Raw genomic sequence first — 144,179 nt, 5'->3', positions numbered from 1 at the left:
TATTAAATTGTAGTTAATGAGGAGATAGTTGACATGACCGCTAAAAGCGTTGTACTGCCAACCATATCATTCAACTGCAGTTGGGGGGGATTACCGAAATATCGTAATCATTACAGGACACGCCCATCACCGCCATCCCTATTCCTCATGGTTCTATCTAATCCACCTTGTTTATGCCTTACCATGTCATAATTTCATTTTGCAACGTTCTGCTCTGTTTCGACCTCGGCAACTCGGCTCTGCACTTTGTATTCTGCCTAAAACAATAACCATGGGAGGAGATGTTGTTAGACATGAACTGGGCTCGACGGCATTACTGGAACTTTACCCAGACGCATACCAAATATTCCTACAAGCAGGATGGGTGGACTATTTCAGAAGACTTCCGGAATTTGATTTGCAGCAGGTTCTCAAATTTGCATGCAATTTGAGAGAGGGGTATTCTACTGTCCAAGGGGTGAGAATCCCAGTAACAGAAGAAGACATAGCACAAGTTTCGGGGCTTCCAACCAACGACATTCGTTGTTTCAGCAAGAAGCATCTTATCCTCAATGCACAGCAAGATTTCATGTTACCTGGGGAGCAGGTGGAAGCCAAAGGCAGGGGTGTTGCGCTTCGGTCATTACCACCACCTTGGCCAAAAGTTGTAGAATTCATCAAGAACTACTTCACTTGGGAGGGCAGCTATCAGCTAGTCTACCAACATGACTTTGTCTTATTAAATCATTTGCGGCATGGTCGTCTAGTAAATATGCCTTATTATCTCCTTGGATGTCTGAAAAATATGGCACACTACACTGTGAACGCTAGGCACCAACTCCTCTTCCTCACGCACCATCGTTTGGTCCAACTCCTGATAAGTAGAGGCCTTGCCCTGCATAACCCGCCTCCCCCCATTAACCCTCCCCAGCAAGCTGAGGAAAATCCTCAGCAAAATGAAGAAAATTCCCAGCAAGATGTTGAAACTCAGAAACCAGTAGCAGGAACACCCCAATTAAGCACTGAAAATCTGTTGCAGTCCTCACCCCATGATGAAGCCGAACCGTCCACTCCCATAGTTCATATCCCTACCAATGATTCAGACGAGGATACCCTCATCACTTTCCTTAAAAGGAAAAAGCAACAGAAAACTGCAAACCGGTTAAAAAGAAGAACCAGGGCCTCAGTAAAGGCAACTACTACTTCTGATGATTCCCTGAGTAAAAATCCTCGCAAGAGGAAAACTATTGTCTCTCCTGGTTCCCTACCTTGGCAACGAACAAGGTTGTTTGCAGCAACCAAGGCCGTTCCTCCTATCATTTTAAATCCCCGTATTCAACATAGCCCTGAACCTTCACCTCCTTCACCCTCAGATGCTGAAATTCAAAGTGTTCACGATTTTGTGACATCATTTTTCTCAACAGAGGCAGCTGCTCCACAAGAACCAGTTGCCGACAAATTCAAACTAGACATCCAAGCTGATAAAGTACATGTGACTGTTACACAAGAACCAGCCACTGACCCAATAGGTGCCACACAAGAACCACCTGTTGGGGAGCAAAAAGAAGACGACCTGCACGTGGCTATTACACAAGAACCAGCGACTGATCCAATAGGTGCCACAAAAGAACCACCTGTTGGGGAGCAAGAAGAAGACGAAGTACATGTGGTTGTTACAAAAAAACCAGCCACTGACCCAATAGGCGCCACACAAGAACCACCTGTTGGGAAGCAAGAAGAAGATGCCCTAGGTGAAACTGATACACAAACTGACCCAATAGGTGAAACACAAGAACGACCTGTTGGGGACGCACATGATGAAGTTAATGTTGAACAACAATTCTCTTCTCCTTTGGAATCTGTAACTGTAGAAGCCCCGGTTACTCTAGCCTCCCTACAAGAAGAAAATGAGTTCTTAAAATCAGAAATTAAGGCCTATCAGAAAGAGTTAGCAACGGCTAGGGAAGCCTATAAAGAAGAACTCAACCTGTACATGTTAGCTCAAGTAGCATCTCAAGCTGAAAAGAGTGTAGAGAAAGAGCAATACAGTGAATACATGTGCAGTGAATGTGGGGATATCTATACTCAAGGAGGATATAAGATAATTGCAGTCCCATTGACTGGAGCCAGCCCTGTTATATTCAAAAAGGAACACCCTGCTGTTACACAAGAACCAGCAGGGTCTTCAAGGATTTCTGAAGAATAAATAGAACCATCCCGACCTACCCAAGTTATTGATGAGGAGAAATCAAAATCAAAATCTTTTACAACTGTGCATATACAAACTGAACCTCCCTGTGTTAGCAATGCTCATGCACAGACTTCTAGTTTTCAAGAATTAAGCAACACATGGAAAGAAGAATACGACCTCTCCCAAGGAAAGGCATTTCAATAGCAGAAGTCATTATGGTTTAACTATGACTATAGGAACTGGGAAGCAATGGAACAATCTCGTGCACAACACAAAGAAAATAAGCAATTAAAAGCCAGATTGTCCCTTATCTTCGATTTGGTCCAGCGCTTACTAGCTACAAGAAAGCGTTCTTTTAATTACTCTGTATTCTTGAGAGAACGCTTAGCGTTCCTCCAATTAAAAGTAATAAAGGATGGAAGACCACATCAGGTCTCTACACCACAACAATTCATTGAAACTTTTGCAGAAGCACCAAATAATGACAAGAATTTGATGTGTGAACTCTATCTTCACAATGGGGCTATGCCTGAAGATAGAAAGATTAATTTACTTCCTATTTGTGGTGATATTCAAATAAGAGCTTTTATTTCCTTTTTGGCCAACCAACTCACTTGGCAGAATGCTTTCATGTCTGAAAAACAAAATGAGGAAAATTGTCTTCTTTGGATTCGCCTGGAACCACAGAATGCAACTATCTTCCTTATGGAACATCAACGGAATCTAAGAGAACTAGGGATGACCAATCACATTAGGAATATGCAATCAGCAGTCTTGGAAGACTGCCAACATTATGTCAAAGCTAAAGGACCTCTAGCCATAAAAGCAAATGAATTATTCTGCGAACACTGTCCCAAAGAAAGAAGGGAATGTCATCCATACAATCCCCTCAATCTTCAGGCAGCAATATCACAGATACCTGATTATATAAAATGCATGAGACAATGCGCTGAACGGTGGATTGGTTACCGTTTTCGTTTCCCTCTCTTATGGCTTCTTGGAGAACAATACAAGGCTCAATTTACATTGACTAAAAAGGAAGAATTGGCAGCATGGAAAAGACTTCAGAATGCCCAAGGGTTCAGAGACATGGTTGACAACACTTTCTACACTTACTGCATAAGCAATCTACACTGTTCAGCCCAGTATTCTGTTTCTGATTCAGATTAGATGTTGCATGCGGACATGCAACATTGTCAGTTGGGGGGATGTTAGGTTCCCATTTTGTCTATTTTTGACTGTATATTTTGCCATTATATTACCATCTTCAACCCTTAGTTGAAAGCCTTTGCTAGTGTTTTGGCTTAATCACTCCAAAAGGTATAGAATAAATTTCCTCATTGCTATATGTTTAATTATTCAACACGTAATCATGCTATCTTTATAATTGTTCCCTGAAGTTGATTAAAGTGCCGACTAATTACTGAAACTGCCTAACTGGCAGGATCACATTTTGTCGTTGCTGAAACAGCGGAAACGACGCAAACCGTGAAGCTGAAACAACAAGAACAGCATAAACCTCGAAACTGAAACAACACGAACAACACGCGCACTTTGAGGAACAGTTGGGATTTTCGTAACAAATCTGCATCGGCAAAGGAGTCTGACCGATTACTATATTGGTTGTAATGATCATGATCCTCATGACTGTAACAATATTTTTTTATCAAGAACTGACTTTCTTATTTTTGGTACAAAAGGGTTGAATCAGAATGTATGAAAATATTTTGTAATAGATGTCTCCTCTATAAAGAGGAGACATCTACATTAGATAGGGGGACGGAAAGGAGGGGAACAAACTGTAACACAGAACTTGTAGTGAAGGGATGAGACTGAATCTCTTTTTGTAATATGGTTTATTGGCAGATGAATACAATTCTGTTCTGAGTATTTTATTTTAATTCCTGTGTTCTGGGGGATCTTGTGAGAAGGACAGGGCCCACCTTCATCACAATATTCACCCATTTCTTCCTGTTGTGTGGTGTGTGTGTGATTTCTGTTTATATCACAGTTACTGCTTCTAATGATATTTACTTTTGCTGAAACTCTATTTTCTTTTTTAACTGATTGATGTTGCATATGAGTGCCTCACTGGTGATTAGGATTTACAGAGTGTATGGGTGAACTGGACAACAGAGGCAGGTGTTGAAAGTCCTTACTCTGACGATAGGGTCCTGATCCTTTGTTGCAGGACAGCCATCACTTCCTTTTTCATATTTGTTTCCTTTAAGTTATTTGTTCTTCCTTCATTTTCTGCAATAGGCTGTAACTACTGTAACACAGAGTAGGGGTTTAATAGATAGTAGACTGTTTATACTACAACTTTTAATACCATTAAGATTGAGTACATACAGTACGTAGTCACCTTTGGAATAATCAGACTTTCCCGGGTTGATAATTTATCTGGCACTCGACTGTTTTATTATTAAACAATTAAATTGACTGCAACCCCTTTCAAGTGGGTCTAGGATTTCAACCATTCTGTTTGATTGATGTTGCCATGCCTCATGCAACTACATGGACATAATTTTCACATGTAAAGTTTTAAGTTGATAAATCAACCAAGTTTATTAAATGCATCCAACACATCCTCTGAAAGGTTCATGACATCTTGGGTAAATCAAATGCTAAGTACAAACATCAACATGATTAGCATCGAGTGCCACATAAATTTCAGGTGGGTGATAAAGTTTAGTTGCATTTGTAGAAAGGACTTGTTAAATCCCATCAAAATCTTCGACCACTCTAATACATGCCTTACACCATCACCAAGGTTGCAGTAGACAACACTTTCAAGCTCAACATTCCTCCATTCCCTAGCCTGCACCTAATGTTCAATGTGGACCACCTTTAACCATATTTTCCGTCATTATTGGACACTTCAAACATTGTTGAATAACTAACACCAATAGAGCTCATGGAATAGGCCACAATTTCTGAAATCATGGACACACAGATCAAGAACACTCACTAATATAGGATCCAATTGTATCGATTTGTCAAATATGGCCAACTCTTACACCAAAGCAAGTGGCTCACCAAGGACCAACTTCACGATAAGTTTCCCCATCTCATGGAGGCACTCAATGTAATGGAGATAATTTCTTCCTAAGGGGGTAGGACTAATCCAAGTGGATATTGGTGGTCATCCACCTATTTCACTTATATCCCCAACATTGTTTCTTTCAATTTCTTTAATTGTAGCACATTGTACTATTTTTCGTACTTTCTCAAGTCCTAAATTTTCAAGGCCGTTTTAAGGCTGTCAACGACAATTTTTTGGGAAAATGGGTAAACCAATAACATTTTAAAAGGACCAATAATCGAAAGTTGTTTTCCTTAGATAGATATTTCTAACAAGGTATCGTACACATCAAATGAAGATAGTATGTCAAAGTTATTATATAATAAATTTATTTCTTATATTTTATTATTAATCTACTTCCATTTAAACAACAAATAAAATAAAATAAAAACTACATTACTCATTTTCTCATAATAAAAAATTTATTCCAAATAAAAATTCCAATTTTTTCATACAACATTAAATATAAGTTCTCACACTTAAATTTCTATCCATGATTCTATAATTTAATGAAGTATCTATGAATAATCAAATCGTGATGTTAATTTATTTATTTTTATCTATGCTAGTAAGATTCAGAAATCCTCTATTTTAATTTAGATTGAAGAGTCATTTTCATTTTATCGAACTAATTAATAATCATTTTAAAAACTTTAAATATGAAATTAAACACCTCAAACAACCCTTTCTAGCACCTTAGGCTAGCATTAGCCCTATAACCTATAGGTCCCCCCTCCACCAACCAAATCCCAACAACTCGTGTCTTCCCTAGGTAAGTATTGGCTCAATTTCCTTTTAGCTTCCACATGCTTCTTTGCACCTAGTTTAATAAAAAAGAAAACATAACATGGATATAAACATTTTCCAATTCATTTAGAGTCTCGACTAAAAGGGAGGATGATTTCCAAATAAAATTGTATAGGGATGGATTGTAGTTATATAATTCTAAGGAATGCCAAATATTAGAGTAATTGTTACATGGGTTAGATGCCTTGGTAGGTCATATTACATGTTTATGCCACCCAAGCCTTTGGAAATTCAATGCCTACTCACTCGCTCGATTACTAGGTCATGCAAGCTCGAATTTTGGCTAACTAAAACTCCCCAAAGAAACTCAAACTTTGGGCATGGTAAGGGCCAAAATCACATGATCTCTCCACCCAATAACACAACCTATCCACAAATTTGTAACTTTCTAAAGGACATCACTTGTAGACTATGAAACCATGCAAACTCATCCTCACTATTTCCATGAGTTGTCTCCTTATCCTCCACAAATTAGCTTTCTACCCTTTTAATCAACTATGCTCATTGGAAAACATTTTTATCCATGGTTTCTATCCCGCTCAACATTATTACCACCTCCCTTACTTGAATCTTGTCACTACCCTTCTTCATTTACCTCCATTCACCTAACTTATAGCTATTAGAATGAAGGTTTGTTTCAAGCTTAAACAAATGACCAATATTATGATGATTGTTGTCTCCTCCATATCCATTAGTCTACATGCTCAACACCATCTCCAACTCCCTTTCACATGCGAGTTCACCCATCGTATCCTTCCCTTGATGTTTCATTTGCTTTAGGATTTGGATAGTAGAGATGTGCCATGTAATGCCATCTACAAGGGGCGTGTTTCCACATCTACTTATTGGTTAAGTGGGGCGGTGGAATCTCACTCGTTGTACCTGATTCTCTAATGATCCAAATGAGAGATAAGTACACTATTTTAATATAAATAAACTTTCAAATTTTATTTAATTTTTGAATTAGATTTTATAATTTCTTAATATAATTAATATAAAAAATCACTTTTGAAGAGGAAATAGCACATGTAGCTCTTGATGGAACATCTAGAGAAGTGAAGAAACCTAAGAGGTTCTCCAACCATGCAACCCTCATGAAAAAACTCATTGATGAACAACCTTCCACATATGAAGAAGCACCTAGCCAACAAGTGTGGAAGGAAGCGATGAATGAAGAATACCAAATGATCATGAAGAATAACATCTGGAAGATTGTGCCAAGGCCTCATGAGAAATTAGTGGTGAATTTCAGGTGGATATACAAGATTAAGCATGTTTAATATGGGAGTATCGAAAAATACAAGGAATGATTCATGACTAGAGGATTCTCCCAGAAAGAGGGAGAAGACTCTGATGAGACTTGTTCTCCAGTTTCTAGGTACACTTCCATTAGATCCATCATTTCAATTATTTCTTCTATGGTATAGATGTAAGGACTTCTTTCCTTAATGGAGTAATTGAGGAAGAGGCGTACATAGAGATACCTCAAGTATTTGAGGTATATGGAAAGGAGTCTCATTGTTGCAGATTGAAGAAGTCCTTGTATGGACTCAAGTAAGATCCAAGAGCTCGGTATGCTTGTATTAACAACTATCTAATGAGAATGGTATTTACCAATAGTGAAACGGATCCAAAAATTTACTTTGAAGTTGTAAAGAATGCACTTGTGATCCTATTATTATATGTTCATGACTTTTTACTGACAAGTTCCAAGCCTCTTATTGTTCAATTTAAGAAGAAGTTGGCTTCTGAGTTCGACATGAAGGATATTAGGTTGATGCATTATTACTTGGGAATAGAAGTATGGAAGAAACTTGTAAAAGTCTTCCTTGGTCAAGGAAAGTATATAATAAAAATCCTTCAAATATTCAGTATGATGGATTACAAATCCATGGAAACCCTTATGGTGTCTAACTTGAAGTTAAGATGAACTAACTCTAGTTTGGCAAAACCCCCTATATACCGATGGCTAATTGGTATGCTAATGTATTTGGTTAACACCAGGCTGACCATCTACTTTGTTGTGAACACCTTGAGCTAGTTCTATATAGAACCGAGAAATGAGCATCGAATTGTGACAAAGCACATTTTGACATATTTGCATGGTACAATAAACTATGTCTTAAGGTATGTTGCAAATAAGGATGTATAGCCTCAGCGATATACAAACGTTGGTTGGGCAAGAATTGTTGAAGACAGGGAGAGAACCTCCAGGGGAGGCTTCAGTTTGGGATATCTTATGATATCATGGATGAGTAGGAAGCAGAGGTCAATTGCACTCAACACTACTAAAGCATAGATACGTTGCAACCAATGATGCTTGTACTGAAGTAGTATGGCTCCAAATTTTGTTTTAAGGATTATTCAACCAAGATTTGGAACCAATGGTGATACACTGTGATATTCAAAGTTGTGTGAAGCTTCCAGAGAATCTCATGTTCCATGAGCAATCGAAGCATATTGATATCAAGTACTACTGCATCCATGACATGGTGTAGAGGAGAGAAATAAGTCTTGATTACATCTCCACCAATGAGTAAAAAAATGATTTTCTAACAAATCCATTGTTGAGGACAAGTTCATGTACTTCAAAGACAAGCTAGGGCTCATGGATATCACCACTCTCATTGAGAGGGAGTTTTGATTTGTCTACAATATGGATGGAAATTCTCCTGAAAGGGAGAATGGGTCCAAGAGAACCATATGGATTAACAAGCAATGTTGAGTAAGTGTCTCTTGGAGGAGGACCCTGATCACGCACTAGGAATTCAAATCTTTAATTTCTATAAATTTCGTTAAAAAAAGAAAAAAAGAAAAAAAAAATCAAATATTTAATTTCTATAAATTTATTTTTATTTTTATTTAGACAGAAAACGTGGAAAATTTGTAGTTGCCATATTTCCCCACATATCGTGCATGTCCCCACATTCTGTGCACATCCCGTGCATGTCCTCACATTCCATGCATGTTACGAAGCTTCAAAAACTAGTAACAACAACTAGCAACAATATTAAAAAACTACATGTTTCACTCTGAATCACTTAACAAACCCTTAAATATTAAACTCTATTATATAACCTAGGCTAACATCTATAATATTTATAGTACCTCCTACATGCCATTTACATCATTCTCCATTCAGCCCTGCCAAAAGGATCTTCAAACTTGGTTAGTTGTTTTGAGTTCCCATATCAGTTTCCCAACTATGTTGTGCAATATATAGATAGTATGCCTTTTTTGCGGTGTTTCAACTAACTTTCGATGAGCAAAATACTCTGGAGGGAAATCAGAGATGGATGTAGCTAACTCTTACTCTCTTTCCTCACATAGGTGAATTCGTTCCGTAGATGACTGTAAGAAAAGGAAGCATAGACACAGATAGTGTGTTAAACCCTCACAACCTAACCAGCAGAAGAGGCTTGATGATCGAGATTGCGACTATGAACACAACATGTATGGTACATCATTCAAGGGCCACATTTTAGATCATAAAACAATACAGAAAACATGGAAAATTTTTGGTTTCCGTATTTCCCCACATCCCGTGCATGCCCCATATTTCGTGCACATCCCATGCATGTCCCCACATTCCATGCATGTGACGAAGCTTAAAAAACTAGTAACAAAAACTAGCCACAATATTAAAAAACTCCATGTTTCACTCTAAATCACTTAACAAACCCTTAAAGATTAAACTCTATTATATAACCTAGGGTAAAATACATAATATTCATAGGACCTCCTACGTGCAATTTACATCATTCTCCATTCAGCCCCGCCAAAAGGATCATCAAACTTGGTTAGTTGTTTTGAGTTCCCATATCAGTTTCCCAACTATCCTGTGCAATATATATATATATATATATATATATATATATATATATATATATATATATATCGTAGGCCTTTTTTGCGGTGTTTCAACTTGCTTTCGATGAGCAAATAATCTTGAGGGAAAGCACAGATGGATGTAGGTAATTCTTACTCTCTTTCCCTGCTTAGCGAATTCGTTCCAAAGATGATTGTGTGAAGCTTCCAAAGAATATCATGTTCCATGACCAATCGAAGCATATTGATATCAAGTACTACTACATCCATGACATGGTGCAGAGGAGAGAAATAAGGCTTGATTACCTCTCCACCAATGAGTAGAAAAGTGATGTTCTAACAAATCATTGTTGAGGTAAAAGTTCATGTACTTCAAAGACAAGCTAGGGCTCATGGATATCACCACTCTCATTGAGAGGGAGTTTTGATTTTTCTACAACATGAATGTAAATTCTCCTGAAAGGGAGAATGGGTCCACGAGAACCAGATGGATTAACAAGTAGTGTTGAGTAAGTGTCTCTTGGAGGAGGACCCTAATCACACATTAGGAATCATGGAGTGAGCTTCTTCAGCATATGGACCCTGATCACACACACATAATGGTGGAGTGACCTCTTGGACCCTGATCACACATCAAGAATGGTTCCATGAATTCCTTCAACAATTGGATCTAGATCACACACCAGAAGGGCGGAATGATGTCCTAGACCCTAATCACACATCAAATAGGGTGGAGCGAGGTCTTGTTCAAAATGCAGGTCTTGTTGGGTTTTTCCCCGTAGTAGGTTTTCCTATTGTAAATCTTGTCTCTCTTTTGTGCATTGTGATCTCTACTATTTTATTTTTCTTTATTGTTGAATTTATGAATTATAATTGTTGAATGATATATTGGGATAAATTAAAATAAGATCTACATCAAAAGTAATTATCAGAATTTCAAAACTATTGTGGTAACCCTAATTGCGCTAGAAAATCAATGCCTTTTTGCACAAATTCTCTTTACTATTTGATTCAGGTGGATATTGGTGGCCACCTACCTATTCCACTTGGACCCACAACACTGTTTCTTTAATTTTATTTAGTCACAGTACAATTTACTCTTTTTGGAATTTTTTTTTGTCCTAAACTTTTGGAGCCATTTTGAGACCCTAAACAATGTTTTTAGAAAACGAGAAAACCCAGAGACTATAATAGGGGTTTGTAGTCGATATTTGTTGTCCTCCGGTAGATATTTCTAACGAGGTATTGTACACGTCAAATGGAGATCATATGCCAAATTAATGACCCTTAGGAAGTTGATATACGAACTAAACCCAACGGGTCCCACAAAATTTTGGTGCTTCATTTCCTACGGTTATGTTTTTGGGTACTTAGGGTTTTCCATTACTTATCAATAATAGAAAGGCCTCTAAGCCTCATTGTGAAATAATTTGACATTCCTATTTTTGAACTCCAAATAGATGCAAATGTTATAGATAAATGGTTGAATCTGCTAGAAGGATATTTTTCGGTCAATAAATTTTCTAATAGGGAAAAGATTACTTTTCACTCCTCAAGGCCACCCCCCATGAGTAGAGGGATGAGAGGGAACCCTCACCACTTTCAGTCACACCCACTTGGAATTCTTTCTAAGACATTGTCAAGGAACAATATTTCCCTATCGGGAGTTATGAGGGTAAGTACATAAAATGTACCACAATACGACAGGGAAGGGACCAAGATGTGCTGAAGTTCACAAATATTTTTCATACCCTTTTGTCACACAAAGTTGGGTATCAATGATTCTGAGCAGCATTTGGTACTCAAGTACCTTAATTTTATACACAAATACACATAGGATGAGACACAATTTGTGGACATCTCACTTGGAACAACAGACCAATATGCTATCAAGATCGAGCAAATATTTAAATAGAAGAAGCGTGATCTTGGATCTAGGAATATGAAGCAAGAAATAGACAACCAAAAACTACAAAACAAAGGACAAAGCTAAGGTAGGGTGACCCATGACAACCCATTAAAGCTGAAAGTAAAGAACAAAACCATGAGGACAAACAAGGACATAAGAGAGTGGTGTTAGTTCCATAAGAGCCTCACTCACAACACAATTGAGTGTTGTGCCAAGCAGCGACTAGTGGCCAAGTTGAATGCTTCAAAGTTAATTGTGGCAATACTACAAAATTATTTTTATTGGCCAAAACTTCTATAGGGCATTGGGAAATATATCAAATCCTGCAATTCTTTTGTCATTGCAAAGACAACCATCAAAAAGCAATGTATGTACACTCCTATGCCTACTCCCCACAACACCAGGAATCCATCTCCATGGACTACCTACCTCACCTCCCTTCTATCAATAATGGTAATGACTATGTATTTGTGGTTGTGGACATATTTTCTAAGATGATTATATTGGCGGCCTACAATAAGAGGAGCACAGCATAGGATACTACCAAACTCTTCTTTGAATTAGTATGGGTACATTTTAGGATCCCGCATCAAGTTAACATATTCCTAAGCACATTCCAGTCATTATTGGACACCAATCTCACCAAGTCAACTGCATTCCACCCCACACTGATGGGTACACAAATATCATCAATAGGATGAATGTGCACATATTTCACATGTACAAATCCAAGCATCCATGAACATGGGATGAGAGCCTTTCCTATGTGCAACACAATTATAAAAAATCTCTCCATAGTTTGATAGGTCGCAACCCCTTTCAAGTGGGTCTAGGATTTCAATCATTTTGTTTGATTAATGTTGCCATGCCTCATGTGACTACATGGACATTATTTTCACATGTAAAGTTTGAAGTTGATAAATCAACTAGGTTTATTAAATGCATCCAACACATCCTCGGGAAGGTTCATGACATCTTGGATAAATCCAATGCTACGTACAAACATCAACGTGATTAGCATCGGATGCCACATAAATTTCAAGTGGGCAAAAAGTTTAGCTGCATTTGTATAAAGGACCTGTTAGATCCCATCAAAATATTTGACCACTCTAATACATACCTTACACCATCACCAAGGTTGTGGGAGACAACACTTTCAAGCTCAACATTCCTCCATTCCTTGGTCTGCACCAAATGTTCAATGTGTACCACCTTTACCATATCTTCCACCATTATTGGACACTTCAAACATTACTGAACAGCTAACACCAATAGAGCTCAACCCATACTACATGGAATAGGCCACAACTACTCAAATCATGGACACAAAGATCAAGAACACTCACTAATATAGGATCCATTTGTATCAATTTGTCAAATATGACCAACTCCTACACCAAATCAAGTGGCTCACCAGGGACCAACTTGAGGAGAAGTTTCCCCATCTCATGGAGGCACTCAATGCAATGGAGATAATTGCTTCCTAAGGGGGGAGGACTAATCCAGGTAGATATTGGTGGTCACCCACCTATTCCACTTATACCCCCAACATTGTTTCTTTCAATTTCTTTAATTGTAGCACATTTTACTATTTTTGCTACTTTCTTGAGTCCTAAATTTTTAGGGCCATTTTAAGGCTATAAACGACAATTTTTTTGGAAAATGGGAAAACCGATAACATTTTAAAAGGCTCAATAATCAAAATTTGTTTTCCTTAGATAGATATTTCTAACAAGGTATCATATACCTCAAATGAAGATAGTATGCAAAAGATCCTAATGAGTTGATGTACCAACTAACCCTAAGAGGACCCACAAACTTTTTGAACTTCATTTTCTAGGGTTAGGTTCTCATAATTTTAGGGTTTTACATTATTTCTCAATAATAGAGAGGCCTTTAAGCCTCATTGTGACATAGTTCAAAAGGCATGTAGCCAACACATCTCTTTTTAGAGATAAACTAACATCGCCTAAGCCAGTTTATTTCCATTTTGCGTGTAAACTATTTTTAGTATTTGTTATTAATGAATTGAAGTTCAATTTTCACTATAGCTCTATGTTTATGTTTGAATCTATATTTCATTTTGCTCCTGCGTGCGTAATTCTAGATCATTGTCCATCCTCACAATTTTAAACTAGACCCAAAACAAAACTTGTAGAATTAATTGCAAATTGTATCACATTCCAACTACACTTACCTACACTTACTCGTAGTAGATTATCCACTACACACCTTTACCTTTTCCACTATGGAATTATTTAAACTTGGAGTTGACTCTATACTTGTTACAAGTTAGAACATATACAGTCTATATGCAGTCCTAGCCTGTATATTTACTTTTTCCAACAATACACAAAACACTAAATAAATTATCTATCCAAATTCCTCATTCATTTTCCTTTAACATAACCTAAACTATTTAGGATACTTATATAATCTCTTCTGTAAAATGTGTAAATGGATCTTATTGTCCTATCAATAGTAAGATAACTTCCACGACTAGTTATGCCGAGCTCCACTCCTTTTTATTAGAGAACAATTCCTAGAATATTTAGAAGTATTTTCTCATGAACCCTTATGTAGCATCCTACATGTTTTGTTTAGGTTCTAACCATTTTTTCTCACACTGGTTATATCTGGGAATCACTATCTTTGCCTCCCATGATATTGCCACACAAAACCAGTTTCATGGCATATCGCCAACCATATTTTTTCTAATCTGTATTTTCTTCCCTCTCCCCTTCAAGATATTGGCAAAAGGAGAAATTTTCCCTCTTTTTTCTAATGCCCCTTTCTTGGGGATAAGCAATTCCAACTATTTCCCTAACAGTTAGGAGTTAAGTTCCACCTGACAACCCTTAACACATTCTCAAGAACATTAAAAACAAAATAATTTATTTCTCTTTCTCTTTTAAGAATAAAATATAATATTTACATCAACCAACCTTAGTTCCAAAATTAAATAATAATAGCCATGAGTAATTATCTAGGGGTGTTACACTTAAATTGAAAGGAAATATTTCTGGTAGAACATTTTCAATCTCCTATGTTTCAAATTAGATCTCATATTCCTAGGGGGATCTAAATTTCTCAGTAGGACAATCATAAATTTGAGGACCTTTAGCTTGCCCAAGCCCTCTAGAAAATTATTTTTTGGACATTTTGGACTCTATGTGTTATGAAACCAGCTCACAAAAAGATAGAAAAGATAGATCAACACCTTGGAATTCAGCCTCTTCAGGGGGGCAACATCCTTTACATTACATAAATGAACAATTCTTGGATGATTCAAATGAAAAACCTCCTTTCTATATATAGGAGTCTAAGGGGTCACAATATAACCAAGCCGACCTAACAATAATAATATAAGGGCACAAAAATAACAATAGAGGGATTCTATGGGGCATAGTAATAACAATATGGGGACAATAGGGACACAACAATATTAATAAGGGATACAACTACAATATTAATGGGGGCATCACTAGTATTATAGGGACCTAACATGCCCCTCTCCTTCAAAAAAGTGTTGTCCTCAATGCATGAGTAGTTCTGGATGCTTCTGTATAAAATTCTCATCATCCCATGTGGAATCTTCAGCAGATAAGTTCTTCCACTTAATGGGATACTCTAAAATGGATCGATTTCGTAGTTGTCGAGTTATTATTTCTATGACGGCTTCCGATTCCCATATAATTTTTCCTTCCTTGTCAAGTTTTGGAAATATTGTTTCAACTGGGAGCTTGTCACCTATAACCTTCTTTAAACATGAAACATGGAAAACTAGGTGCACTCGAGAAGCTGCAGGAAGCTCCAATTTGTATGCCATAGTACCAATCTTTTGCAACACCTTGTATGGACCATAATACTTTGGTGACAATTTGTTATCCTTCTTAGCTTGCTTGAGGGACATTTGTTCATATGGTTGTAGCCGTAGGAATACCCAATCACCTACATCAAATCTTCTTTCACTGTGATGTTAATCTGCCTGTTGTTTCATTCTATTCTGCACCAACACAAGGTTATCCTTTAAGAGTTGGAGAACTTGTTGTCGATGCTCGATGTGATGTTCCACTGCTTGAACATTATAATTTTCTCTTAAATATGATGTGATGGATGGTGGCTGATGTCCATAAAGTGCCATAAATGGGGTCATTTTTGTTGCAGTATGGAAGGAAGTGTTATACCACCATTCAGCCAGAGGAAACCATTTGACCCATTGTGTCTGTTTATCACATACAAAGCAACGAAGATATCCTTCCAAACATTTGTTTACTATCTCCGTTTTCCCATCAGATTGAGGATGATAAGATGAGCTATGAGCTAACTGAGTACCAAGACAAGAAAATAATTTTGTCGAAAAATTTCCTGTACAAATGGGATCTCTGTCACTTACAATAATTTTTGGGTTTCCATGTAGCTTTTGAATTGTTTCCATAAATACCGTAGAAGCTGTACTCACTTTAAATATATGTGATAATGCACAAAAGTGTTCATACTTGGTAACTCTGTCAACTGCCACCATGATGACACTCTTTCCCTCAGACTTGGGTAAACTTGGGATAAAATCTATTGAAACCTCCTCCCAACGCTGGCTTGGAATGGATAAAGGTTGTAATAGACCTGGTGTCTTAATTGTTTTAGCTTTATCTTGTTGGCATACGGAACATTCTACCACAAACTTTTGAATATCCGATTTAAGGCCATCCCAAAAAAATTCCTTCTTAACCCTGTGGTAAGTTTTAAAAAATCCTGAGCGCCCTCCTAAGGGAGAAGTTTGCAATTCCAGAAGAATGTTTTGTTTGAGTTTGGAATTCTTACAAAGGTATACGTGATCTTTGTACCATAACGAATCATTTTTCCATCTAAATGTATCAGATGTACTAGAATCTTGTTGTAACTTTTGAATAAGTTCTCACATTTCTTCATCATTCTTTCGTTCCTCCCTTGCTTCGTTTATCCAATCTCGTTGGATAATAAAAATGGCACAATGCTTCCATATCCTCATCCTTTCTTGAAAGTGCATCTGCCACAACATTTTGCTCCCATCTTTTGTATATGATTTCAAAATCATAACCCAACATCTTTGTGACCCATTTTGTTTGTTCTTCAGAGGATAATGTTTGTTCTAAAAAGTGTTTAAGGCTATCATGATCCGTTTTTACCTTGAAGTGTCTTCCCATTAGGTAGGGTCACCATTTCTTAAGTGCATGTAGTATTGCCAACATTTCCTTCTCATAAATAGCTTTGTGTAAATACTTTCCCTTGATTGGACGACTTTTGAAAGCAATGGGTCTTTCATCTTGTATTAAAATAGCACCAATTCCATTTCTAGAAGCGTCACATTCCACAATAAAGGTTTTTGTGATGTCTGGTGTAGCTAAGACCGGTGCTTGGCACATTTCTTGTTTAAGATCTTTGAAGGCCTTTGTTGCTTCTAGAGTCCATGAAAATGCATCTTTCTTCAACAATGTTGTTAGAGGTGCTGCTATTTTCTCATAATCCTTAACAAACTTGCGATAATACCCTATCAACCCAAGAAATCCTTACAAATTCTTTATGGATGTTGGGATTTCCCATTCCTTAATGGCTTTAATTTTGCTAGGGTCTACCTTAACTCCTTCATGAGATACAATATGACCCAGATATTCCACCTCTTGTACTCCAAAGAAACATTTGGATCTTTTTGCATATAATTGTCTCTCCTCCAATAGTTGTAGCACCCTGCCAATGTGTTCAACATGATCCTTCCAAGACTTGTTGTAGATTAGTCTATCATCAAAAAATACTAACACAAATTCTCTAAGGAAGGGTTTGAAAATGGAATTCATCAAACCTTGAAATGTAGAAGGTGCATTGGTAAGGCCAAAAGGCATGACCAAAAACTCATAGTGACCCTCATGAGTTCTAAATGTTTTTTTCAGAATGTCTTGAGTCTTCATTCTGATTTGATGATATCCTGAACGAAGAACAAACTTGGTGAAGTAAATTGATCCATGCAATTCATCCAATAATTCATCAATGACAAGAATGGGAAACTTATCTTTAATAGTGAGCTTGTTGAGCTCCCTATAATCCGGACACAAGCGCCATGATCCATCCTTCTTATGCACCAATACTACTGGAGCAGAGAAATAACTTTGGCCAGGTTGAATTATACCAGCCTCCAGCATTTCTGCAACCATACATTCAATTTCACTCTTTTGGGCATAGGGATATCTGTACGGCCTGATGTTTGGAGGAACACTTACTGGAATCAAATGAATAGCATGATCATGATCACAAATAGGTGGGATACCTTTGGGAGTCTCAAATACCTCAGAATGATTGTCCAAGACTTTTTGGAGATCTGGAGCAATAGATGAATTCGATGTGGAAACATCTAGCGAAAATAATTGTGCAATTACACCTCATTGTTCCTTTTTTAGAAGCTTTGTCATACTGTTAGAGCTTATTATCTTTCTTGATTTCCCTGCAATACCCCTTAATTCAACTTCCTTTCCTTCTGCATAAAATTTCATGAAAAGTTCTTGAAAGTTAAAAGCTATTGTACCCAAGGATTGTAGCCATTGGACTCCTAGTACAACATCAGCACCTCCCATTGGAATGGAAAGCATTGGGCTTTTCAATACATATTCTCCCATGGATAGCTTGATATTATGGCACCTTCTAGAGCAATTTATTGTTCCTCCATTTGCAACCATCACTTGACACTCTGGTGCTGGATAAAATTGTGGGTACTTCCTGAATCAATCAACACTATTACCTTTTTCTTCTTGATTTTTCATTCTATATTGATCGTTTGAGGAGTGGTAATTCCAGCCAATGCATTACAAGATATGGTCGGATTCATTTCTTCTTTATCTAGGCTTTGTTCCTGGAGTATATCCTATTGTTTTGACCTTTCTTGCTCCTTTTCTTCTTCCTCTTCACAATCTATGTAGAATAATTTCTTCTCATCACACTTATGACCTTTAGTGTATTTGCTATCACAACTGTAACAAAGCCCTTTTTCTCTTTTTACTTCCAATTGTTGTGGTGTCAACCTTATAGGTTGTGGAAGGCTAGGGGCAACAACACTTCCATATTTATAGTTGTGAGTGGTATGCTTCCTGGTTGCCATAATTTTGCTTTCCATTTTCCTTGCTAACCTGAATGCCTTCTCGAATGAATCAGGTTCCAAAAGGAAAACATGATGTTGGATATTATCCTTTAAAGTCCCTATGAACACATCAATCCTATGCTCCTCTGCAATATTTTTTACCCTTATGTTAAATTTTTGGAACTCCTCAATGTGCTCCATTATTGAACCCTTTTTTTGAGACTTATCAATTGGCTAAAAGAAAGTGTTGCCTTTTGTATCCTCATAATGTGCTGTCAATTCTTCCGTAAAAATTGCCCAAGTGATAATTTGTTTACGAGAGCAAAGCCATTGACACATACAAACTTATTTGGTTCCAAATTTAAAGTTGCAATACATACCTTTTGTGTGTTTTGCACATTATTAAGATCAGAAAATTGCTCCATCTGTAATATCCATGCTGCGGGATCCTTGCCATCAAACTTCCTCATATCGATTTTTAGAATATGGTGGGTCGTCGATCCAACATTAGAGTCTATGGAATCATGATTAACATTTCTTTTGTTTTCATCACGAGTTTCCTTTACTACCCTTTCACCATTAGTGACCATTTCTTGTAGCAACTTATTCATATTTGTCTTCAATTCTTCCATCTTATCATCCATGCCATCTATTTTAGTGTCCATGCCATTCATCTTAGCTTGCATGCCATCCATCTTAGCTTCTACACCTTTCTTTAAACAATCCATCTTAGTTTCTACACCTTTTTTTAAACCATCCATCTTAGCTTCTACATCTTTCTTTAAACCATCCATCTTAGATTCTGTTACTTTTTGTTCAAGTGACACTTGTTGCACTTGGTCTCGTTATTTTGATATATCATGTTGCATTTATTCCTCTTCTTCATGAGTCATGCTAGAGCTTTCAGGTTGCTTACTAGGTGTTTGACTTTTATTTCCTTGGGGCATCAATTACTGATAATGCTTTACTATGCCCTTTGAATTCCTTCAAACTAATTTTTCAAACCAAGCTTATGCAAAAATTTAAAAAAAAACTACACACGTTTTTTCACTTTGTAGGAGCTTGATATTGAATCTGTTGTATCTTTATAATTTTGAATCATCTAGTCCTAAAATTGTGACTTGTAGTAGCCCTCTGTGTCCTCTTTCCAATTCCACCAGCCTGATCCAAATTGGATTCTCCAAGGAAGAGTTATGCACAATCTCCCAAGATGACCTGATTATAGACCTTTCCAGAAGAGCGAACTTGTATGAAGTGCCACGTGTCACTGTTTTTACCTTTGGCTATGAAAAATATACACAAGAAACTACAGTCCGTCCTCTTTCTGTACCTTCAACAAAATTTCAATCCGATGCTCAGAGAGAAAGTTATGACAATTTTCCTCAGGTCACCTGTTTGGAATGTAATGCGGGAGTCTGCAAAAAAGACCAACTTCCTCAGATCATATATCCGCAAATATAGTGCGAAAAGCTCTAAAATTCGGAACCGAGGTTCAGTATGATTTTGTCTCAAATGGGTTTTTTTTCACTTCTGAAACGTCGCAGAAAAAAAATTATAGCGAAAATGCCACGATGACCTCTTTAGAGCAGCAAAACCCTAGAATCCAAAGCTCTGATACCAAATGTTATGAAACCAGCTCACAAAAAGATAGAAAAGATAGATCAATACCTTAGAATTCAGCCTCTTCGAGGGGGCAACCTCCTTTACATTACATAAATGAACAATCCTTGGATGATTCAAATGACAAAACCTCCTTTCTATATATAGGAGTCTAAGGGGTCACAAGATAAACAAGTTGAACTAACAATAATAATATAGGGCACAAAAATAATAATAGAGGGATTCTATGGGGCACAGTAATAATGATATGGGGACAATAGGGGCACAACAATATTAATAAAGGATACAACTACAATATTAATGGGGGCATCACTAGTATTATAGGGACCTAACACTATGGAACTGGTGAACATTCTCCTTGAAAATGTCATGTCCACCTAGTCATGTAATTGAACCAAAAATGCATATATATCCAAAAATTTGGACAGTTTTCTCATCTCTAAAATATTATTGGATTATAATCTACAAATTAGTTAATAGGTAGCATTGAGAGGTGAGTCTGATCATAAGTGTATTAAACTGGACATGGAATCAGGGCTTGTTAATTCCATGGGTGCTTTCAAATTAAACCGAAGATTGTAAAACTCAACCCTTCCCTTGGATCCTTCTTGGCTCTCATTCCAAGAACTGACAAACTTGAAATTTTTGACTAGTTCTCCCTATATCCTTATACAACTCTATATACAAAATTATCTTGAAAATGGTTGATCTTCAATTGAAGCCCATTGTTTTGGAGACTATATCCCTTCAAACATTTGGATTTTAAAGAGATTCACAAGGCTATTGGATCAACTAAAGAAGGAATTCAATCTCTCCATATTAAAAAAAAAAGGGCCATTGTCTATAAAGTGGTTCTATCTATGTATTTTGACAAGGTGGATCCAAGGGAAGGGTTGAGTTTTACCATCTTCGGTTTTAATAGTACCCTTTATCAAGCTAATCCTTTTAAATCTAGGTTTCAATCCTCCTTTTATGGAATGTATATTACATTTGTATTAGCTCTACTTCTATGGCATTATATATCAATGGATTAACTTCCCTTTTCTTCAATCCTCAAAGAGGAATTCATTAAGATGTCGAACGTACCTCTTCCTCCTCATCATCAAAGCTCTCAACAAAGCCATTCTTGATGCTAAAATAATACATCTTATTAAAGGAATTGAAATTTCTAATAATTTGTCCCTCACTCATCTACTTTTTTTGGATGATATCATCATTTTCTTAGCATTTGATTATGGAAGCCTTCAAGCTATATATCACATTTTGGACATTTTCTCCTTAGCCACAAGCATGGTGATAAATAAAAAAAAAACAATCTACTTGGGAACACCCTTGAACAAGTTGAATCTAATCTTGTATAGAGGGTAATATTAAAAGTTTCAATGCCCCTAGAATATCCTTTGAAATATTTGGGTTTCTTTTTAAAACCCAACAGCTACAATAAAGAAGATTGGGCTTAACTTATCGCAAAAGTGGAACTCATATTAAGAAGTTGGTGCAATGGAAGGCTTTCCAAAGAGGGAGAGCTTATTTTATGTAACGCTACGATGGATGTAATTCTAGTATTAGGTCTCATTAGCTTGGATGCCAAAGGGAATCTTAAACAAGATAATGTAAATTTCTTAATATATCTCTAAGCTTGTAGATAGGACCAAAGATCATTTACTATGAATGCCTAGTCCTCCATTACAATCTGAAAAGCCTTGGGAAGATGGGGCTTAAAAACTCTTACATGTTGTCTAAGATGGAAATTGGATATGACACAAATATTCTCATTGGAAGACATCCATGGATTAGGAGCGGGGACACTCACATCCTTCCTAGTCATCTCATACATTCTTTAAATGATCAAAGATTTTTCTCTCCATCAAGTATCTAATAAGTTAGGTTACTTTAAACAACAATTCTATAAAAAAATAAAAAACTCTTCATTTAAAAAGAGATGTATTTATGAACTAGTCACATTATAATCTCTCTGTGGAAAGGTTGTCATATTATAGTTAAACAAACTAATTTAAAACATATCAAATCAAATTATTCAAAAATTCAAATATTAACCATATTACTTCCTTCTTAAATTTATAAGATTACTTTTTTAAATTTAACAATATTTTATATATTATTTAATAAAAACATTATAAATTTTATATTTAAAATTTCTATAAATCTTTTTTATTATATAATAAATTTATTTACTATATTTTATTATTAATCTACTTCCATTTAAACAACAAATAAAATAAAATAAAAACTACATTACTCATTTTCTCATAATTAAAAAATTATTCCAAATAAAAATTCCAATTTTTTCATACAACACTAAATATAAGTTCTAAAGTTTAAACTTCTATCCATGATTCTATAATTTAATGAAGTATCTATGAATAATCAAATCTTGATGTTAATTTATTTATATCTATGTTAGTAAGATTCAGAAATCCTCTATTTTGATTTAGATTGAAGAGTCATTTTCATTTTATCAAACTAATTTATAATCATTTTAAAAACTTGAACGTTGTGAAAATTAAAATAACATTGTTTGTGCAGCATGTTTAACAAAGAGAAACATAGTATAATCGACAACATACATGTCTCAGTATAATCTACAACATACATGTCTCAATAATGTATGTATCTGTAATTAGTCACGGTGACCTCATCTTCTATGGCAGGTTGCAAGTCATCATATCTGCAAGTAAACAGTAAATAAGAAGATTGGATTATTAGACAACCTTCATTTCGTTTTTTAGGTCACTAAAAACAGAGAATTTATTTTAACTCAATAAATATTCAAAAGCAAATTCTACTTACATTATGAGAGTTCGAGTTTCTCGTCTCCTTGGATATTCCAAAGTTTCAGTCAATATCACTTCCCACGTTACTTCAACTGGTGCAGCCACGAATGGACCCTGAGATCTGGAATAGTGCATAATTTCATTAAATATTGCAACAACTATTTCTCTAAGAAAGGAAAATATTGTGTTGAAATGGAAGGTGCATAATTGCAGAATCAACTGGCAATAGGTAAAAAAATCTTAGGAGAAGATAAACAAGCTACTATGGGCTTATAAGAAAAGGAAGGTCTTTAAATTTCAAATTGTTGACACTCGAACTGAAAAAATAGTTTTAGTGGAAACAACGGTACAAATAGATGTTGTGACCCTCTATACTCCATTGATTATAGAAGATGATGTATTAAAGAAAATCATAGTTAAATACAAAAAAGATATGATGTCCATAGAGGAACATTAGAAGCTTCTCAAATGACTTTTGGCATTAACACATATAGAGATAGAAACAACAAAATATCTGGCTATTGCTAGAATGGAAGTTTGAATCTGAAAGGAAAAAATTCACAAGTTAATGAAGAAGAAGGATCAAATCTATGTAATGATCCCAAACATCATGCCCTGAAAAACCCCATCTTGTTTCTATGCCTTGTTCTTAATAGAACAGTACTTGATGCTTAAAGCTAAGGCTATATACAATGGCAATTCTTATAAGTTCACTCGTGTTGTGGATTTTCTAAATACTTTTCACAAATAGAATAAGCCTACACAGTTTCTTTTATGTGAACTTCACATGCATACTTTTCTTCTCTCAGAAGAGAGGAATGAAAATCTTGTCCCTTTTGTTAAGAATGTGTAGTTTCAATCATTTATATTATTTTCCTTAAACCAAATAAAATGGAAAAAATCTTGTAATTCTTATAAACAAAATGAAAGAAATTGTGATCTTTGGATAAGAGGAGAACTAGAAAATTCCTTTGTGACATTCCTTAGGAATAATAGATTTATGAAGAGGTACAATGTTATTAACAAACATAGGAGCATTCATGTCGGGTAGTTGACCGCAGGGCTTGAGTATTTATAATATATACAAAAAGAGGCAGTAAGTGGGGCCAAGTTAAAATGGGTCAATAATAGAGAACTATTTGGGCTCCACAGTTTCGAGCAAGCCCTTTCTAGGGTCTAGACCTACATCAAAATTATGATAGAAACATGAACCCATTAGATGGGATGCAAGTATCGGTGCCCCATGATCTAGTGTACACAATCCTATTATCAACCTTACATTGAATTGTCCGAAATGGTCTGCAAGAAGCCTTATGAGAATTCAGATACATGTATGGATTTCAATACAGCGGCGAGGAGACATATGAAGCCTACTCTCTAACTGTGTTGCACATTAGTTACTTATTTGCTTGACACAATATTTTTTGAATGAGTACATGCAACAGGTTAATAGGGGGGCAATGTGGGTCCTTGTAATTGTCATGTATTTTCATTAGAATCTTAACTTTTAATGTAAATTTCCTGTCATTTTCTTTATATCTATGCTTTATCACTTAATAAAGTGTAATATTTAATGGGTTAATACTATTTTCATAATCTCATTTTAAATAAAGTCATTTTATCTATATGAAGCATCGTTAATGTGATTGTTGGAGGATTTATTATAAAAATGGATTCTAGAAGCATATCAAAGTGTAATGAAGGTTGATGGTGTTCGAAGAAGAATAGGTGGCATAATCAAGCAAGCGTGATTTTAGATTAAGAAGTCAGTTGAAGGAAACATTATCGACTTCTTCACCAAAATATACTGTATTGATTTTAATTAGAAAGATCAATATGAGAATATTTGATTCTTAGTTCGATCCTTATTCTAAATATTTTATGTTGTAATTAATTTGTTTTGTATTATAAAAATGAGAGAAGTCGACCCTTCGTGGCTAAGAAGAAACAAAGAAAAAGATGTAATGTCTTTTGAGCACAGAACAATGATTGAGCTTGAGTTATAATCACTCTGATAATTTAATGTGAAGAATCACTTTTATGTTTGTTTCGGTTTATTGCTTTCTTTGCTGATCTGAGTTTTTCTTAGATAGTCTGGTTCCTAGGGTTTCAGGCCTGTTTCCTGGACAAGGCACTATATTCTTTGTATTATTAGTTTATTAAACATGTTTACTATTTGCTCTTAAGTAATTTAAGTGGTATTGTTCTTTAGGTACTGATTTTATTAGAATAGAGTTTGATTAAGCATGATATTTCCTGTGAGAAGGATATTTTTTAAAGTTGTTTCCTTAGTTACTGCTTGTTGTTTCTTTAGTTACGATTGTTATTTCTAATTGTTGTTTCCATGAATATAACTAGTTTTGATATGCATAGGGTTATTTCTTGAAAGACTAGAGTAGTTTTACCTTCAGATTGAATTACTACATGTTATTTTCAAGTTTGATCCTATCTTTCTATATGGTTTGATTATAGTCCTTGTCAGTGCAGAATTGATTTTATTCAGCATATTCTTTAATTTAAGTGTTGATTTTTATCATTATATTAGTGAATGAAGAATTTTAAGACTAGTACTAGATCATAACAATCTCTTTTATACATTTTGCAGATTACCTTGAGATAAGAAGACAAATCCTCAGGTTGATGATTAATGTTGACGCTTGAGCATTATTTTAGAACACTTTAGTAACCCAACACCATTACTTTCATGGAGAAATGAGCGATGATGATGCATTGTAGTTGGCACATCTAGGGTTTAGATGGAAAAAACCTCTATTGTTACTCATGTGATATACATCTGAATATATATGAGAGTATGATGCCTATGAAGTATTGGTTAGAGTGGTTTCTATTCCTCTGTTGTTGTCGTTTTGGTCTCATTGTACGAGGAATGAGTGTATTGAATTTGAAAGCTTGAGGCCCTTAAATAATTATACATTTCACATGATTAAAAAGGGGATTATTTGGTTTTCTAGTGTCAACATTTGGTTGTTAGTTCTTTTCTTTTTTTACCATTCTCTTTCAAAATCACATGCTCCAAGATTGTTCCTTGTGGGCTATGATTTCTTGGACATAGATGACAGGGTTGAGTTGTACCAATCTTGACATGGATTTAACCCTAATCATGTGGTTCTAAACCCCAGGCATGTGCTCCCATCACTTCTCGCTAGCCAATAGGAAGTTCAATGTGTTGGGTTGGAGTGACCCCAAATTTGAACATCAAGATAATCAATAATAATTTAAAACAAATTACTATTTAGTGATTTTTTATGATTTTTTGTTATTGTAATGTTAGATGTATCATGAGGTAATTGTGTGATGGTTATTATAAATTTATGTTTTTCTTTATTATCATCCATTTAATTTATATAGCTACGATATTATTTTTTTCTTTTCGTGTAAAGTGAATTCTATTACTTCAAAGCATGATTTTACATCAATAAAACTTCATAGTTAATTATGGTCTCTCACTAGGGATACCAAACCATACCATACCAAAAAATGAACCCTATGAAGGGTCATAAGTGAGAGATAGAACACAACATAACTGAAATTAAATAGGCCCATACTACATTGTTGGCCCATCCAACCACGAGAAAAACCGATGAAGAAAATAAAATCATAAACATGATTCATTAGATAATCAAGTTATTAGCTCAGAATATGAGCCTACTATATGGGTTTGGGTTGCTAGGTCTACTAGAGGGATACAAAGGTGTTCAATTCTAGCCACTCAACAATCAATCATATCTAGTATGCAAGCATTATGCTTCAAATGACCATGTATATGTTCCAGAGTCTATAACATATCCCTCCTCAACTCTTGGCTATCCAGTACCACTCATCCCGAAAGAAACTTCATCTTCTAATAGAGATCTATGGCTTGCATGTATTATTTTCCCCACTCCCCATTTTCCTCGTTTCTAGGATCCACTCTTCCCTTTCCTCCCTCATTGCAGAATCAGAAAGTAAAGATATTTGAGAAGCAACTTCCCTTTCCACCCAATTTAGTTCTTCTTTCACATCCACAAGGATCTATTCTAATACCTTGCTGCAAACATTGCAACCTTGTTATGTAGGTGATAATTCCATTTACATGCTTGTTCTTCATGATATGTAGCTCCTATCCTCACTGGGCCCTTCTCCTTTGGCATAGTGAAATTTCCCTCAATGACGAGGGCCAAAAAATATGAGTATTTTGTGTAAACCAAGTTGCGATGACCAACAGGTAAATCTAAATGAGGTACTTTGTGGCCAAAGAAACTATTGGCCTATAGCACAAATTACTAACTTCCCAACCACGCCGAGATACAAGAAAATTTACCCACTTGTTCCCCCTTCCTGAGAAAAAACCCTAACCTAAAGCAAGAATAAAAATCCATCTTCCTTCCCACTTCGATGAAAGTAAATAAGGAATACTTTATTGCTCAAACAAAACTCCAATATATAAAATAAAGAGCCACATCAGCACAAAGTAAGCTCGCAATTGCACTAAATTGATTTCATCTGAAACACTCCCAATATTGAACGAGTTCCACCAAAGATATACGAAATTAAACACCTCAAACAACCCTTTGTAGCACCTTAGGCTAGCATTGGCCCTATAACCTATAGCCCCCCCCCCCCCCCCCCTCCACCAACCGAATCCCAGTAACTTGTGTCTTCCCTAGGTAAGTATTGGCCCAATTTCCTTTTATCTTCCACATACTTCTTTGCACCTAGTTTAATCACAAAGAAAAAACAATATGGATATAAAAATTTTCCAATTAATTTAGATTCTCGACTAAAATGGAGTGTCGAAAATGCAACAAGATGATGGAGCTTAGTGAAAAGAAGTCGCCTTCACTAAGTGGGCATGCAGGCTATTTTTGGCGCAAAGTCTATTTTTAGACTATGTCTATTTTTAGACATATGGATCATGGTCTATGAGTTGCAGGATGCTATTTGTGGATGATTGGTCATGTTGGTAAAAATAGATCGACTTCTATTTTTAGACATATGGGCGGAGTCTATTTTTAGACTACCAAGCTAAAAATAGAACAATCTAATATTATTAGCTCTTAATAATATTTGGACTATAAATATTATCTTATCCTCTTGGAGCACTTCAGTTCGAGCTACGGATGTGGCACATGTAGCTTCCAGAAGGAAATACACATTTCTTATGGGTCAGATGAGCTATTGCATGATGGACTTCAGTCAGAAATCAAGTGATTGAGCTTGGTGGAGTTGATTGAGGAGTTGATGGAGTTGTGTTTAGTTTGACTTATTTGAACTAGTTGTATTTAGTCTAACTGCAGAATACACTAGTGATGAGTGATGTGAATTAATTATTAATTAATTCACTAATTATTAAATCATAAATCAACTAAAGAATACATCAGTTAACTCAGTGCATGGATAGCTCAGTGGAGACAAGTGTTAGAGGTGAGTGAAAGGGCAAGACAGCTGTCAGTTGTGACTATAGTTGTGCATGAGATTTGCACAATCAATGGATTGAGTATTGCCAATGAGGATTGCGTGGTTCAGCCAAGGGAAATACGAGTTTGGATTAGCCATTCTCATCAATTCTCATCCAGGATTGCGCAGTGGAGGCAGGCAAGCAGCGGAGGAGATTTGAACTTGTGATTGATTCAGATCTGAGCTAGTTTTGTGTCTAGCAGGTGGATATAGCACTGAGTACTTGTGAGGAGTATTGTGCTATGTATTGTTACATGTTCTTAATCAATATAATATACAGATAGTTTTTTATGGAACCAGCTCAAGAAAAGATAGAAAAGATAGATCAACGCCTTAGAATTCAGCCTCTTCGAGGGGGCAACCTCCTTTACATTACATAAATGAACAATTCTTGGATGATACAAATCACAAAACCTCCTTTCTATATATAGGAGTATAAGGAGTCACAATATAATCCATCTGGCCTAAAAATAATAATATAAAGCCACAAAAATAACAATAGAGGGATCCTATGGGGCACAGAAATAACAATATGGGGGTAATAGCGGCACAACAATATAAATAAGGGGTATAACTACAATAGTAATGGGGTAATCACTAGTATTATAGGGACCCAACATGCCCCTCTCCTTCAAAAAAGTGTTGTCCTCAATGCTTGAGTAGTTCTGGATACTTCTGCATAAAATTCTCATCCTTCCATGTGGAATCTTCAGTGGATAAGTTCTTCCACTTGATATGATACTCTGAAATTGATCGATTTCGTAACTATCGAGTTCTTCTTTTTGTGACTGCTTCCGGTTCAAATATATTTTTTCCTTCCTTGTCAAGTTCTAGCAATATTGTTTGAATTAGGAGCTTGTCACCTATAACCTTCTTTAAACATGAAACATGGAAAACTGGGTGCAATTGAGAAGCTGCAGGAAGCTCCAATTTGCATGCCATAGTACCAATCTTTTGCAACACCTTGTACGGACCATAATACTTCGGTGATAATTTATTATCCTTCTTAGCTTGCTTAAGGGACATTTTCTTATATGGTTGTAGCCGTAGGAATACCCAATCACTTACATCAAAACTTCTTTCACTGCGATGTTGATCTGCCTGTTGTTTCATTATATTTTGTGCCAACACGAGGTTATCATTTAAGAGTTGGAGGACTTTTTGTTGATGTTCGATGTGATGTTACACTACCTGAACCTTAGAATTTTCTCTTAAATATGATGTGATGGACGGTGGTTGATACCCATAAAATGCCATAAATGGGGTCATTTTTGTTGCTGTATGGAAGGAAGTGTTATACCACCATTCAGCCAGAGGCAACCATTTGACCCATTGTGTCTGTTTATCAGATACAAAGCAACGAAGATATCCTTCCAAACATTTGTTTACTATCTCAGTTTGCCCATCAGATTGAGGATGATAAGATGAGCTATGAGCTAACTAAGTACTAAGACAAGAAAATAATTCTGTCCAAAAATTTCCAGTGAAAATGGGATCTTTGTCACTTACAATAATCTTTGGGTTTCCATGTAGCTTTTGAACTGTTTCCATAAATGCAGTAGAAACTGTACTGGCTTTAAATGGATGTGTTAATGCACAAAAGTGTGCATACTTGGTAAGTCTGTCAACTACTACCATGATGACACTCTTTCCCTCAGACTTGGGTAAACCTGTGATAAAATCCATTGAAACCTCCTCCCAACGTTGGCTTGGAATGGATAAAGTTTGTAATAGACCCGGTGTCTTAATTTTTTCAACTTTATTTTGCTGGCAAACCAAACATTCCGCCACAAACTTTTGAATATATGATTTAAGGCCATCCCAAAAAAATTCCTTCTTAACCCTGTGGTAAGTTTTTAAAAATCCTGAGTTCCCTCCTAAGGGAGAAGTGTGCAATTCCATAAGAATCTTTTGCTTTAGCTGGGAATTCTTACAGAGGCATAAGCGATTTGTACCATAACGAATCATTTTGCCAGCTAAATGTATCAGAAGTGCTGGAATCTTGTTGTAACTTTCAAATAAGTGCCCACACTTCTTCGTCGTTCTTCCATTACTCCCTTGCTTTGTTTATACAATCTGGTTGGATAATAGAAATGGCACACAACAATGCTTCCACATCCTCATCCTTTCTTGAGAGTGCACCTGCCACCACATTTTTCTTCCCTTTTTTGTAGATGATTTCAAAGTCATAACCCAACATCTTTGTGACCCACTTTTGTTGCTCTTTAGAGGATAATCTTTGTTCTAAAAAGTATTTAAGGCTATCATGATCCGTTTTTACATTGAAGTGTCTTCCCATTAGGTAGGGTCGCCATTTCTTAAGTGCATGGAGTATTGCCAACATTTCCTTCTCATAAATAGCTTTGCTTAAAAACTTTCCCTTGATTGGACGACTTTCAAAAGCAATGGGTCTTTCATCTTGCATTAGAACAGCACCAATTCCATTTCCTGAAGCATCACATTCCACAATAAAGGTTTTTGTGAAGTCCAGCATAGCTAAGACCGGTGCTTGGCACATTGCCTCTTTAAGATGTTCAAAGGCCTTTGTTGCTTCCGGAGTCCATGAAAATGAATCTTTCTTCAATAATGTTGTTAGAGGTGCTACTATTCTCCCATAATTCTTAACAAACTTGCGATAATACCCTGTCAACCCAAGAAATCCTCGCAGATGCTTTATGGATGTGGGGATTTTCCATTCCTTAATGGCTTTAATTTTGCTAGGGTCTACCTTAACTCCTTCATGAGATACAATATGACCCAAATATTCCAACTCCTCGACTCCAAAGAAACATTTGGATCTTTTTGCATATAATTGTTTCTCCTCCAATAGTTGTAGCACCCTGTCAACATGTTCAACATGATCCTTCCAAGACTTGTTGTAGATCAGTATATCATCAAAAAATACTAACACAAATTTTCTAAGGAATGGTTTGAAAATTGAATTCATCAAACCTTGAAATGGTGAAGGTGCATTGGTAAGGCCAAAAGGCATGACCAAAAATTCATAATGACCCTCATGAGTTCTAAATACCATTTTCGGAATGTCTTCAATCTTTATTCTGATTTGATGATATCCCGAACGAAGATCCAACTTGGTGAAGTAAATTGATCCATGCAATTCATTCAATAATTCATCAATAACAGGAATGGGGAAATTATCTTTAATAGTGAGCTTGTTGAGCTCCCTATAATCCAGACACATGCGCCATGATCCATCCTTCTTGTGCACCAATACTACTAGAGCTGAGAAAGAACTTTGACTTGGTTGAATTATACCAGCCTCTAGCATTTCTGCAACCATACGTTCAATTTCACTTTTTTGGGCATAGGGATATCTGTACGGCCTGATGTTTGGAGGAACACTTCCTCGAATCAGATGAATAGCATGATCATGATCACGCATAGCTGGGAGACCTTTGGGAGTCTCAAATACCTTGGAATGATTGTCCAGGACATTTTGGAGATCTGGAGAAATAGATGATTCCAATGTGGAAACATCTAGTGAACATATTTGTGCAATTACACCTCTTTGCTCCTTTTTAAGAAGCTTAGTCATGCCATTAGAGCTGATTATCTTTCCTGGTTTCCCTACAATACCCCTTAATTCAACTTCCTTTCCTTCCGTAGAAAATTTGATGAAAGGTTCTTGAAAATTAAAAGCTATTGTACCCAAGGATTGTAGCCATTGGACTCCTAGTACAACATCAGCACCTCCCATTGGAATGGAAAGCATTGGGCTAGTCAATACATATTCTCCCATGGATAGCTTGATATTATGGCACTTTCCAGAGCAATTTATTGTTCCTCCATTTGCAATCATCACTTGACACTCTGGTGTTGGATATAGGAAGCAATTCAATTCTTTTGCTACCCTACAATGAATAAAATTTTGGGTGCTTCCTGAATCAATCAACACTATTACCTTTTTCTTCTTGATTTGTCCTTCTATCTTGATGGTTTGAGGAGTGGTAATTCCTGCCAATGCATTACAAGATATGGTCGGATTTATTTGTTCTTCATCTAGGCTTTGTTCCTGGAGTATATCTTCTTCTTTTGACCTTTCTTGCTCCTTTTCTTCTTCCTCTTCACAATCTATGTAGAATAATTTCTTCTCAGCACACTTATGACCTTTAGTGTATTTGCTATCACAACTGTAACAAAGCCCTTTTGCTCTTTTTTCTTCCAATTTTTGTGGGGTCAACCTTATAGGTTGTGGAAGACTAGGGGCAACAACACTTCCGTCTTTATATTTGTGAGTGGTATGCTTCCTAGTTGCCATAATTTTGCTTTCCATTTTTCTTGCTAACCTGAATGCCTTCTCTAATGAATCAGGTTCCCAAAGGCGAACATCATGTTGGATATTATCCTTTAAAGACCCTATGAACACATCAATCCTACTCCCTCTGGAATATCTTTTACCCTTATGTTCAATTTTTGGAACTCCTCAATGTGCTCCATTACTGAACCCTTTTGTTTGAGACTTATCAATTGGCTAAAAAAAGTGTTGCTTTTTGTATCTTCATAATGTGCTACCAATTCTTCCATAAAAATTGCCCAAGTGATAAATTTTTTACGAGAGCAAAGCCATTGATACCATACAAACTGATTTGGTTCCAAATATACAGTTGCCATACATACCTTTTGTGCGTTTTGCACATTATTGAGATCGAAGAATTGCTCCATCTGTAATATCCATGTGGCGGGATCCTTGCCATCAAACTTCCTCATATCGATTTTTGGAATATGGTGATTCTTTGATCCAACATTAGCATCTATGGAAACATGATTAACATTTCTTTTGTTCTCATCATGAGTTTCCTTTACTACCTTTTCACCATTAGTGACCCTTTCTTGTAGCAACTTCTTCAATTCTTCCATGTCTGTCTTCAAATCTATCTTCAAATCTTCCATCGAATCCTCCATCTTAGCTTCCATGCCCTTTATCTTAGATTCCATGCCATTTATCTTAGATTCCACACCACTTATCTTAGCTTCTGTTAGCTTTTGTGAGCGTGACATTTGTTGCACTTGTTCTTGTAATTTTGATATATCATGTAGCATTTCTTCCTCTTCTTCATGAGTCATGCTAGAGCTTTCAGCTTCCTTACTAGGTGTTTGCATTTTCTTTCCTTGGGGCATCAATTACCGATAATAATGCTTTACTATGCCCTTTGAATTCCGTTAAACCAAGCTTACACAAAAATTAAAAAAAAAAAACTACACACATTGTTTCACTTTATAGAAGCCTGATATTGAATCTGATGTATCTATGTAATTTCGGATCATCCAGTTTTGAAATTGCTACCTGTAGTAGCCTTCTACGTCCTCTTTCCAATGCCACAAGTCTGAGCCAAATTGGATTCTCCAAGGAAGAGTTATGTGAAATCTCCCACAGGGACTTGCTTTTAGACTAGTTCAGTAGAGCGAACTTGTACGACGTGCCACGAGTCACTGTTTCAATCTTTGAATCTTAAACATACATACAAGAAACGACAGTTCGTCCTCTTTCTATACCTTCTTACGAAATTTCAATCCGATCCCCAGAGATAAAGTTATGACGATTTTCCCCAGGTCACCTGTTTTGAATGTAATTCAGGAGTCTGCAAAAAGACCAACTTCCTCAAATCATATCTCCGCAAATATCGCGCGAAAAGCTCTGAAATTTAGACACAAGGTTCAGCGCGACTTCTTCTCAAATGGGTTTTTTTGCGACTTCTGAAACGTCACATAAAAAGAGTTATAGCGAAAATTCGACGATGACCTGTTTGGAGCAGCGAAACCCTAGAATCCAAAGCTCTGATACCAAATGTTATGAAACCAACTCAAGACAAGATAGAAAAGATAGATCAATGCCTTAGAATTCAGCCTCTTCGAGGGGGAAACCTCCTTTACATTACATAAATGAACAATTCTTGGATGATACAAATGACAAAACCTCCTTTCTATATATAGGAGTCTAAGGAGTCACAATATAATCCAGCCAACCTAACAATAATAATATAAAGCCACAAAAATAACAATAGAGGGATTCTATGGGGTACAGAAATAACAACATGGGGGTAATAGGGTCACAACAATATAAATAAGGGGTATAACTACAATAGTAATGGGGTAATCACTAGTATTATAGGGACCCAACATAGTTGGGGGTTTTCAGCTGTATTCTTTCCCCGTGATACACTGTGTTGATATGTGTTATTGATGTGTTTTAATGTGCACATGTGTTACAGGGAAAAGTGTCTATTTAGAATTGCTCTATCCCACTAAGGTGTGACAGCTACCTTAGAAAAAAATAGAGAAAATCTACTTTTGTATTTCCTTTATGAATTATAGATAGAGGGGAATAGAAATAACCAACCTGTGTCTTGCGCTAATCCTTTGATTCGATCCCTCTCTTCCTTGATAGTCTCCAACTACCTGCTCCCTTGCACGCCCAGCTTCACAAAGTACCTGTAAGATCACAGAAGCATAGCACTATACAAAGACATGGATCTATATTCATAAAAAACTTAGGATCAGATTTAAATTGACCATACAAATGTAACAAGCATCAATGATACAAAAGCATGGAGGAGAACTCAAATAGCTTTTATTGATAAACAAGAAAATATCCAGTAGGAGTTACAACCAGTGGTTCTGACCCAGCATCAACCTCCCATCAAAGAAGCCCCTCTTCACCTAAAACAAAGCATAGATCACCCAACAATCTGATGTTTGTCTCTAGAAACCAACATCAATTCCTTACAATATGCAAAATTCCCGCCTCCAACCCCCGGATCTTTGGGATGAGAGATCTATATATAGATATTTGCAAAGGTGTGAGTCAGCTCTAGGTTTTTGATTAGTGTCTTCTCTCTGATAGTTCTTGATGCCACTTGGAGATCTCATTGATCTCTTACTCATCCTTGGGTGATTCTGAGAGGCAAGTGTCCCAAGAGAAGTTTCTGGAAGATTCCATGATCATCCACCTCACAAACTGTCTCCGCCACTTGTCTTTTCTCGTCAGTCGCACCCCATAGAAGGGATTTTTGAAATGCAATGCACTTCCCATGTGTAAAAGGTGCATTGCATCGCACTCTGGCCATGGAGCAAGTGCAATGATCCAGTTTTGACCAGTTCTGAGTATTTTTTCATGGAGAACTTCTGGGAGAAGCTGTAATCAGTTGACCTTGTTCCTTTAGGGGTTAGAACAAAACTTTTAGGGACTTAGGAGCCCTTGGTTTATGGACATTTCATGCTTGGGGTTGTAGGGCCCAAAAATGTCTATAACAGTCGCCCCCTAAAGCATGAGGCCATTAATCTTTTGATGTCGGGTGAAATGCTTTATTATGAGGATCCGAAGTTCTTTCAATGCTGGGAGGAGACCTGTAATAAGATACAAGACAATACATTATCTTCATAATATTCTCATGATCTAACTGAGGCGGTCATTCCCATGCTCAGCTTTATAAGTTCATTTTCATGTACATAGGACAGACAATCGTCTGAGTGTAGAATGATGATTCTGATAGAGCCATCATCATTTTGAGTGGATGATTATCTGTGCAGCAATGATGTACATTTAATGTCTTTATTTCCCTGAATATATATCGCAGCCCGGATGGATGAAACTAGATCCAGGGTCTTCAATCTCGTCCGATCTTCACTCAAAGTACAAGTCAATCCATGTGAGAAATGTTCTGAAATCGAACATGGAAAGACATCGCTTGATTACCAGTCAATGATGTAAACTGTTAACAAGTGCGAGAGGAATCACCGATAATGATAATGACCCTCAAGGTACTGGAGTACAATTCACATGGTGTGAATAAAGGACTTGGAGTCGAACACCACGCAAAATCTTTCGGTCGAAGGCCATTCATGTAAACCTGTCGCCTGAAGTGAGAAACTTGCCATTGAGGCATGCAAGCTTCAAAGTACTGAATGGGGTGTTCCTAGATCAACTTCTTGGATAATGAGCTGATGTCGACAAGAAGTGATTCGTCACAGGAGGGCCTTAATGAATCCCACATCAATGACACGGAATGGAGCAAATGATTTTAATGGAGGTGAAAACGATCTAGTGATATAAGGTTCAGGGTGGCAGTCATGAAAGAATGGAGTATAATGTATGGTAGTGGGTGAGACACAGGTGAATTCTCTGAATGACTTCTCTTGAACATATCGGCGACACTGATGTGATGGATTGGTAGCATTAACCCCAAATGCGGATGGTATGGCGTGACCATGGTCATGTGACCGGTGAATGAAACAACCCAACCCGACTCAGACACAGAGCGGAAGTGTCATGTTCAAGAGCGACTTGCTACCAACAAAGTTTCTTTGAGTTTTCTTCGCAATTTTTTCCCAGTCATTGTTGACCAGTACCTCTTTATTTTTGTCAAGCTTGAGGAGGATAACATATGCTTGTTCTATAATTTTCCCTTCAGGCAAACCCATCGCTATGTTTTAATGAGCCTAGCGATAGTGAAACTCGTTCTCGTCTATAGACAAGTTTGTCGCTATTAATCTTTTTAACGAGTTTAACGACAAAGATAACTCGGTCCTTTTCAATTTTAGAGAGTCTGAAAAGGAACGTAAAGGTAACTCCAAAATTCCTTTTTCGTCATCTAATCCCTTAAGTCCGAAAAAGTATAAAACAATACAGAAGGGATGAATTTTCGATAGTTTTAACGAGCCGAACAAAACAAGCGCTCGATCTTTTTGTGTAATATTCCCTCAGGTCCAAAAAGATTAAAATCTAGAGGAGGGATAGCACTTCTTGTCCCTTTAATGAGCTGGAGAGGCCAATGGCTCGGAAATATTTTCATATTTTACGAGTCAGTTGAAAAGAGCTTAAAGGAAACTCGTCTTTCGAGGAATGAGTAATAAAACGGGTAGCAGCTGATTCCAGGTAAGGTTTGGAATTTTCCAATCACGGCGGTGTCACCAGGATGGCTAGTGAAATCACTCTTCGCAGCTGTTCCTCAAAATGGGTGAACAATCAATTGGAGGTGAATGATCGGCCAATGAAAAGTGGAGGTGACAGTGCAAACACGACCAAGGATTTAATGGCTGAAGTACTACATTCACGATGGTTATTTACCGAGGAATAGTTCATTTTTTAATGAGCTTAAACGCGGGTGGAAACATTTGCTCATGTCTTATGTTTATTTTTTAACGAGCTTGAACTATGTGCTAAAACTGCTCGATTAATCCAGTCGTGTGATAATAATGTCTCATATGAAACGACGGCTTTTAGAGCTTTGCCCCACATCCTTTCTTTATGCAAGTTAGGAAACGACCAATCCAAAAAACATATAAATGATCACTCTTTGCTTGCACTCCAAAAGGTTTGCATGCCCCCAGGTATAAAACAAAGTTTCAAGGTTACCCCTTCTTTATTCTGTTAAAACATTTGTTTTACCGAGAGAGGCCTACCTTTTACAGGCTACCCAAAGATTGTTCTATTCACAGTGCAAACAAAACACTTCTTCGGCGATGTCTACCGAGATAAACAAAGGTGAGTAGCGATGCCTGCCAACTCACATAACTTTTGACAAGAGAATATTGTTCCAGTCCAACTCCCCCTTCCAATCATGGACAGGAGTACGGAGGTCATATTATCTCGTGAAAACCTACCCTATACCTAAAGTTTTCCTGTCGACGCAGACCAGGGTGCATGCCCCCTGGGTTTCAGTCATGTCCCCCCGAATCACTCGCGCTCATCGGGAGGACGGACTAGAGATTGAGACATTTCTTGCGTGAAAAGACCATTCAGGGATGGTATATGACTATTTGCTCTGTATGATCCGGGAAATGAAAGCTGGTCTACCTGCTTGACTACTCTTCCTTCATGTGGAAAACACATTACTCTAAAGAGTGAGGAGACAATTGCTCCCATGCAATAAATATAGTCTCGTCCAAGGAGTAGATTTTAATCCAGGGGTCCTTGAACTACCATTATGTTCGTGTGAACGGTTTTCCCTCTCAATGTTATGGGCACATCGGGAAGGATCCCTAACGGTCAACTGGTTCCTTTATCAAAGCCTGTCAGATTTCTCATCTCAGGAAAAAGCGATGGCGAACCAAGCGCTTTCCAAGCAGTTGAGGAAAGGATACTCACAGAAGCCCCCTCATCTATGATGGTACCAGCCATAACCATTCTATATATACTAGGTAATCGGGGTCTGCCTAGTTGATTCCAGTCGAAAGAGACAGCTAGGTTGCTTGGAGGTGGGACCGAATAGACGGTCGGGTACAACTCTGACGAACTTCCTTCCTGCGGTAAAGGAACGGATAGACTGCCCCCATGTTCGTTGGAGTCTGTGCTTATGAAAAGAATTTGGACGGTGTCATCCTTGTTCTCTTCAGTGATTGTATCATCTGAAGATGGAACCTATGAAGGCAAAACCGGGTCAACTGCCGCCTCGACCTTTTGACTTTCATCTGGTATGGATTCAGATGGTTTATCTTCAATGGCAGATGCTTTGGTGGACCACCTGAGTGGTTCAGCTGGATTTTCAACTAGTGACGGACTCGACACGAGTTTTTTATATCCAGGAGGAAGTCATAACGGTGAAACCGGATGATCATCCAAAACTCTTTTAGCTTCGTCTAAGAAGGGAAAATGGTGGACGGCATGATCGCCTTCGCACAGTTTACAAGGAAATCTATATTTTCCTTTTTGTCTTGGGGCTTCACTTTCACTAGTTGACGGCGTGTTTTCAACATGATCATCAGAGGTTGATGACACCGGGTTGTGCAAACAAGGAGACCAGTCCCTTAAGATCCGAGGGATGCAAGGACAATCTCTGTGAAAGTGGTCTCCTTTGCAAATGACACATGGCGATTTAGGCCTGGTCAGTGCAGTGTGTGGATTTTCGTTAGACGACACTTGTTTTCCCCCATTCGCTTCTGGCTCCTTCTTCTTCTTCTCTTTCTTCTTCTTTTCCTTCTTCTCCTTAGGAACTTGACTTTTGGCTTTACCAGCCCCATCAAGCAAAGAGGAAGGAGGAGAGGAAGGATTAGAGGAAGTAGAAGGTTGGTGGGTAATTCTGGACTCGTCTAATTGCTGATTCGATTGTTCAGGAATAGTGGTGTTCTGAACTACAGAGGTTGAGAAGAGCCATACAGGAAAACCAATTGTCAGTCCTGGAAGCGACAATGTGGCCATATGTGGTGCACCAACATCTCCCCAAGAGGAGAAGTGTTATAGACATTTTTGTGCCTTACAGCTCTAAGCATGAAATGTCCATAAACCAAGGGATCCTAAGTCCCTAAAAGTGTTGTTCCGACCCCTAAAGCAACAAGGTCAACAAATTACATCTTCTCCCAGAAGTTCTCCACCAGAAACTGCTCAGAATCAGTCAAATCGGGATCATTTCAGCTGCTCCACTAGCTAGCTGCGTTGCATAACACCCAAGTACACCAGCTAGGTGTGTTGCAACGCACCTAAATGCACTACTAGGGTGCGTTGAGCGGGAAATGACAAATGGCAGTGCCATTCCGCGAGGTGGAAAGACAATGGAAGCTTCTAGAATCTTCCCCAATGACACTTGCCTCACTAAGTTCGACCAAGGATGAGTAAGAGGTTGTCAGTCTCCAAGTGGAAGCAAGAACTGACAGAGAGAAGCCACTAGTCAGATCATAAGCTGACTCATATTCCTTGCATACATCTATATATGGATCCCTCATCCCAGAGATCCGGAGGCTGGAATTTTGTACATTACAGAGAACTGTTGTTTGTTTTGAGATAGATATCAGAGTATTGGGTGATTTATGCTTTGTCAGAGGTGAAGAGGGGATTCTTTGTTGGGAGGTTGATGCTGGATCAGGAATCATCGGTTGTAAATCCTCCTGGATCTTCTTGTTATATCAATAAAACTATTTGAGTTTCTCCTACATGCTTGTGTATCATTGATGTTTGTTACATTTGTATGTTTAGCTTAAATCTGATCCTAAGCTATTTATGAATATAAATCCATGTCTTTGTGTAGTTTTCTTCTTCTATGATCTTACAGGAACTTGGTGAAGCTGGGCAAGTAAGAGAGCAGGTAGCTGGAAGCTGTCAAAGGGGAGAGAGATTGGATCAAAGGACTAGCGCAAGACACAGGTTGGTCCATCCTATTCCTCTTCGTTTATAGTTCATAAAGTAGTTTTCTCTGTTTGTTTCTAAGGTCACTGTCACACCTTAGTGGGATAGGGTCGTTTTGAATAGACACTTTTCCCGTTAACAAAATGGCGACTCCGCTGGGGATCGTGTCTAATTAGTTTGTTTGTGTTTCTCTTGTTGTTTGTTTCATAAACTTAGAAGTAGCAATCGAACTGCATTTGCCATTAACAAATGCAAAGTAGACATCTGCTACTTCAATCCATTCACTGGATCTGTTTATGATTTGAATAGCTGATTCAAAAATGATCTGATTGCCCTTTGTGATAGCTCTTAGACCTCCTTTAAATCTACCCTCTGATTGTGCATTACTGATTGCTTTTACTCGGTCAAAAACCATAGATCAAACTGTAAACCGTGACCCAGAACCCGGATAGAATTCTCGTTTCTGCCCCAGCGCAGGCTCTATGAAGAGGTTCTGCATTTCAATGCACTTCCTGAGAGGGCTACCTGCGCTGAAATGCAGTTTCTCTATGTAACAGGTGCGTTGATCAGCCTAGCCTTGTGCAGCTGAGGTCCTTTGCTTCATTTTTTCAGTTTTGTCTCTGATTTTTGCAGCCTGTGATCAGTGTATGTGTCTGTTTAAAACCCCTTTTCTTTTCCTTAATTCCGCCTCCTTTGTATAAAAATACTGCAGATGTTTTTGTGTGTTTGTTACATCATTTACAGTTTTCCATTGCAAAAGTACAATAGTCATACTGTCGTCCTTTGATTTAGATCTGTCGTAACTGTCGATTTTGATCTTAGGAGAAAGTTTATTTGTTGTTGACAGTTGATTATGCTTTTACTTTTTCCTTTGGTTTGAATTTGTGACTTTCTAGTGTCGAAACGATTATTTATTTCAAAATCATAAAGTGTTGCAATCATCTCTACCTTTTGATTTCGAAAAGAAGCTTGTTTGTGTTTGTCACTTGAAAGCAAATTCAGATTTGTACATCAACTTTCTTCTTAGGCATCAATATTAAGAAATTGAAAAACAAATACATGCACATGTGCATTTGCATATTGACAGTCTGTTTGGCTTGATTTAGGAAAGTGCATTTACAGTGTGTTGTTTTCTCTTTGTGAAAAGATTGTGTCTTTCCTTTCCCCTTGTAGCTAGGATTTTCATTGCTGAAAAGAGATAAAAGTTTGCTTATCATCTTTAGATTGCATTTTAGGAATTACATATACATCTTGTGGTGAACCCAAAAGGCAAAATTCATAAGAAAGATCAACTTAAAATAAATTGAATGAATCTAACAACGCTTTGGAACTTAGCGCACAACATTTAGAGGTCTAGGCTAGAGACGTATTCCGGCGTCGTAAAGCCTGGTAACTGTTGTCCTCACTGATGGTTGGGTGATTCCTCCACTTTGAGATGATAAGTGCTAGTACGGACTTGTGCTCCCACATACCGTTGAGTATATATTGGGAGAACCCTATAGGCTTAAAATCCTTTATCCATAGGAAGTCGTGTCTGCCGCCCTATCGATCGCAATGCACTGAACACAGCGTTCGGGAAGATTGACTGCCGTACCGTAAAAAGTATTCTGCAATTTTGTGTTTGGTTTGGTACTCTCTCTACCTAGATCTCTAGAGCAGTCCCTTTCGTTCCTTTTCAGACTCCTTAACAGAAAAGGTCCATCTGAGCACTTGTCACTTCAGGCTCATTAAAAACCGAAGGAGACTAGAGTCATCTTTTGTTTTTTCTCGACTCTTAAAAATTGAAAAAACAAGTTGTGTCAAAGCGTCTAAAATTTGTTTTAAACGGAATAATCATCACCTTTCCCTCAAGTATCTTCGAAGTTAGTCTCCCTTCATCACAAGTTCTTGTAGAATTGCTAGGAAATATTTTGGATAGACTAGATATGTCTGAACAACCATTAACATCCAGGACTGTGTCATCCGATGTAGCAGTGGCAGAACCTCCTACTGCTACTCCAACGATGTTCGATGGTATACCAAATGTCCCAGCAAGTTATCAACAACAAGCCGGAGTCCAATCGGGGACTGTTTCGACGACATGGTCAGTTCCTATTTCTTCATCTGGCTTATCATCTGGTATTTCTTATGTTGAAACTCAACAAGTTGATCCAATGTGTCTTCAAAGGCAAATCTACCCTTTAAGTACTGGATTTCCACCATATGGAGGGCAGTATGCCTTTTCATTGTTCCCTCCCGGAGAACAACCATATGGGAGTATACAACAAAGTTTAGGTCAAACTGGAATTACATCCAGCGGTTGGGTACCAATACTGCCTCAGCAACCAAGGGTTGTATATTCAATGCAACCAGTCCACCCTGTGTCGAATATTCCCACTATACTTGCTATGGTGACTGCATCGCAAGTACAAGCGTTACCTGTTGTATGTCAACCCCAAGTTTCTCAGGTTGTAATACAACAGCCTCTTGTCTCAACGACTCAATCACAACCTTAGGTTAGTGCCTCCTTATCTGGAGCGACTCAGGTTCAAACAAGTACTATGACTCCTCATCTTGGTCAATCATCCAGTATTGGACAATAGCAAATGGTCCAACAACCAGGGCTGGTTCAATCTCAACAACCGCCATTCCAGCAATCATATCAAGGACCTGAGCAACAAGTCTTTGTAAGTAATGGGAAACCACATTTCCAAAGGAGTTATCAATAACCATATTATAATGGTTATGCCCATCAACCTTGTCAAAGTTGCCAGCATCAAATACATTATGCTGGTATGCAAAGACCCATTGCTCAGGCGATTCCATCTTATCCTAGGTATGCTTCGCCTAACCTGAATCAACAGTTGCCCTTTGTAGAAACTCTAGAATTACCAGATCTAAACCGCCTGACGAATGATCCAATTTCTTATGCCCCTTGGTGGCTAGTGATTCCACATAAACTTCTGTCAGATATTCCTAAATTTAATGGAAATTCGGGTGAAGATCCGTCGAATCATGTGATGACATTTCATTTGTGGTGTTCATCAAACACCCTAAACGATGATTCGATTAGGTTTCGCCTTTTTCAAAGGATGTTAACTGTTCCGGCAGCAAAATGGTATATCGAATTGCCTAGAGCTTCATTCGAAAACTTCAGTACCCTAGCCACAACCTTTTTAACCCATTTTCAGTTACCGATAAGGTACGAAATGGGAACCGAACTTCTTACCAACTTCAAACAAACAACGGCCACTCACATATCTGATCATATACATGAATGGCGACGTCGTCGTAGAATGGTGAAAACGTATGTTCCCGATCAACTTTTAGCTGAATGGTTTATTAAGTCATTACTGCCTTCCATCAAGGAAGATGTGGCAAAAGGGGGAGTTGTCACAGAAGAGCAAGTTATTGCTCATGCACAATATCTGGACTTAATTTATACTCAGTCCGGCACGCTCTACGACAAAATACCTGACGCCCCTAGACCAGAATTCTCAATTCCTCCTCCTCCTAAATCAAACAATGACTCTCATGCCGGCGATGGTGTGATTGGCACAACAGACACGAAATCAACAAAGGCTACATATAAAAAGGCCCATAATATTTCTAGTCAAAATGCAAATGAGGAACTTCTTGCCTCAGAAGTCAATGCCGTGTCGACCGACAAGGGCAAACAACTGAAGCAACCAGGGGGAAAGAAGAAAAAGAAAGGTAGAAAAAAGAAGCACGATAAAGCTTCTACAAACCCTTCTGGGCAAAGGAAACCCCCTGCGGGGTGTCATATATGTGATGAGGATCATCGGACGAGAGATTGTCCACATAAAGTTGAAGTTAAAAAACTCTTTAAGAGTTCAAAAACCTCAGCAGTATTGACTGATCCGTTTCCAAACCTGGGAACCAAACTGGTTGCTAATCAAAATGCTTCCCGATCCCAAGTGCTTATGTTTTCTATCTCAAAGCAGGAAAATGATGCTTTGACAAGGAATAAAGATTACGGGAATCCACAGCCATTGAATAACAAGGCTAATGAACAACCTAGTAGTTCGACAACAACTTTGACCAAAGTTGTGCCACCCATCATTCCTGAGCCAATGATAAATCTGCCAAAGGGAGTAGTACACAAATCGACATTTAATCCTCGTGCCAAAGTAGCACAGAATTATAATATAGTAGAGGACCTGGCCCAATCATCGTCCGCTATGTCGACACTTAAGGTACCGCAAATTTGCCCCTCCCAAAAGCAAGCTTTATTATCAGCAATAGGTGGGGTTGGCCCAATGGATTCCAATATTGTGGCCTTTGATCATAAAGGATATGACCCTCAGTTACTAGCTCAACTAGCTTTCCTTATTCAAGTGAAAGCCCTCAACAAAATTGTTCATCGAACAATTATTGATGAGGGGGCATCTACATGTATCATGTCGATGAGTTGCTGGAAAAATTTAGGCTCACCACCCTTGTCGAGATCGTCAATGACGTTAAAAGCATTTGATGGACGATCATACACTCCGTACGGAATTTTAAGTAACTTGCAAGTTGAACTGGAGGGCAAAACAGTAGAAATTGATGTTGAAGTAATCAACGGAAACCTCGATTACAACATCCTACTGGGAAGGCCCTGGATATATGCCATGGCTGCAGTTGTGTCGACCTACTTCAGGAAGATTGCATTTCCCTTTCAAGGAGGAATTACAATCGTCGACCAACAAACATTTCTCCCCAACAGTTCACAAGTTACGGGAAGCATTCCAATGATCCATGGAAGCAACCATTCACTTCAAAATGTCGGAGTAGGTCTCATAAAAGACCCTGCCTTAATGGGTACTTTGCCCTACCACCTCCGAGGAATCTGGTGGAAGTGGCCACAATGGAAACCTACAATATGAAATCTTCTATATCTAATGGATTCAGAAGATTCCTAAAAATTTTGTTAGCATGGATCATCTCCCTAATAGAAATATTGTAGCAATCAATTTTCTTGGCCTGGGGGGCAAACTCAAATCAACGCTCATTGAGTGTTTGGATAGATAGGTCTAAGTAATATGGAACCTCTTCAAATCCTTCGTCGCATTTACATTCAACAGACGAAGGAATCATTCGTTCAATGATAGGGGAGGCACCATGGGAAGATTACCACCATCGCTCCCGTCTTCCAAATTACCATGAAGATTATTCCAGCAACCTTAATCATCCTTCAGTTTTTGATTCTCTATCAAATACTGTAAATATGGTGGATGCCGAGGACGAATCTTATCTTGCGTCGACCTCGTTAAAAAATGAAACGACTCCCTTTCCAAATCGAGTCTTTGATTACGATCTCGTAAAATCAAAGTCGAGTCTTTCGAAGATCTCAAAGGTAAACCTTCATTCCAACCACCGAGTTGAATGCAATGAAGATTGGGGGGCATGCACCTCGATTTGTGTTATTATGCTGGGGGCATGCAAGCTTATCACAATCAGTGTTACTGCAGGGTTCAAGCTCGTTAAAAAATAAACCCGCCATGAGTAGTGTTACTGCAAGGTTCAAGCTCGTTAAAAAATAAACCCGCATCGAGCAGTTTTAGCACATAGTTCAAGCTCGTTAAAAAATAAACATAAGACATGAGCAAATGTTTCCACCCGCGTTTAAGCTCGTTAAAAAATGAACTATTCCCCTGCAAATAACCACCGTGAATGTAGCATATCAGCCATTAAAGCCTTGGTCGTGTTTGCACCGTCACCTCCACTTTTCCATTGGCCGATCATTCACCTCCATTTGATTGTTTACCCATTTTCAGGAACAGCTGTGAAGAGTGATTTCACTAGCCATCCTTGTGACACTGCCGTGATTGGAAAATTCCAAACCTTACCTAGAATCAGTTGCTACCCATTTTATCACTCGTTCCTCAAAAGATGAGTCTTCTTTAAGCTCTTTTCAACTGACTCGTAAAATATGAAAAGATTGTCGAGTTTTTTCCTTCCAGCTCGTTAACACGACTGGAAGTGCTATCCCTACTCTAGATTTTAATCTTTTTGGACCTGAGGGATTATTACACAAAAAGATCGAGCGCTTGTTTGTTCGGCTCATTAAAACTATCAAAAATTCATCCCTTCTGTATTGTTTTATACTTTTTCAGACTTAAGGGATTAGATGACGAAAAAGGAATTTTGGAGTTACCTTTACGTACCTTTTCAGACTCTCTAAAAATGAAAAGGATCGAGTTATCTTTGTCGTTAAACTCGTTAAAAAGATTAATAGCGAAAAACTTGTCTTTAGACGAGAACAAGTTTCACTATCGCTAGGCTCGTTAAAACATAGCGATGGGTTTGCCCGAAGGGAAAATTATAGAACAAGCATATGTTATCCTCCTCAAGCTTGACAAAAATAAAGAGGTACTGGTCAGCAATGACTGGGCAAAAATTGGGAAGAAAACTCAAAGAGTCTTTATTGGTAGCAAGTCGCTCTTGAACATGACACTTCCACTCCGTGCCTGAGTCGGGTTGGGTTGTTTCATTCGCCGGTCACATCACCATGGTCACGCCATACCATCCACATTTGGGGTAAATGCTACCAATCCATCACATAAGTGTCGCCGACATGTTCAAGAGAAGTCATCCAGAGAAGTCACCTGTGTCCTATCCACTACCATACATTATACTTCATTCTTTCATGACCGCCATCCTGAACCATATATCATCAGATCGTTTACACCTCCATCAAAATCATTTGCTCCATTCCGTGTCATTGATGTGGGATTCATTAAGGCCCTCCTTTGACGAATCGCTTCTTGTGGACATCAGCTCATTATCCAAGAAGTTGATCTAGGAACACCCCATTCAGTACTTTGAAGCTTGCATGCCTCAATGGCAATTTTCTCACTTCCGGCGACAGGTATACATCAATGACCTTCGACCGAAGGATTTTGCATGGTGTTCGATGCCAAGTCCTTTATTCACACCACATGAATTGTACTGCAGTACCTTGAGGGTCATCGTCATTATCGGTGATTCCTCTCGCGCTTGTTAACAGTTTACATCATTGACTGGTAATCAAGCGATGTCTTTCCATGTTCGACTTAAAAACATTTCTCACATGGATCGACTTGTACTTCGAGTGAAGATCGGATGAGATTGAAGACCCCGGATCTAGTTTCATCCATCTGGGCTGTGATATATATTCAGGAAAATAAAGACATTGAAATGTACAACATTGCAGCACAGATAATCATCCTACCAAAAGGATGATGGCTCTATCAGAATCATCAGTCTACCATCAGATGATTGTCTGTCCTATGTACATGAAAATGAATTTATAAAGCTGAGCATGGGAATGCCCGCCTTATCTAGATCATGAAAACAGTATGAAGATAATGTATTGTATTGTATCTTATTACAGGTCCCCTCCCAGCATTGAAAGAACTTCGGATCCTCCTAATAAAGCATTTCACCCGATAAACGACCTCATACTTTAGGGGGAAACTGTTATAGACATTTTTGTGCCTTACAACTCTAAGCATGAAATGTCCATAAACCAAGGGATCCTAAGTCCCTAAAAGTGTTGTTCCAACCCCTAAAGGAACAAGGTCAACAAATTACAGCTTCTCCCAGAAGTTCTCCACCAGAAACTGCTCAGAATCAGTCAAATCAGGATCATTTCAGCTGCTCCACTAGCTAGCTGTGTTGCATAGCACCCAAGTACACTAGCTAGGTGCGTTGCAACTCACCTAAATGCACTACCAGGGTGCATTGAACGGGAAATGGCAAATGGCAGTGCCATTCCGCGAGGTGGAAAGACAATGGAAGCTTCCAGAATCTTCCCCAATGACACTTGCCTCACTGAGTTCGACCAAGGATGAGTAAGAGGCTCTCAGTCTCCAAGTGGAAGCATGAACTGACAGAGAGAAGCCACTAGTCTGATCATAAGCTTACTCATATTCCTTGCATACATCTATATATGGATCCCTCATCCCAGAGATCCGGAGGCTGGAATTTTGTACATTGCAGAGAATTGTTGTTGGTTTTGAGATAGATATCAGAGTATTGGGTGATTTATGCTTTGTCAGAGGTGAAGAGGGGATTATTTGTTGCGAGGTTGATGCTGGATCAGGAATCATCGGTTGTAACTCCTCCTGGATCTTCTTGTTATATCAATAAAACTATTTGAGTTTCTCCTACATGCTTGTGTATCATTGATGTTTGTTACATTTGTATGTTTAGCTTAAATCTGATCCTAAGCTATTTATGAATATAAATCCATGTATTTGTGTAGTTTTCTTCTTCTGTGATCTTACAGGAACTTGGTGAAGCTGGGCAAGTAAGAGAGCAGGTAGCTGGAAGCTGTCAAAGGGGAGAGAGATTGGATCAAAGGACTAGCGCAAGACACAGTTTGGTTCATCCTATTCCTCTTCATTTATAGTTCATAAAGAAGAATACGAAAGTAGTTTTCTCTGTTTGTTTCTAAGGTCACTGTCACACCTTAGTGGGATAGGGTCGTTCTGAATAAACACTTTTCCCGTTAACAAGAAGGGACTAGGATTTCCTCCAAGGGGAATTCCTTGGTTGGTGGACTCCATTTTCTCAACCCAAGATCAACGTAGGAAAGGGGTAATGAATATTCCGTCTAAAATAAATTTTTAGACGCTTTGACACAATTTTTTTTTTTTTTTTTTTTAGTTTTTAAGAGTCGAGAAAACACAAAAGATGACTCTAGTTGCCTTCGATTTTTAATGATCCTGAAGTGACAAGTGCTCAGATGGACCTTCTCCATTAAGGAGTCTGAAAAGGAACGAAAGAGACTACTCTGGAGGTCTAGGTAGAGGAAGTACCAAACCAATCGCAAAACTGCAGAATACTTTTTACGGTACGGCATTCAATCTTCCCGAATGTTGTGTTCAATGCATTGCGATCGATAGGGCGGCAGACACGGCTTCCAATGGATAAAGGATTTAAGCCTATAGGGGTCTCCCAAAATATACTCGACGGTACATGGGAGCACAAGTCCGTACTGGCACTTATCATCTCAAAGTGGAGGAATCACCCAACCATCAGTGAGGACAACAGTTACCAGGCTTTACGATGCCGGAATACGTCTCTAGCCTAGACCTCTAAATGTTGTGTGTTAAGTTCCAAAGCGTTGTTAGATTCATTGAATTTATTTTAAGTTGATATTGTTTATGAAGTTTGCCTTTCGGGTCCACCACGAGATGTAGATGTAATTCCTAAAATGAAATCTAAAGATTATAAACAAACTTTTTATCTCTTTTGTGCAATGAAAATCCTAGCTACTAGGGAAAAGAAAGACAGAATCTTTTCACAAAGAGCAAAGAGCACACTGTAAATGCACCTTCCTAAATCAAGCCAAACAGACTGTCTATATGCAAATGCACATGCATGTATTTGTTTTCGACTTTCTTAGTATTGATGTTAAAAAGAAAGTTGATGTACAAATTTGAATTTCTTTTCAAGCGACAAATATAAACAAGCTCTTTTTCGAAATCAAAAATAGAGATGATTACGACACCTTACGATTTTGAAATGAACACTCGTTCTTGACGCTAGAAAATTACAAATTCAGACCAAAGGAAATAGTAACAGGATAATCGACTATCAATAGCAATCAAACTTTCTCCTATGATCGAAATCGACACTTGCGATAGATTCAAATCAAAGGACGACAGTATGACTATGCTACTTTTGCAAAGGAAAACTATAAATGACTCAACAAACACACAAAAACATCTACAGTTCTTTTGTACAAAGGAGGTGGAATAACAACAAGGAAAAGGGGTTTCAAACAGACATATACTGATCACAGGCAGCAAAATTCAAGGATAGAACTGGAAAGAATGAAGCACAGGAACCACAGCTACACAGAGCTAGTCTGATCAGCGCACCTGTAACATAGAGAATCTGAAATGCAGCGCAGGTTGTCCCTTTGGGAAGTGCGCTGAAATTCAGAATCTCTGAACAGTACCTGTGCTGGGCTAGAAACGAGACTCTTTCCGGGTTCCGGATCACAGTTTGCAGTTCAGCCCTTGGTTTTTGGCCGAGTAAAAAGCAATCAGTAATGCAACAATCAGGGGTAGATCTATGGAGGATCTAAGAGCTATCATAAGGGCAATCAGATAGTTTGTGAATCAGTTGTTTAAATCATAAACAGATCTAGTGAATGGATTGAAGCAGCAGTTATCTACTTTGCATTTGTTATGGCAAATGCAGTTCGAATGCTACTTATAAGTTTATGAAACAAACAACAAAGAATGATAAACAAAAAAACTAATTATCTCCCCAGCGGAGTCGCCATTTTGTTACAGGGAAAGGTGTCTATTTAGAACTTCTCTATCCCACTAAGGTGTGACAGCTACCTTAGAAACAAACAGAGAAAATCTACTTTTGTATTTCCTATATGAATTATACATAGAGGGGAATAGAAAGAACCAACCTGTGTCTCGCGCTAATCCTTTGATTCGATCCCTCTCTTCTTCGATAGTCTCCAGCTACCTGCTCCTTTGTATGCCCAGCTTCACAAAGTACCTGTAAGATCACATAAGCATAGCACTATACAAAGACATGGATCTATATTCATAAACAACTTAGGATCAGATTTAAATTGACCATACAAATGTAACAAGCATCAATGATACAAAAGCATCGAGGAGAACTCAAATAGCTTTTATTGATAAAGAAAAGATCCAAGAGGAGTTACAACCAGTGGTTCCGACCCAGCATCAACCTCCCAGAAAAGAAGCCCCTCTTCACCTCAAACAAAGCATAGATCACCCAACAATCTGATGTTTGTCTCTAGAAACCAACAGTAATTCCTTACAATATGCAAAATTCCCGCCTCCAACCCCCAGATCTCTGGGATGAGAGATCTATATATAGATATTTGCAGACGTGTGAGTCAGCTCTAGGTTTTTGATTAGTGTCTTCTCTCTGATAGTTCTTGATGCCACTTGGAGATCTCATTGATCTCTTACTCATCCTTGGGCGATTCTGAGAGGCAAGTGTCCCAGGAGAAGTTTCTGGAAGATTCCATGATCATCCACCTCACAAACTGTCTCTGCCACTTGTCTTTTCGCGTCCATCGCACCCCATATAAGGGCTTTTTGAAATGCAACACACTTCTCGTGTGTACAAGGTGCAATGCATCGCACTCTGGACATGGAGCAAGTGCAATGATCCAGTTTTGACCAGTTCTGAGTAGTTTTTCATGCAGAACTTCTGGGAGAAGCTGTAATCAGTTGACCTTGTTCCTTTAGGGGTTAGAACAAAACTTTTAGGGACTTAGGAGCCCTTGGTTTATGGAAATTTCATGCTTGGGGTTGTAGGGACCAAAAATGTCTATAACAACATGCAAATGTTTTGATTCTGCAAATTGATGATCAATGTAGAGGAGGTTATGTATTATGCATGCATTCCGCAATAGTGTATTATGAGGATAATCTCTGTGAATAAGTTTCATATTATTCAAAATTTCTACAGGGAGGATGATTTCCAAATAAAATTATATAGGGATGGATTGTAGTTATATATTTCTAAGGAATGCCAAATATTAGAGTAATTGTTACATGGGTTAGATGCCTTGGTAGGTTGTATCACATGTTTATGCCACCCAAGCCTTTGAAAATTCAATGCCTACCCGCTCGCTCGATTACTAGGTTGTGCAAGCTCCAATTTTGGATAACTAAAACTCCCCAAAGAAACTCAAAATTTGGGCATGGTAAGGGCCAAATCACATGATCTCTCCACCCACTAACACAACCTATCCAAAACTTTGTAACTGTCTAGAGGACATCACTTGTAGACTATGAATCCATGCAGGCTCATCCTCACTATTTCCCTGAGTTGTCTCCTTGTCCTGCACAAATTAGTCGTCTACCCTTTTAATTAGCTATGCTCATTGGAAAACATTTTTCTCCATGGTTTCTATCCCACCCAACATTATTACCACCTCCCTTACATGAATCTTGTCCCTATGCTTCTTCATTTACCTCCATTCACCTAACTTATAACTATTCAAATGAAGGTTGGTTTCAAGCTTAAACAAATGACAAATATTATGATGATTGTTGTCTCCTCCATATCCATTAGTCTACACGCTCAACACCATCTCCAACTCCCTTTCACATGTGAGTTCACCCATCGTATCCTTCCCTTGATGTTTCATTTGGTTTAGGATTTGGATAGTAGAATTGTTGCCATGTAAAGCCATCTACAAGGGGCATGTTTCCACATCTACTTGTGGGTTAAGTGGGGAAGTGGAATCTCACTCCTTGTACCCGCTTCTCTAATAATCCAAATGAGAGATAAGTACACTATTTTAATATAAATAAACTTTTAAATTTTATTTAATTTTTAATTAGATTTTTTAATTTTTTAATATAATTAATATTATCTCTCTCTCTCTCTCTCTCTCTCTCTCTCTATATATATATATATATATATATATATATATATATATATATATATATCTATATATATATATATATATATATATATATATATATATATATATATATATCTATATAGATATATATAGATATATATATATATATATAAATTTTTTTAATAAGAATGATAAAGTGTTTCACCTTGAATCATTTATACATTTCAACCATGCAATTTAGAATATAAAATTACTCTCTCACCAAAAATATTGAAATCTAAAAATTAGTCACTCACCAAAAATATTGAAAATGGAAAAATAATCAAACCTTTAAACTTCAGCTTTTATAATCTAATCTACTTAAGATATATTACAACACCATAATACACACAAAAACAAATCCTTTGCTACAAATTTAGTGATCACCTCCTACTAGTAACTTACATCATTCAACCCCGCCAGAAGGATCTTTAATAATTAGTTAGTTGTTTCTGCAATGTTTAAGCAAGCAGTTTGGAGGGAAAGTCAGGATGGATGTAGCTAACTCTGACTCTCCAACATTATCATACTAAATGCTCATTTTTACATATAAAATTGATCATTTAGTTTATTGTAGAAAATCCATTGAGAAGTTATACGGTTATTAACACATTGTGTGAGTGATTGCATGTGAAGCCATTTATGTAGAGGTTTCTATAGGTGCAGTAAATAACCTATTTCAATAGAGGTTTATAGGTATCAATTTTTTTAATATTTATTATTATGATTATATTTAATTTAGATTTAATATGTATATTTTTAAAATTTTCTAGATTAATATAGATGAAATGTTTTTTTCCCATAAGGGAAAATCGTAATTTCATTAAGAAAAGAAATTACATTCTGTAGATGCAGAGCATATTCAGATCACAACATGACAAAAAAACAAAATTGTTGCCTTGATCCACGTAGGGAGGCAACAATATATAAGGCTGTAAGCCAAACCGTATCATATTGTTTATCCAAACTGTTCAAAACTGTCAAAATATATATATATAGATATAGATATAGATATAGATATAGATATAGATATAGATATAGATATAGATATAGATATAGATATATATATATATATATATAGATATAGATATAGATATATATATATATATATATATATATATATATATATATATATAGATATAGATATAGATATAGATATAGATATAGATATAGATATAGATATAGATATATATATACATACAAGAAAATATGTTATGTGGTTATCCATAACAATACCAAATATATAAGAGAAATTAAGCAGGAAAGTCCATGAATGGCCGATCGAAGTATTGGTAGAAGGCTCCCTCATGGTATTCTTTAATCAACCAGATGCCCGGCTCCCTGAGCGCAACCTCTTTGGATAAGCTATCAACAGCCCCATTCTGCTCCCTGTAAATATGGTTACATGTAAAAGAATCAAAAGATGAAATTAATCTCAAAGTTTCATCCAATATGTGATTCAAAGTGTATGTAGAACATCTAGTTTTCCTGTTTAGCCAATCACATATGATTTTAGAATCCGAAAATAATTGTAAATATTTGCAGCTTCTTTCCAATGCAAAATATATGAGGTGTTTTGCAGCAAGGAGCTCAGTAAAATTATGTGTGCCTCTACTGAAGCCTATAAGCATCCTAAAATAATGTTGATGATTTAAATGCAGTATAGCCCCCCCTCCACAGCCTCTCTCTTGTGTCACACTGTCGAAAAATGTCCATGGTTTGTTATGATCTATTTGTACAGGTGTAAAGATGCGAGTGCTTCATGGTGGAGGGTCATCCGGTATGAGGGAGTAATTGCCCATGACTATGGCAGCCAAAGCAGACGAGTTCGACGCTGAATCTTGAAATATTAATCTATTTCTGGCAATCCAAATAGTCCAGCAAATTAGTAGGGGCAGGTTGTGGAGTTTATGCGATGATGTTGTATTATACCAGGACTGTCAGGCCTCCATCATAGTAATGCTAGTCCAAATTGTAGCTAGGGTGATAGAAGGGAGAATAATGTCCCACAGTTTCCAAGCTTCTGTGCATTCAAGAAGTAAGCGGTAAACATATTCGTTTTCACATTTGCAAAGGTTGCACCAATGGGGGCCGAAATGTGCACGCTTGAGGAGATTATCACTAGTCAGGATTTTGTTGTGGAGGATGGTCCACATTAATAGCCTTGACCTGGGAGGAGCTTTAAGCTTCCAAAGAGGTCTCCACTAGTCGGCGATAATCAAAGGCTTTCTCAATCCTGACAGGGCCAAATATCCTTATTTGGGCATATATCGGCCATTTTTTGATAGGACCCATATGATCTCATCATCACCCTCAAGTATTCAAATGTGGGCTTCTGTAAGGGCTAGAGTGTAGTCTTCCCAATGTTGTATCCATACGGGAGGAATGTTTAAATGATAAAAAAACTTCCACGGCTATTGTAGAAAAGAGGTATTCTCCGAGTCTGCAATTTATGCTATATATGTAATGTTTTGTTGTTGAAGATGCTAGATGAGTTCCATAGGGAGTCGATGCATATTCCCACATCCCAGCCACAGGTCGAGTCCAACGCAAACCTTGTTTCCTGAACAAATTCTCCATGTGATACCCTCTCTGATGGGATTCAAAGCCTTGAGGATAGCCTTCTAGATGATAGAAATCCCCGAAGTACCTAGGTGGGGCCTTCTAATCCAATCCATAGTATGCATCGGGGTAATGTATTTTGCAGAGGTAACCTGCATCCAAAGGTTGTCTATGGATACAAGGTGCCAACCAAGTTTTGCAGCAAGTGCTGAGGAGAAATATTCAAGCTTTTTGAGGCCCCATCCCCCCCATTTTTTACGTAGATTCAAGGCCTCCCACCTTACCCAAGCAAATGTCCTACCTTGTTTGTTCCCTTGCCAAAGAAATATGTGACAGAGGATTGAATTCTAGTGAGAATACCTCTGGGAATCCAGGCCAGAGACATCTAGTAAACAGGAGTGGCTTCTAGGACACTTTTGATAAGAGTGAGGCGGCCCGCATGAGAGAGATATTTGAGATACTAGGTATTAAGTCTTTTTTCCATTTTGGAGATAAGCCAAGTCTAGTCAGCGATCTTATAACCTGAAGGCTTCAACTTGTATCCCAGATATTTTAAGCCTTCAGACAGCTGCAACTGAGTAAAACTAAAACATTGAAGAGAAAAATGGATCTCATGTGGAGTGCATTCAGCTGCTTTCAAAGTGGATTTTCTGTCATTGATGAGCATGCCTGTAGCCACTTGAAAGAGTGAGAAAGTGGCTTTGATATTACTAAGGTCTCCAATACTGTCGTTGAGAAATATAAGGATATCATCTACAAAGAGTAGATGGGTTAGGATGCAACACTCTGTTATCTTTATGCCCTTTAATCTACCCCTTCTATGTTCTTCATTCATGAGATTGCTGAGACCTTCCATAACTAGAAGGAAGAGCAAAGGTGAAAGGGGACAACCTTGTCTCAAGCCCCTTTTAGATTTAAAAAAAGGGGAAGCACTTCCATTCACCAGGATGTTGAAAGGGATGTTAGTTATACAACTCATGATCCATTTGATGAACAAGAATGGAAATCCTAAATGAGTTAAAAGCATTCTAATATATAACCAATTTACCCTATCGAAAGCCTTTGATAAATCCACCTTCAAAATCATACCTTTGCCACACCTGGTGTGTAGAGTACGTAATACCTCCTATGCCGTACCCACAGCCTCATGTATTTGCCTATCCTGTAGGAAGGCGAATTGCTCTGGTGAGATGTGATTGGAAAGGATAGGTCTCATCCTATTGGCAATGATCTTGGTGATAATCTTATATATGTAGTTGCAAAGAGATATGGGGCGAAAATCCTTAAAGGAGGCTGGATTTTCTATCTTCGGGATGAGTGCAATGAAGGTAGATGTGATAGAAGTCTCAAGATACCCTCTAGTTCTTGAGTCCTCAACAATTTTCAGCAGGACTCCACCTATAATGTCGAAGAAAGCCAAATAGAATTCAATCGACCATCCATCAGGCCCGAGGCTTTTAGCCTTTTTGAACCATTTTAAGGTGGCCTCCAATTCTTTAAGAGTAACTTCCTTTGTTAATTCATCCCTCTCCTCTTGTTCCACAAATCTAGGGAATAGTTATACTACCTTGATGATTTCTGCCAAGTTAGTGTCCCTCGGGGCACTGTATGTGTGCTTGAAGTGTGATGTTGCAAGCTCAGCCAATTGTGGGAAGGTATAAGAATCTGCCTCTAATCATTCTGTAGCTGCCATATGGTGTTGTTCGCCTTTCTTCCATTTGCAAATTTATGATAGAAATTTGTATTTTCATCCCCTTCATGCATCCAAATGGCCCTACTTCTTAGTCTCCATATTTCTTCCCTATCTTTAAGTATTTTTGTCCTCGCAAAGTATTACGAGACCATATTCTCCTTATGTTCCTCAGATATCAATATTCCTCCTTGATCATTTTCAAATGCAACTAAATCAGCTTCAATAATTCTAAGGGTGTGTTCCTCCTATAATATTTTATTGTGAGCCCATTGTTTGGACATTTTCTGTTGAAAAGTGTGCAACAAGAAATGCTTGTTGAGATTGCAACAAGATGATGGAGCTTAGTGAAAAGAGTCGCCTTCACTAACTGCACCCGCAGGCTATTTTTGGCGCAAGTCTATTTTTAGACTATGTCTATTTTTAGACATATGGATCATGTCTATGTTTATGGATGATTGATCAAGTTGGGAAAAATAGATGGACTTCTATTTTTGATGAAAGTGTGAGTGATCAAAGTCTATTTTTAGACTGGCTGTCAAAAATAGAAAAGTCAAATATTATTATCTCACAATAATATTTGGACTATAAACTTGATCTTATTCTCTTGGAGCACTTTAGTTTGAGCTTTAGAGGTGGCACATGCAGCTGTCAAAAGGAAATACGCTTTTCTTATGAGTCAGTTGAGTTGTTGCATGCATGACTTCAGTTAGAACTCAAGTGAGTTGAGTTTAGTGGACTGGAGGTATAGTTGATGGAGTTGTGTTCAGTTTGACTTAGTTAAACTAGTTGTAGTTAGTCTAACTGCAGATAGACTAATGATGAGTTGTTAAACTAATTATTAACTCATAATACAACTAAAGAATACATCAGTTAACTCAGTTGCATGTCAGTGCATGTTCAGTTCAACAGGGACAAGTGGTAGAGAATCAGATTGCTATCAGTTGTGACTATAGTTGTGCATCAGATCTTGCACAATCAAGGGATTGAGTATGCCAATGAGTTTGCTCACGTATTTGGCCCACATTTTAGCCTTTGCTCACGTCCACAAAGAGTGAGTGACTATTTTGCAGGTGAAAAACGAGTTTGGGAAGCTATTCTCATCAGTTCTTGAGCAGGTATTGAGCAGTGGAGGCAGGCAAGCAGTGGGATAGATTTGGAGATCAAATCTGAGCTGTATTGTGTGTAACAGAAGGGCATGGTACTGGATTGCTTGTGATAAGCATTGTACTTTGTAATGTTACATGATTCAATCAATATAATATACAGATAGTGTGGGGTTTTTAGCGAGATGCTTTCCCCGGGATACATACTGTGTTTATGAGTTTGATTGATGCTTCTATGTGTGCCTGTGGATGTTTCTGCTTCTGTAAATTGATGATCAACGTAGAGGAGATTATGTATTATACATGTTCCGCTTATAATTGTATGATCAGGATAATCTCTGTGAATATGTGTTAAATTATTCAAAATTTCTACATTTTCTTCAATACTGTAAGATTGTGTATAAATCCTTTGATGTTGTCATCCCTCGCCCTAGGAGAGTTTGCTTTCCAAAAATCAGTGACCATACTGATGTAGGATTCCTCCTTAAGCCAGGCAGAGCAGAATTTGAAAGGTCCTTTAGGTTTTACTCGCCCAATATCAATCCCCAAAAAGATGGGGAGATGATCAGATATCCCTCCTGTTCCGACCCATTGTTGGATATGAAAGCACAAATCAAGGACCTTTTCTTTGACAAGGAAGCGATTAAGCCTACGAGCTAAACTATCTTCCCCAATCCTGTTATTCCTACGGGTCACTTGAATTTTAGCAGAGGGAATGTCAATCAAATGGTGTGAGTCCATTACAGATAGGAAGTAATCCAATAGGGAGTCTTATTGAGCTCCATGTCCTTATGACTCAGCATGTCCTATGGAAAAATTGAGGTCCCCACCAATGATTAGGAGGTATTCCATAAATGAATCAGAACCTAGGAGGTTTTGCCAGAAAGCAGGTCTGCTATGACAGGGCCCATAAACATTAAAAATCCTGAAATTCATTCCAAAATCCGCATATCTAATGTCTACATCGATGTCTTCTGCTCCTCCCCAGCAGTTGAGTAACTTGATTGAACTAGTATTGTAACCCAAGACTAATACCCTAGATCTCCCATGTGCATCAAGCCCAATAAATGTCCATCCAGGAAGCATATTTTGTAGAGATTGTTTAATGTCAATTTCTGATCCCAGGGTCTCTTGTAGGAAGATAATATCCAGTGATACAGAGGTAAGTAAACAGCGGAGTGCTAGTTTTTTATCTGGCCTAGCCAACCCTCTACAATTAAATGAGAAGATCTTCATGGAGGGGGTACAAAAGGGGATTCTTTGGCTCTAAGGGTCCCGGGATTAGTAGATTGTATACCCAATGCGATCTCATCTCCATCCATAAATTGGGCTTTAGATAGAGAGGAGGGTTTGCCCCTGTGCAGCTTAGGGGGAGCAGGGGAGAGGATAATATCAAGCCCGACATGGTCCTGGGCTTGTCGCTTTGATTTTGAGCGAGTCATGTACCCTGCAAAAGGGAGGCCCTGATAGGTAGAGGCAGATGGAGGGAGGGGGGATGGAAAAAGTGAGGATGGAGCAAGAGAGAAAATGGGGCAATCCATAACCTGACATGAGAACGGAGTGGAGGCAGCAAGTTCTAAGATCGGACCCATACCCAAGGGAATACTAGATGGGTTCGTGGTGTGAATACCAGAAGATGATCCAGATATAATGCAGTCAAATAGAGATGAGAAACAAGTGGAAGCGGAGAGTAAGGGAGGATTCATACCCAGCGAGGGGGAGCCCTCGAATGGTGCCTGTGGATGAGCTAGTGGAGGTGATTTAGGTCAGCAAGGCAGCTGGCCTCGCTTCTTCGACCGTGGGGGTGCCATGGACTTTCCTGATGGAGGCATCTGCTTTTCAGCTAGATCCTAGGTTGCAGCCATATTTTGTGGATTAGTGGATGCCTAATTTCGAGGTTATTCGTCCTGTGGGATGGGTGGTTGGGCCGCCGCTTCCTGTACTGGGGTCTGTTTATGAGACTTGCCTAATAGAGGACAGTCATTGTAGAGGTGTCCTACCTTGTGGCATCGTCGACAGCGAAATGGAACACCCTCATAATCCAACAACTGTCTCTAGGTGTTGTTCCCCCACCTAATGTCAATGTGTTCTAGTAAACCCTCCAAGAGATCTAAGTGTATCAAAATCCTGGCATAAGTCGTCCGCCTTGTGGATTAAAATATGCCATCATATGTAAGGTAAATGCCAAGGGCATTTCCAATCCGCCTAAAAACGTCCTTCGTCTAGAAATGTAGGGGCAGTCCCTGAAGGTGAACCCTTTCGCGCTCTGGGTCAAACAGAGGTGTCCATCTTCAAAGTAAAACATGGGCCTAGTCGATTTGCCAGACTGTGGATAATACCCAGTTGGTATGCGCAAGACAACTGAAATGTAAGGAAAACCACCCTTTTACAAATCTTTGTACATTCAGGATGTCTTTCAGATGTTCTCCCCATACCTCCAAGGCCCATTGTTGTAGCTTCTCCAGACTATAATGTCGGCCACGAACCCGACCCATAAGTACCTTCTCAACTGTGTCGATAGAGGCCAGAATTTGTGTGTCTTCTGTGAGGTCAAGGAGCACTGCACTGGTCTGAAGCTTCAAATAGCTTTTTTTCCTTGAAATCCCTAAATTCCTCGCAGCCGATGATCCCGAAGCCAAGGTAGGATGAGTAGATTCTGGTGAAGGTGAAAACCTAATATTCTCAGCCGTCATCGACAGAATGGATGCAAAGAACCCCGAGATAGGTCCAATGCCAGTATAATTCCCCAAGGGAGGAGCCACAGGGTTCAGGGGAGCAGATAGAGCTGGGCCAAGAACAGCAGAGCCCAAGGGTTTTTCAGATGACAGGATGCTAGCCACAGACGAGGGAGGGTTTAGGGTAGGTTCACCTTCAAGCGTTTGGCCGATAAGGTTAGATGGAAGGTCAGTGAAAGCTAGAGAGCGCGACGAGAGAGGTTGTGTGATGTACTCAGGAGGAGAAGGGGCGTCCTCCGGTAGGGAAACAGGAAGTATGCAGGAGTGTGAAAAGGGAGGGAGGGCATCAATCTCGTCAGTTAAATCAGACATGAATGGAAATAAGACTATTGCAGTGCTCCTGGTGCATGTCCAGATGGGCACATCCTCTAAAGGATCCGCGAAATCACCTAGCTCATCCATAACTATCAAATTATACCAATGATAGCTGCCAGAAGGGGACAGTTGCCAACTACAAATGGTGAGGGTCAGTGGGACGACTGAGGAGGTAAAAACAGAGAAGGTAAAGAGTAAACCGCAACAGCAAGGTTAAGTCGGAGGTGAAACCCAAATCCCAGGAGTAAAAGGAAAGAAGCAGAAGGAAGTAACCCGTAAAGGATTATGGGGGCAAGTGCAAACGAGCAATAGTGGTTGTAAGGAGCAGGTCCATGCAACTTCGAAAACCTAATCCGGTCCCCATTGTTCCTCCAGCAATAAGATGAAATGTTATAAATGTAATGTTTAACATTTTGACTAAATTAAATTACATTAAAATAAATTTAAAATTAAATTAATTAAATAAAAGAAAAAAGTAATCTAATGTAGACATTTTAGCTCACTCAAAATAAAACAAAAAAATGAAAATAAGAATAACAAAATAAAAATAACCCTACAAAAATAAAATAACAATAAAAATAAAAATGACCCATGGTATTCATGTGGAATATAATCTATTTAAAGGGGGAAATTACAGATCCATCTTAACTTGAGATCAAATCTTTTGAAAGAGATGTTGTAATGTTATCTTATGTTTTATAAACAAAGATAATAAAATAATAAAACAAAATAACTCAACTTCAAACTAAAATAATAAAAATAACAATGGTATGTTACTATTTTATTTTATTACTTTTTATTGGGTAGTTAAACTTAGTCAAGCTACTGGCAATTTTTGAGCTCCAAGTTCACAAGAGCCCATGGTATTGACCCATAGTATTGATGGAATATAGTCTATTTAAAGTAGGCAAAAACTCTAGGTAATTTTATTTTATTAATTTTTATTGGGTAGTTAAACTTAGGCAAGTTGGCAGTTTTTGAGCTCCATGTTTATGAGAGCCCATGGTATTGATGGAATATAGTCTATTTAAAGGAGGGAAAGTCTCCAAGTAATTGCGTCCTTTGGCAATGTTGGATGAAAAGTCCAAATTTCTATTTACTGTTTTTTATCTACTTATTTGTATGTTCGTGGATAATCTTTTAAAAATTGCTATAATATTTTTTTCCATATCATAATTAAGAAATTAAATCAGTTTAGATACAACTTAACTAGGAATCTATTAATGATAGGGAAGGAAAAAAACTCCAAGTAAATGTCCCCTTTAATAACTTTAAATAAAAAAATCAAAATTTGTAATTGCTATTCTGTATTTTGGTGAATAATCTTTTAAAAATTACTATAATATTTTTTTCCATATCATATATTTAAAAAATTTAAATAAAATTCAATCAAACAAAAAATATCAAATCTTTCAAAGTGTAAATCTCTTTTTAAATACAAATAAAATTAGATATCTCTCCACTCAAAAAATAAACTTAACCTATAATAATTTCTTCAATCAATTAATATAAATTTATTTAATTTAAATTCAATTTATATACAAATTTGTATTTTTTTAAATTTTAAATATAAATTTTTGCTATGTTTTTTTACTCATTCATATTTGTGCTATACTACTTAATCGAATATAGTTTATGTGAAAACATGTGGCATTGAGTGTGGTATGATTCAAGTGACATACATCTTGCTATCATTTTTCAATTAAATATATTTAGCATTACCACACGAGCCTTGCGCTTGCCCTATGGTTTAATTAATGTATTCATGCATCTAATATTATAAAAAGATAATATCTAATATTTAATTAATGTATTCCTGCATCTAATACTATAAAAAGATATTATAGTTTATATCTTCTATTTTGAAAGAACTCTTTCCTAGACAAACAATATCTCTCAATAGAATTGATGTGCATAAGGATATACTCTCTTCCTTAAAAGTTTTGTGACAATGAAATTTGTATAGGAAATTCCTTAGGATCGTATATAATGTTGTCATAAGAAACATGGGAAGGGCACTATAAACCATATGCACATATTTGTGTATACATCACTATCTCTTAGCTAATACCTACCGAAATATGAAGAGAATACTTGGAGAATGTGTTGCTCCAACCACTGGAGAATGAGCACATCCCATTTAGATACAAAAAATATCATGAGCATAGACATCTATTTTGAGAATTTCCACTCAATATGGCACAAAAAACTACAAAACGCCTTATAGAAAAGGACGTAGAGGGCTTTGAGGAATGAAAACCAATCGTAAAACTATAAGGAAGTGAAACAAATAAGATATTAAGGGAGGAAATAGGTATATTGCACTAAGCGTAGAGGAGGGATAACAAATGCATACAACTGGGGAATAATCAAACATGCAATTAGATGAAGTGGTATTAATAGAAGGAGATGGAAATACTGGAATAGTAGAAAGAAAACAAATCACTTTAAGCAATACAAGTGACACAAAAATGTAGGATGGGTAGGAAATGATTACATAATTGGAAGATCTAGAAGATAAAGACCTAAAAATGATGGATATTCAATCATAGTCGAGGTGTGGGAAAACCAAGATACGATACAACTCTTGGAAAAAGAAGTGGGTTTGATCTAAAAAGGTTATATGCCAACCCACAAACAATACAACCAAAACCGCCTGCTCCTCCAAAGACATGTACTAGCTCTACGCAATGGAGAATCCAAGGCTCGTTACAATACAATCCAATCTCTCTCTGAGATAGTCCTATCCGAAGCTTGACTAACCAAAAGCCTTTACAATGAGTTATGAGGTTCTATTTATATCAAAGGGTGGGGTGACCCTTGACATTCCCCTTTCTCACAGTTCATCTACCCTCATGACTCTCCATTACTCTATGTCTATTAAACCTAACTATCAACACTTGACTTACACTTGACAAGACGCTACATTACAATGCACATGTACCCATGTGAGACAAAATGGCTTGAGAAAGCCATGCAAGACATCACAGACACTCGGTCCGTTGAGATGCAACCAACTCTTTGACATGCTTGTGATGGTGAGGGTGGGGAGCTGATGCCAAGCATGGTCATCCGTGATGGTGTTCATGCACTCCATGGTGACATCTTGCTGAAGCGAACTCTTGACTTCGTTGCATCTGGGTGCATTGGTGTGGCTCCTTCGTCCAACTCATCTGCTAGCATGCACATGGTCTTCTTGGGTATGGCCAAACCGCCAACACACTAATGCATAGTGTTCGTGTTGATCTCCTAGTGTGTGCTAGTGGTCATGCACATTAAATATCAACTACATGCTCAGCCCCAGTCGGAATTTCTTCTTGGCTTCGCCTTGGTGAGTGTACTAAATGGGTTAGATCACATGTGTGCCCAAAATGACATGCATGCTGTTGAATCCCTTGCATGATAGTTAATACCAATAGAAACCCACTATTGTACACTGTATTATATATAATTCTATCGACTCATTAACGTTTGTCCCTCAACTGTGTAACTTGCAGGGAGGAAGATGAAGAATATATAAAAGCAATTATCAACTTGAAGAAGCTTCAGTTTTTGGGGGATCATTACAATGATGAATGGTAACCCTATAAATATTTCAGATTTAACATTCTATCTCTGAGGGTTTATTTATGCTTTTTTGCCTATAGGGTCGATGTGACCAAAAAGCCTTTACAATGAGTTATGAGGTTCTATTCATATCAAAAGGTGGGGTGACCCTTGACATTCCCCTTTTTGACAATTCATCTACCCTCATAACTCTCCATATACTCTATGTCTATTACATCCAACTATCAACACTTGACTTACACTTAACAAGACGTTACATTACAATGCACATGTACCCATGTGAGACAAAGTGGCTTCAGCAAGCCGTGCAAGACATCACAGGCACTCGGTTCATTGAGATGAGACCAACTCTTTGACATGCTTGTGATGGTGAGGGTGGGGAGCTGAAGCCAAGCTTGGTCATCTGTGATGGTGTTCATGCACTCCATGGTGACATCTTGCTAAAGTGAACTCTTGACTCCATTTCATCTGGGTGCATTGGTATGGCCCCTTCATCCAACTCATCTACTAGCATGCACATGGTCTTCTTGGGTACAACCAAACCATCAACACACTAATGCATAGTGTTCGTGTTGATCTCCTAGTGTGTGTTGGTGGTCATGCGCATCAACTGTCAACTACATTCTCAACCCTAGTCGGACTTTCTTCTTGGCTTCACCTTTGTGAGTGTGATGAATGGGTTGGATCACATGTGTACGCACAATGACATGTATGTTGTTGAATCCCTTGTATGTGATCAAAAACACTGCTCACCATCTCTACTTCATGCCAGCTACTGGGATGGATCTATAACTTATACAGGCGCAACTTCATCCGTGAGTGCATGTTGAGCCCCTTGTTGTTCTTGTTCTTGCTGCAACTCATTCGCTTGTCTGTGCAGCTCATGTTCTTCCTTGAGTTGTTGCTTTAGCACATACAACTCCTTCTTTGTTCCATTCTCTGTCTTCGCGTGATATTCATGTTGCGCCATCACCTGATAGCTTGAGTCTCCAAATTTTCTTTCATCACCAGTGGATTTTCTTCAGCTTGCAACTTTGTTTCGCCTTTGTGTTGTCAACAACGTTCCTCTTGCATTTGTTGCACCCAGTATGCTTCCTTTAGTTACTGTTCATGATGCTTATCGTTGTGATGTTGCTGCCATCATAACCTAATTTCCTTGTCTATCAACAACTTGATGTCTTCGTTGGTAGGCATGTCCATAGACACTTGATCGACTGCATCACCAAGTGTGCTCTGAACAGTGTTGATCTAGGTTATCTTTTGTTTATAGATGCATGAAAACAATTACATAAACAGTTTGTAGCTTAACCAAAGAGAAACTTAAATGTGCACATGTGAGAAGAAGAAGAAGAAACACATAAGCATGACAAGAAGACAAGAAGCTTGATAACGGAGTTCGTCCCTCTTGGACTACATCTCTAGGCCCTGCTCGATCAATGGGGAGGCCTTCATTTATTAAAAAAATGGCATCAAAATTTTACATTCATCAATTTACAAAATGGAGCATTATACCTCCATGCTGAAAACTGCCCGAAAATTGGAGAGATCTACTGCAAAAACTAACACTGTCAATGGATTCCCATCACCAAGAGGTGCAAAATCCATATAAAACTTGTCTAATTCTGAGACTGGACCAAAATCACCCTCCTACAAAAATTTTGCGCAGGCAAGGTTCCACTAGTGTTTCTGAGTGCTCAAGGTTCCACCACCTTGTCTTGAAATTCGTGCTGCTGATCTCCTCCTTGGCAATGGTAGAAAAAATCAGTTTACATAAAAAATTGGGCGGATTAAACCATAATATAGTTATGGGTTATTTTTACCAAACCCATATTTACCCAAACTACTAAACTTTACGAAACCCAAAATACAAGATATATATATATATATATATATATATATATATATATATATATATATATATATATATATATATATATATATATATATATATATATATATATAGATATTACCACTATTGGGGAGGCGGGCCCTTACCTCATGGGACCACACCCATCCCCACCATACATGTTGCGGTCAACATCCCATACAAGGTCGTATCCCATGCACTGTCCACGGTTTGACGGTTGTAACCCACTATATATATGCACATTGGTTTTCACTTATCTATAGACTGGTCACATATGCATTAACCCATTACCATGCAACGGCTCCACGTGTTTCAATTGTTGTTTATATATGGGTTTTGGTTATAGCATCCTTGACCATGTAACCATACATTTGTTTCATTCAACCATACCATGTATTATATGGTATATAACCTTTTGACTATGCCACGTGTTTTTCATGTTGGTTTCTTTTTTTCTTATGACATAGTTATTATATGGTTTTTAACCATTATATGGGTGTAACCATATTCCTTCCCACGTAGACCTTGCCACGTATTATGATACGTTGGTTGTTTTGAGTTATGAGGTTCTATTTATAGCAAAGGGTGGGGTGACCCTTGACATTCCCCTTTCTGACAATTCATTTACCCTCATGAATCTTCATCTACTCTATGTCTGCTACATCCAACTATCCACACTTGACAAGACATTACATTACAATGCACATGTACCCATGTGAGACAAAATGGCTTGAGCAAGCCATGCAAGACATCACAAACACTCAATCCATTGAGATGAGACCAACTCTTTGACATGCTTGTGATGGTGAGGGTGGGGAGCTGATGCCAAGCTTGGTCATCCGTGATGGTGTTCATGCACTCCATGGTGACATCTTGCTAAAGCAAACTCTTGACTCAGCTGCATCCGGGTGCATTGGTATGGCTCCTTCATCCAACTCATCTGCTAGCATATGCATGGTCTTCTTGGGTACAACCGAACGATCAACACACTGATTCATAGTGTTCGTGTTGATCTCCTATTGTGTGTTGGTGGTCATGCAGATCAACTGTCAACTACATGCTCAGCCCCAGTCAAACTTTCTTCATGGCTTCACCTTGGTGAGTGTGCTGAATGGGTTGGATCACATGTGTGCACACAATGACATGCATGTTGTTGAATCCCTTGCATGTGCTCAAAAACACTGCTCACCATGTCTGCTTTGTGCCAGTTACTGGGATGGATCAGTAACATGTACGAGTGCAACTTCATCCGTGAGTGCATGTTGAGCCCCCTGTTGTTCTTGTTGCTGCTACAACTCATTCGCTTGCCTGTGCAGCTCATGTTCTTCCTTGAGTTGTTGCTTCAGCACATGAAATGCCTTCTTTGTTCCATTCTCTGTATTCGCGTGATATTCATGTCACACCATCACTTGATAGCTTAAGTTTCCAAAGTTTCTTTCATCACCAGTGGATCTTCTTGAGCTTGCAACTTTGTTTCGCCTTTGTGTTGTCAACAACCTTCATCTTGCATTCCTTGCATCCGGTATGCTGCCTTTAGTTGTTGTTCATGATGCTGCTCGTTGTGATGCTGCTGCCATCATATCCTGATGTCCTTGTCTATGAACAACTTGATGTCTTCACTAGTAGGCATGTCCATAGACACTTGACCGACTGCATCCCCAAGTGTGCTCTGAATGGTGTCTTCGACTCTGCTCTCTTGGAACCATTGTATCTATATTGCGAAGAGGAAGATGAACACCTACGATACCTACAGACATGGAAACACTCATGGCAAGCAATTTTCCAGTCAAAAACCAAAATGAACTTGAGAACTAACTTGCAACATACCTGTGTGACTCATCATGAAGGTCGTGCAATTTTAGCCAAGAGGTCGGGAGACTGAGTGCCAAAACTATGCAAGGCACAATCTAGGCTGTTGGGAGGCTAACTAATTGTTGGAACTATGAAATTTACAGTCCAGTCTGGCTACCAACTGTTGGAATTGCGCAATGTGCAATTCCAGCTGGGAATGACTACAGCCTTAGGGACTGCACTACGCAATTTTGTGAGCCAATAGTCATTGTCCCTTAGAAATGTGCAAAACAGTCTTAGAGGACAATACCTTGGTAGAAATGCACATTTTTGGAGAGGAAGATAGAGCCTTCCTTCCTCGAATTTCACAATGTTGTCTCTATGAAGGTAGAGTCCGGGCCAAGGTTGGCCAGACTTGAAAATGGGAAATTGAAACCGAATGTGAATTTGAATGCATGGCGATACTGAGTGTAAGCATAAGTGAATGATCGTACATTCAAATGGTGAATGATAGGTTCAGAACATGGAACAACATGCATGTGGGTGAGGCGAGTCAATGAATCAGTAACCGTTCATGAAAAATAGTTTCATGCTTGCGACAGGAGGGAGATGTTAATGAAAATTGATACAGTGCTAGTACAAGCTAGTATGTATGAAAATGACAGCAAGTGCTCACTCAAATCAAGCAGATAGCATTCATACAAAGTGAAACAAAAAACGCACCAGAAATGCGACAGAAGACATGGAAAGCGGGATTACCCCAAAAAAGCTAAGTTTAATGTGCCAAAAACTTCTATATGTGATGTTGGATGTTAGAGCTACAAGGTTGATGTGAGGAATAATCTTTGCGGTGTCCAATTGATGAGTTTTGATAATATCGAAGTTGTGATGTGCATGCCACAGGTCTAGGGAAAGAGACACTTGGTGGGATGTTTCTTAAATGACCCTTGCATGTAACCTCCAACTACCAAAAATAGAACCCTAAAACAAGGGATGCCTTTGCATGCTGCCTTGGGAGAAGTAACCCATGCATGCAAGTTTATTTTTCACAGTCCCGAAGGGAACTGGTCAACTTAGCTACAAATGCAAGAGACTACTCAATTGCTGGAAGAAAATGTGCATTTCTAGTTGGGAGTTGGGCTAGCTACTCAGAATATTTGCACAATTTATGGGTAGAGCAGTTGACTGCTACCCAGATTTGCGCAAATTATGGGCTGAGCAGCCCAGCTATGAGGGATTTCACAATTTTTTGGGTGAGGCTTGCTCAACAGAATTACGCAATTATGGGGCCGAGCAAGCTTCTAGTCATGATTACGCAATTTAGCGAGGGAATGTTGGTTTCCCTCCATATTTGCGCCAATTCTTGCAGGAGTTACTCATCCTGCTGCTAGACTAAGTCTGGGAGAACAGCCTGTGAGGGGAGTCCAACAAGATCTTACTGTAAACCTGATCATTTCTTTTCACAGAAACTGAACCCAAGCGAATAAAACAGACTGTACATGCTACAGGCAGATCTATCTGAAAGACGAATACATCGCAAGCTTCTTGAAGCAATATAATTCTTGATGGAATGGTCTCATAATACATTGCCTTTTTGCATTTAATGTATAGAGAAACTATGGTTTTACTCATTATATTCGTTATATACCTTGGTGGATGGTGCCTGGGTAGAAATATATATCTATCGATTATGTTCGAATGTTTTCACATGATTCCATGGCGTGAAAGCATAATTATAATATTTAATTATAATTTATTTATTTAATATTATTAAATTGTTAATTATTGGTAGTCATAAAAAGATATATATAAATTTTGGATTTCAGGTATCTCTAGTTTATTTCTTTTAAGTTGAATCTCAGAGTATAAATAATTGATTAATGTAATTTAATAATTAATTATATTAAATCATGAATTAGTGGAAATCAATAAAAAGGAAATAAACCTTCATGAAATAACATTCTTGTCTATATGTAGTGTGGTATGTAATGGATTAGTTTTAATTTTTTAATATATAATTATGATTTATTATATATAAATGTGTTTATATTCGTAATTTTTTGTTAGTGTTATTGTGACATGGTTTTTATTATTTTTGTTGTTAATGATTTTATGATTTGTTGTTAGAATATGGGTAAATTATAATTATTTTCTTATTAAAATTGATTATATGGTTGTAAATTTGTAATAGAGTAATATTTGTTTTGTAAATGTAATGATTTTCATTATTTATAATTATTTTGATGTATATAATATTATTATTTTTTAGGTGATAGTGCAATTTTTGGAGTTAAACTTAATAAACAAAAATCTTTTCAATTGAATAAATAAATAAAATTTGCATCTATTTTTAATAGTAATATTGTTTTTCAATTTTAAGATAATGTTTTTTATGATTGAGCAGAGAGGCTCATTCTACAGCCTAGAATGAGGGGATGTGTAAGTCAGCTAATCTGAAAAAATCCTATCCCTCTCAACTCAAGTTAGTCTATGGTTGCCCCATTATTTGGGTTGTTCTAGCTAAACATAGATGTGGATCACTTAACTGTGAGAAGACATGCCAATACAAGATGAATGAGTGAGGGAAAGTTGAAACCATGTGTGAGCTATTAAGAAGTGTAAAATTTTATAAAATAGAAGAAAAAGGAAAATGACATTGAAGATTGATTTCTACCTATATTTGAAAAACTTCGATAATTGTACCATAGTGTTCTTGATTTCAATGAAAAATAATTTACACTACCTTTATTTTAAATTTTTAAAAAGAGAGGTATGGGTAGAATGTTATCAACTATAACAAATAATACTTTCATTTAAAAATATGTCATGTTAAATAATAAAATGAATCTTGTAAATGGTATTGATATTAAGAAAATAAACTATTGATGCACTATAGGTTACATGGCCTTTGCAACGCTCTAAGGAAATACTAGTGTTTTAGGCTATCATCGATCACATTCAAGAGCATGGATTCATTGGGAGGACGGGGTCCAACCTGTTATAGACATTTTTGTGCCTTACAGCATGAAGCATGAAATGTCGATAATCTGAGGGACCCAAAGTCCCTAAACATGTTGTTCCTACCCCTAGAGGAACAAGGTCAACAAACCACAGCACTTCAGATCAGTTCTCCACTGAAAAACACTCAAAAACAGGTCAATTTTGGATCAAAGCAACTGCTCCACTGAGCATCTGCGCTGAATGTCAACTGCTCCATGGTGTACCTGCGCTGAATATCAACTTCATCAAAGGCTACCTGTGCTGAGCGAGTTTGGACATGTGGAGGAATCTTTCCTTAATGTGTCAGTGCCCAGGAAGCTTCCAAAATGACACTTGGATCAGAAGATTCGCCTAATGATGAGTAAAGAGGTTCTAAAACTCCAAGTGGAAGGTAGAATCTCCGAGTGGACTCAAGAACTAAAGAACAACTGGGGTTGAAGAGGACAACAGTCACACATCAAGCTGACTTATCTTCACTCCAAAACTCTATATAAGGATCTCATCCCATGGGATCTGGGAGGCCGGAATTTTGTGCAAAGAATTGTTGTTGGTTTACAGTTGAGAGTATTGGGTGATTGCTTGAGGGAGGTGAAGAGGAGATTTCTTTCCGTCGGGAAGGTGATGCTGGATTGGGCCTCTTATGGTTGTATCACCGCCTGAACCTTACTTTCTTCCATTAATAAAGCATTTGAGGTTCTTCTATTTGCATGTGTTTCAATGGTGTATTGTCTTACTTGCGTATTTGATTTATGCTAATCCTTGAATCAATTATGAATGCATGCTTCTTGTAGTTTCCTCTTCTCGTCTTGTTTGCAGGATCTTGTGTAGCTGGGCCCGTGAGAAGACAAGGAGCTAGGAGCAAGCAGCAAAGAAAGAAGATTGGATCGACCACTTGTGCAAGACATCAGTAAGTGGATCTCTTCCTTTCATCTTTTGCATGTCATAAAGAAGTAATCTTAGATAGCTTTGGTTTTACTGTTGCTAAGGAACTATCACCCTTAGAGTGGGATAGGGTCATTCCATGTTGGATACTTTTCCCCACAACACAACCCCATCCTATCAAAATATTCTCATAGGCTCAAAAAACATTGTACAGAATCTAGCAAATTTTTGCATAGACTTGTCATTATAGGAGCATCATCTAGTATACCACAAGAGTTAATAGATGGTAGACTAAAATATCCTAAGGAGATAGATCCACACTTAGAAAATAGCCCCAAGGATAGCCCAGGAGGTCCACAATTGAGAAAGGGGTCTTGCATGCCCTGAGAAAACAGAATTACCAAATAAGAGGTTATGTCTACTAAAAGAAGGGAATAATTAAATACATGAAAAATCATGCTCTAATAGGGAAATTTTTTAGGGCTTTGACCATTAGAAAATGCCCTTATAAGCTAGATTAAAAAAAACTAGTAGTCGATCGTGGGTGTAGAACTTAAACTAATATCTAAGAGTTTCTTTACAACAATCTTCAATAACTTGGAGGATCATTGTAGAATATTTCAAAATGGACCATACTTGTTTAACTTTGCAAGTTTATATTTTCTATTTTGAAAGAACTCTTTCCCAGAGAAACAATATCTCTCAATAGAATTGATGTGCATAAGGATATACTCTCTTCCTTAGAAGTTTTGTGACAATTAAATTTGTATAGGAAATTCCCTAGGATCGTATATAATGTTGTCATAAGAAACATGGGAAGGGCACTATAAATCATATGCACATATTTTTGTATACATCACTATCTCTTAGCTAATACCTACCGAAATATGAATAGAATACTTGGAGAATGTGTTGCTCCAACCACTGGAGTATGAGCACATCCCATTTAGATACAAAAAATATCATGAGAATAAACATCTATTTTGAGAATTTCCACTCAATATGGCACAAAAAACTACAAAACTCCCTATAGCAAAGGACGTAGAGGGTTTTAAGGAATGAAAACCAATCGTAAAACCATAAGGAAGTGAAACAAATAAGATATTAAGGGAGGAAATAGGTATATTGCACTAAGCATAGAGGAGGGATAACAAATGCATACAATTGGGGAATAATCAAACATGCAATTAGATGAAGTGGTATTAATAGAAGGAGATGGAAATACAGGAACAGTAGAAAGGAAACAAATCACTTTAAGAAATACAAGTGACACAAAAATGTAGGATGGGTAGGGAATGATTACATAATTGGAATATATAGAAGATAAAGACCTAAAAATGATGGATATTCAATAATAGTCGAGGTGTGGGAAAACCAAGATACGATACAACTCTTGGAAAAAGAAGTGGGTTTTATCTAAAAAGGTTATATGCCAACCCACAAACAATACAATCAAAACCACCTGCTCCACCAAAGACATGTACTAGCTCTACGCAATGGAGAAGCCAAGGCTCATTACAATACTGTCCAATCTCTCTCTGAGATAGTCCAATCCGAAGCTTGACTGACAAAAAGCCTTTACAATGAGTTAGGAGGTTCTATTTATATCAAAGGGTGGGGTGACCCTTGACATTCCCCTTTCTCACAGTTCATCTACCCTCATGACTCTCCATATACTCTATGTCTATTAAACCTAACTATCAACACTTGACTCACACTTGACAAGACGTTACATTACAATGCACATGTACCCATGTGAGACAAAATGGCTTGAGCAAGCCATGCAAGACATCACAGACACTCGGTCTGTTGAGATGTGATCAACTCTTTGACATGCTTGTGATGGTGAGGGTGGGGAGCTGATGCCAAGCATGGTCAGTCGTGATGGTGTTCATGCACTCCATGGTGACATCTTGCTGAAGCGAACTCTTGGCTCTGTTGCATCTGGGTGCATTGGTGTGGCTCCTTCGTCCAACTCATCTGCTAGCATGCACATGGTCTTCTTGGGTATGGCCGAACCGCCAACACACTAATTCATAGTGTTCGTGTTGATCTCCTAGTGTGTGCTAGTGGTCATGCACATTAACTATCAACTACATGCTCAGCCCCAGCCGGACTTTCTTCTTGGCTTCGCCTTGGTGAGTGTGTTGAATGGGTTGGATCACATGTGTGTGCACAATGACATGCATGATGTTGAATCCCTTGCATGTGATAAAAAACACTGCTCATCATGTCTACTCCGTGCTAACTGCTGGGATGGATCTATATCTTGTACGAGCGCAACTTCATCCGTGAGTGCATGTTGAGCCCCCTGTTTTTCCTGTTCCTGCTGCAACTCATTCCCTTGTCTCTATAGCTCATGTTCTTCCTTGAGATGTTTCTTAAAATTTCCTTATAAAAGTATAGTAATTTCTAGTCAATCTGGGTCGTTCATTAGGCAGATGATCTGACGGTAGAACTTATGTTTAGTTTAGGGTTTTTTTCCCTAGAAGGCAACCCCTCTCTTTGTATGAGGGCATTGTATTTGAGGCTGTGTGATAGATGTGTATTCTGTGAGCGGGAAATAGAGAGGTGACACTGTGAGAGAAAACAGAGGATATTACAACGGATCTGCTGTAGGTTGTATCTCTTCATTTTGCTGGATAATAGAAAGGAAGGACTGGTTTTTCAGGGTGGACGTAGCCCAAACTGGGTGAACCACGTATATCTGTGTCTCTATTGTTTTATGCATTTTATGTGTTTATATTTCTGCAATATTTTATGTGTTCCATTGCTCCATAATATATAATTTCTAACAGTTTTGACATAAACCTGCTCAATACTCCCACTACATGTGCAATGTCTAGTCTAGTATAGACCATTGCATACATCAGGCTATCAACTGCACTTGCATATGGAACACAGGACATGTCCGCTTCCTCTTCTTGTGCCTTGGGACACTATTCACCAAATAACCTCACACTTACAAGAATAGGAACCTTCACCGATTTACTATCCTGCATATTAAACCTCTGCAATATTGTCTCGACATACTTCCTCTGGTTTAACCAGAGCTTCCTCTTTGTCCGATCTCTTTTAATTTCCATGCCCAAAATATAGTTTGCAGCACCAAGATCTTTCATGTTGAATTTGGAGGACAATTGGGTCTTCAAATCCTGGATAACTTCTTTGTCATTTCCAACCAACAACATATCATCCACATACAAGACTAGATAAATAACACGGTCACCAATTAATTTAAAATACACACAGTGATATACTTTTCTTATAGTGAAGCCAAGTCCCCGTATAAATGTATCAAATTTCTGATACCACATCCTTGGTGACTATTTTAACCCATATAGAGACTTCTTTAACTTACATACCAGTTCTTTCTTACCCTTCACCGCAAAGCCTTCAGGTTGCTTCTTATAGATCTCCTCTTCTAGATCCCCATGAAGAAATGTTGTCTTCACATCCATTTGTTCTACCTCAAAATCAAAAGCAGCAGCAACAGATAAAAGTAATCTAATAGAAGTTACCTTGGCAACAAGAGAATAAATATCACCAAAGTCAATTCCCGGCACCTGGGAATAACCTTTTGCTACCAACCGAGCTTTGTATTTCTCCACTTTTCCTTCTGCATTTGTCTTCTTTTTAAACACCCATTTACTGCCAATGGGTTTCCTTCCAGCTCGCAACTCCACTAGATCCCAAGCCTCATTTTTGTGCAAATATGCCATTTCATAAACCATGGCCTCTTTCCAGAGTTTTCCTTCCTCTGAATCCACTGCTTCCTTCACAGTTTTCGGGTCACCATCAATAACATACAAAGAAAAACATGAACAGAAAGCAGATAGACTATACCTTTCTGGTTGCCTTCTTTCTCGAACTGATCTTCTCATAGCCAAAGCTTATGGCTCTTCATCTTCTGATTCCTCCTCTACTGTAGAGTTCGATTCTTCCTCCTTTAGCTGAAACTCTATCTTCTCAGGTTCCTTTGGTTGGACTTCATGTTTAATAACATCTCTCACCTCTCTAAACACCACATCTCGGCTATACATAACCTTCCTTTTTACTGGGTTCCAAAGCTTATAACCCTTTAAACAATCCTTATACCCAATAACGATGCACTTTTCAGATTTACTATCCAACTTTGTTCTTCTCTCCTTTGGAACATGTACATATGCATCACATACAAATACCCTCAGATGTGAAAGAGAGGGTTTCTTACCAGTCCACAACTCTTGTGGAGTCTTATCCTCCAACACTGATGAAGGTGACCTGTTGACTAGGTAACATGCAATATCTACTGCCTCTGCCCAAAATTCCTATCCTAACCCGGCACCACTGAGCATGCTTCTTTCCCTTTCCATCAACGTCTTGTTCATTCTTTCTGCAACTCCATTTTGCTAAGGTGTATATGGATTAGTCTTCTGTTGTGCTATACCACACCTCTTGCAGAATTCTTCAAATTCTTTACTGCAAAACTCTCCACCATTATCTGTCCTCAGCACCTTTATCTTCTTCTCTTTCTGGTTTTCCACTAGAGCCTTAAATTCTTTAAACCCATCAAAGACTTCAGATTTCTACTTAAGGAAATATATCCATGTATTCCTTGAGAAGTCATCTATAAATGATACATAGTACATAGAATTACCCAGTGATGGAACCTTCATAGGTCCAAACACATCACTGTGCACAATCTCTAATATATGTTTCACCCTCTTACCACCAGAGGGGAAATTCACCGATTCTGCTTCCCGTATACACAATTTTCACAGAAATCAAAATCCAAAGAGATATTACTCATACCTTCTACCATACCTTTACCATGAAGTATTCGAAGGCCCTTCTCTCCAATATGTCCAAGCCTTTGATGCCACAGCATGGTCTTTTCTCCAGAGACCACTAGATTTTCTACTCCACTTTCAGGAACCACGGAACTGTTGCACCCATCAACAACAGTGCTACCTTGTAGCTTGTATAGAGTTCCAATCTGAACTCCCCTCATCAATACCAGTGCTCCCCAAACCATCTTGCAAGTATCCTTCTCGAACACTGTTTTTACAACTGCATCATCCAGCTTACTAACAGAAATCAGATTTCTGGCTAATGTAGGAATATGCAGAACAACTGGAAGTGTTCTAACCTTTCCACCTTGTAGCTTCAACTTTACTCTTCTACGACCAATGATTCTAGCCTTCCTGTCATCCCCTAAGAAGACATCACCACCATAATATTTCTCATACTCACAGAACCACTTTCTATGGGGAGTGAAGTGAAAGGATGCACCTGAGTCAATCAACCATGCCTCATGGTCTACATGTGTACTTGAAGAAAGAAACCAAGTACACATCCCCACCTTCATCTGAGGTGGTTTTAGCCTCTGCAGAAAGAGCCTCATCAGATCCATTTCCTTTGTCAAGAGCTTTAGATTTACAGTCCCTTTTGAATTGGCCTTACTTTCCGCATTTTCAGCACACCACCTTTATAGGTTTTCCTGGATATTTAGATCTCCCTCTAGATTTAGATCTACCACTCGATGACTTATTTTTGTTTCTGTTCTAGGACCATCCTCATACAGACAAGGCATCACCATTTTGTCTCTCCATAATTTTCCATCTCAACTCCTCCATCAACAAGGCCGAGACTATTTCATCAAACGGCAAGGCAGTTGCATTGTTACCTATTGCAATAACCAGACTATCCCACAAATCTGGTAGAGAACACCACAAACAAATGCACTTATCTTCATCTAAAATTTTAATATGAACAGATGCTAACTGACTTACCACAATATTAAATGCGTTCAGATGCTCTGTCACCGAGTCTCCATATTTCATCCTTAGGTTATACAAGTTTTTCCACAGGAACAGTTTATTCACTAGAGACTTAGATTGGTACAAAGTCCCTAACTTGTTCCACAAAGCCTTTGCTATAGCTTCTCCTGATACATTCAGCAATACTGAATCTGAGACACACAATCGTATTGTGCTCTTTGCCTTCCAATCCAACTTCTTCCATTATTCATCGGATAGTCCCATTGGTTTAGTACCCAGATCTACCGTGGTCCACTGATCTTTATCCACCAACAGATCCTCCATTTGGAGTTTCCACAACTCAAAAATCTGACCATTAAATTTCTCGATCTCTATCTTTCCACAGCTCACCATCTTCTTTCACCACCAGAATCGATCTCACAGATCTCCCACTAAACAGGGTCTACCACAAGCCCAAGCAAAACCCCTCAGCAACAAAGGCATCCCCTTGAAGCCAAATCCGATCTGATACCAAATGTAGGTTTTAACCCCGTACAGAAACTACCTGCATACGAATTCTAAAACACATAAAATAAATAATGCAAGAGTAGAACACATAAAACACATATACACATATATTTTTCCCTGGATCGCAAAACCGAGACTACCAACTTGATTTTTCATTATGTTCCTTTCAATGTTATAATACATATTTTATACATGCCGAAGCATCCAATACCATGGACCAAAAACCATCGCGTCCAATACCATGGACTGAAAATCATCACGTCCAAAAAACATGTGTGAAAATCATGCACAAAACCATAGGTGGGTCCGCCCAACCTAACATAGGGTCCAATACCAAAAATTTTAGGGGCATTGCCCGGACCCCATCAAGTGGGGTTACGGGTGCCCCTCAAACCCCCTATTAACTGCATGGAAAGAATATAACACAACCCAACATGACAAGTTCATGTACTTCAAAGACAAGCTAGGGCTCATGGATATCACCACTCTCATTGGGAGGGAGTTTTGATTTGTCTACAACATGGATGGAAATTCTCTTGAAAGGGAGAATGGGTCCAAGACAACCAAATGGATTAACAAGCAGTGTTGAGTAAGTGTCTCTTGGAGGAGGACCCTAATCACACACTAGGAATGGTGGAGTGAGCTTCTTCAGCATCTGGACCTTGATCACACACCCGAAATGGTGGAGTGACCTCTTGGAGCTTGATCACACATCAAGAATGGTGCAGTGAGTTCCTTCAATAATTGGAACTACATCACACACTAAAAGGGCGAATTGATGTCCTAAACCTTGATCACACATCAGATAGGGTGGAGCGAGGTCTTGTTCAACATGTAAAACCGATGACCAACAAGGAATGGGTTGAGTGAGGAAATGGCTCAAATTTCTCACAAGGAAGGGTGACTAAGTGCTTGCTAGTTGAGGGTCTCAACATTTTGGCCTAGATAGTGGCCATGGGATTCGATGATTGATCCCTCTAGAAGAGTGATTCTTTAAATGCTGTTGAAATTTCCATGAGTTTGGTACCACCTCAGATATGGCCACTCGCAGATGTTGATAGATGATGATGCTAGTAATAATAGGTAACCTTTTCTTTAGAGGAATTTATTCAATTTGAGAACATCTATGAGAGTTATTATGAATACCTCCCTAGTTAAGAGGAATTTTTGAATTTGTAACTATACTCGATCTTCATAATATACTTTTGGTCACTTGATGTAATTATATTTATCATTTCAAAGAATATTTATAAATGCTTGAGTCATAGGAAAAAAAGAAATTCATCAAAGACCATTTGACTTTTAAAAGATGTAAATTTGAATTTTTGAAATGAATTTTTTGACTCCAAAATTGACAAGTTGACTTCCCTTCAATTTAAGTCATCCCTAGCCAAGAGACACATCCATTCACCCTAGAAAAACTACTATATAAAGGCAGCTCAAGCTCCTTATTTGGGCAATTCATATTCCACACACAAGACAGTTTTTGGGCAAGTGAGCGAAGGAAAAGAAGGAAAAGGAAGGATAAACAAGAAGGTTGAATTTTATCTCTCCACTCTACCTCTAGTAACTCGCACATGTGAAGAAGTCTCTCTCTCTCTCTCTCTTTAGTTCGCATTTTTCTATGGAAACTATTACAGGGGGGTGAAATTTTCTGGGTTAAGGGGGGATTGTTCTCAGGCCAAAATTATAGGCAACTAGCTATTACAGGAGGCCCAAATTTTTTTAAGTGCAGGATCAATTGAGGTGACTTGACTTGGAGGGGAAGACCAAGTCTAATAATAGGTCTAGTTGTTTCTCTCATTAAACAAGAATATTTTTCTATTGAAAAGGTTGTTTGGTTTTTCCCCGTAGTAGGTTTTCCCATTGTAAATCTTGTCTCTCTTTTGTGCATTGTGATATCTACCATTCTATTTTTCTTTATTGTTCAGTTTATGAAGTATAATTTTTGAATGATATATTGGAATAAATTAAAATAAGATCTACATAAAAAGTAATTATCAGAATTTCAGAAATATTATGCTAACCCTAATTTCACTAGAAAATCAACACCCTTTTGCAAAGATTCTCTTTACTATTTGATTCAGGTGGATACTGGTGGCAACCTACCTATTCCACTTGGACCCTAAACAATGTTTTCTAGAAAACGGGAAAACCCAAATACTAAAATAGGGAGTTTGCAATTGAAATTTGTTGTCCTCCTGTACATATTTCCAACAAGGTATTGTACATGTCAAATGGAGATCGTATGCCAAAGTTATGACCCTTAGGAAGTTGATATACGAACCAAACCCAACAAGTCCCACAAAATTTGTGTATATAAATGCACATATTTGTGTATATATATGCACATATTTGTGTATACATCACTGTCTCTTAGCTAATAACTGCCAAAATATGAATAGAATACTTGGAGAATGTGTTGATCCAACCACTGGATTATGAGCACATCCCATTTAGATACAAAAAATATCATGAGCATAGAAATCTATTTTGAGAATTTCCACTCAATATGGCACAAAAAACTGCAAATATCCCTATAGCAAAGGACATAGAGGGCTTTGAGGAATGAAAACCAAATGTAAAACCATAGGGAAGTGAAACAAATAAGATATTAAGGGAGGAAATAGGTATATTGCACTAAGCATAGAGGAGGGATAACAAATGCATACAACTGGGGAATAATCAAACATGCAATTAGATGAAGTGGTATTAATAGAAGGAGATTGAAATATGGGAATAGTAGAAAGGAAACAAATCACTTTAAGCAATACAAGTGACACAAAAATGTAGGATGGGTAGGAAATGATTACATAATTGGAAGATCTAGAAGATAAAGACCTAAAAATGATGGATATTCAATCATATTCGAGGTGTGGGAAAACCAAGATATGATACAACTCCTGGAAGAAGAATTGGATTTGATCTAAAAAGGTTATATGCCAACCTACAAACAATACAACCAAAACTGCCTGCTCCTCCAAAGACATGTACTAGCTCTGCGCAGTGGAGAAGCCAAGGCTCATTACAATATTGTCTAATCTCTCTCTAAGATAGTCCTATTCGAAGCTTGATTGACCAAAAGCCTTTACAATGAGTTATGAGGTTCTATTTATATCAAAGGGTGGGGTGACCCTCAACATTCCCCTTTCTGACAGTTCATCTACCCTCATGACTCTCCATATACTCTATGTCTATTAAATCTAACTATCAACACTTGACTCACACTTGACAAGATGTTACATTACAATGCACATGTACCCATGTGAGACAAAATGGCTTGAGCAAGCCATGCAAGACATCACAGACACTCGGTCCATTGAGATGAGAGCCACTCTTTGAAATGCTTGTGATGGTGAGGGTGGGGAGATGATGCCAAGCATGGTCATCTGTGATGGTGTTCATGCACTCCATGGTGACATCTTGCTGAAGCGAACTCTTGACTCCGTTGCATCTGGGTGCATTCTTGTGGCTCCTTCATCCAACTCATTTGCTAGCATGCACATGGTCTTCTTGGGTACAACCAAACCATCAACACACTAATGCATAGTGTTCATGTTGATCTCCTAGTGTGTGCTAGTGGTCATGCGCATCAACTGTCAACTACATTCTCAACCCTAGTTCGACTTTCTTCTTGTCTTTGCCTTGGTGAGTGTGCTGAATGGGTTGGATCACATGTGTGTGGACAATGACATGTATTTTGTTGAATCCCTTGCATGTGATCAAAAACACTGCTCACTGTGTCGGCTCCATGCCAGCTGCTGGGATGGATCTATAACTTGTATGGGCACAACTTCATCTGTGAGTGCATGTTGAACCCCTTGTTGTTCTTGTTCCTGCTGCAACTCAATCGCTTGTCTGTGCAACTCATGTTCTTCCTTGAGTTGTTGCTTCAAAACATGAAACTCCTTCTTTGTTCCATTCTCTGTCTTCACGTGATATTCATGTCGCGCCATCGCTTGATAACTTGAGTCTCCAAATTTTCTTTCATCACCAGTGGATTTGCTTGAGCTTGCAACTTTGTTTTGCCTCTGTGTTGTCAACAACCTTCCTCTTGCATTCGTTGCATCTGGTATGCTGCCTTCAGTTGCTGTTCCTGATGCTTGTCATTGTGATTCTACTGTGATCATATCCTAATGTCCTTGTCTACGAACAACTTGATGTCTTCGTTGGTAGGCATGTCCATAGACACTTGATCGACTACATCCCCAAGTGTGCTCTGAACAGTTTCTTCGACTCTCCTCTCTTAAAACCATTGTACCTGTACTTCTGAGAGGAAGATGAACACCTGTGATACCTAGAGACATGGAAACACTCATGGAAAGCAATTTTTCATTCGAAAACCATAATGAACTTGAGAACTGACTTGCAACATGCCTATGTGACTAATCACGAAGGTTGCGCAATTTTTGCCGAGAGGTCAGGAGACTGAGTGCCAAAACTATGCAAGGCAAAGTCTGGACTGCTAGGAGGATAACTAACTGCTGGAACTACGAAATGTACAATCCAGTTTGACTACTAACTACTGAAATTTTGCAATGCACAATTCCAGCTGGTAGTGACTGCAAGCTTAGAGACTGCATTGCATAATTTTGTGAGACAACAATCACTATTGCTCAGAAATATGCAAAACAGTCTTGGAGGACAGTGCCTGGGCAGAAATGCACATTTTTGGAGAGGAAGATAGAGCCTTCCTTCCCCGGATTTCACAATGTTGTCTCAGTGAGGGCAGAGTTTAGGCCAAGGTTGGCCAGACTCACCAATGGGCAACTGAAAGTGAATGTGAATTTGAATGCATGGCGATACTAAGTGTAAGCATAAGTGAATGATCATATATTCAAATAGTGAATGGCATATTTAGAGAACGGAACAACATGCATGTGGGTGAGGCGAGTCACCAAATCAACAACAATTCGTGAAAAATAGTTTCATGCATGCGATAGCGGGGAGATGTTAATGAAAATTGAAATAGTGCTAGTACAAACTAGTATGTATCAAAACAATAGCAAGTGCTCACTCAAATCAAGTAGATAACATTCATACGAAGAGAAACACAAAAACCACCAGAAATGCGACACAAGACATGGAAAGCGGGATTACTCCAAAACAGTTGAGCTGAATGTGCCGACAGCTCCTAGATGTGATGTGGGATGTTAGAGATAAAAGGTTGATGTGAGGAATAAGCTCTGCGGCGTCCGATTGATGAGTTTTGATAATATCAAGGTTGTGATGTGCATGCCACAAATCACGGGGGCTTCACTGGGGAAGCAATATCATACCACGTGGGTTCATATTGGGAGATATATATTGCGTAAAAAATGACATAATATATTGGGGGATATATAGGGGGTAAAGGGTTTTTATATTTGCAAATATAAAAAATGGAGCTTAAAGTTAATGAAAAAATATAAATGGGTTATAAAAACTGTTATGAAAAAATGGATACCTATAATATCTAGTGAAAGTAGGGGTTTTTTAAATTGGGAAAATATATTGGGTTCATATTGATAGCGGGTTAAATAATGCGATTTTTAGAGGTATTTTCCAATATGTAGTCAAATTATGGGTATTGTTTAATATGCCACGAACACACTTGATATGTCAGAGGTTCACTAAGTGAATCCCCTGTGCCACAAATGTAGGGAAAGCGACACTTGGTGGGAGGATTTTCAAATGATCCTTGCATGTAACCTCCAATTGCCAAAAATAGAACCCTAAGAAATATCAAGAGATCTTGAAGCTCCTAAAGGTTACAAATCGAGCATTAGACTTGATACATGAGTGGGGTGTCAAGTATCTAGATGTTCCAAAGAAATTGGTCAAGAAGGAAAAAATCGTTGCCACGATGGATAGAGTACAACTAAGACTCCATATTTAGAACTACACCCACCTCGATGAGCAAGCAACCAACACTATATCTTTTTATGGTAGACTGCATAAGGGGTTTGGAGTCCCTGGCATAGAAACATGGAATACCTTCTTTGGGTGTACTTTTATATATCATAGGTAAGGATGAAATCGTGTGGGAGATAAATTAGTACATTGAGAAAATTGAGCAAGAATTAAGACAAGAAGGCTTGGAAGTTAATAAGAGAATTATTCTAAAGTATGCAATTGCACTAGCTAAAGTTCATATGAAAATATCTTGGTTGTGGAACCGTGTAAAATCTAGCTCCAAATCAACTTTATCAGAGGCATTGGAGATAAAGATGTGATATTTTGTTGAACTACCTATTCGATTCAAGGTTATTGCTATAGATTTCATAACATGGCACTCATATATCACAAATGAACTCCATGTTGAAGCAATTGATTAGTCTCTTTCTCCTCTATGAGGACATTTTGACTTATTATAGCTTTGTCTTATATAGCCATCATCTTATGTGTAATTTTTATTTGGAAAATAATGACTCTAATGTAAAGAAGTCCAAGAGACACATGTGGAATGTGAAGAGACACATGTGGAATGTAAAGAGTTATATGTAGAATGTGAAAGGTTATATGGAAGCCCATAGGTCATAGAAGTTGAAGAGTCATAAGGAAACTCAAGATTCATTGTCATTTCTTATAGATAGGTCCTCATAACTCAAACATAAGGGATTTGGACTTTTAGAGTTTTGGTCTTGGCTTCTCTAGTGGTGCATAGGAGAAAAATTGATCCTTTTGAGATGCAATTTGTGGCTTCATGTTGCACTATTGGAACTAGTTTCCCATCGACGTAACAATGCACTTGGAATATTTCATTAATCATTAGAAACTCTTCGAGCCAACACTCTTTCATGCATGTATCATGAATGTAGTAAGACTATTCTTTATATATTTACAGTATATGTTTATCTAATACATACTAAATATAATTAGCTATTTTTTTCCTTATCTATGGATCTTGTTGGATGGGTGTTGTTTATGATTTAATGATTGTTTTTTATGTTGTGAAATAATTTGCAGGTTAGTCAACAAGTATTTTCTTTTCGCTTGCATGTCCCTCTTAGGATATTACTATTACTTCCCTATTAGAGAATCATCTCTCTCTTGTTCATGGAATCTTCCTTTACACTTTGCACTTAGTGTCACACAAATCTTACATACTTGCTACCCCAAAGTTGTGTACAATATCTTGTGTAAGTGTTGTGGCCAAGGCACACCTCTAAATTACTTGCAACTGGTGGTTGGACCATATAATCAGATGGGGATCCTACTCCAAATAGGGTAAGGTATAATTGGTACTTCACATTAGGGAGACCCCTTGTATGTTTGTGGCATCCAACACCATCAACAATTGGATATAATTAATCATAAAAAGCCTACATAATATGGGGATAGAGTATGTATGCCTTCGTAGACTTAGTAGTCAAATTGTTGTGTGAAGGTGTGTCCCTTATCCCATAAACAAGGGGGTCTCATGCACCAATTTGGTGTTTATCTTGGATGTGACCTTAAAATTGGATAATAATAATATCCATTTCAAAGAAGCAATAGATTGGGGTTAGCTAAGATGTCACCTTTTATGACAAAGTTGCATATTTGATATCTAAGGAAGTCTCCATAGATTAATTGGAAGAAGTAAAGCAAGAGGTCTCAGGAGAAGAGCATTCAAGTTCTACAGAATGTACCGATAGGCTAGAAGGGCCTCAAGATCCAGCACAACCAGTTATAGTTCAAGAAGTCAAGAAGATACTAGCATGGTTGAGATCCACTTTTGAAGAGAAAAAAGCACATGTAGCTCTTGATGGAACATCTAGAGAAGTGAAGAAACCTAAGACGTTCTCCAACTATGCAACCCTCATGACAATAATCATTGATGAACAACCTTCCACATATGAAGAAGCACCTAGCCAACAAGTGTGGAAGGAAGTGATAAATAAAGAATACCAAATGATGATGAAGAATGACATCTGGAAGATTGTGCCAAGGCCTTAGGAGAAGTTAGTGGTGACTTTCAAGTGGATATACAAGATTAAGCATATTTAATACGGGAGTATCAAAAAATACAACGAATGATTCATGGCTAGAGGATTCTCCCAGAAAGAGGGAGAAGACTATGATGAGAATTTTTCCCCAGTTTCTAGGTACAGTTCCATTAGATCCATCATTTCAATTATTGCTTCTATGGGATAGATGTAAGAACTTCTTTCCTCAATGGAGTAATTGAGGAAGAGGTGTACATAGAGAGACCTCAAGGATTTGAGGTATATGGAAAGGAGTCTCATTGTTGCAGATTGAAGAAGTCCTTGTATCCATAGATTATGTTCAAATATTTTCACATGATTCCATGGCGTGAAAGCATGTAATGTTTTGTATCAACTACTAATTATTATTTTTAAAAACAAAAATGTTATAAGAACATTCTTGGTGGAATGTTTTTACACGGATTTGTATTCAACATTTCATTTGGATAAGTTTATAGTAAATGATTTTCAGAAATCACTCATCATGGATTGTAATGCATTATACTTAACGAATTTATTATTATAAAATAGGTTGTTATAAATATATAAATAAATAAATTTAATATTTAATTATAATTTATTTATTTAATATTATTAAATTATTAATTATTGGTAGTCATAAAAAGATATATATAAATTTTGGATTTCAGGAATCTCTAGTTTATTTTTTTAAATTAAATCTTAGAGTATAAATAATTTATTAATGTAATTTAATAATTAATTATATTAAATCATGAATTAGTGGAAATCAATAAAAAGGAAATAAACCTTCATGAAATAACATTCTTGTCTATATGTAGTGTGGTATGTAATGGATTCGTTTTAATTTTTTAATATATAATTATGATTTATTATATATAAACGTGTTTATATTAGTAATTTTTTTGTTAGTGTTATTGTGACATGGTTTTTATTATTTTTGTTGTTAATGATTTTATGAGTTGTTGTCAGAATATAGGTAAATTATAATTATTTTATTATTAAAATTGATTATATTGTTGTAAATTTGTAATAGAGTAATTTTGTTTTGTAAATGTAATGATTTTCATTATTTATAATTATTTTGATGTATATAACATTATTATTTTTCAAGTGATAGTGAAATTTTTGGAGTTAAATTTAATAAACAAAATTCTTTTCAATTGAATAAATAAATAAAATCTGTATCTATTTTTAATAGTAATATTGTTTTTCAATTTTAAGATCATGTTTTTTTACGATTGAGCAGAGAGGCTCATTCTACAGCCCAGAATGAGGGGATGTGTAAGTCAGCTCACCTGAAGAAATTTTATCCCTCTCAACTCAAGTTAGTCTATGGTTGCCCCATTATTTGGGTTGTTCTAGCTAAACATAGATGTGGATCACTTAACTGTGAGAATACATGCCAATACAAGATGAATGAGTGAGGGCAAGTTGAAACCATGTGTGAGCTATTAAGAAGTGTAATAGTTTATAAAATAAAAGAAAAAGGAAAATGACATTGAAGATTGATTTATACCTATATTTAAAAAACTTCGATAATTGTACCATAGTGTTCTTGATTTCAATGAAAAATAATTTGCAATACCTTTATTTTAAATTTTTAAAAAGAGAGGTATGGGTAGAATCTTATCAACTATAACAAATAATACAATTTCGTTTAAAAATATGTCCTATTAAATAAGAAAAATGAATCTTGGAAATGGTATTGATATTAAGAAAATAAACTATTGATGCATTATAGGTTACATGGCCTTTGCAACGCTCTAAGGAAATACTAGTGTTGTAGGCTATCATCAATCACATTCAAGAGCATGGCTTCATTGGGAGGATGGAATCCATCCCCATCCTATCAAAATATTTTCATAGGCTCAAAAAACATTGTACAAAATCTAGCAAATTTGCATAGACTTGTCTTTATAGGAGGATCATCTAGTATACCACAACAGTTAGTAGATGGTAGACTAAAAGATCCTAAGGAGATAGATCCACACTTAGAAAATAGCCCCAAGGATAGCCCAGGAGGTCCACAATTGAAAAAGGGGTCTTGCATGCCCTAAGAAAAAAGAATTACCAAACAAGAGGTTATGTCTACTAAAAAAAGGGAAATAATTAAATATATGAAAAAGCATGCTCTAATAGGGAATTCTTTTAGGGCTTTCACCATTAGAAAATGCCCTTATAAGCTAGATTAAAAAAAACTAGTAGTCAGTGGCGGGTGTAGAACTTAAACTAAGATCTAAGAGTTTCTTTACAACAATATTCAATAACTTGGAGGATCATTGTAGAATATTTCAAAATGGACCATACTTGTTTAATTTTGCAGGTTTATATCTTCTATTTTGAAAGAACTCTTTCCCAGACAAACAATATCTCTCAATAGAATTGATGTGCATAAGGATATACTCTCTTCCTTAGAAGTTTTGTGAAAATGAAATTTGTATAGGAAATTCCCTAGGATAGTATGTAATGTTGTCATAAGAAACATGGGAAGCGCACTGTACATCATATGCACATATTTGTGTATACATGGTTGTCTCTTAGCTAATGCCTACCAAAATATGAAGAGAATACTTGGAGAATGTGTTGCTCAACCATTGGATTATGAGCACATCCCCTTTAGATACAAAAAATATCATGAGCGTAGACATCTATTTTGAGAATTTCCACTCAATATGGCACAAAAAACTGTAAAACTCCCTATAGCAAAGGACGTAGAGGGCTTTGGGAAATTAAAACCAATCGTAAAACCATAGGGAAGTGAAACAAATAAGATATTAAGGAAGGAAATAGGTATATTGCACTAAGCATAGAGGAGGGATAACAAATGCATACAACTGGGGAATAATCAAACATGAAATTAGATGAAGTGGTATTAATAGAAGGAGATTGAAATACGGGAATAGTATAAAGGCAACAAATCACTTTAAGCAGTACAAGTGACACAAAAATGTAGGATGGGTAGGAAATGATTACATAAGTGGAAGATCTAGAAGATAAAGACCTAAAAATGATGGATATTGAATCATAGTCGAGGTGTGGGAAAACCAAGATATGATACAACTCGTGGAAAAAGAAGTGGATTTGATCTAAAAGGGTTATATGCCAACCCATAAACAATACAACCAAAACCACCTACTCCTCCAAAGACATGTACTAGCTCTGCGCGATGGAGAAGCCAAGGCTCGTTACAATACTGTCCAATCTCTCTCTAAGATGGTCCTATCCGAAGCTTGACTAACCAAAAGCCTTTACAATGAGTTATGAGGTTCTATTCATATCAAAAGGGGGGATGACCCTTGGCATTCCCCTTTTTGACAGTTCATCTACCCTCATGACTCTCCATATACTCTATGTCTATTACATCCAACTATCAACACTTGACTTACACTTGACAAGATGTTACATTACAATGCACATGTGCCTGTGAGACAAAATGGCTTGAGCAAGCCATGCAAGACATCACAGACACTCATTTCATTGAGATGAGACCAACTCTTTGACATGCTTGTGATGGTGAGGGTGGGGAGCTGATGCCAAGCTTGGTCATCCATGATGTTGTTCATGCACTCCATGGTGACATCTTGCTAAAGCGAACTCTTGACTCCATTGCATGTAGGTGCATTGATATCGCTCCTTCATCCAACTCATCTGCTAGCATATGCATGGTCCTCTTGGGTACAACTAAACCATCAACACAGTGATGCATAGTGTTCGTGTTGATCTCCTATTGTGTGTTGGTGGTCATGTAGATCAATTGTCAACTACATGCTCAACCCCAGTCAGACTTTCTTAGTGGCTTCGCCTTGGTGAGTATACTAAATGGGTTGGATCACATGTGTGTGCACAATGACATGCATGCTATTGAATCCCTTGCATGACAGCTAATACCAATAGAAACCCACTACTGTACACTGTACTATATATAATTCTATCGACTCATTAATGTTTGTCCCTCAACTGTGTATCTTGCAGGGAGGAAGATGAAGAATATATAAAAGCAATTATCAACTTGAAGAAGCTTCAATTTTTGGGGGATCATTACAACAATGAATGGTAACCCTATAAATATTTCAGATTTAACATTCTATCTCTGAGGGTTTATTTATGCTTTTTTCCCTATAGGGTCGATGTGACCAAAAAGCCTTTACAATGAGTTATGAGGTTCTATTCATATCAAAAGGTGGGGTGACCCTTAACATTCCCCTTTCTGACAATTCATCTACCCTCATAACTCTCCATATACTCTATGTCTATTACATCCAACTATCAACACTTGACTTACACTTGACAAGATGTTACATTATAATGCACATGTACCCATGTGAGACAAAATGGCTTGAGCAAGCCATGCAAGACATCACAGACACTCGATTCATTGAGATGAGACCAACTCTTTGACATGCTTGTGATGGTGAGGGTGGGGAGTTGATGCCAAGCTTGGTCATCTGTGATGGTGTTCATGCACTCCATGGTGCCATCTTGCTAAAGTGAACTCTTGACTCCATTGCATCTGGGTGCATTGGTATGGCCCCTTTATCCAACTCATCTACTAGCATGCACATGGTCTTCTTGGGTACAACCAAACCATCAACACACTGATGCATAGTGTTCATGTTGATCTCCTAGTGTATGCTAGTGGTCATGCGCATCAACTGTCAACTACATTCTCAACCCTAGTCGGACTTTCTTCTTGGCTTCACCTTTGTGAGTGTGTTGAATGGGTTGGATCACATGTGTGTGCACAATGACATGTATGTTGTTGAATCCCTTGTATGTGATCAAAAACACTGCTCACCATCTCTGCTTCATGCTAGCTATTGGGATGGATCTATAACTTATACAGGCGCAACTTCATCCGTGAGTGCATGTTGAGCCCCTTGTTGTTCTTGTTCTTGCTGCAACTCATTTGCTTGTCTGTGCAGCTCATGTTCTTCCTTGAGTTGTTGCTTCAGCACATGAAACTCCTTCTTTGTTCCATTCTCTGTCTTCGCGTGATATTCATGCCGTGCCATCACTTGATAGCTTGAGTCTCCAAATTTTCTTTCATCACTAGTGGATTTGCTTCAGCTTGAAATTTTGTTTCGCCTTTGTGTTGTCAACAACCTTCCTCTTGCATTTGTTGCACCCGGTATGCTGCCTTCAGTTACTGTTCATGATGCTTATCTCTGTGATGTTGCTGCGATCATAACCTGATGTCCTTGTCTATGAACAACTTGATGTCTTCGTTGGTAGGCATGTCCATAGACACTTGATCGACTGCATCCCCAAGTGTGCTCTGAACAGTGTTGATCTAGGTTATCTTTTGTTTATAGATGCATGAAAAGAATTACATAAATAGTTTGTAGCTTAACCAAAGAGAAACTTAAATGTGCACATGTGAGAAGAAGAAGAAGAAACACATAAGCATGACAAGAAGACAAGAAGCTTGATAATGGAGTTCGTCCCTCTTGGACTACGTCTCCAAGCCCTGCTCGATCAATGGGGAGGCCTTCATTTATTAAAAAAAATGGCATCAAAAAGTTACATTCATCATTTTACAAAATGGAGCATTATAGCTCCATGCTGAAAACTGCCCAAAAATTGGAGAGCTCTACTGCAAAAATTGACACTGCCAATGGATTCCCATCACCGAGAGGTGCAAAATCCATATAAAACTTGTCCAATTCTGAGACTAGACCAAAATCACCCTCCTGCAAAAATTTTGCGCAGGCAAGGTTCCGTTAGTGTTTCCGAGTGCTCAAGGTTCCACCACCTTGTCTCGAAATTCGTGCTGCTGATCTCCTCCTTGGAAATGGTAGAAAAAATCAGTTTACATAAAAAATTGGGTGGATTAAACCATAATATAGTTATGGGTTATTTTTACCAAACCCATATTTACCCAAACTACTAAACTTTACCAAACCCAAAATATAATATATATATATATATATATATATATATATATATATATATATATATATATATATCTATATTACCACTGTTGGGGAGGCGGGCCCTTACCTCACGGGACCACACCCATCCCCACCGTACATGTTGCGGTCAACATCCCATACAAGGTCGTATCCCATGCACTTTCCACGGTTTGACAGTTATAACCCACTATATATATGCACATTGGTTTTCACTTAGCTATGGACCAGTCACATATGCATTAACCCATTACCATGCAACGGCTCCACGTGTTTCAATTGTTGTTTATATATGGGTTTTGGTTATAGCATCCTTCACCATGTAACCATACGTTTGTTTCATTCAACCATACCATGTATTATATGGTATATAACCTTTTGACTATGCCACGTGTTTTTCACGTTGGTTTCTTTTTTTTTTATGACATAGTTATTATATGGCTTTTAACCATTATATGGGTGTAACCATATTCCTTCCCAGGTAGACCTCGCCACGTATTATGATACATTGGTTGTTTTGAGTTAGGAGGTTCTATTTATAGCAAAGGGTGGGGTGACCCTTGACATTCCCCTTTCTGACAGTTCATTTACCCTCATGACTCTTCATCTACTCTATGTCTGCTACATCCAACTACCCACACTTGACAAGACATTACATTACATTGCACATGTACCCATGTGAGACAAAATGGCTTGAGCAAGCCATGCAAGACATCAGAAACAGTCAATCCATTGAGATGAGACCGACTCTTTGACATGCTTGTGATGGTGAGAGTGGGGAGCTGATGCCAAGCTTGGTCATCCGTGATGGTGTTCATGCACTCCTTGGTGACATCTTGCTAAAGCAAACTCTTGACTCAGATGCATCCGGGTGCATTGGTATGGCTCCATCATCCAACTCATCTGCTAGCATATGCATGGTCTTCTTGGGTACAACCGAACCATCAACACACTAATGCATAGTGTTTGTGTTGATCTCCTATTGTGTGTTGGTGGTCATGTAGATCAACTGTCAACTACATGCTCAACCCCAATAAAACTTTCTTCATGGCTTCACCTTGGTGAGTGTGCTGAATGGGTTGGATCACATGTGTGTGCACAATGACATGCATGCTATTGAATCCCTTGCATGTGCTCAAAAACACTACTTACCATGTCTGCTCTGTGCCAGTTGTTGGTATGGATCAATAACATGTACGAGCACAACTTCATCCGTGAGTGCATGTTGAGCCCCCTATCGTTCTTGTTGTTGCTACAACTCATTCACTTGCTTGTGCAGCTCATGTTCTTCCTTGAGTTGTTGCTTCAGCACATGAAATGCCTTCTTTGTTCCATTCTCTATATTCGCGTGATATTCATGTCACGCCATCACTTGATAGCTTAAGTCTCCAAAGTTTCTTTCATCACTAGTGGATCTTCTTGAGCTTGCAACTTTGTTTCGCCTTTGTGTTGTCAACAACCTTCCTCTTGCATTCCTTGCATCTGGTATGCTGCCTTTAGTTGTTTTTCATGATCCTGCTCGTTGTGATGCTGCTGTGATCATAACCTGATGTCCTTGTCTATGAACAACTTGATGTCTTCATTGGTAGGCATGTCCATAGACACTTGATCAATTGCATCCCCAAGTGTGCTCTGTATGGTGTCTTTGACTCTAATCTCTTGGAACCATTGTATCTGTACTGCTAAGAGGAAGATGAACACCTGCGATACCTGGAGACATGGAAACACTCATGGCAAGCATTTTTTCAGTCGAAAACCAAAATGAACTTGAGAACTAACTGGCAACATACCTGTGTGACTCATCATGAAGGTCGTGCAAATTTTAGTCAAGAGGTCGGGAGACGGAGTGCCAAAACTATGCAAGGCACAATCTGGGATGTTGGGAGGCTAACTAACTGTTGGAACTATGAAATTTACAGTCCAGTCTGGCTACTAACTGTTGGAATTACGCAATGTGCAATTCCAGCTGGGAGTGACTATAGTCTTAGGGACTGCACTATGCAATTTTGTGAGCCAACAGTCATTGTCCCTTAGAAATGTGAAAAATAGTCTTAGAGGACAATGCCTTGGTAGAAATGCACATTTTTGGAGAGGAAGACAGAGCCTTCCTTCCCCGTATTTCATAATGTTGTTCCTGTGAAGGCAGAGTCCGGGCCAAGGTTGGCCAGACTCGAAAATGGGAAATTGAAACCGAATGTGAATTTGAATGCATGGAGATACTAAGTGTAAGCATAAGTGAATGATCATACATTCAAATGGTGAATGATAGGTTCAGAACATGGAACAACATGCATGTGGGTGAGGCGAGTCAACGAATCAGTAACCATTCATGAAAAACAGTTTCATGCATGCAACAAGAGGGAGATGTTAATTAAAATTGAAACAATGCTAGTACAAGCTAGTATGTATCAAAATGACAGCAAGTGCTCACTCAAATCAAGCAGATAGCATTCATACGAAGTGAAACAAAAAAAGCACCTGAAATAAGACACAAGACAAGTAGATCATCTCACTACATAGAATCAATGGTTGTCTTCTAACAGTCAGCATAGTGGAATTCCAGTCATCCATACTTGAGTAACTAGGGCCAATGGAGGACACTATGGAACAATTATATAATGAGATGATTCTCTTGCATGAGATGGTGGCACCCATGATTAGAATACATAAGAAATATCAAGAGATTTTGAAGCTCCTAAATGTTACAAATAGAGCATTAGACTTGATACATGAGTGGGGTGTCAAGTATCTAGATGTTCTAGAGAAATTGGTCAAGAAGGAAAAAATTGTTGCCGAGATGGATAGAGTACAACTAAGACTCCATATTCAAAACTACACTCCTCTCAGTGAACAAGTGACCAACACTATATCCTTTTATGGTGGACTGCATAGGGGTTTGGAGTCCCTGGCATAGAAACATGGAATGCCTTCTTTGGGTGTACTTGTATATATCATGGGTAAGGATGAAATCATGCAGGAGATAAATTAGTACCTTGAGAAAATTGAGCAGGAATTAAGACATGAAGGCTTGGAAGTTACTAAGAGAATTATTCTAAAGTATGCAATTGCACTAGCTAAAGTTCATATGAAGATATCTTGGTTGTGGAACCGTGTAAAATCTAGCTCCAAATCAGTTTTATCATAGGCATTGGAGGTAAATATGTGATATTTGGTTGAACTACCTATTCGATTCAAGGTTATTGCAATAAATTTCATAACATGGCACTCATATATCACAAATGAACTCCATGTTGAAGTAATTGATTAGTCTCTTTCTCATCTATCAGGACATTTTGTCTTATTATAGCTTTGTCTTATATAGCCATCATCTTATATGTAATTTTTATTTGGAAAATAATGACTCTAATGTAAAGAAGTCCAAGAGACACATTTGGAATTTGAAGAGACACATGTGGAATATAAAGAGTTATATGTAGAATGTGAAAGGTTGTATGGATGCCCATAGGTCATAGGAGTTGCAGAGTCATGAGGAAACTCAAGAGTCATTGTCATTTCTTATAGATAGGTCCTCATAACTCAAACATAAGGGGTTTGGACTTTTAGAGTTTTGGTCTTGGCTTCTCTAGTGGTTCATAGGAGAGAAATTCATTCTTTTGAGAAGTAATTTGTGGCTTCATGTTCCACTATTGGAACTAGTTTCTCATCAATGTAACAATGTACTTGGAATCATTCGTTAATCATTAGAATCTATTCGAGCCAACACTCTTTCATGCATGTATCGTGAATGTAGTAAGACTATTATTTATATATTTATGGTATATGTTTATTTAATACATACTAAATATAATTAACTATTTTTTTCCTTATGTATGGATCTTGTTGGATGGGTGTTGTTTATGATTTCATGATTGTTTTTTATCTTGTGAACTAATTTGCAGGTTATTCAACAAATATTTTCTTTTCGCTTGCATGTCTCTCTTAGGATATTACTATTACTTCCCTATTAGAGGATCGTCTGTCTCTTGTTCATGGAATCTTCCTTTACACTTTGAACTCAGTGTCACACAAATCTTACATACTTGCCACCCCAAAGTTGTGTACAATATCTTGTGTAAGTGTTGTGGCCAAGGCACACCTCTAAATTACTTGTAATTGGTGGCTAGACCATATAATCAAATGGGGATCCTACTCCAAATAGGGTAAAGTATAATTGGGACTTGACATCAAGGAGACCCCTTGTATGTTTGTGGCATCCAATACCATCAACAATTAGATATAATTAATCTTAAAAGGCCTACATAATATGGGGGTAGAGTATGTATGCCTTTGTAGACTTAGTAGTCATATTGTTACGCGAAGGTGGGTCCCTTATCCCATAAACAAGGGGGTCTCATACACCAATTTGGTGTTTAGCTTGGATGTGACCTTAAAATTGGATAATAATAATAATAATAATAATAATAATAATAATAATAGACATTTCAAAGAAGCAACGGATTGAGTTTAGCCAAGATGTCACCTTTTATGAGAAAGTGGCATATTAGATGTCTAAGGAAGTCTCTATATATTAAATGGAAGAAGTAAAGTAGGAGGTCTCAGGAGAAGAGCATTCAAGTTCTACAGAATGTAGCGATAGGCTAGAAGGGCCACAAGATCTAGCATAACCAGTTATAGTTCAAGAAGTCAAGAAGGTACTAGCATGGTTGAGATCCACTTTTGAAGAGGAAAAAGCACATGTAGCTCTTGATGGAACGTTCGGAGAAGTGAAGAAACCTAAGAGGTTCTCCAACTATGCAACCCTCATGACAAAAATCATTGATGAACAACCTTCCACATATGAAGAAGCACCTAGCCAAAAAGTGTGGAAGGAAGCGATGAATGAAGAATACCAAACAATCATGAAGAATGACATTTGGAAGATTGTGCCAAGGCCTTAGGAGAAATTAGTGGTGACTTTCAAGTAGATATACAAGATTAAGCATGTTTAATATGGGAGTATCGAAAAACATAAGGAATGATTCATGGATAGAGGATTCCCCCAAAAAGATGGAGAAGACTATGATGAGACTTTTTCTCCAATTTCTAGGTACACTTATATTAGATCCATCATTTCAATTATTGCTTCTGTGGGACAGATGTAAGAACTTGTTTACTCAATGGAGTAATTGAGGAAGAGGTGTACATAGAGAGAACTCAAGGATTTGAGGTATATGGAAAGGAGTCCCATTGTTGCAGATTGAAGAAGTCCATGTATGGACTCAAGTAAGATCCAAAAGCTCGGTATGCTCATATTAACAACTATCTAATGAGAATGGTATTTACCAAGAGTGAAACAGATCCAAAAATTTACTTTAACAATGTAAAGAATGCACTTGTGATCCTATTATTATATGTTAATGACTTGTTACTGACAAGTTCCAAGCCTCTTATCATTCAATTTAAGAAGACGTTGGCTTCTGAGTTCAACATGAAGGATATTAGGTTGATGCATTATTACTTGGGAATAGAAGTATGGAAGAAGCTTGTAAAAGTCTTCCTTTGTCAAGGAAAGAATATAATAAAAATCCTTCGAATATTCAGTATGATGGATTACAAAATCCATGGAAACCCTTATGGTTCCTAACTTGAAGTTAAGAGGATATAACTCTAGTTTGGTAAAACCCCATATATACCGATGGCTAGTTGGTATGCTAATATGGTTAACATAGGTTGAACATCTACTTTGTTGTGAACACCTTGAGCCAGTTCTAGATAGAATCAAGAAATGAGCATTGGATTGTAACAAAGCACATTTTGAGATATTTGCATGGTACAAGAAACTATGTCTTAAGGTATGTTGCAAATAAGGATGTATAGCCTCAGGGATATACAAACGTTGGTTGGGCAAGAAGTGTTGATGACAAGAAGAGAACTTCAAGAGGATGCTTTAGTTTGGGATATCTTATGATATCGTGGATGAGTAGGAAGCAAAGCTCAATTGCACTCAACACTACTAAATCATAGAGGCATTGCAACCAATAAGGCTTGTACTGAAGTAGTATGGCTCCAAAATTTATTTTAAGGATTATTCAACCAAGGGTTGAAACCAATGGTGATACACTGTGATAGGCAAAGTTGTGTGAAGCTTCCATAGAATCTCATGTTCCATGACCAATCAAAGCATATTGATATCAAGTACTACTACATCCATGACATGGTGCAGAGGAGAGAAATAAGGCTTGATTAGATATCCACTAATGAGTAAAAAAATGATGTTCTAACAAATCCATTATTGAGGGACATGTAGGTTTTAACCCCGTACAGAAATTGCCTGCATACAAATTTGAAAACATAGAAAATAAATAATGCGAGAGCAGAACACATAAAACACATATACACAGATATTTTCCCCTGGATCCCAAAACCGACACTAGTAGCTTGATTTTTCATTATTTTCCTTTCAATGTTATAATACATATTTATACATGCTAAAGCATCCAATACCATGGACCGAAAACCATGTCCAATACCATGGACTAAAAACCATCGCGTCAAATAAAATGGACCGAAAACCAACGCGTCCAAAAAACATGTGCAAAAATCATGCATAAAACCATAGGTGGGTCCGCCCAACCTAACATAGGGTCCAAAACCAAAATTTTGCAGGGCGCTTCCCTAGACCCCATAAAGTGGGGTTACGAGTGCCCCTCAAACCCCCTGTTAACTATGTGGAAAGAATATAACACAACCCAACATTCTCCCACTTGTTTTTTTCTTTCCACGGGGCCACAAGAGAGCTTAGTCATTTTTCTAGCCCTGAAATGCCTATTGTCTCTCTACACCAAGAGAACTTCTTAGAGCTTACAAATTTTGTCAATGCATCTGCAGTATTCTTCAAAGTGTCCACCTTTACCAGCAACACCTTTTTGTCTTCTATCATATCCCTCACAAAGTTATACTGAACATCAATGTGCTTTGTCTTTGAATGATATGCGGGGTTCTTTGCCAAGAAAATTGCACTTTGGTTGTCACAGTCTATCCTTATAGCTTCCTATACTAACCCCATACTTGAACACAATCTCTACAACCAAAATACTTCCTTTCTTACATAAGTGGCTACCATGTATTCTACCTCTGTAGTTGACAATGCCACTACAGATTGTTTCTTACTCATCCAACTTACTGCACCTCCAAATAAGTTAAACACATACCCACTTGTAGATCTTCTTTGATCCAGATCTCTAGCCCAATCTGCATCAACAAAGCCATGAATATCCAACACTCTGTCCAATCCTGATCTTCCTTGGCAGCACGAACCATAATCACTAGTGCCACGCAAATACCTGAAAACCCACTTCACTACTGTCCAATGCTCCTTCCCTGGTTTTGACATAAACCTTCTCAATACTCCCACTGCATGTGCAATGTCTAGTCTAGTATAGACCATTGCATACATCAAGCTATCGACTGCACTTGCATATGGAACACGGGACATGTCCGCTTCCTCTTCTTGTGTCTTAGGACACTATTCACCAGATAACCTCACACTTACAGGAATAGGAACCTTCACCGATTTACTATCCTGCATATTAAAACTCTGCAATATTGTCTCGACATACTTCCTCTGGTTTAACCAGAGCTTCCTCTTTGTCCGATCTTTTTAATTTCCATGCCCAAAATATAGTTTGCAGCACCAAGATCTTTCATGTTGAATTTGGAGGACAATTGGGTCTTCAAATCCTGGATAACTTCTTTGTCATTTCCAACCAACAACATATCATCCGCATACAAGACTAGATAAATAACACGGTCACCAATTAATTTAAAATACACATAGTGATCTTCTTTTCTTCTAGTGAAGCCAAGTCCCGTATAAATGTATCAAATTTCTGATACCACATCCTTGGTGACTATTTTAACCCATATAGAGACTTCTTTAACTTACATACCAGTTCTTTCCTACCCTTCATCGCAAAGCCTTCACGTTGCTTCTTGTAGATCTCCTCTTCTAGATCCCCATGAAGAAATGTTGTCTTCACATCCATTTGTTCTACCTCAAAATCAAAAGCAGCAACAGATAAAAATAATCTAATAGAAGTTACCTTGGCAACAAGAGAAAAAAATATCACCAAAATCAATTCTCGGCACCTGGGAATAACCTTTTGCTACCAACCGAGCTTTGTATTTCTCCACTTTTCCTTCTGCATTTGTCTTCTTTTTAAACACCCATTTATTGCCAATGGGTTCCTTCCAGCTCACAACTCCACTAGTGTTATAGACAATTTTGTGCCTTACAGCAACAAGCATGAATTGTCAATAATCCAAGGGATCCAAAGTTCCCTAAACATGATGTTCCTACCCCTAGAGGAACAAGGTCAGCAAACCAACAGCTCTCATATCAGTTCTCCACCTGAAAACACTCAAAAACAAGCAATCCTGAAATCAAAGCAGGTGCTCCACTAGGTTTCTGCGCTGAAACTCAGTTGCTCCATGGTGTACCTGCGTTGCAAAGCAAGTGGAACAAAGGCCACCTGCGCTGAGCGAGATGGGACAAGTGGCACACTGAGTCATTGCTCTGGAATCTTCCAAAAATGACACTTGGATCAGGTATTTCGCCTTGTGATGAGTCAGAGGCTCTGTTTCTCCAAGTGGAAGCAAGGTTCTCCAAGTGGACTCAAGAACTGAAGATCAACTAAAGATTAACTGAAGAGAGAGAGGACACAAGGCAGCTACACATCAGTTGCAAGCTGACTCATCCTTTCTCAATTCATCTATATATTGAGCTCTCTCCTATGAGCTCAGGAGGCTGGAATTTTGTGCAAAGTAATGATATGCTGTTGGTTTCACTATAGAGCTATTGGGTGATTGCTTGAGAGAGGTGAAGAGGAGAAATTCTTCCTGCTGGGAGGTGTTGCTGGATTAGGACCTTCAATGGTTGTAACACTCTCAGAACCTTTACTTCTTCATTAATAAAAGCTATTGAGGTTCTTCTATATGCTCTTGTTTCAATGATATATTGTGATGATTGTATATTTGATTTACACTAATCTATGAATCAGTTATGATTGCATGTTGCTTGTAGTTTCCTTCTTTGCTATTTTGCAGGATCTCACTGTAGCTGGGCTAGCAATAGAGCAAGGAGCTGGGAGCAAGCAGCCATAAAGAAGAGTTTGGATTCGACATTAAGCGCAAGGCAACGGTTAGTGCATTTATCTAATCTCTTTTGCTTTCATAAAGAAGTAAACCTTAAGTAGTTTTCTTTACAGTTGTTGCTGAGGTACTATCACCCTTAGAGTGGGATAGGGTCATCCGAGTCGGATACTTTTCCCTACAACAAACTGGTGACTCCGCTGGGGATCGTATCCGTTTGATTGTGTTTGTAGTATTTTTCTATTCATTTCCTGAACAAAAGAGTACCAAATCGAAAAGCTTTTGACTATATCAAAAGTGAAGTAGAGGGCAGCTACTCTAGCTCATTTCTGAGCAAGTTCATGATTTGAAGAGCTGATCTACAAGGATCCTTGTAAGCTCTTAGTGATAGCTTTTCACCTTCCTTATCATCCCTTTGAGTGTGCTTGACTGATTGCTTCTGATTTGAGCAAAAACTGTGCATTTTTGAGAAAATTATGACCCGGGAACTGTGAAAACGCAACTTTCGTTTTCCAAAGCAGGTAGTACACAGGCTACCTGCTTTGCAACGCAGGTCCCGAAGGGGCTACCTGCGCTGAGAGCCAGACTGGCTGTGCAGCACCTGCGTTGGCCCAATTTTGCCTAGTGTTGTTGGGGTTTCCTCCTTTTCTCTTGCCTGTTTTCACTATAGAATTGGCTGCCAGTTACCAGTCTTGCACCTGTTCTGAAACCAACATTACTTGCCATCATTCTGCCTCTGTTATATAACGAAATTGTACTTGTTCTTTTGTATTTCTTAATCATTTACAATTTCCCATAACGAAGAGTAAACTAGTCTTGCTTTTGGCCTCTTAGATCTGAACCTGTGTTAGGCATTTTGCTGGTCTAAAGAGTTAGCTTGTTTGCTGTCCATAGCTGATTAGTCATTTTACTTTCGTCATTATGGTTTGATTTCATGTATTTCCAGTGATTAAGCAAGTAAATCTTAAGGTGTCTTTTGATTTTGGACAAGCTTGTTTGTTTTCACTTTAAATCGAAATCAAAGTTATATAACAACTTTCTTTTTGTAACCCATCTACATTAAGAAAGGGAAAAGAAAATACATGCATTGTGCATTTTGCATTTGACTGTTTGCTTGACGATTTAGGAAAAATTTGCATTTAGTGTGTGCTCTATGATCTGTGTGAAAAGATTTGCCTTTCTTTTCCCTCAGTAGTTAAGGTTTTCAAAGTTGAAAGATTGAAAATTTTGCTTCTCATCTTAGACTGCATTCAGGAATTTGTTATATACATCTCGTGGTGATCCTTAAAGGCAAACTGCTAAGCAAGATCAACATTAAAATAAATCCAATTTACATAACAACGCTTTGTAACATAACGCAAACACATAGAGGTCTAGGTAGAGACGTGTTCCGGCGTCGTTAAACATAGTGACTGTCGATCTCTACGAAGGTGGGTGATTCCTCCTGAGAGTCGGTGGCACTAATACGGACTTGTGCTCCCACGTACCGTCGCATATATATTGGGAGACCCCTATAGGCAATTATCCTTTATCCATAGGAAGCCGTGTCGGCCGCCCTACTGATCGCGATGCAGTGAACACAGCATTCACGAAGATCGACCACCCGTACCGTAAAATGTATTCTGTGGTTTCGCGAAAAGTTTGGCACACCCTCTGCCTAGAACTCCAGAGAAGTTTCTTTTGGCCTTTTTCAAACTCTATAACTGAAAAAGTCCATCCGAGCATTTGTCACTTCGGACTCGTTAAAACATCGAAGGCGACTAGAGTCATCTTTAGCTTTTTCTTGACTCTTAAAACATGAAAAAGCAAGTTTGTGTCTAAAAGCGTCGTTAATAAAATTTATTTTAAACGGAACATAATCACCTGTTATTCCCACGTTGATCTTTCAGTTGAAAAGTATGGAGCCCACCAACCAAGGAAGTAACCTTGGTGGAAGTCCAAATCCCTTCTCCTCTTGGGGAGATGTTGGTGCGCCTCATATGGCCACATTGTCACTTCCAGGATTGACAATTGGCCTACCTGTATGGCTCTTTTCAACTAATGTAGTCCAGATCGCCACTAATCCTGAGCAGTCGAATCAACAGTCAGACCAGTCTAGAACTACCCACCAGCCTTCCACTTCTTACAATACTTCCTCTGATCCTTCATCTTCGCAAGGTAGAGCCAGCAAAAGTCAGCCTCCCATGGAGAAGAAGGAAAAGAAGAAGAAAATAGAAAAGAAGCAGAAGGGGCCTATGGCGAAGGCGACTGGGGGCAAGCAAAAGACAGCTGACAAAAATCCACACACTGCACCGACCGGCCTAAATCGCCATGTGTCATTTGCAAAGGGGCCCACTTCCATCGTGATTGTCCTTGTATTCCCCGGATACTAAGGGACTGGTCCCCAAGGTTGCACAATCCGGTAGCATCAACCTCTGGTAGTCATGTTGATTGCAGTCCGTCAACTAGCGAGAGTGAAGGACGAAGAGGGAGACCAAGATCACCCTGTATGTTGTGTGAAGGCGATCATGCCATCCACCGATGTCCATTCTTAGATGAGGCAAAGAGAGTTTTGGAAGATCGTCCGGTTTCACCGTTACGACTTCCTCCTGGATACCGAAAACTCGCGCCTAATCCCTCGATAGTTGAAAATCCAGCTGACCCGCTCAAGTGGTCGGCTGAAGTGTCGGTCATTGAGAATGAACCTACTGAATCCAGACCAGACGTAAGTCTAAAGGTCGAAACGGCAGTTGACCCGGTTCTTCCTTCAGAGGTTTCATCCTCCAATGACTCCGTCATTGAAGACCCATCTTCAAATGACACCCTCACTGAAGAGGATAAGGATGACACCGTCCATATTCTTTTCATCAACACAGACTCTGATGAGCATCAGGGCAATGCGCCCATTCCTTTATCGCAGGAAGGAACATCGTCAGAGTCGTATCCGGCCGTATATTCGGTCCCACCACCAAGCAACCTAGTTGTATCCTTTGATTGGAATCAATTAGGCAGACCCCGGTTACCAGCCAGTATCCCATTCAGAATCATAGTCCAAATCTACAGAATGGTGATGGCTGGAACTATCATTGATGAAGGGGCATCTGTGAGTATCCTTTCCTCTATTGCTTGGAAAGCACTGGGTTGCCCGGCGCTTTTACCTGAGATGAGAAATCTATCAGGTTTTGATAAAGGAACCAGTCACCCGTTAGGGATTCTCCCCAATGTTCCAATTACATTGAAAGGGAAGACAGTTCATATGAACATCATGGTCGTCCAGGGACCCTTGGTTTATAACTTACTCCTTGGACGAGACTATATATATTGCATGGAGGCAATAGTGTCCTCGCTCTTTAGAGTCATGTGTTTTCCGCACGAAGGAAGAATGGTCAAGCTCGTAGACCAACTTTCATTTCCAGGATCACACATCGCAAATAGTCAAATACCATCCCTTAACGGTTTATTCACTCAAGGAATTCCACCACCCCCGGTTCTACTTCCCGATGAATGCAAGTAATTCGGAAAGAAAGAACTGGGACCCAGGGGGCATGCACCCTGGCCTGCCTTGGGCAGAGAAAACCTTGGGTATAAAGTTAATTTCCGCAGAAGAATGGACTAGTCCGTACCCCGTCCGAAAAAGGAAGAGAGGGTTGTTCTAGAATAAAATTCTTTTGTCAAAGTTATGTGAGCGAAAAGATCGTCTCCCTTTGTCTAAAAAAGTAGGCTCTCCTAAGGAGGAGATCCATTTGTGGCAGCAAGTAGCCACCATCTTTGAATGTCAAGCCTCACCCATTAAAACAATATGTTTTGAAGGATAAGTAGGGGCAGTCTCCAAAGAAAGAGATGAAATTGCTAAAACAAGTAGTCACCATCCTTAGCAACCTAATGATAGACATCGCCGAAAAGAGAGTTTAGTTTGCGGCAGCGAACAAAACCATTTTTCGGATAATAAGTAAGAGGACAAATCTCGAAATTATACTTTATACCTGGGGGCATGCAAACCTTTTGGAGTGCAAGCACAGGACGACTATTTATTTTTTAAATTTTTAGGTCCTCCCTTTAAACCTGTAGGTCTAACCCGTTAAACTCGTAGGATTAGCCGTTTCCAGCTTGCATAAAGAAAGGATGAAAGGCAAAAGTTAAAACCTGCCAAATTGGAGTAATTAGTGAGGTATCGCTCCTTAAATAAGATTACCTCACCTAAGGCATTCCTTGTATTAAGACTGGTATAATTGAGCAAGGTTTGAACGCATTCAAGCTCGTTAAAAAATGAACTGCCCCTTAAAGTTTAAGGGGCATATGCCTCGTCTGCATTATTATGCTGGGGGCATCCAGAATCGAGCAGTTTTTGTATAGAGTTCATGCTCGTTAAAAAATAAACATAAGTTGTGAGCAATCTTTCCCTAGCAGTTCAAGCTCACCCAGAAAAAATGAACCGGTAAATAACCTTGAGAAATGTAACCTTTGATAGCCATATTAAAAGCCCATGGTCGTGTTTATATGCCATCACCTCCATCCGTTCATTTGGCCAATCGTTCATCTCCATATGTTTGTTTACCCATTTTGAGGAACAGCTGCGAAGAGTGATTTCACTTAGCCATCCTTGTGACACTGCCGTGATTGGAAAATTCCAACCTGTACCTGGAATCTGCTGCTATCCCCGTTTATCACTCGTTCCTCAAAAGACGAGTCTTCTTTGAGCTCTTTTCACTGACTCGTAAAATATGAAAAGTTTGCCGAGTTTTGGCCTTCCAGCTCGTTAAAAGGACCGGAAGAGCTATCCCTCCTCTAGATTTTAATCTTTTTGGACCTGAGGGATTATTGCACAAAAAGATCGAGTGCTTGTTTTGTTCGGCTCGTTAAAGAAATCGAAAATTCATCCCTTTTGTATTGTTTTATACTTTTTCGGGCTTAAGGGATTAGATGACGAAAAAGGAATTTTGGAGTTAACTTTCCTTACCTTTTCAGACTCTCTAAAAATGAAAAGGACCGAGTTTTCCTTGTCGTTAGACTCGTTAAAATGATTAAATAGCGACAAACTTGTCTTTAGACAAGAACGAGTTTCCCTATCGCTAGGCTCGTTAAAACATAGCGATGGGCTTGCCCAAAGGGCAGGTTATAGAACAAGCATATGTTATCCTCCTCAAGCTTGACAAAAATAAAGAGGTACTGGTCAGCAATGACTGGGGAAAAATTGGGAGAACCTCACAGCATTAATGGTAGCAAGTCGCTCTTGAACATGACACTTTGTCCTCCGTATCACATCGGGTTGGATTGTTTCATTCACCGGTATCATAACCATCATCCTCGCCACACCATCCACAATTGGGGTAATGCTACCAATCCATCACATCAGTGTCGTTATATGTTCAAGAGATGTGGTTCTGCAAAGAGTCAACCGTGTCCCATCCACTGCCATACATTGTCCTTCATCCATTTCATGACCGCCACCCTGAATCATACATCACAGTTTGTTTTCACCTCATCACAATCACTAGCTCCGTTCCGTGTCACTGATGTGGGATTCATTAAGGCCCTCCTTTGACGGATAGCTCCTTGTCGACATCAGCTCATTATCCAAGGAGTTGATCTAGGAACACCCCCTTCAGTACTTTGAAGCTTGCATGCCTCAATGGCAAGTTTCTCACTTCCGGCGACAGGTATACATCAATGACCTTCGACCAGAAGATTTTGCATGGTGGTCGACGCCAAGTCCGTTATTCCCACCATGTGAAGTGTACTGCCGTACCTTGAGGGTCATCATCCTTATCGGTGATTCCTCTCGCGCTTGTTAACGGTTTACATCATTGACCGGTAATCAAGCGATGTCTTTCCATGTTCGACTTCAAAAAATTCTCACATGGATCGACTTGTACATCGAGTGAAGATCGGAAGAGATTGAAGACCCCGGATCTAGTTTCATCCATCCGGGCTGCGATATATATTCAGGACATAAAGACATTTGATATGTACATCATTACAGCAGATGATCATCCTTCTCAAAGGATGATAATTTCAGCAGAGAATTATCAGTCTACAATCAGACGATCGTCTGTTCTATGTACCAAAATGTATTTATAAAGCTGAGCATGGGAATGCCCGCCTCAGATAGATCATGAAAATGTATGAAAAATAATGTATTGTATTGTATCTTATTACAGGACACTTCTCAGCAGATTGAATGAACTTCGGATCCTCTCAATAAAGCATTTCACCCGATAAACGACCTCATACTTTAGGGGGCATCTGTTATAGACAATTTTGTGCCTTACAGCAACAAGCATGAATTGTCAATAATCCAAGGGATCCAAAGTTCCCTAAACATGATGTTCCTACCCCTAGAGGAACAAGGTCAGCAAACCAACAGCTCTCAGATCAGTTCTCCACCTGAAAACACTCAAAAACAAGAAATCCTGAAATCAAAGCAGGTGCTCCACTAGGTTTCTGCGCTGAAACTCAGTTGCTCCATGGTGTACCTACGTTGCAAAGCAAGTGGAACAAAGGCCACCTGCGCTGAGCGAGATGGGACAAGTGGCACACTGAGTCATTGCTCTGGAATCTTCCAAAAATGACACTTGGATCAGGTATTTCGCCTTGTGATGAGTTAGAGGCTCTGTTTCTCCAAGTGGAAGCAAGGTTCTCCAAGTGGACTCAAGAACTGAAGATCAACTAAAGATTAACTGAAGAGAGAGAGGACACAAGGCAGCTACACATCAGTTGCAAGCTGACTCATCCTTTCTCAATTCATCTATATATTGAGCTCTCTCCTATGAGCTCAGGAGGCTGGAATTTTGTGCAAAGTAATGATATGCTGTTGGTTTCACTATAGAGCTATTGGGTGATTGCTTGAGAGAGGTGAAGAGGAGAAATTCTTCCTGCTGGGAGGTGTTGCTGGATTAGGACCTTCAATGGTTGTAACACTCTCAGAACCTTTACTTCTTCATTAATAAAAGCTATTGAGGTTCTTCTATATGCTCTTGTTTCAATGATATATTGTGATGATTGTATATTTGATTTACACTAATCTATGAATCAGTTATGATTGCATGTTGCTTGTAGTTTCCTTCTTTGCTATTTTGCAGAATCTCACTGTAGCTGGGCTAGCAATAGAGCAAGGAGCTGGGAGCAAGCAGCCATAAAGAAGAGTTTGGATTCGACATTAAGCGCAAGGCAACGGTTAGTGCATTTATCTAATCTCTTTTGCTTTCATAAAGAAGTAAACCTTAAGTAGTTTTCTTTACAGTTGTTGCTGAGGTACTATCACCCTTAGAGTGGGATAGGGTCATCCGAGTCGGATACTTTTCCCTACAACAACTAGATCCCAAGCCTCATTTTTGTGCAAAGATGCCATTTCATCAACCATGGCCTCTTTCCAGAGTTTTCCATCATCTAAATCCAATGCTTCCTTCACAGTTCTGGGATCACCATCAGTAACATACAAAGCAAAATTTGAACAGAAAGTAGATAGACTATACCTTTCTGGTTGCCTTCTTTCTCGAACTGATCTTCTCACAGCCAAAGTTTATGGCTCTTCATCTTCTGATTCCTCCTCTACTATAGAGTCTAATTCTTCCTCCTTTAGCTGAAACTCTATCTTCTCAGGTTCCTTTGGTTGGACTTCATGTTTAATAACATCTCTCACCTCTCTAAACACCACATCTCGGCTATACATAACCTTCCTTGTTACTGGGTTCCAAAGCTTATAACCCTTTAAACAATCCTTATACCCAATAAAGATGCACCTTTCAGATTTACTATCCAACTTTCTTCTTCTCTCCTTTCGAACATGTACATATGCATCACATACAAATACCCTCAGATGTGAAAGAGAGGGTTACATATGCATCACATACAAATACCCTCAGATGTGAAAGAGAGGGTTTCTTACCAGTCCATAACTCTTGTGGAGTCTTATCCTCCAACACAGATGAAGGTGACCTGTTGACCAAGTAACATGCAATATCTACTGCCTCTTCCCAGAATTCCTATCCTAACCCGACACCACTGAGCATGCTTCTTGCCATTTCCATCAACGTCTTGTTCATTCTTTCTGCAACTCCATTTTGCTAAGGTGTATATGGAGTAGTCTTCTATTGTGCTATGCCACACCTCTTGCAGAATTCTTCAAATTGCTTACTACAAAACTCTCCACCATTATCTGTCCTCAGCACCTTTATCTTCTTCTTTGTCTGGTTTTCCACTACAGCCTTAAATTCTTTAAACCTATCAAATACTTCAGATTTCTTCTTAAGGAAATATATCCATGTATTCCTTTAGAAGTCATCTATAAATGATACATAGCACATAGACTTACCCAGTGATGGAACCTTCATCAGTCCAAACACATCACTGTGCACAAGCTCTAATATATGTTTCGCCCTCTTACCACCAGAGGGAAAATTCACCCGATTCTGCTTCCCGTATACACAATTTTCACAGAAATCAAAATCCAAAGAGCTATTACTCATACCTTCTACCATACCTTTACCATGAAGTATTCGAAGGCCCTTCTCTCCAATATGTCAAAGCCTTTGATGCGACAGCATGGTCTTTTCTCTAGAGACCACTAGATTTTCTACTCCAATTTCAGGAACCACGGAACTGTTGCACCCATCAACAATAGTGCTACCTTGTAGCTTGTACAGAGTTCCAATCCAAACTCCCCTCATCAATACCAATTCTCCCCAAACCATCTTGCAAGTATCCTTCTCGAACATTGCTTTTACACTTGCATCATCCAACTTACTAATAGAAATCAGATTTCGGGCTAATGCAGGAATATGCAGAACACCCGGAAGTGTTCTAACCTTTCCACCTTGTAGCTTCAACTTTACTTTTCTATGACCAATGATCCTAGCCTTCCTGTCATCCCCTAGGAAGACATCACCACCATCATATTTCTCATACTCACAGAACCACTCTCTATGGGGAGTGAAGTGAAAGGATGCACCTGAGTCAATCAACCATGCCTCGTGATCTACATGTGTACTTGAAGAAGCCAAGTACACATCCCCACCTTCATATGAGATGGTTTTAGCCTCTGCAGAAGGAGCCTCATCAGATCCATTTCCTTTGTCAAGAGATTTATATTTACAGTCCCTTTTAAAGTGGCATTCCTTTCCGCATTTTCGGCACACCACCTTTATAGGTTTTCCTGGAGATTTAGATCTCCCTCTAGATTTAGATCTCCCACTCGATGACTTATTTTTGTTTCTGTTCTAGGATCATCCTCATACAAACAAGGCATCACCATTTTGGCTCTCCATATTTTTCCATCTCATCTACTCCATCAGCAAGGCTGGGACTATTTCATCAAACTGCAAGGCAGTTGCATTGCTACCTATTGCAATAACCAGATTATCCCACAAATCTAGTAGAGAACACAACAAACTGATGCACTTATCTTCATCTAAAATTTTAATATCAACAGATGCTCAATTAATTACCACAATATTAAATGCGTTCAGATGCTCTGTCACCGAGTCTCCATCTTTCATCCTCAGGTTATACAGTTTTTTCCACAGGAACAGTTTATTCACCAGAGACTTAGATTGGTACAAAGTCCCTAACTTGTCCGACAAAGCCTTTGCTGTAACTTCTCCTGATACATTCAGCAATACTGAATCTGAGACACACAATCGTATTGTGCTCTTTGCCTTCTGATCCAACTTCTTCCATTCTTCATCGGACAGTCCCATTGGTTTAGTACCCAGATCTACCGTGGTCCACTAATCTTTATCCACCAACAGATCCTCCATCTTGAGCTTCCACAACTCAAAAATCTGACCATTAAATTTCTCGATCTCTATCTTTCCACAGCTCACCACCTTCTTTCACCACGAGAATCGATCTCACAGATCTCCCACTAAACAGGGTCTACCACAAGCCCAAGCAAAACCCCTCAACAACAAAGGCATCCCCTTGAAGCCAAATCTGATCTGATATCAAATGTAGGTTTTAACCCTGTACAGAAATTACCTGCATACGAATTCTAAAACACATAAAATAAATAATGCCAGAGCAGAACACATAAAACACATATACACATATATTTTCCCCTGGATCCCAAAACCAAGACTACCAACTTGATTTTTCACTATATTCCTTTCAATGTTATAATACATATTTTATACATGCCATCCAATACCATGGACCAAAAACCATCGCGTCCAATATCGTGGATCGAAAATCATCGCGTTCAAAAAACATGTGAAAATCATGCACAAAACCATAGGTGGGTCCGCCCAACCTAACATAGGTTCCAAAACCAAAATTTTTAGGGGCGTTGCCTCGGACCCCATCAAGTGGGGTTACGAGTGCCCCTCAAACCCCCTATTAAGTACATGGAAATAATATAACACAACCCAACATGACAAGTTCATGTGCTTCAAATACAAGCTAGGGCTCATGGATTTCACCACTCTCATTGGGAGAGAGTTTTGATTTGTCTACAACATGGATGGAAATTATCTTGAAAGGGAGAATGGGTCCAAGAGAACCAAATGGATTAACAAGCAGTGTTGAGTAAGTGTCTCTTGGAGGAGGACCCTAATCACACACTAGGAATGGTGGAGTGAGCTTCTTGAGCATCGGGACCTTGATCACACACCCGAAATGGTGGAGTGAGCTTCTTCAGCATCTGGACCTTGATCACACACCCGAAATGGTGGAGTGACCTCTTGGACCTTGATCACACATCAAGAATGGTGCAGTCAGTTCCTTCAATAATTGGAACTACATCACACACTAGAAGGGCTAATTGACGTCCTGAACCTTGATCACACATTAGATAGGCATGAGCGAGGTCTTGTTCAACATGTAAAACCGATCACCGACAAGGAATGGGTTGAGTGAGGAAATGGCTCCAATTTCTCACAAGGAAGGGTGACTAAGTGCTTGCTAGTTGAGGGTCTCAACATTTTGGCCTAGATAGTGGCCATGGGATTCGATGACTGATCCCTGGAGTGATTCTTTAAATGCTGATGAAATTTCCATGAGTTTGGTACCACCTCAGATATGGCCACTAGCAGATGTGGATAGATGATGATCCTAGTAATAATAGATAACCTTTTCTTTAGAGAAATTTATTCAATTTGAGAACATCTATGAGAGTGATTATGAATACCTCCCTAGTTAAGAGGAATTGTTGAATTTGTAACTATACTCGATCTTCATAATATACTTTTGGTCACTTGATGTAGTTATATTTATCATTTCAAAGAATATTTATAAATGCTTGAGTCATAGGAAAATTTATTTTTCATCAAAGACCATTGTGACTTTTAAAAGATGTAAATTTGAATTTTTGAAATGAATTTTTTGACTCCAAAATTGACAAGTTGACTTCCCTTCAATTTAAGTCGTCCCTAGCCAAGAGACACATCCATTCACCCTAGCAAAACTACTATATAAAGGCAGCTCAAGCTCCTTATTTGGGAAATTCATATTCCAGACACAAGACAGTTTTTGGGCAAGTGAGTGAAGGAAAAGAAGGAAAAGGAAGGATAAACAAGAAGGTTGAATTTTATCTCTCCACTCTATCTCTAGTAACTCGCACATGTGAAGAAGTCTCTATCTCTCTTTATAGTTCGCATTTTTCTGGGGAAACTATTACAGGGGGGTGAAATTTTCTGGGTTAAGGGGTGCTTGTTCTCAGGCCAAAATTATAGGCAACTGGCTATTACAGAAGGCCCAAATTTTTTTAAGTGTAGGATCAATTGAGGTGACTTGACTTGGAGGGGAAGACCAAGTCTAACCATAGGTCTAGGTGTTTCTCTCATTAAACAAAAATATTTTTCTATTGAAAAGGTTGTTGGGTTTTTCCCCGTAGTAGGTTTTCCCATTGTAAATCTTGTCTCTCTTTTGTGCATTGTGATATCTACCATTCGATTTTTCTTTATTGTTCAATTTATGAAGTATAATTGTTGAATGATATATTGGAATAAATTAAAATAAGATCTACATAAAAAGTAATTATCAGAATTTCAGAAATATTGTGCTAACCCTAATTTCACTAGAAAATCAACACCTTTTTGCAAAGATTCCCTTTACTATTTGATTCAGGTGGATACTGGTGGCCACCTACCTATTCCACTTGGACCCTAAACAATGTTTTCTAGAAAACTGGAAAACCCAAATACTACAATAGGGAGTTTGCAATTCAAATTTGTTGTCCTCCGGTACATATTTCCAACAAGGTATTGTACATGTCAAATGGAGATCGTATGCCAAAGTTATGACCCTTAGGAAGTTGATATACGGACCAAACCCAACAAGTCCCACAAAATTTTTGTGCTTCATTTCCTAGGGTTATGCTTTTGGGTATTTAGGACTTTCTATTATTTAATAATAATAGAAAGGCCTTTGAGCCTCACTGTGACATAATTTGACATTCCTATATTTGAACGCCAAATAGATGCAAATGTTATAGATAAATGGTTGAATCTGCTAGAAGGACATTTTTTGGTCAATAAATTTTCCAATAGGGAAAATATTACTTTTGCACTCCTCAAGGCCACCCCCATGAGTAGAGGGATGAGAGGGAACCCTCACTACTTTCAGTCACACCCATTTGGAATTCTTTCGGAGACATTGTCAAGGAACAATATTTCTCTATCAAGATTTATGAGGATAAGTATATAAAATGGACCACAATACGACAGGGAAGGGACCAAGATGTGCTGAATTTCACCAATGTTTTTCATACCCTTTTTTCACACAAATTTGGGTATCAATGATTTTGAGCAACATCTGGTACTCAAGTACCTTAATTTTCTACACAAATACACCCAGGATGACGCACAATTTGTGGACATCTCCTCACTTGGAACCACATACCAATATGCTATCAAGATTGAGCAAAAATTTAAATAGAAGAAGTGTGATTTTGGAACTAGGAATATGAAGCAAGAAAAAGGTGATCCCAAACTACAGAACAAAGGACAGAGCTAAGGTAAGGTGACCCATGAAAACCCATTAAAGCCTAAAGTAAAGAACAACACCATGAGGACAAACAAGGACATAAGAGAGTAGTGTCAGTTCCATAAGATCCCCACTCACAACACAATTGAGTGTTGTGCTAAGCTGAAGGCTTCAGAGTTAATTGTGGTAGTACTACAGAAGTATTTTTATTGGCCAAAACTTCTATAGGGCATTGGAAAATATATCAAATACTGCAATTCTTTTGCCATTGCAAAGACAACCATCAAAAATCAAGGCATGTACACTCTTATGCCTACTCCCAGCCAACACTGGGAATCCATCTCCATGGACTACCTGCCTCACCTCCCTTCTATCAAGCATGTTAACAACTATCTATTTGTGGTCTTGACATATTTTCTAAGATGGTTATATTGGTAGCCTACAATAAGAGTATCACAATAGAGGACACTACCAAACTCTTCTTTGAATGAGTATGGGTACATTTTAGGATCCTACATCAAGTTAACGTATTCCTTAGCCCATTCCAGTTAAGCCTCTGGTCATTATTAGACACCAAGCTCACCAAGTGTTGTGGGGAAAAATGCTTATGCAGGACGATCCTATCCACCTAAGGTGTGACAGCGCCTTAGCAACAAACGAATACAACTATTATGATTTCTTCCTTTATGAAATGGGAAAGAGGGGAGATCGGTAGACTTACCGTTGTCTTCCAGTTGTCCCTCGAACTAGATCCTCTTCTCTTTGTGTGTCCGCAGCTACTTGTCTCCTCGCTTGCTCAAGAGAACAGCTACTTGAATCCCACGAGATCACAAGAGAACAGCTACCTGTGACAAGAGAACAACTACTTGCGACAAGAGAAGAACACAACACAAAGGCAAATATACATATTCATAAATGATTCAGGATTAGAAGTAAATCAAATATACTAATGCAATCATACAAAGTACACCAGCATATAGGAAAGAATCAAGATAGCTTTATTGATTGATAACAGGGTTCAGGAAGAGATACAACCCATAGGGCTCCAATCCAGCATCTCCTTCCCAGCAGAATGGAATTCCTTCTTCAGCTCCCTTCAAAGCATTAAGCACCCAATGTCTCCAGCCACAAACCAACAGCAATTCTTTGCAATAACAAAATTCCAGCCCCTAGATCTCATGGAGAAGAGATCCATATATAGATGTTTGGAGAGAGGATGAGTCAGCTTGAGATCTGACTAGTGTCCTCTCCCTCTCTCAGTTCTTGAGTCCACTTGGAGGTTCTTGCTTCCACTTGGAGATTTGGAACCTCTTACTCATCACCAGTCGAATTCCTTGATGCAATTGTCATTTTGGAAGCTTCCTGGGCATTGACACCTTGAGGAATGACTCTGCCACATGTCCAAACTCGCTCAGCGTAGGTAGCCTTTGTTGGAGTTGACATTCAACGCAGGTAGACAGTGGAGCAGTTGACATTCAGCGCAGATGCTCAGTGGAGCAGTTGACATGATCCAGAATTGGCTTGTTTTTTAGTGTTTTCAGGTGGAGAACTTCTGTGAATTGCTGTGGTTAGTTTGCCTTGTTCCTCTAGGGGTAGGAACAACATATTTAGGGACTTTGGATCCCTTAGATTATGGACATTTCATGCTCAATGCTGTAAGGCTCCTTCTTTTTCTTCTCTTTCTTCTTCTTCTCCTTCTTCTCCTTAGGAACCTGGTTTTTAATTCGACTAATCCCTTCAAGCGAAGAGGAAGGAGGGGAGGAAGATGAAGTTGAAGGCTGGGAGGCAACTCTTGTATGATCTAACTGTTGACTCGACTGTTCAGGAATGGCGGTGTTCTGAACGACATTGGTTGAAAAGAGCCAAACAGGTAGGCCAATTGTCAGTCCTGGAAGCGACAATGTGGCCATGTGGGGTGCACCAACATCTCCCCAAGAGGAGAAGGGACTAGGATTTCCACCAAGAGGAATTCCTTGGATGGTGTGCTCCATCTTTTCAACCTAAAGATCAACGCAGGAATTAAAGGGTGATTGTTCCTTTTAAAATAAATTGTTAACGACGCTTTTAGACACAACTTGCTTTTTCAGTTTTAAAGAGTCGAGAAAAAGCTAAAGATGACTCTAGTCTCCTTTGATGTTTTAACGAGCCCGAAGTGACAAATGCTCGGATGGACTTTTCCTGTTATAGAGTCTGAAAAAGGCCAAAAGAAACTGCTCTAGAGATCTAGGCAGAGGATGTGCCAAACTTTTCGCAAAACCGCAGAATACTTTTTAGGGTATGGGCGGTCAATCTTCGTGAATGTTGTGTTCACTGCATTGCGATCAGTAGGGCGACCGACACGACTTCCTCAGGATAAAAGATATATGCCTATAGGGGTCTCCCAATATATACGCGACGGTACATGGGAGCACAATCCATACTAGCGCTATCGTCCCTCAGGAGGAATCACCCACCTTCCACGAGATCAACAGTCACTAGGCTTAACGACGCCGGAACACATCTCTAGCCTAGACCTCTATGTTGTGCGTTATGTTACAAAGCATTGTTAGGTTCATTCAGTTTATTTTAGGTTGATATTTTTAAAGTTTTCCTTTCAAGGTTCACCACGAGATGTATGATGCAGTCTAAGATGATAAGCAAGCTTTATTATCTTTCAACTTTGAAAATCCTAGCTACTAAGGGAAAAGAATAACACTATCTTTTCTCAAAGAGCAATCAGCACACTCTAATGCACTTTCCCTAAATCCAACATGCAAACTATCAAATGCAAAATGCACAATGCAGGTGTTTGTTTTCCACTTTCTTAGTATAAATGCCTACAAAGAAAGCTTTTTGCACAACTTTGAATTTGCTTTTAAAAGATCAATACAAACAAGTTCACTTTCTTCGAAATCAACAAGGGTAGAAGAGATTACAATCACTTTGCGATTTTCGAAATAAAGACTTGTTTTAACACTTTGAAAGAGACAAATTCAAACCAATAAGCAAAAGTAAATCTATAATCAATCTGAAAACAGCCAATGACCTCTCTTCTAAGATCACTATCAAATCTGATCTGAATCAAAGGCTACAGGATGACTACTTTACTCATGCAAAGGAAAACTGTAAATGACGCCACAAACACATAAAAACATTCACAGTCTTTTTGTACAAAAGAGAGGCGGAATCTAAGCAAAGAAAAGGAGTTATCAGACTGGTACCTATGCTGGTCAAAGGCTACAAAAAACAGAGATCAAAACAGGGCAATAGACAGCAAAGAACCCCAGCTGCACAAAGCCACACTGGATCAATGCAAGTCTAACACTGTGGAGTTGACATTCAGCGTAGGTAGCCTTCACGAGACCTGCGTTGAAACGCAGACTGCCTTCACGTGCCTGCGCTGAAAGAGAAACTCTCGTTTCCCTTGGTTTCTGGGTCACAAAATGCTCAAAAATCAACTGTTTCAGGCCAAATCAGAAACACAAGCAAGGTATAAACAGAGGGATGCTTTGAGAGGGTACCAAAGACTATCACAAGGATCATCAAATCATTTGTGGATCTAGTTTAGATTATAGACAAGTCCAGCAACTGGATCAAAGCAACAACTTTCTACTTTGCATCCGGGAAAGATGCAGTTCGATAGTTGCTGTCAAGTCTATGAAGTAAACAAATGACGGAAACACAAATGAAATGAATAAACAAGTTTCTCCCCAGCGGAGTTGCCAATTTGTTGTGGGGAAAAATGCCTATGCAGGACGATCCTATCCACCTAAGGTGTGACAGTGCCTTAGCAACAAACGAATACAGCTATTATGATTTTGTCCTTTATGAAATGGGAAAGAGGGGAGATCGGTAGACTTACCATTGTCTTTCGGTTGTCCCTCGAACTAGATCCTCTTCTCTTTGTGTGTCCGCAGCTACTTGTCTCCTCGCTTGCTCAAGAGAACAACTACTTGAATCCCACGACATCACAAGAGAATAGCTACCTGTGACAAGAGAACAGCTACTTGCGACAAGAGAAGAACACAACACAAAGGCAAATATACATATTCATAAATGATTCAGGATTAGAAGTAAATCAAATATACTAATGCAATCATACAAAGTACACCAGCATATAGGAAAGAATCAAGATATCTTTATTGATTGATAACAGGGTTCAGGAAGAGATACAACCCATAGGGCTCCAATCCAGCATCTCCTTCCCAGCAGAATGGAATTCCTTCTTCAGCTCCCTTCAAAGCATTAAGCACCCAATGTCTCCAGCCACAAACCAACAACAATTCTTTGCAATAACAAAATTCCAGACCCTAGATCTCATGGAGAAGAGATCCATATATAGATGTTTGGAGAGAGGATGAGTCAGCTTGAGATCTGACTAGTGTCCTCTCCCTCTCTCAGTTCTTGAGTCCAATTGGAGGTTCTTGCTTCCACCTGGAGATTTGGAACCTCTTACTCATCACCAGTCGAATTCCTTGATGCAAGTGTCATTTTGGAAGCTTCCTGGGCATTGACACCTTGAGGAATGACTCTGCCACATGTTCAAACTCGCTCAGCGTAGGTAGCCTTTGTTGGAGTTGACATTCAACGCAGGTAGACAGTGGAGCAGTTGACATTCAGCGCAGATGCTCAGTGGAGCAGTTGACATGATCCAGAATTGGCTTGTTTTTGAGTGTTTTCAGGTGGAGAACTTCTGTGAATTGTTGTGGTTAGTTTGCCTTGTTCCTCTAGGGGTAGGAACAACATATTTAGGGACTTTGGATCCCTTAGATTATGGACATTTCATGCTCAATGTTGTAAGGCACAAAAATGTCTATAACACCAAGTCAACTGGATTCCATCCCCACACTGGTGGGTAGACAAAGATCATCAATAGGATGATTGTGCACATATTGTGCATGTACAAATCCAAGCATCCATGAACATGGGATGAGAGCCTTTCCTATGTGCAACACAATTATAACAAATCTCTCCATAGTTTGATAGGTTGCAACCCCTTTCAAGTGGGTCTAGAATTTCAACCATTCTGTTTGATTGATGTTTCCATGCCTCATGCAACTACATGGACATAATTTTCACATGTAAAGTTCAAAGTTGATAAATCAACCAGGTTTATTAAATGCATCCAACACATCCTCTGAAAGGTTCATAACATGTTGGATAAATCCAATGCTATGTACAAACATCAACATGATTAGCGTTGGGTGCCACATAAATTTCAAGTGGGAAATAAAGTTTAGTTGCATTTGTAGAAAGGACTTGTTAGATCCCATCAAAATCTTCAACCACTCTAATACATACCTTACACCATCACGAAGCTTGTGGGAGACAATACTTTGAAGCTCAAAATTCCTCCATTCCTTGGCCTGCACCCAATGTTCAGTGTGGACCACCTTTAACCATATTGTCCACCATTATTGGACACTTCAAACATTGTTGGACAACTAACACCAATAGAGCTCAACCCATACTACATGGAATAGGCCACAACTACTAGAATCATGGACACACAGATCAAGAACACTCACTAATATAGGATCCAATTGTATCAATTTGTCAAACATGACCATCTCCTACACCAAAGCAAGTGGCTCACCAAGGACCAAAGTCAGGAGAAGTTTCCCCATCTCATGGAGGCACTCAATGCAATGGAGATAATTGCTTCCTAAGGGGGGAGGACTAATCCATGTGGATATTGGTGGTCACCCACCTATTCCACTTATACCCCCAACATTGTTTCTTTCAATTTCTTTAATTGTAGCACATTTTACTCTTTTTCGTACTTTCTCGAGTCCTAAATTTTCAGGGCCGTTTTAAGGCTGTAAACGAATTTTTTTTTGGAAAATGGGTAAACCAATAACATTTTAAAAGGCCCAATAATCAAAAGTTGTTTTCCTTAGATAGATATTTCTAACAGGGTATCGTACACATCAAATGATGATAGTATGTCAAAGTTATTATATAATAAATTTATTTCTTATATTTTATTATTTATCTACTTCCATTTAAACAACAAATAAAATAAAATAAAAACTACATTACTCATTTTCTCAAAATAAAAAAATTATTCCAAATAAAAATTCCAATCTTTTAATACAACATTAAATATAATTTCTCACACTTAAATTTCTATCCATGATTCTATAATTTAATGAAGTATCTATGAATAATCAAATCTTGATGTTAATTTATTTATTTTTATCTATGCTAGTAAGATTCACAAATACTCTACTTTAATTTAGATTGAAGAATCATTTTCATTTTATCAAACTAATTAATAATCATTTGAAAAACTTAAAGTATGAAATTAAACACCTCAAACAACCCTTTCTAGCACCTTAGGCTAACATTAGCCCTATAACCTATAGGTCCCCCCTCCGCCAACCAAATCCCAGAAACTTGTGTCTTCACTAGGTAAGTATTAGCCCAATTTCCCTTTAGCTTCCACATGGTTCTTTGCACCTAGTTTAATCACAAAGAAAAAATAATATGGGTATAAACATTTTCCAATTCATTTAGAATCTCAACTAAAAGGGAGGATGATTTTCATATAAAATTGTATAGGGATGGATTGTAGTTATATATTTCTAGGGAATTCCAAATATTAGAGTAATTATTACATGGGTTAGATGCCTCAGTAGGTCATATTACATGTTTATGCCACCCAAGCCTTTGAAAATTCAATGCCTACTCACTCACTCGATTACTAGGTTGTGCAAGCTCCAATTTTGGCTAACTAAAACTCCCCAAAGAAACTCAAACTTTGGGCATGGTAAGGGCCAAAATCACATGATCTCTCCACCCAATAACACAACCTATCCACAACTTTGTAACTGTCTAGAGGACATCACTTGTAGACTATGAATCCATGCAAGCTCATCCTCACTATTTCCCTGAGTTGTCTCCTTATCCTCACAAATTAGTTTTCTACCCTTTTAATCAACAATGCTCATTGGACAACATTTTTCTCCATGGTTTCTATCCCACTCAACATAATTACCACCTCCCTTACTTGAATCTTGTCACTACCCTTCTTCATTTACCTCCATTCACCTAACTTATAGCTATTCGAATGAAGGTTGGTTTCAAGCTTAAATAAATTACCAATATTATGATGATTTTTGTCTCCTCCATATCCATTATTCTACATGCTCAACACCATCTCCAAATCCCTTTCACATGCAAGTTCAACCATCGCATCCTTCCCTTGATGTTTCATTTGGTTTAGGATTTGGATAGTAGAGTTGTTGACATGTAATGCCATCTACAAGGGGCATGTTTCCACGTCTACTTATCGGTTAAGTGGGGAGGTAGAATCTCACTCCTTGTACCCACTTCTCTAATAATCCAAATGAGAGATAAGTCCACTATTTTAATATAAATAAACTTTCAAATTTTATTTAATTTTCCAATTAGATTTTATAATTTCTTAATATAATTAATATTAAAAAGCACTTTTGAAAAGGAAAAAGCACATGTAGCTCTTGATGGAACATCTAGAGAAGTGAAGAAACCTAATAGGTTCTCCAACTATTCAACCCTCATGAAAAAAGTCGTTAATGAACAACCTTCCACATATGAAGAAGCACCTACCCAACAAGTGTGGAAGGAAGAGACGAATGAAGAATAGCAAACGATCATGAAGAATGACACTTGGAAGATTGTGCCAAGGGCTCATGAGAAATTACTGGTGACTTTCAAGTGGATATACAAGATTAAGCATGTTTAAGATGGGAGTATCGAAAAATACAAGGAATGATTCATGGCTAGAGGATTCTCCCAGAAAGAGGAAGAAGACTATGATGAGACTTTTTCTCCAGTTTCTAGGTACACTTACATTAGATCCATCATTTCAATTATTTCTTCCATGGATAGATGTAAGAACTTCTTTCCTCAATGGAGTAATTGAGGAAGAGGTGTACATAGAGATACCTCAAGGATTTCAGGTATATGGAAAGAAGTCTTATTGTTGCAGATTGAAGAAGTCCATGTATGGACTCAAGTAAGATCCAAGAGCTTAGTATGCTCGTATTAACAACGATCTAATGAGAATGGTATTTACCAAGAGTGAAACGGATCCAGAAATTTACTTTAAAGTTGTAAAGAATGCACTTGTGATCCTATTATTATATGTTCACGACTTGTTACTGACAAGTTCCAAGCCTCTTATCATTCAATTTAAGAAGAAGTTGGCTTCTGAGTTCGACATGAAGGATATTAGGTTGATGCATTATTACTTGGGAATAGAAGTATGGAAGAAACTTGTAAAAGTCTTCCTTGGTCAAGGAAAGCATATAATAAAAATCCTTCAAATATTCAGTGTGATGGATTACAAATCCATGGAAACCCTTATGGTGTCTAACTTGAAGTTAAGAGGAAATAACTCTAGTTTGGAAAAACCCCCTATATAGTGATGGCTAATTGGTATGCTAATGTATTTGGTTAACACCAGGCCGAACATCTACTTTGTTGTGAACACCCTGAGCCAGTTCGAGATAGAACTAGGAAATGAGAATTATATTGTAACAAAGCACATTTTGAGATATTTGCATGGTACAATAAACTATGTCTTAAGGTATGTTGCAAATAAGGATGTATAGCCTTAGCGATATACAAACGTTGGCTGGGTAGTAATTGTTGAAGACGAGGAGAGAACCTCAAGAGGATGCTTTAGTTTGGGATATCTTATGATATCATGGATGAGTAGGAAGCAGAGGTCAATTGCACTCAACACTACTAAAGCATAGATATGTTGCAGCCAATAAGGCTTGTACTGAAGTAGTATGGCTCCAAAATTTGTTTTAAGGATTATTCGACCAAGAGTTGGAACCAATGGTGATACACTGTGATAGTCAAAGTTGTGTGAAGCTTCCAGAGAATCTCATGTTCCATGACCAATTGAAGCATATTGATATCTTGTACTACTACATCCATGACATGGTGCAGAGGAGAGAAATAAGGCTTGATTACATCTCCACCAATGAGTAAAAAAATGATGTTCTAACAAATCCATTGTTGAGGGACAAGTTCATGTACTTCCAAGACAAGCTAGGGCTCATGGATATCACCACTCTCATTGAGAGGGAGTTTTGATTTTCTACAACATGGATGGAAATTCTCCTGAAAGGTAGAATGGGTCCAAGAGAACCAGATGGATTAACAAGCAGTGTTGAGTAAGTGTCTCTTAGAGGAAGACCCTAATCACACACTAGGAATCGTGGAGAGAGCTTCTTCAACATATGGACCCTGATCACACACCCAAAATGGTGGAGTGACCTCTTGGACCCTCACCACACATCAAGAGTGGTGGAGTGAATTCCTTCAATAATTGGACCTAGATCACACACCAGAAGGGCGGAGTGATGTCCCAGACCCTAATCACACATCAGATAGGGTGGAGCGAGGTCTTGTTCAACATGTAGACCCGATCACTGACAAGGAATGGGTTGAGTGAGGAATTGGCTCAAATTTCTCACAAGGAAGGGTGAGTAAGTGCTTGCTAGTTGAGGGTATCAACATTTTGGCCTAGATAGTGGCCATGGGATTCGATGACCATCACTCTGGAGGAGTGACTATTTAAATGCTGATGAAATTTCCATGAGTTTGGTACCACCTCAGATATGGCCACTAGAAGATGTTGATAGATGATGATGCTAGTAATAATAAATAACCTTTTCTTTAGAGAAATTTGTTCAATTTGAGAACATCTACGAGAGTGATTATGAATATCTCCCTAGTGAAGAGGGATTGTCGAATTTGTAACCATGCTCAATCTTCATAATATACTTTTGGTCACTTGATGTAATTATATTTATCATTTTAAAGCATATTTATAAATACTTGAGTCATAGGAAAATTTATTTTTAGTCAAAGATCCATTGTGACTTTTAAAAGATGTAAATTTGAATTTCTGAAATGAAATTTTTGACTCCAAAAATGAAAAGTTGACTTCCCTTCAATTTAATTCATCCCTAACCAAGAGACACATCCATTCATCCTAGAAAAAATACTATATAAAGGTAGCTTGAGCTCCTTATTTGGGCAACTCACATTCCACACACAATATAGTTTTTGGGCAAGTGAGCGAAGGAAAAGAAGGTAAAGGAAGGATAAAGAAGAAGGTTGAATTTTATCTCTCCACTCTATCTCTAGTAACTCGCACATGTGAAGAAGTATCTCTCTCTCTCTCTCTCTTTAGTTCACATTTTTCTGGGGAAACTATTACAGGGGGGCAAAATTTTCTGGGTTAAAGGGGGGATTTTTGTGAGGCCAACATTATAGGCAACTGGCTATTATAGGCGGCCCAAAAATTTTTAAGTGCAGGATCAATTCAAGTGACTTGACTTGAAGGGGAAGACCAAGTCTAACCATAGGTCTAGGTGTTTCTATCATTAAACAAGAATATTTTTTCTATTGAAAAGATTGTTGGGTTTTTCCCCGTAGTAGGTTTTCCTATTGTAAATCTTGTCTCTCTTTTGTGCATTGTGGTCTCTACTATTTTATTTTTCTTTATTGTTGAATTTATGAATTATAATGTATTGGAATAAATTAAAATAAGATCTACATCAAAAGTAATTATCAGAATTTCACAAATATTGTGCTAACCTTAATTGCACTAGAAAATCAACACCTTTTTGCACAAATTGTCTTTACTATTTGATTCAGGTGGATATTGGTGGCCACCTACCTATTCCACTTGGACCCACAACATTGTTTCTTTAACTTTATTTAATCATAGTACAATTCACTATTTTTGGCATTTTTCGTGTCCTAAACTTCTAGAGCCATTCTGAGACGCTAAACAATGTTTTTTAGAAAACGAGAAAACCCAAAGACTATAGTAGGGGTTTGCAGTTGAAATTTATTGTCCTCTGGTAGATATCTCTAACGAGGTATTTGTACACATCAAATGGAGATCGTATGCCAAAGTAATGACCGTCAAAAAGTTGATATATGAACTAAACCCAATGGGTCCCACAAAATTTTGGTGCTTCATTTCATAGGGTTATGTTTTTAGGTATTTAGGGTTTTCCATTATTTATCAATAATAGAAAGGCCTCTGAGCCTCATTGTGACATAATTTTACATTCCTATATTTGAACTCCAAATAGACGCAAATATTATAGATAAATGGTTGAATCTGCTAGAAGGATATTTTTCAGTCAATAAATTTTCCAATAGGGAAAATATTACTTTTTCACTCCTCAAGGCCAGCCCCCACGAGTAGAGGGATGAGAGGGAACCCTCACTACTTTCAGTCGCACCCACTTGGAGTTCTTTCTGAGACATTGTCAAGGAACAATATTTCCCTATTGGGAGTTATGAGGATAAGTACATAAAATGGACCACAATACGACAGGAAAGGGACCAAGATGTGTTGAAGTTCACAAATATTTTTCATACCCTTTTGTCACACAAAGTTGGGTATCAATGATTATGAGCAGCATCTGGTACTCAAGTAACTTAATTTTATACACAAATACACCCAGGATGAGACACAATTTGTGGACATCTCACTTGGAACGACATACCAATATGCTATCAAGATCATGCAAAAATTTAAATAGAAGAAGCGTGATTTTGGATATAGGAATATGAAGCAAGAAAAAGACAATTCCAAACTACATAACAAAGGATAGAGCTAAGGTAGGGTGACCCATGACAACCCATTAAAGCTGAAAGTAAAGAACAACACCATGAGGACAAACAAGGACATAAGAGAGTGGTGTTAGTTCCATAAGAGCCTCACTCACAACACAATTGAGTGTTGTGCCAAGCAGTTGTTGGTGGCCAAGCTGAACACTTCAAAGTTAATTGTGGCAGTACTACAGAAGTATTTTTATTGGCCAAAACTTCTATAGGGCATTGGAAAATATATCAAATTCTACAATTATTTTGCCATTGCAAATACAACCATCAAAAAGAAACGTATGTCGACTCCTATGCCTACTCCCAGCCAACACTAAGAATCCTTCTCCATGGACTACCTACCTCACCTCCCTTCTATCAATAATGGTAATGACTATGTATTTGTGGTTGTGGACATATTTTCTAAGATGGTTATATTGGTGGCCTACAATAAGAGTATCACAGCAGAGGACACTACCAAACTCTTCTTTGAATGAGTATGGGTACATTTTAGGATCCTGCATCAAGTTAAAATATTCCTAAGCACATTCCAGTCAAGCCTCTGGTCATTATTGGACACCAAGCTCACCAAGTCGACTACATTCCATCCCCACATTGATGGGTAGACAAAGATCATCAACAATATGAATGTGTGCATATTGTGCATGTAAAAATACAAACATCCATGAACATGGGATGAGAGCCTTTCCTATGTGCAACACAATTATAAACAATCTCTCCATAGTTTGATAGGTCGCAACCCCTTTCAAGTGGGTCTAGGATTTCAACCATTCTGTTTGATTGATGTTGCCATGCCTCATGCGACTACATGGACATAATTTTCACATGTAAAATTTGAAGTTGATAAATCAACTAGGTTTATTAAATGCATCCAACACATCCTCGGGAAGGTTCATGAAATCTTGGGTAAATCCAATGCTACGTACAAACATCAACATGATTAGCATCGGGTGCCACATAAATTTCAAGTGGGCAACAAAGTTTAGTTGCATTTGTAGAAAGGACTTGTTAGATCCCATCAAAATCTTCAACCACTCTAATACATACCTTGTAACACCATCACCAAGGTTGCGGGAGACAACACTTTCAAGCTCAACATTCCTCTATTCCTTGGCCTGCACCCAATGCTCAATGTGGACCACCTTTAACCATATTGTCCACCATTATTGGACACTTCAAACATTACTGAACAACTAACACCAATAGAGCTCAACCCATACTACATGGAATAGGCCACAACTACTAGAATCATGGACACACAGATCAAGAACACTCACTAATATAGGATCCAATTGTATCAATTTGTCAAACATGACCATCTCCTACACCAAAGCAAGTGGCTCACCAAGGACCAAAGTCAGGAGAAGTTTCCCCATCTCATGGAGGCACTTAATGCAATGGAGATAATTGCTTCCTAAGGGGGGAGGACTAATCTAGGTAGATATTGGTGGTCACCCACCTATTCCACTTATACCCCCAACATTGTTTCCTTCAATTTCTTCAATTGTAGCACATTTTACTATTTTTGGTACTTTCTTGATTCCTAAATTTTCAGGGCCATTTGCGGCTATAAATGACAATTTTTTTGGAAAATGGGTAAACCGATAACATTTTAAAAGGCTCAATAATTGAAAGTTGTTTTCCTTAGATAGATATTTCTTACAAGGTATCATATACATCAAACGAAGATAGTATGCAAAAGTTATGATCCCAATAAGTTGATGTACCAACTAACCCTAAGAGGACCCACAAACTTTTTGCGCTTCCTTTTCTAGGCTTAGGTTTTCATAATTTTAGGGTTTTACATTGTTTCTCAATAATAGAGAGGCCTTTAAGCCTCACTGTGACATAGTTCAAGAGGAATGTAGCCAACACATCTCTTTTTAGAGATAAGCTAACATCGCCTAAGCTAGTTTATTTCCATTTTGCATGTAAACTATTTTTAGTATTTGTTGTTAATGAATTGAAGTTCAGTTTTCACTAGAGCTCTATGTTTATGTTTGAATCTCTATTTCATTTTGTTCCTACGTAAATCTAGATCACTGTCCATTCTCATAGTTTCAAACTAGGCCCAAAACAAAACTTGTAGAATTAATTGTAAATTGTATCATATTCCAATTACACTTACCTACACTTACTTGTAGTAGATTGTCCACTACACACCTTTACCTTGTCCACTATGGAATTATTTAAACTTGGATTTGACTCTATACTTGTTATAGGTTAGAACATATACAGTCTATATGCAGTCCTAGCCTATATATTTACTTTTTCCAATAATACACAAAACACTAAATAAATTATTTATCCAAATTCCTCATTCATTTTCCTTTAACATAACCTAAACTATTTAGGATACTTATATAAACTCTTCTATAAAATATGTAAATGGATCTTATGGTCCTCTTAATAGTAAGATAACTTCCATGACTAGTTATGCCTGAGCTCTACTCTTTTTATTAGAGAACAATTCCTAGAATATATAGAATTATTTTCTAATGAACCCTTATGTAGCATCCTACTTGTTTTATTTAGGTTCTAATCATTTTTTCTCACACTGGTTATATCCGGGAATCACTATCTTTGCCTCCCACAATATTGCCACACAAAACCAGTTTCATGGCATATTGCCAACCATATTTTTTCTAGTTTGTATTTTTTTCCCTCTCTCCTTCAAGATCTTGGCAAAGGAAGAAATTTTCCCTCTTTTTTCTTATGCCCCTTTCTTGGGGATAACCAATTCCAACTATTTCCCTAACAGTTAGGAGCTAAGTTCCACCTAACAACCCTTAACACATTCTCAAGAACATTAAAATCAAAATAATTTATTTCTCTTTCTCTTTTAACAATAAAATATAATATTTACATCAACCAACCTTAGTTCCAAAATTAAAAAATAATAGTCATGAGTAATTATCTAGGGGTATTACACTTAAATTGAACAGAAATATTTCTAGTAGAACATTTTCAATCTCCCATGTTTCAAAATAGATCTCATATTCCTAGGGGGGTCTAAATTTCTCAGTAGGACAATCATAAATTTGAGGACCTTTAGGTTGTCCAGGCCCCCTAGAAAATTATTTTTTGGACATTTTGGACTCTATGGGACTGGTGAACATTCTCCTTGAAAATGTCCTTTCCACCTAGTCATGTATTTGAACCAAAAATGCATATATATCCAAAAAGCTGGACCGTTTTCTCATCTCTAAAATATTATTGGATTATAATCTACAAATTAGTTAATGGGTAGCATTGAGAGGTGAGTCTGATCATAAGTGTATTAAATTGGACATGAATTCAGGGCTTGTTAAGTCCATGGGTGCTTTCAAATTAAACCAAAGATGGTAAAACTCAACTCTTCCCTTGGATCCTTCTTGGCTCTCACTCCAAGAACTGACAAACTTGAAATTTTTTACGATTTCTCCCTATATCCTTATACAACTCTATATACAAAACTATCTTGAAAATCGTTGATCTTCAATTGAAGCCCATTATTTTGGAGACTATATCCCTTCAAACATTTGGATTTTAAAGAGATTCACAAGGCTATTGGATCAAACGAATAAGGACTTCAATCTCTCCATATTAAAAAACAAAAGGCCATTGTTTATAAAGTGGTTCTCTCTATGGATTTTGACAAGGTGGATCCAAGGGAAGGGTTGAGTTTTACCATCTTCGGTTTTAATAGTACCATTTATCAAGCTAATCCTTCTAAATCTAGGTTTCAATCCTCCTTTTGTGGAATGTATATTACAATTGTATTAGCTCCACTTATAGGGAATTATTTATCAATGGATTAACTTCCCTTTTCTTTAATCCTCAAAGAAGAATTCATTAAGATGTCCAATGTCCCTCTTCCTCCTCATCATCGAAACTCTCAACAGAGCCATTCTTGATGCTAAAATAATACATCAAAGGAATTGAAATTTCTAATATTTTTTCCCTCATTCATCTACTTTTTTTGGATGATATCATCATTTTCTTAGCATTTGATTATGGAAGCCTTCAAGCTATATATCACAATTTGGACATTTTCTCCTTAGCCACAAGCATGGTGATAAATAAAAAAAAAAAATCTACTTGGGAACAACCTTGAACAAGTTGAATCTAATCTTGTATAAAGGGTACTATTAAAAATTTCAATGCCCCTAGAATATCCTTTGAAATATTTGGGTTTCTTTTTAAAACCCAGTAGCTACAAAAAATAAGATTGGGCTTAACTTATCGGAAAACTAGAACTCATATTAAGAAGTTGGTGCAATGGAAGGCTTTCCAAAGAGGGAAAGATTATTTTATATAATGCTATGATGTATGTAATTTTAGTATTAGGTCTCATTAGCTTGGATGCCAAAGGGCATCTTAAACAAGATAAAGCAAATTTCTTACTATATCTCTAAGCTTGTAGATAGGACCAAAGATCATTTGCTTTGAATGCCTAGTCCTCCATTACAATTTGAAAAGCCTTGGGAGGATGGGGCTTAAAAACTCTTACATGTTGTCTAAGATGGAAATTGGAGATGACACAAATATTTTCATTGGAATTCATCCATGGATTAGGAGCGGGGACACTCACATCCTTCCTAGTCACCTCATACATTCTTTAAATGATCAAAGATTTTTCTATTTCCATCAAGTATCTAATAAGTTAGGTTACATTAAACAACAATTCTAAAAAAAATAAAAACTCTTCATTTAAGAAGAGATGTATTTATGAACTAGTCACATTATAATCTCTCTGTGGAAAGGTTGTCATCTTATAATTAAACAAACTAATTTCAAACATCTCAAATCAAATTATTCAAAAATTCAAATATTAACAATATTACTTCCTTCTTAAATTTATAAGATTACTTTTTTAAATTTAAAAATATTTTATATATTATTTAATAAAAACATTATAAATTCTATATTTAAAATTTCTATAATTTTTTTTATTATATAAGAAATTTATTTACTATATTTTATTATTAATCTACTTCCATTTAAACAAAAAAATAAAATAAAATAAAAACTACACTACTCATTTTCTCTTAATAAGAAATTTATTCCAAATAAAAATTCCAATTTTTTCATACAACATTAAATATAAGTGCTCACACTTAAATTTCTATCCATGATTCTAAAATTTAATGAAGTATCTATGAATAATCAAATCTTGATGTTAAATTGATTATATCTATGTTAGTAAGATTTAGAAATCCTCTATTTTGATTTAGATTGAAGAGTCATTTTCATTTTATCAAACTAATCTATAATCATTTTAAAAACCTGAACATTGTGAAAATTAAAATAACATTGTTTGTGCAGCCTATTTAACAAAGAGCAACATAGTATAATATGCAACATATGTCTTAGTAATCTAATATCTGTAATCAATCACGGTGACCTCATCTTCTGTGGCAGGCTACAAGTCATCATATCTGCAAGCAAACAGTAAAGAAGAATATTGGATTATTAGATAACCTTCATTTCGTTTTTTAGGTCACTAAAAATAGAGAATTTATTTTAACTCAATAAATATTCAAAAGAAAATTCTACTTACATTATGAGAGTTCGAGTTTCTCGTCTCCTTGGATATTCCAAAGTTTCAGTCGATATCACTTCCCATGTTCCTTCAACTGGGGCAGCCACGAATGGACCCTGAGGTCTGGAATAGTGCATAATTTCGTTAAATATTGCAAGAACTATTTCTCTAAGAAAGGAAAATATTGCGTTGAAATGGAAGGTGCATAGTTACAGAATCAACTAGCAATAGGTAAAAAATCTCTCACGAGAAGATAGACAAGCTACTCTAGGCTTATAAGAAAAGGAAGGTCTTTAAATTTCAAATTGTTGACACTCAGACTGAAAAAATAGTTTTAGTGGAAACAACGATACAAATAGAGGTTGTGACCCTCTATACTCCATTTATTGTAGAAGATGATATAAAGCTATTTAAGAAAATCATAGTTAAATACAGAAAAGATATGATGTCCATAGAGGAACATTAGAAGCTTCTCAAATGATTTTTGGCATTAACACATATAGAGATAGAAACAACAAAAGGTCTTGCTGATGCTAGAATGGAAGTTCGAATCCTAAAGGAAAAAATTCACAAGTTAATGAAGGAGAAGGATCAAATCTATGTAATGATCCTAAACATCATGCCCTGAAAAACCCTATCTTGTTTCTATGCCTTGTTCTTAACAGCGCAATAGTTGATGATTAAAGCTAAGGCTATATACCATGGTAATTCTTATAAGTTCACTCATGTTGTGGATTTTCTAAATACTTTTCACGAATAGAATGAGCCTACATAGTTTCTTTTATGTGAACTGTACATGCATACTTTTCTTCTCTCAGGAGAGAGGAATGAAAATATTGTCCCTTTTGTTAGTAATGTGTAGTTTCAAGCATTTATATTATTTTCCTTAAACCAAATAAAATGGAAAAAAGCTTGTAATTTTTATGAACAAAATGAAAGAAATCGTGATCTTTGGATAAGAGGAGAACTAGAAAATTCCTTTGTGACATTCCTTAGGAATAATAGATTTATGAAGAGGGACAATGTTATTGAAAAATAGAGGATAATTCATGTAGGGGTGTTGACTGCAGGGCTTGAGTATTTATAATATATACAAAGAGAGGCAGTAAGTGGGGCCAAGATAAAATGGGTCAAGAATAGAGAACTATTTGGGCTCCACAATTTCCAGCAAGCCCTTTCTAGGGTCCAGACCTACATCAAAATTATGATAGAAACATGAATCCATTAGATGGGATGCAGGTATCGGTGCCCCGTGATCTAGTGTCCACAATCCTATTATCAGCCTTACTATGAATTGTCCAAAATGGTCTGCAAGAAGCCTTATGAGAAATCAGAGACATGTATGGATTTCAATACATGGGAGAGGAGACATATGAAGCCTACTCTCTAATTGTGTTGCACATTAATTACTTATTTGCTTGACATAATATTTTTTGCATGAGTACATGCAACAGGTTAATAGGGGGGCAATGTGGGTCCTGGTAATTGTCATGTATTTTCATTAGAATCTTAAATTTTGATGTAAATTTCATGTAATTTTCTTTATATCTATGCTTTATCACTTAATAAAGCATAATATTTAATGGGTTAAGACTATTTTCATAATCTCGTTTTAAATAAAGTCATTTTATCTATAAGAAGCATATTTAATGTGATTGTTGGAGGATTTATTACAAAAAGGGATTATAGAAGCATATCAAAGTGTAATGAAGGTTGATGGTGTTCGAAGAAGAATAGGTGGCATAATCAAGCGAGCGTGATTTTAAATTAAGAAGTCAATTGAAGGAAACATTATTGACTTCTTCACCAAAATATACTGTATTGATTTTAAAAAGAAAGATCGATATGAGAATATTTGATTCTTAGTTCGATCCTTATTCTAAATATTTTATGTTGTAATTAATTTGTTTTGTATTATAAAAATGACAGAAGTCAACCCTTCGCGGCTAAGAAGAAACGAAGAAAGAGAAGTAATGTATTTTGAGCACAGAACAACGATTGAGCTTGAGTTATAATCACTCAGATAATTTAATGTGAAGAATCTCTTTTATGTTTGTTTCGGTTTATTGCTTTCTTTGTTGATCCAAGTTTTTCTTAGATAGTCTGGTTCCTGGGGTTTCAGGGCTACTTCCTGGATAAGGCACTATATTCTTTGTATTATTAGTTTATTAAATTTGTTTACTATTTTTTCTTAAGTAATTTAAATGGTATTGTTCTTTAAGTGCTAATTTTATTAGAATAGAGTTTGATTAAGCATGATATTTCCTGTGAGAAGGATATTTTTTAAAGTTGTTTCCTTAGTTAATGCTTGTTGTTTCTTTAGTTACGCTTGTTATTTCTAATTGTCGTTTCCATGAATATAACTAGTTTTGATATGCACAGGGTTATTTCTTGAAAGATTAGAGTAGTTTTACCTTCAGATTCAATTACTGCAAGTTATTTTCAAGTTTGATCCTATCTTTCTATATGGTTTGATAATAGTCCTTGTAAGTGCAGAATTGATTTGATTGAGCATATTCTTTAATTTAAGTGTTGATTTTTATCATTAGATTAATAAATGAAGAATTTTAAGACTAGTACTAGATCATAACAATCTCTTTCATACATTTTGCAGATTACCTTGAGATAAGAAGACAAATCCTCAGGTTGATGATTAATGTTGATACTAAAACGTTATTTTAGAACAATTTAGTAACCCAAGACCATTACTTTCATGGAAAAATGAGAGATGATGATGCATTGTAGTTGGCACATCTAGGGTTTGGATGGAAAAAACCTCTATTGTTACTCATTCGATATACATCTAAATATATATGAGACTATGATGCCTATGATGTATTGGTTACAGTGGCTTCTATTCCTCTGTTGTTGTGGTTTTGGTCTCAATGTACGAGGAAGGAGTGTATTGAATTTGAAAGGTTGAGGCCCTTAAATAATTATACATTTTGAACATGATTAAAAAGGAGATTATTTGGTTTTCTAGTGTCAACACTTGGTTGTTAGTTCTTTTCTTGTTTTACCATTCTCTTTCAAAATCACATGCTCTAGGATTGTTCCTTGTGGGCTATGATTTCTTGGACACAGACGAAAGGGTTGATTTTTACCAGTCTTGGCATGGATTTAACCCTAATCATGTGGTTCTAAACCCTGGGCATGTGCTCCCATCACTTCTCGCTAGCCAATAGGAAGTTCAAGGTGTTGATGTTGGAGTGACCCCAATTTTGAACTTCAAAATAATCAATAATAATTTAAAATAAATTACTATTTAATGAGTTTTTATGATTTTTTGTTGTTGTAATGTTAGATGTATCATGAGGTAATTGTTTGATGGTTATTATAACTTGATGTTTATCTTTATTACCATCCATTCAATTTATATAGCTACAATATTATTTTTTTCTTTTCGTGTAAAGTGAATTCTATTACTTCAAAGCATGATTTTACATCAATAAAACTTCATAGTTCATTATGGTCTCTCACTAGGGTGACCAAGCCATACCATACCAAAAAATGAACCCTGCAAAGGGTCATAAGTGAGAGATAGAACACAACATAACTGAAATTAAATAGGCCCATACTACATTGTTGGCCCATCCAACCACGAGAAAAACTAATGAAAAAAATAAAATCATAAACATGAGTCATTAGATAATCAAGTTATTAGCTCAGAATACGAGCCTGCTATAGGGGTTGGGGTTGCTAGGTCTACTAGAGGGATACAAAGGTGTTCAATTCTAGCCACTCAACAATCAATCATATCTACTATGCAAGCATTATGCTTCAAATGACCATGCATATGTTCCAATGTCTATAACATATCCCTCCTCGACTCTTGGCTATCCAGTACCACCTGTCCCAAAAGAAACTTCATGTTCTAATAGAGATATATGGCTTGCATGTATTAGCTTTCCCCACTCCTCATTTTCCTCATTTCTAGGATCCACTCTTCCCTTTCCTCCCTCATTGCACAATCAGAAAGTAAAGATATTTGAGAAGCAACTTCCCTTTCCACCCAGTTTAGTTCTTCTTGCACATCCACAAGGATCTATTCTAATACCTTGCTGCAAATATTGCAAACTTGTTATGTAAGTGAGAATTCCATTTACATCCTTGTTCTTCATGATATGTAGCTCATATCCTCACTGGGCCCCTCTCCTTTGGCATAGTGAAATTTCCCTCAATGACCAGGGCCAAAAAATATGAGTATTTTGTGAAAACCAAGTTGCAATGACCAACGGGGAAATATAAATGAGGTAGTTTGAGGCCAAAGAAACTATTTGCCTATAGCACAAATTACTAACTTCCCAACCATGCCGAGATACAAGAAAATTTACCCACTTTTTCCCCCTTCCTAAGAAAAAACCCTAACCTAAATCAAGAACAAAACTTCACCTCCCTTCCCACTTCGATGAAAGTAAATAAGGAATACTTTATTGCTCAACCCAAACTCCAATATATAAAATAAATAGCCACATCAACACAAAGTAAGCTCGCAATTACACTAAATTGATTTCATCTTAAACACCCCCATCTTGAACGAGTTCCACCAAAGATATATGAAATTAAACACCTCAAACAACCTTTTCTAGCACCTTAGGCTAGCATTAGCCCTATAACCTATAGGGGCCCCCTCCACCAACCAAATCCCAGTAACTCGTGTCTTCCCTAGGTAAGTATTGGCCCAATTTCTGTTTAGCTTCCACATGCTTCTTTGCACCTAGTATAATCAAAAAGAAAAAACAATATGGATATAAACATTTTCCAATTCATTTAGATTCTCGACTAAAGGGGGGATGATTTCCAAATAAAATTTTATAGGGATGGATTGTAGTTATATATTTCTAAGGAATTCCAAATATTAGAGTAATTGTTACATGGGTTAGATGGTAGGTCGTATTACATGTTTATGCCACCCAAGCCTTTGAAAATTCAATGCCTACTCACTCGCTTGATTACTAGGTCGTGCAAGCTTCAATTTTTGCTAACTAAAACTCCCCAAAGAAACTCAAACTTTGTGCATGGTAAGGGCCAAAATCACATGATCTCTCCACCCACTAACACAACCTATCCACAGCTTTGTAACTATCTAGAGGACATCACTTGTAGATTATGAATTCACGTAGGCTCATCCTCACTATTTCCCTGAGTTGTCTCCTTATCCTGCACAAATTAGTTTTCTACCCTTTTAATCAGCTATGCTCATTGGAAAACATTTTTCTCCATGGTTTCTATCCCGCCCAACATTATTACCACCTCCCTTACATGAATCTTGTCACTACCCTTCATTTACCTCCATGCACCTAACTTATAGCTATCCGAATGAAGGTTGGTTTCAAGCTTAAACAAATGACCAATATTATGATGATTGTTGTCTCCTCCAAATCCATTAGTCTACATGCTCAACACCATCTCCAACTCTCTTTCACATGCAAGTTCACCCATTGTATCCTTCCCTTGATGTTTCATTTGGTTTATGATTTGGATAGTAGAGTTGTTGCCATGTAATGCCATCTACAAGGGGCATGTTTCCACATCTACTTATGGGTTAAGTGGGGCGATAGAATCTCACTCCTTGTACCCACTTCTCTAATAATCCAAATGAGAGATAAGTACACTATTTTAATATAAATAAACTTTGAAATTTTATTTAATTTTTGAATTAGATTTTATAATTTCTATATATATATATATATATATATATATATATATATATATATATATATATATATATATATATTATTAATAAGAATGACAAAGTGTTTCACCTTGAATCATTTATATATTTCAACCATGTAATTTAGAATATAAAATTACTCTCTCACCAAAAATATTGGAATCTAAAAATTTGTCACTCACCAAAAATATTGAAAATGTAAAAATAATCAAACCTTTAAACTTCACCTTTTATAATCTAATCTACTCAAGATATATTATAGCACCATAATACACACAAAAAAAAATCCTTGGCTACAAATTTAGCGATCACCTCCTACTATTAACTTACATCATTCAACCCTTCCAGAAGGATCTTTAATAATTAGTTAGTTGTTTATGAAGTGTTTAAGCAAGCAATGTGGAGGGAAAGTCGGGATGGATGTAGCTAACTCTGACTCTCCAACATTATCATACTAAATGCTCATTGTTACATGTAAAATTGATCATTTAGTTTACTGTAGAAAATCCATTGACAAGTTATACAGTTATTAACACATTGTGTGAGTGATTGCATACTAAGCCATTTATGTAGAGGTTTCTGTAGGTGCGATAAATAACCTATTTCAATAGAGGTTTGTAGGTATCAATTTTTTTAATATTTATTATTATGATTATATTTAATTTATATTTAATATGTATATTTTTAAAATTTTATATATTAATATAGATGAATTTTTTTTTTTTCCATAAGGAAAAATTGTAATTTCATTAAGAAAAGAAATTACATTCTGTAGATGCAGAGCATATTCAAATCACAACATGACAAAAAAAAAAAATTGTTGCCTTGATCCATGGAAGGAGGCAGCAATATATAAGGCTGTAAGCCAAACTGTATCATATTGTTTATTAAAATTGTTCAAAATTGTCAATATATATACAAGAAAATATGTTATGTGGTTGTCCATAACAATACCAAATATATAACAAAAATTAAGCAAGAAATTCCATGAATAGCCGATGGAAGTATTGGTAGAAGGCTCCCTCATGGTATTCTCTAATCAACCAGATGCCCGGCTCTCTGAGCGCAGCCTCTTTGGATAAGCTATCAACAGCCCTTTTCTGCTCCCTGTAAATATGGTTACATGTAAAAGAATCAAAAGATGAAACTAATCTCAAAATTTCATCCAATATGTGATTCAAAGTGTAAGTAGAACATTTAGTTTTCCTATTTAGCCAATCACATATGATTTTAGAATCCCCAAATAATTGTAAATCTCTGCAGTTTTTTTCCAATGCAAAATATATGAGGTTTTTTGCAGCAAGGAGCTCAGTAAAATTATTTGTGCCTCTGTTGAAGCCTATAAGCATCCTAAAAGAATTTTGATGATTTAAATGCAATATATCCCCCCTCCACAGCCTCTCTTTTGTGCCGCGCCATCGAAAAATGCCCATAGTTTGTTATGATCTATTTGTAAAGGTGTAAAGATGCGGGTGATTCATGGTGAAGGGTCATTCGATATGAGGGAGTAATCACCCATGACTCTGGCACCCAAAGCAGACCAGTTCAGTGTTGAATCCTAAAATATTATCTATTTCTGGCAATCCAAATAGTCCAACAGATCAATAGGGGTAGGTTACAGAGTTTATGCAATGATGTTGTATTATACCAGGATTGCCAGGCCTTGTTATAGTAATGATAGTCCAAATTGCAGCTAGGGTGATAGAAGGGAGAATAAGGTCCCACAGTTTGCGAGTTTCTATGCATTCAAGAAGTAAGTGGAAAACAGATTCATTTTCACATTTGCAAAGGCTGCACTAATGGTGGCTGAAATGTGAGCGCTTGGGGAGATTATCACTAGTTAGGATTTTGTTCCGGAGGGTGGTCCACATTAATAGCCTTAATCTGGGAGGAGCTTTAAGCTTCCAAAGAGGTCTCCACCGGTCGGTGATAGTCAAAGGCTTTCTCGATGCCGACAGGGCCAAATATCCTTCTTTAGGCGTATATGAGCCATTTTTTGATAGGGCCCATATGATCTCATCATCACCCTCAAGTATTCGAATGTGGGCTTCTATAAGGGCCAAAGTGTAGTCTTCCCAATGCTATATCCATACGAGAGGAATGTTTAAATGATGAGAAGACTTCCACGCCTATTGTAGAAAAGAGGTATTCTCCGAGTCTGCAATTTGTGCTATATATGTAATGTTTTGTTGTTGGAGATGCTAGATGAGTTCCATAGGGAGTCTATGCATATTCCCACATCCCACCTACGAGTCGAGTCCAATGCCAACCTTGTTTCCTGAACGAATTCTCCATGTGATACCCTCTCTGATGGGATTCAAAGCCTAGAGGACAGCCTTCCAAATGATAGAAATCCCCGAAGTACCTAAGTGGGGTCTTCTAATCCAGTCCATAGTATGCATCAGAGCAATGTATTTTGCAGAGGTAACCTGCATCCAAAGGTTGTCTGTAGATATGAGGCGCCAACTAAGTTTTGCAGCAAGTGCTGAGGAGAAATCTTCAAGCTTTTTTAGGCCCCATCCCCCCCATTTTTTAGGTAGATTTAGGGCCTCCCACCTGACCCAAGCAAATGTCCTGCCCTATTTGTTCCCTTGCTAAAGAAATCTACAATAGAGGGATTGAATTCTAGTGAGAATGCCTTTGGGAATCCAGGCTAGAGACATCCAATAAACAGGAGTGGCTTCTAGGACAATTTTGATAAGAGGGAGGCTGTTCGCACGCGAGAGATATTTGAGATACTAGGTATTAAGACTTTTTTCCATTTTGGAGATAAGCCAAGTCTAGTCAGCGATCTTATAACCTGAAGACTTCAACTTGTATCCCAGATATTTTAAGCCTTCAAACAGCTACAACTGAGTAAAATGAAAACATTGAAGAGAAAAATGGATCTCATGTGGAGTGCATTCAGTTACTATCAAAGTGGATTTTCTATCATTGATGAGCATGCCTGTAGCCACTTGAAAGACTGAGAAATTTGCTTTGATATTACTAAGGTCTCCAATACTGTCATTGAGAAATATAAGGATATCATCTATAAAGAGTAGATGGGTCAGGATGCAACCCTCTGTTATCTTTATGCCATTTAATCTACCCCTTCTATGTTCTTCATTCATGAGATTGTTGATACCTTACGTAACTAGGAGGAAGAGCAAAGGTGAAAGGGGACAACCTTGTCTCAAACCCCTTTCATATTTAAAAAAGGGGGAAGCACTTCCATTCACCAGGATGTTGAAAGGGATGTTAGTTATACAACTCATGATCCATTTGATGAACAAGAATGGAAATCCTAAATGAGTTAAAAGCATTCTAATATATAACCAATTTATCCTGTCAAAACCCTTTGATAAATCAACCTTCAAAATCATACCTTTGCCACGCCTGGTGTGTAGAGTATGTAATACCTCCTGTGCCATACCCACAGCCACATGTATTTGTCTATCTTGTAGGAAGGCAAATTGATCTGGTGAGATGTGATTGGAAAGGATAGGTCTCATCCTGTTGGCAACGATCTTGGTGATAATCTTATATATGCAGTTGCAAAGAGATATGGGGTGAAAATCCTCAAAGGAGGCCAGATTGTCTGTCTTCGGGATGAGCGCAATGAAGATAGATGTGATAGAAGTCTCAAGATACAATCTAGTTCTTGAGTCCTCAAAATTTTGAGTACGTCTTGACCTATAATGTCGAAGAAAGCCAAATATAATTCTATCAACCATCCATCAGGCACAGGGCTTTTATCCTTTTTGAACCATTTTAAGGTGGCCTCCAATTCTTCAAGAGTAACTTCCTTTGTTAAGTCATCTCCCTCCTCTTGTTCCACAAATCTAGGGAGGAGATACGCTACTTTGATGATTTCTGCCAGGTTAGTGTCCCTTGGGGCACTGTATGCCCGCTTGAAGTGTGATGTTGCATGCTCAGCCAATTGTGGGAAGGTATAAGAATCTGCACCTGATCATTCTGTAGCTACCATATGGTGTTGATCGCCTTTCTTCCATTTGCAAATTTATGATAGAAATTTGTATTTCCATCCCCTTCATGCATCCAAATGGCCCTACTTCTTAGTCTCCATATTTCTTCCCTATATTTAAGTATTTTTGTCCTGGCAGAGTATTGTGTTGCCATCTTCTCCTTATGTTCCTTAGATATGAATATTCCTCCTTGATCATTTTCAAATGCAGCTAAATCAGCTTCAATCTTTTTAAGGGTGTGTTCCTCCTATAATCTTTTATTGTGAGCCCATTGTTTGGAGATTTTCCTCAATACTATAAGATTGTGTATAAATCCTTTGATGTTGTTATCCCTCGCCCCAGGAGGGTTTGCTTTCCAAATATCAGTGACCATACTGATGTAGGATTCTTCCTTAAGCCAGGTAGAGCAGAATTTGAAAGGTCCTTTAAGTTTTACTCGCCCACCATCAATCTCCAAAAAGATGGGGAAATGATCAAATATCCCTCCTCTTCTAACCCATTGCTAGATAGGAAAACCCAAATCAAGGACCTTTTCTTTGACAACGAAGCGATCAAGCCTACGAGCCAAACTGTCTTCCCCGGTCCTATTATTCCTATGGGTCACTTGAATTTTAGCAGAGGGAATGTCAATCAAATGGTGTGAGTCTATTACAGATAGGAAGTAATCCAATAGGGAGTCTCTTTGAGCTCTGTGTCCCCGGGACCTAGCATGTCCTATGGAAAAATTGAGGTCCCCACCAATGATTAGGTGGTCTTGCATAAATGAATCAGAATCCAGGAGGTTTTGCCAGAAAGCAGGTTTGTTATGACAGGTCCCATAAACATTAAAAATCCTGAAATCCATTCCAAGATCCGGAGATCTAATGTCTGCACCGACGTGACCTACTCCTCCCCAGCAGTTGAGCAACTTGATTAAACGAGTATTGTAACCCAAGACTAATCCCCCCAGATCTCCCATGTGCATCAAGCCCAATAAATGTCCACCCAGGAAGCATATTTTGTAAAGATTGTTTAATGTTAATTTTTGATCCCAGGTTCTCTTGTAGGAAGATAATATCTAGCGATATAGAGGTAAGTAAATGGCGAAGTGCTAGTTTTTTATCTAGCCTAGCCATCCCTCTACAATTAAATGAGAAGATCTTCATGGAGGGGGTACAGAAGGGGATTCTCTGGCTCTTAGGGTCCCGGCAATAGTAGATTGTATACCCAATGCAATCTCATCTCTGGTCGTAAATTGGGCTTTTGATAGGGAGGAGGGTCTGCCCCTATGTGGCTTAGGGGGAGGGGGAGAGAGGATAATATCAAGCTCGGCATGGTTCTGGGCTTGTCACTTGGATTTTGAGCGATTCATGTACCCCACAGAAGGGGGGGCCTGATAGGTAGAGGCAAATGGAGAGAGGGGGGATGGCAAAGGCAAGGATGGAGCAAGAGAGAAAATGGGGCAATCCATAACCTGATATGAGAGCGGAGTGGAGGCAGCAGGTTCTAAGATTGGACCCATACCCAAGGGAATACTAGATGGGTTCGTGGTGTGAATACCAGAAGATGATCCAAATATAATGCAGTCAAATAGAGATGAGAAACAAGTGTAAGTGAAGATTAAGGGAGGATTCATACCCGATGAGGGGGAGCCCTCGGATGGCGCCTATGGACGAGCTGGTGGAGGTGGTTTAGGTCGGCGAGGTGGTCGACCTCGCTTCTTCGGCTATGGGGGTGCTATGGACTTTCCTGATGGAGACATGTGCTTTTCAGCTAGATCCTCAGTTGCAGCCATATGTTTTGGATCAGTGGATGCCTGATTCCGAGGTTGTTCATCCTGTGGGATGGGTGGTTGGGCCGCCGCTTCCTGTACTGGGGTCTGTTTATGAGACTTGCCTAATAGAGGACAGACTTTGTAGAGGTGTCCTACCTTGTGGCACCGCCAACAGTGGAATGGCACAGCCTCATAATCCAGCAACTATTTCCTGGTGTTGTTCCCCCACCGAATGTCAATGTGTTCTAGTAAACCCTCTGAGAGATCTAGGTGTACCAAAATCTTGTCATAAGCCATCCGCCCCGTGGACTGAAATGAGCCATCATATGTAAGGTAAATGCCAAGGGCATTTCCAGTCCACCTGAAAACGTCCTCCATCTAGAAATGTAGGGGCAATCCAGGAAGGCGAACCCATATTGGACCTGCATCAACCCTATCCCACTCTGGGTCAAACAGAGGTGTCCATCTTCGAAGTAAAACAAGGGCCTGGTTGATGTGCCAGACCATGGATAATACCTAGTTGGTATGCGCAAGACAACTGAAATGTAAGGCAAACCACCCTTTTACAAATGTTTGTACCTTCGGGATGTCTTTCAGATGTTCTCCCTAGACCTCCAAGGCCCATTATTGTAGCTTCTCCACACTATAATGTCGGCCACGAACCCGGCCCACAAGTACCTTCTCAGTTATGTCCATAGAGGCCAGAATTTATGTGTCCTCTGTGAGGTCCAGGAGCACCGCATTGGTCTGAAGCTTCAAATACCTTTTTTTCCTTGAAATCCCT

This window comes from Pinus tabuliformis, chromosome 9 (assembly GCF_031772625.1).
Source record: "Pinus tabuliformis cultivar Carrire ecotype Pingquan chromosome 9, CPIR1, whole genome shotgun sequence".
Classification (NCBI taxonomy): Eukaryota; Viridiplantae; Streptophyta; class Pinopsida; order Pinales; family Pinaceae; genus Pinus; species Pinus tabuliformis.
Note: the sequence above shows the minus strand (reverse complement) of the source record.